Genomic DNA, 144,179 nt, shown 5'->3' with positions numbered 1-144,179 from the left:
TGCCTTGCTCTCTGGTCATACCAGCTGGTCTGGGTCTTTTGTGCCTGCTGAAGGTTGTCCTTTACCAGGTTGGTCATCTCTTCCATCTTCTCCCTCATGGTGATGACATAGGTGAGGATGTTGGTGGTGGTGGGCTTTGGTGACTCCCAGGCATCTCTGAGGAGATCCAGAGGGCCTCTCACCTGTCTGCCAAACAGGAGTTCGAATGGTGAGAACCCTGTTGAGGCTTGGGGAACCTCCCGGTAGGCGAACATGAGGTAGGGGAGCCAGCGGTCCCAGTCTTTGCCGTTGGCAGCCACAAACCTCCTCAGCATGCCCTTCAGTGTCTGGTTATATCTTTCTACCAGTCCGTCAGTCTGGGGGTGGTAAGGAGTGGTCCTAATACCCTTAATCCCCAACAACCCATACACCTGCTTCATGGTGTTTGACAGAAACGCTGTCCCCTGATCAGTTAGAATCTCCTGGGGAATCCCTACCCTGGAGAATAACTGCAAAAGTACGGGGGCAATGGTTCTAGCCGTGACCTTTCGGAGGGGAAAAGCTTCAGGGTAGCGGGTGGCGTAATCACAAATTACCAGTATATATTTGTAGCCTGCCTGTGTGCGCTCTAGGGGGCCAACAATGTCCATCCCTATCCTAGTGAATGGCACATCAATAACTGGGAGAGGCTGTAGTGGAAAAGGCTTGACTTTGTGTTTGCTTGTGAGTTGACATGTGGGGCAGGTTTTGCAGTGTCGGTGTACATCAGTATACATGCTCGGCCAGAAGAATTTGCCAGCTATTCTCTGGAGTGTTTTTACACTACCCAAATGCCCTGCCCAGGGAATGTCATGACCTAAGCTCAGGATCTTTGGTCTTAGGCTACAGGGAACTACTAGCTGCTCAGTGCTGCTCCCTTCAGGCTGGTGATATAGCAGGCCCTGTTGCACAAAGTAGAATTCTCCTGAAAGAGCTTTTGCCTGACCTGTGCTCACCCCTTCAACCTCTGTAGCCTTACTGAAGAGTTCTTTTAGGGACTCATCTTGCCTCTGCAGCTCTTTTAAATCATGGGGAATTTCCCAGATATCTTCCCTCACAACGGGCAGAGGTTCTGGCTCTGAGTCCGCCATAACTCGAACTGTGCCCAACAGCTTTTCTCGTCTGCGCTGCTGACGGGTCTTTACAGCCTTACATTTCTCCTGAGAACTGATCTCGTCTTGGCTGTATGGCATCATCTCTAACAGCCTCTGGGTCTCTGTCTTTGTCTGAGACCTGGTAGCAACCATACTCACTGGCAGAGTAGACTGCACCAGTTCTGGCAGTATGAGCACATCCTGACCCAAGACAACTGGATGGCTCAACCCTCTGACAATGCCAGCTTTAAGCTTGTAGGTCTGCTCTTGTACCTCAAGACAAATCTCAGCTATAGGGTACTCATGCTCATCTCCGTTGACACAGCACACTCTGAGGCGTTCCCCTGTCAGCGTTTCGGGCTGATCCACCAGGTGGGGTTGCACGAGAGTCTGGGTGCTGCCAGTGTCAAGAAGAGCCCTTGCTGGCCTGCCGTTCACTGTTACCTCTATGGTCTGTACCTTGCCGACATATGAGGGTTCTTTTCTAGTCCCAGGACCTGAGCACATGTTAGCACTTCTTGCTCTCTTAACTGGGCATTCTCTGATGAGGTGTCCTGGCTTACCACAAAAGTGACATACAAAGCTGTCTTTGCTCATGGGGGTTCTGGTTATAGGTGGGCTTGTAGGTCTGGCCTGAGGGTTGTGCTGTGGTGGGTAATATCTGGTGCTTGGACCCCTGCTCTGCTCGCTATACCTAGGACCAACTCCACTCCCATACCCCACAGACTTACCCTTAATCATCGGTCTGCTGGAGCCTTGCTGGCGGAAGTCTTTTGTTCCACGGCGAGCAGCCATGAAAGAGTCAACAAGTTCTGCGGCGTTGTGTCCAGTCTGTGGGTCATGCTCCTTGACCCACACCCTCACCTCTGGAGACAGGGAGCGCAGGAACTGCTCCAAAATGAGGAGCTCCCCAATCTCCTCAACGGTCTTTTCGGCTGGCCTAATCCACTTGTGGTATAAGTCCTTCAGCCTGGTGTAGAACTCCCTCGGCGTCTCCCCCGGTTGCAGGTTTGGTTCTCTAAACCTTTGCCGGTACACCTCTGCACTTATCTCATACTTTGCTAGTATGGCATCTTTCACCTTGCTGTACTCCACTGCGTCGTACGGATCCATGGCTACATACGCAGCCCGTGCCCTACCGGTCAGATATGGCACAAGGAAAATAGCCCAGTCAGCTTGGGGCCACCTGTAGGCTGTAGCCAGTCGCTCAAAGGTGGTCAGATACTGCTCCACATCGTCCCCTTCCTCCAGCCTTGGCACGGCTGCTCTGGTCCACGTCGCTGGAGACGCCACCACTGGTGGTGCAGCAGGCAGCTGCGGATCTGCGGGTGGAGCTGCAGGCATCCACAGGGCTGCTGGCGGCGCTGCTGGTGCTTGTAGGGCTGCTGGCGGTGCTGCTGGTGGTTGCATTCCACCTCCGACACCTCTCTGCTCCAGCTCATCTCGAAAGCTGTTGAGCTGCACTTGCACATTTCGCCACCTCTGCTCCTGCTTGAATGACTCACGTTCCTGGGTCTGCAGGGACTGCTGTATGATGTTATACAGATCTGTGAGGTCTAGTGTCCCACCAGTGTCAACCCCTGGCTCCCCTCCTCGGGCTCCTTCTTCCTCCTGCTCGTGCAGGTCCTCCTGGGCCAGCTGTCCGTACGACATCGCTTGCCGTACTTCTCCCTGTCTTCCTGGCCTCTTTCTCAGTGTCCTTGAGGGCGCCACGATCCCACTTCTGACACCAACTGTGAAGAATGGACTTTGCAGCCCACGTCCACACAGGATGGTGGCGACAAGACACACTGAGGTTCGGTGGTGATGAGGTGAAAAACACAGCAACGGCAAACGTGGATGAGGGTGAAAAGTGCAGATTTATTTACAGTGCAAAATAAAAATAGGTGTTCCAGTCCAATGGCAACAAAAGAAAACTTCAAAAACAAAACAAACAAACAAAAAAACATGAACCCACCGGTTCCTCAATTTTAAAGGCACTGACTCAATTCTCTCTCTCTCAATACAACCTCTCGGCAAGTTGCTCTCTCCAGACTCCCACACCCTGAGGCAGAAAACCCTGGCTTTAAATAGCCCTTCAGTTCCTCTAATTGGAAGAAACCAACGTGACAGGGTATTTTGTAGGTACAGACATTCAACAGATATTTTACCCATCACCCACAGCTGTTCCAATACTAATAATAATAATATTAATATATTAATTATTATTATTATTATTATTAATGAATATGATTAAATAATATTTACATCTCTTTATAGTTAAACATTTTGTAATGTACCCATAGCTTCCCCACTCAAATCAACCCTTTCCCCTGTCCCAAACCGGGAATAAATTCGTCATCGTCGGGGGACTCGTGTTCCTTGGGGAAGCAAAGTGATGCGGGACCAGGAAGTGAAAGTGAAAGTTATCAATGTACTGTTGGTGTTTGCGTGCATGATGTATGGACAAACGGAATGAAATGAGTTATGGAGCCGAATCGACGGGTACCGCGTCGTCCGCTATGATGTTGGCAGAAGTTTGGTGAGTAACTGAAAGATGTGTAAAATAGTGATTGCGCATGAATGAATTACGCCGCGGTTGCCGGCGCCGCGTGTAATTACAAACGCCCGAAGCTCCGTGTGTGTATGCGTGTAAGTGTGTGTGTGCGTGCGTGCGTGTAATAAACAGTAGTCCATTTAAATGGTGCAGAAAATGTCAGGCGAGTTGGGGGAAAAGAGGGCTAACTTTTCACACCAGCACACAATCTGACTCACCAAACACTAAATATTCCGTTTATTCTTCTTGTGTAGCAAATGAATCTGGACTGGCTCTGTTTGTCCAACACAGTGCAGTATGACGTTCGCTTCTCATCCATGTTTCCCTCCACAGCTCACTGATACTTCACGGACGACTCTTCTGCTGCGTCTCAATTCAGGGGCTGCATCCTTCGAAGGGCGCATTTGAAGGCCAATCACGTCACAACGCCGCGCGAAGGCTGTCCCAATTCGAAGGCTCCTTCAAATGCGGCCTTCTTTTCCCTCTTATTGGCATGGATCTATTATCCATGCTTATTGGAGGACGCACCGCTACTATCCTTCGCGGCCTCCCATAGCCCAAGATCCTTTGCGCACCCGACACAGAAGAAAGAAAGAAAGAAAGAAAGAAAGAAAGAAAGAAAGAAAGAAAGAAGGAAAATGGCGACATCAAGTGGTGTAGATCATAGACGTAGACGCCTCATTGAGCGCTGGACCGTAAGTCGACGTCGCCAAAAAAAATAAAATAAAATAAAATAAAATAAGTCGACGTCGCCGCCATATTGGAGGAGGCAGCTCTGCCCCGTGAACTAATACAAGTGAATGGAGTGAACTTTAGAAAGCTCCTTCTACAAAGTGCTATAAGTTAATGTCTCTCATTTACACATTCACACACGTACGAATATATTCAGGAAACAGACAGGAACCAAAAACAACGTCTGTAAGGTCCTCTGATGATTATAAACGTTAACTATTCCTTATATGTTCAGCACCAAACCACCGGATGTACTTTTATAATGTTTTTATGAGTAAACTTACAGCTGCCAACGTATGTAACGCTGCTACTGTGATGTTAAATGACGGTTAAATATTGGATCTGTGTCTATAATAACCAGATCCTGACATGTAAATGTGACATCTGTCTACCATACTGTCAACTTAAATAACAATAATAATAATAATGATAATAATAATAATAATAATAATACAAACTATATATATAGTGCATATTTATAAAAGTAGCCTACTGCAACTTTACTTTTTTTTTTACCATGTAATGTTATTTTATACAATATCATATTTTATAATGTTCTGTCATGGAGTTTATCACTTCACTGCTAAAAGAAAAGAAAGCAGGCTCACTGCCAGTTGCAGTTTCTTATCTTGATTTGCGGACTTTTTAATTATTTGTCTCCATGATTGTTAATTTTATTACTTAGATTATCAGAAATCACTGTGTAAAAACGACGTTGGTGCTTTTTATTCCAACAAACATCACATTTACATGTCAGGATCTGGTTATTATAGACACAGATCCAATATTTAACCGTCATTTAACATCACAGTAGCAGCGTTACATACGTTGGCAGCTGTAAGTTTACTCATAAAAACATAAAAATACATCCGGTGGTTTGGTGCTGAACATATAAGGAATAGTTAACGTTTATAATCATCAGAGAACGTTACAGACGTTGTTTTTGGTTCCTATCTGTTTCCTGAATATATTCGTACGTGTGTGAATGTGTAAATGAGAGACATTAACTTACAGCACTTTGTAGAAGGAGCTTTCTAAAGTTCACTCTGTAGTGTATTGAGAATATACTACTAGAGTGCACAGCCCCCTTGTGGTCATGTTAGGCAACAACCCGATCTGTAACCTGTGTTTTAGTTTTTTGTTGACGTCTGAGTAAAGTCCCAGTCTGCACGCGCAGTCCGGTCTCCGTCTGAGTTATTGAATCCATATCAATATATTACAGTTTGGCGACGAGGATGGGATATAAAAGGGACAAAAAGCATCCCGGAAGACGAGAGACATAAAGTTATAACCGGCAGATCACAAGAAAAGAAAATTGTGGCACCAAAGTGAGTGGCTAACAACGAGCTAACAAGCTAACGTGACTGCAAGTTATTAGCAACGGGACGGACTGCAGCAATGGCCCTTATCGGCAGTATATCGGAATACAAAGAGGGTAAGGAAGATTTTGAATCTTACCTGGAGAGACTGGAACAGTGGATGGCCGCAAATACAGTGGCAGATGAAAAGAAAGCCAGTGTTTTCCTGTCGCTAATTGGAGCGGATGCCTACAGACTTTTGAAAAGTTTACTCCTGCCAGATAAGCCAAGTACAAAAAGTTATGCACAACTCACCAAAGCACTCAGTGACCATTACAAGCCAAAGCCACTTGTCATTATGGAGAGGTTTCGATTTCAGAAGAGAAATCAACAAGAGAGTGAATCAGTGAGTGACTTTATAGTAGCTCTGAAACAGCTGTCTACTAACTGTGATTTTGGAGCTCACCTGGATGATGCCCTCCGTGATAGGTTTGTGAGTGGACTGAGATCAGAGGCAATACAGAGGAAACTGCTGGCAGAGACCAATGTAACTTTTAAAAGTGCATGTGACACGGCACTGTCCATGGAGATGGCTTCACGAAATACTTTGGAATTCTCTGGAAAAATAAAAGAGAGTACAACAGTTAATAAAGTGTTCAACCACAGTAAACAGAGAGATGACAAGAGAAAATCAAGTGACACAAGCTACAGCAAGAGTACACCCTGGCAAAAGAGCAGCGTGGATGACAAGCAGCAACAGCTACGTCAGCCCTGCTACAGATGCGGAGGTAAGCATCCAGCTACGGTGTGCAGATTTAAACAAGAAAAATGCCACCATTGCACAAAAGTGGGACATATTGCACGCATGTGTAGGAATAAAAAGACACCACACAAGACCCATTATGTCGAACAGGAGTCTGAAACAAGCCCGGCAGAGGAGGATAATGAAAATTCGTTTGGACTGTACACAGTACACACAGCTTCAGATGGTAATGATGGCTATGTGGTTGACGTGAACGTTGAAGGCCAGAACATTCAGATGCAGTTAGACACGGGAGCATGTGTGTCTCTTGTGTCAGAGATCACCTACCAGGGATCACTAGCTCACTTGCCACTTTGCCCGTGTAAAATACCGCTGTCTACTTTTTCTGGAGAACCCATCCCAGTGTTAGGGAAGGTGGTTGTGAAAGTAGAATATGAACAACAAGCAGCCAGAGTACCGCTGGTTATTGTGAAAGGCGACCGACCAGCGCTACTGGGCAGAAATTGGCTCAAGAAATTAAGGCTGAACTGGAAGGAAATATTCCAAGTCAAAGCAGCCGGAGATGTTACTGATCCAGAAGTGGCAGTGATTCTACAGAGGCACAAGGGAGTATTTGAGGAAGGCCCCAGCATCATCCGTGAGTTTAAGGCTTCGATCAAGATGAGGCCAGATGCGCAGCCAATATTTAAGAAAGCAAACCCGGTACCATATGCTCTAAAAGAGGCTGTGGAAAAAGAGCTGGACAGACTAGAGGCTATGGGAATCATATCAAAAACAGACAAAAGTGAATGGGCTGCACCTATAGTGACTGTGCCGAAGGCTGACAAATCAATACGGATTTGTGGAAATTACAAAGTGAACATAAATCAGTGTGTGGAAGAGGAAACTTATCCATTGCCCAATACTGAAGATCTTTTTGCGACACTGGCTGGAGGCAAGCTGTTCACTAAGCTGGACTTATCACATGCCTATCAGCAGTTGGAGTTGGATAAGGACTCAGAAAAATACCTTACAGTTAACACGCATCGGGGGCTCTACACTTACCACCGGTTGTCATATGGAGTCTCAAGTGCCCCGTCCATCTTCCAGGCAGTGATGGACCAAATCCTACAGGGGATAGAAGATGTGACCTGTTTCCTGGATGACATCTTAATCACAGCTGGTTCAAGAGAAGAACATCTGCGTAAACTGGAGGAAGTGTTGAGTCGTCTGGAAAAGTACAATGTGAGGGTCAAACGATCAAAATGTAAGTTCATGACAGACAAAGTGGAATATTTGGGACATATTGTGGATAGTGAAGGGCTCCATCCCACAGACGAGAAAGTGAAAGCCATTGTAAACGCACCGAGTCCCACCAATGTCACAGAGTTACGTTCCTTCCTGGGACTACTGAACTATTATGGCAGGTTTATGAAAAATCTGTCCATGCAGCTGCGACCTTTGCATGAGCTACTGAAACGAGAAAGTGTTTGGGAGTGGACATCGGAATGTGAGGCTGCGTTCATAAGTGCAAAAGATCAACTACTACAGAGCACCATAGTGGTTCATTATGACACTAAAAGGCCATTGAAACTAGCCTGTGATGCTTCGCCTTATGGTGTCGGCGCTGTCATCTCCCATGTGATGGAGAATGGAGAAGAAAAGCCAATAGCATTTGCATCTCGTACATTAACCGAAGCAGAAAGCAAATATGCTCAAATAGAGAAGGAAGCCCTGTCTATTATTTTTGGAGTGAAGAAGTTTCACAAATATCTCTATGAGAGGAAGTTTACTCTCATTACTGACCACAAACCCCTCTTGGCTATCCTTGGGCCGAAGTCAGCTATTCCCACACTTGCCGCTTTGAGAATGCAGCGGTGGGCGCTCATATTGATGGCCTATAACTATGAAATAGAGTATCGCCAGTCTGCAGACCATGCAAATGCAGACGCACTCTCAAGGTTGCCAAGTAAAGTCATAGATAACACTGCAGAAGAAGGGAAAATCTTCTATTTCTCTATTATGGAGGATTTACCTGTGAAAGCTAGTGACATCACACAGAGCACAAACAAAGATCCTGTGCTCAGCCGAGTGAGGGAGCTCACTCTAAATGGATGGCCAAGTCATGCAAGGGAGGAGACACTCAAATCATTCTTAGTAAGAAGAACTGAATTATCAGTGGAACAAGGATGTGTTCTCTGGGGAATGAGAGTTATAGTCCCTCCAGCTCTCAGACCAAAGCTGCTAAATGATCTTCACCAGGGTCATCCTGGCATGTGCCGCATGAAAGCCTTAGCAAGAAGCTACATGTGGTGGCCCGGTCTGGATAAGGACATTGAAAAAGCTGTACAAGAGTGCAGTGCATGTCAGACAGTGAGACAACTACCAGCAGCGGCCCCACTGCATTGTTGGAAATGGCCAACTCGGGTGTGGCAACGGATACACATAGATTTCTGTGAGAAAGATAAACAGTATTTTTTAGTCCTTGTAGACAGTCACTCAAAATGGTTGGAGGTGGTTCACATGACAACCACAACATCAGCTAAGACTATTGAAGTTCTGCGCAGCATTTTTGCATCTTATGGACTACCTGAGGAAGTGGTTTCGGACAATGGGCCACAATTCACATCCAGTGAATTTAAGCAGTTTTTGAGAGGAAATGGCATCAAACAAACCTTGGTCCCAGCTTATCATCCCGCTTCTAATGGAGCCGCTGAAAGGTCAGTGCAGACTGTCAAATCTGCGCTGATGAAGCAAGTGTTGGCAGATAAGGGGTCTGTTACATTGCAGCATAGACTAGCAAATTTCTTACTGATGTACAGAAGCACACCACACACAGTAACGGGTGTTTCACCAGCTGAGTTGTTTCTTAAACGTCAGATGAGGACCCGGTTTAGTCTTCTGAAGCCAAGTCTCACTGAAACCGTTGAGGAGAAACAACGGAGTCAGAAGAAATACCATGACGCAGGAAGAACCAAGTTGAGAGAGTTGTCTGAGGGTGATCATGTGCGTGTGAGGAATTTTCGTGAGGGGAAGGAGAAATGGATCAGAGGAACAGTTGTAAAACGACTCGGACCTGTTGCTTACCTGATAAATGATGGTGTGAGAGAGCGCACAGTACACATTGACCACCTGTTACTCTCGCATGAAGAAGTTGTGGATTGCAACACCTCAAGTGATGATACTCACCTGACACCAGATCTGGATTCACCACAACCAAGCAGCAGCATCCCGGAGGCAGAAGGGATGATTTCTACTCCAATACCAGCTCGCTCTCTGGTGAAGCCTGCAACTCTTCCTGAAAGACTCAGCCCTGCACCCCGTCCACACTCTCCAGCCCAGTACTGGAATACTCCAGTGAACCCAGCAGAGCCCGTGGCTGTCTCAGCTACCACACAACAACCAGGGCGTCGCTATCCAGATCGCTTGCGGGTTCCACCTAAAAGACTGAACCTTTAAAGAGCAAGGAAACTGTTCCTTTTTTGGGGTCAAGTGTTCTGATTATCCTAGTTGTTTCTGAATAGTAATTATTAGTAATAAGTTGGAGCTAATTGTTCATAATAAGCAGCTGGAATGAAAAAAAAGAAAGAAAACACAGTTTTAATTTGCAGAAGAAGACTCTTTAAGTTTATGTGAGGTAAAAGTTTTGTTTACTTTATTGCTATGCTCATTGCAGTATTTTGAGTTTTGGGGGTTAAAATTTAAAGGGGAGGAGTGTAGTGTATTGAGAATATACTACTAGAGTGCACAGCCCCCTTGTGGTCATGTTAGGCAACAACCCGATCTGTAACCTGTGTTTTAGTTTTTTGTTGACGTCTGAGTAAAGTCCCAGTCTGCACGCTCAGTCCGGTCTCCGTCTGAGTTATTGAATCCATATCAATATATTACACACTCCATTCACTTGTATTAGTTCACCGGGCAGAGCTGCCTCCTCCAATATGGCGGCGACGTCAACGTATCACAGCAGCGGGCCAACCCGCTCAGTGGGGCGTCTATGTATATATGTCTATGGTCTATGATCGTCACTTTTTTTTTGTTTAAGTCAACTTTATTGCTAAAAGTGGTTTACAATTCAGATGAGACTTACAGAAATAAATGTAGGCCTATGTAATAAAGAACGAACATATACAATACAAACAAGGAGAAATAAAACTTTGCCAGGGGAAGCTTATAAGTTACAGAGAAAGAGGACCATATGTTGACAGTTTTAAGTGCCTTTCTGTTGTTGGAGCCAGAAATCAAATTAATATAGCCTAATGTACAACTTCATGGAGAAAAGGTACAAAATTAGGTTTTTTACTGCTGAATTTACATTTATGAATGTGGAATTTTGCCAACAGAATTAATAAATGTATAATGAAGTACATATTTTCTTTATTTTGACTTCTATAAAAGCAAAATACCACATTCTCCTACAATAAGGCAAAGTCTTTATAAATATGGTCAATGACAAATCTGTTGAAGTTTTGCCAAAATGTTCTGGTGTGTAAGCAATACCAAAAGAGGTGCAAAACAGTTTCTAGGTGGTCTTCACAAAAAGAACAGTTTGTATTGATGTCTCTTTTAAATTTAACCATGTAATGATTAGCAGGGTAATATCTGTGAATTATTCTGAACGACACTTCTTTCACCTTGTTTACTATCAGGTATCTGTGAGGAATCATCCAAACTTTTTTCCAGTCAATGTTGTTTACAAATTGGTTCCAATAAAACATAGCATTCGGAATAGATACAATTTCTTTCTGAAACAAGGCACAAATGTTCTTATTATTTCAAGGAAGTTTAGAAAAACAGATTTTTCCAACAGGTGATTCAGCCACAGCGGGGAGGGAGACAGAAGTGGGTGGAGGTCTGCCAGTATTTCTAAAAAGCATTATTGAGCCTGATGGAATGGCGTCAAATACAACTGCAAATTCTCGTGGCGTAACTGGAATATTATATGTTGATAGAAATTCTCTATAAGAGAAAAGTTGCCCCTCTCCGTTAAATAGCTGGCCCACCAGCAGAATCTGATTCTGTACCCAACTCTCAAAAAAGAGTGACTTGTTTTTATATAAAATATCTCTGTTATTCCAAATTAGACACCTGTGAGGTGAGAAATTGTGCTTATAAATGAGAGACCATGCTAAAAGGACCTGCTTATGGAAATTGGACAGTTTTACAGGGAGTTTGTCCACATTGTAATTACAGTTTAAAATAAAGCTCAGACCACCAAAGCGAGAGAGTATATAGTGGGGAATAAAATTCCAAATTGAGACAGGGTTTTTTAGAAAATGCTTAGCCCAATTTATCTTAAAAGTATCGTTTAGTGTATTAAAGTCCAAAAAGTTGAGCCCACCAGATTCATAATTATTCATAACAACACTTTTTTTATATAATGTGTACGATTTTTCCAGATGAAGTCAAAAAGCATTCTATCAATATCTTTACAAATTTTATTGTCCAGGTGTAAAGAGAGAGCTGCGTATGTAAGCCGAGATATCCCTTCAGCCTTGGTAAGTAACACTCTGTCTTTCTTTTAAGTCCCTTTGCAGCCACTGATTCAATTTGTTTTGAGTTTTTTTAATGATTGGAGAGAAATTTAATGAACATCTCACTTTCTGATCTTTAGTAATAAGAATACTCAAGTATGTAACTTCTTCCTTGATCGAAATGTTACAAATAGTTCGTATATTACAATCTTTTAAAGGTAACAGTTCACATTTATTTATATTTAGACATAGACCAGAGGCCTCTGAAAACTGGTTAATTACATGAATGGGGACAGGTATCTGACTAGCATTTTTTAGAAAGATTGTGGTATCGTCAGCAAGCTGACTGATGAGGATATCCCTACCCGCAATAGAAATTCCTTGTATAACACTGTTAACAACATGAGATGTGAGAATTTGTGTACAAAGTAAAAACAGATAAGGTGAAATCGGGCATCCCTGATGAATGCCCCATTTCAGATTAAATCTAGGGGAAGTTCCATTTTTCAGTTTTATAGAGCTATTGCCATTAATATATAAAGTTTTAATTGCTTTGCAGAAAAAATCCCCAAAACCAAATTTTTCTAAAGAGATAAAAATAAATTGGTGTTCTATTGTATCAAAGGCCTTATAGAAATCTAAGAAGAGGATGAAGCCATCTTCAGATATCAGGTCAGAGTAGTCAAGAATATCTAATACTAGTCTAATATTATTAGAGATGTGCCTATTCCTCATAAAGCCTGACTGTGTCTCATCTATAATTGTGTCAAGAGTTTCTTTAATTCTCCTGGCAAATATTAATGCCATAATTTTATAATCATTATTTAGCAGACAAATGGGTCTCCAGTTATCAATAAAAAGCATGTCTTTTCTAGGTTTGGGAATCAATGTGACCAGACCTTTAGTGAGACTAGGAGGAAGCGCATCATTTTCTATACTCTCCATAAAACCTGTAGTAAAAAAAGGTGCTAACTGATCTGAGAACGCTTTATAAAATTCTGCAGTTAAACCGTCAGTGCGGGGAGATTTATTGTTTGAGTAGAGCAATCGAATCAGTAACCTCTGCTATTGTAAGAGGGGTGTCACAATAATCTTTATCTGCCATATCAATCTTTCTCACGTTATTTACTGAGTTTAGAAATTGAGTGGTAACTTTTTCATTATATTTTGAGCTGTATAAATCACTATAAAATTTTGAACAAAAATCTGAAATTAATTTATCGTTATCAGTAATGACCTAATTAATATTTAAATTATGGATGGAATTGGTTTTGGATCTGTATTTTTCAAGATGGAAAAAGTAGGCAGAATTTTGCTCTCCCTCCTCCAGCAATCTCTTCCTAGACCTTACAAAGGCTCCCTTTGGTTTTTGTCGATACAACTCGCCTAATTTGTTTTGGAGTACTAATAGAAGTAGCTTATCCTCCTCTGAAACTACATCGGGGGGTCTCTGATAGAAAGTAGAAATTTTACTTGTACTTACTGATTTTCTCTTCTTCTGCTCTTTTAGCTTTGTTCCATACTGTCTTAAAGGTCCCATATTATACTGTTTTTCATCAATTTCACACAGCTGTCAGAGGTCCAACAACACTGTATTCGAAATGTATTGCCCCAAACCCATCCGTGGTCCTGAATTTCAGCTGTCTAAAAGTCGCTCAAGTGAGCGCTACTGAGGGCAGCTGTTTCTGTGCCTGCACCTTTAATGCTAATGAGCTCCATCCTGCTACACGCCCCTCTCAGCTTACGCTAGCGGTAGCATGCGTTAATGTTTACAGTGGATGTATCGCTATGGCTCGCCGAGATGCTGTCGTTCAACCACACCAGTTTGACCCAGAATCGGACCCAGAAGGAGAGGCTCAGAAAAATACAGACTCTGCGGCTGCAGCAGGACTCCCCAACACAACCACCCGGCTCCCATCCCCCACTGACCTGCAACAGGTAACATCTAAAAACAGCTAGCGAAAGCTGTGTTTGTCTCCAACACAGTCTCCAAACCCTTGGACACTGTTCGCATAGTCTCTGTCTCCAGTCTGCATGTTTCCAGACTTTTTACTGTGACAACCAAGCTCCCTCGTAATATTATTAACATTAAACTCGCTTGCCGTTGCATAGCGGACCGAAGCGGAGCTAACTAGTTAGCCAATTTCAAGCTGACTTCAGCATACTCGTAGGCAACTGTAAATACTATCAAAACGTGGCGACACTTACCTGTGGCTCGGGTGCAGTTGCTGGGTCCCATATGGTTGGGACTGATCCTTTTACGAGGGTCAGTGTCAAGGCAAAGCCAGCTTTGTACTGACTGAAGCAGTCGGGAGGCAACCGCCATTCCGACATACCGCCATTCCGACATTAGGCCCTAATTGTCGGAATGGCAACACTTAACCCTTTAATTAAACGTCCCATCATTTCGACATTTTTTACCTCCTAAGGTCGGAATGCTGGTATTTATTTCTTTTTTAAATGTGTTGCCATTCTGACAAATCTTTTAAAAGTGTTAGGGTTAGGGTTACGGGTTACGGGTTGTGGGTTACGGTTAGCCTTGTGGGAATGCCAGGACGAAACTTTGTCGGAATGGCGGGACGTTCGCATGTCGGAATAGTGGTATGTCGGAATGGTGACATGTCTGAATAGTACAGTGTCGTAATGGCAGTATGTCGTAATGGCGGTCTGTCGGAATGGCAGCATGTAACCGAAGCAGTCCGATGTGAAGTGGTTAGCACACACAAACAGACTTACAGGAACCGTAGCCGGCACGTTGTTGTTAAAAATGAAACGCTCGGATATCTCCGGGGAGAGGGGGGAGTGTTTTCGCGCAGAGGAGGCCGACCTATGAAAATCACTCCTTTCGTTACGTGTCACTCACTAAAGTGAATCGGGTTTTCGAGTCACTTGAGTCAGTCACCCAGAGTGTGCGCCACGGAACGTTTGTTTCTCAGGTAAGGGAGGGGCTCTACGAGCTGGGAGGGAGAGCGAGTGAGCTGTGAGCTGCCTGTGAACTGCGAGTCTGAGATGCTGAGTCCTGAACGGTGCGCAGCAACGAGTTTCTTGGGTAAGGGAGGGGCTCTACGAGCTGGGAGGGAGAGCGAGTTAGCTGTGAGCTACGAGTTGCAGCTATCGAGTCCTGAACAGTGCGGAGCAATGAGTTTCTCAGGTAAGGGAGGGGCTCTACGAGCTAGGAGGGAGAGCGAGTTAGCTGTGAGCTGGAGCTACTGGGTCAGTCAATCGTTCTTTTTCTGTATCAGCCTGTGATACAGCTCAGCTCGGGGAAGAAAGGAGAGGAGACAGGGGAGTTGAGTTGAAATAATGACCAGAGCCGATGCTTCAGCCACGGAGCTAATACAGCAACTAGCTTGATACATATGGAATTGCAGTTAGAATAACAGTTGTGTGGCATTTCTCCTCTTTGCAGTTAGCTGGCGGTAGCAGCGGTGAGTCAGTGAACAAGTTAATGCAGACAATGACTCGTAACTCCCGAGTCAGTAAAAAGAATCTCGAGTTTTCCTCATTCTGGCAGTTGGTAGGCTCAGGGAGGACCAGTTTCTATATGTAGAGACAAGAGAAAACGTGTTTTTCATAATATGGGACCTTTAAGAATTTTCCTAACTCAAACTTAAGTAGTTCCCAGTTAGTAGGGAGAGTGGGGTAATTTGTGCCAAGGGGCAAGTAGTGCCACCCCAGTTATCTAGAAAACCATAGAAGAAGTTGGTCATGTGACCACATATTTTTGAAGAGGCATCCATTTCACTCATCCTGCAAAGAAGGGAGACACATGGCTTGAGAGGTAAGCACATTTAAGTTCAAAAAACAATTTTTTGCCCTCCAAAGTAAAATTTCTATGATCAAGGTTTTTTGATTGCTGTGTTTGAACAATTAAAGACAACTTTGAAAACAGTTCACACATGTTTTAGTGCTTTAGTAAGCTACACCATGAGTCTATACAGTTAACATGATGCTAGCTCAAAACAGCTGGGGGATGCATTTTTTTCAAAATGGTGGGCATGGGGTAATTTGTGCCAACTTATGCTTATTTACTATATATTACTTTATTGTATTTTACTGTTATTGTACATTGCATTCTTACATTTGATCACTAAAACTATGTGACATTCTTTATTTTAGACCAAAATCCATCATGCCACGCATATAGGGTTAGTTCATTGTGAAGTTTGCTGGCAAAAAATCAAAATCTTACAACTATGTTGGATTGGTGGAGATTGTTGAAGGTGATGAAATATGTGCAAGGTTTCTGAAGCAAAGCTGTAGGTCTGTTGATGGAAAGCCAATCTTCACATTTAGGGAGAATGATGAAGGAGTCATCCCTAGAGGTGATGTGCTCAACAAACTGCCCGCCCCACAAAAACTTGGTGGTACAGCCAGAAGGGAGCACAAATTCACATTCCCCTGCAGCCTTGACAAGTGGGATGTTCAGTAGTAGGCAGTTGCAGATGATTAGGTGCTCATTTAGGAATTTAAATTTTGTTCTGAGTATGTGTTCATGTGGTTCTAGGCCTTGTTATAGAAAAGTGTCCTTTGATGTTATTGAAACTTTAAATAAACGTTAAATAAGTAATTTTGTCTTATTGAATTTGTCTTGCTTTTATATAGCATTATCGTTTGTGAGATCAAAATGATCTGTTTTACTTCAATTATCAATGGCACAATTTACCCCACTGTATTCTCTCCAATGGCACAACTTACCCCGCACCAGGGGCAATTTGTGCCACAACACCACTTTTTTTTCTAAAGTTGTATTTCTAAAATAGTTTATTTAAGATCCAAAGTGATTGTTCCCAGGGATGCACAACATCCTAAACTATATGCACATATTTTAGTTGGAGGCATTACTGTAATCCCCTTGCTTTAAAGGCACTTTAAGTAAAAATTGGCACTACTTACCCCACTCTCCCTATTGTAGGATTTTTCCCTTTTAGCCTTGTTGTAAAAAAGAGTAATTAATTTAATAATTTCAGTCTTAACCTTTTCATGCTTTAACAGGGAATTGTTTAATTTTAAATAGCAAGATCTACGGATTGTATTAGATCCACTAAATTGGATGCTTATATGGATTGCTCTATGGTCAGTGAGGGGCGTAGCAAGGATGTTTACTGGCTGGATCCTGATCTGTTGCTCCAAGTGAAGGATCTTTCATCAGGTAATTTTTCTCTCCATACATCCACACTGTTAAATTTTCCCATAAGTGTTTTAAGGTTTGTGCTGAGGGAGTAGGGCCGCCCAGGAGGCCACCTGTCAATAGCATTATCTAGAGCAATATTAAAGTCTCCACCAATTAAAAGAAGAGAGTTTGGGTATTTGGTGAGCCAAAATATAATTATTTCCTCTATTGAATCAAGTAACTTATCATTCTCAAGTTTGTTATTATTACTCTATTTATGCCCTGTTACTACCCTGTCCCTGCTACTCCTTCACAACCTATAAAAGACCCCTGTTTCCCTTAAAAATGCCAACAACACCCTGACCTGTGCTCTCTCACCCATACTCAATACCCCTCTTAATGTAAGTTCCTGAACCCCTAAAAACCTACTCTTCATCAGCTCTCTCTGCGTCTCACGCCCCCTGCAACTCAGGATTACATGTTCCACCGACTCCTTCACCTGACACCCCTCACACCAGCCTGCCTGGTGTTTCCCCACCATTTTTAATGTTTTATTTAGTGCACAGTGTCCCAGCCTCAACCTTGTCAGTATTCTTTCCTCTCTCCTACGTCCACTACTCTCCATGGAGAGAGCAATATTAAAGTCTCCACCAATTAAAAGAAGAGAGTTTAGGTATTTGGTGAGCCAAAATATAATTCTTTCCTCTATTGAATCAAGTAACTTATCATTCTCAAGTTTGTTATTATAACCGTAAAGATTAATAATTGTGATATAAATATTATTGACTCTAACTATAAGACATAGTGTCCTAGGGAGTCACAGTCTGAGTGTAGGACATCACCAGTGAAAGTATTTTTAAGCTTGGTTACTCCAGCAGATCTCTCTGAGCCCTGAGAGAACCAAATATCATTACCCCATTGAGATTTCCAAAAATTGACATCAGCAGATGTGGAATGACTTTCTTGAAAAAACAAAAATCCGTATGAAGTTGTTTGGCAAATAAAAATAAGGCTTTCCTTTTACAAATCTGTCTTAATCCCCTGGCATTTAAAGAAACAATAGACAAAGACAAAGTTATTAATGAACACGAACAAGAAATAAACTTGAAAGTGATCAATAACCAGTTAGGTAAGGGTGTATCACTGGATAAGGGGACCGAGTGCTGCATTATATACTGAAAATAACGGTAAAGGGGAAAGAAAATAGTCCCGGCCAACTAGAAAACACAGCGCTCTTAATCAGCTGCACGATTATTAAATGGCCTTGAAAAGCAAAACATATAATACAAATGGCAGCAATTTTGTAAACTAAAGTAGCTTTGCAGAGTCTTAGTTATAGTGCAATAGGAGCTATAACATTAGAATATCAACTCTGAGTGTAGTGCAAGTCAAACCAATAGGTGTCCTTCTGTTATTAGGCATTAGGCGAGTCTGTGTCTTAGGTGGGGAGGGGGACTTCTGACCCTCTGATAAATCCACAACCTCCTATGAAGTGTGCTGGCTTGCCCTCCTCTCGAGCTTTCTTTATAGCTGGCCACAGTTTGTTCCTTCGTTCTCTGTCTTCCTTAGAAAGATCCTCCGCAAATCTTAATCCGTTGTCGCGCAGGTGTGGTGACGTCTTGGCAGCTTTCCATATGGCATCTCTGCAGAAACGTGCGATGAACTGGATGATGATGCCTCTGGGTTTGTTGTCATTCTGCTGCTTGGTGCCGAGCCGATGTACGGTGTCGATAGTGTCCGCCAGCCTGCTCTTCTCCTCAGGCAGAACAGCCTGACAGACCTCGATGACCGTCTTTCCTATATTTTCCTTTTCCGATTCTTCGACTCCGTAAAGTCTCAGATTCCATCTCCTGGAGTATCTTTCTAACTCTGAGACCCTTGGCTGACACGTGTCTACTCGTTTTTCTTCTTTTGCCATTTTTTTCTCAAGTGTACACACTTTGTATTTCACATCCTTCATCTCAGCACACACAAAGTCAATTGTCTTTTTAAGCCCTTCGATTTTAAGTGCATTGGCACTAACCATGCTTTCAATGTTATCTGACCACGTGTTTATCAGAGCTGAAAGACTAGCTATGATATCGTTCAGGTTGGTTTGCTCAGACCCGACTGTGTACATCATTTTCTTCGGTGCTGGCGACTTACTGGGAGTGATAGGCAGCGGTGGAAATTCATCCATGAAGTCTTCTGCAGTGTTGAGAGGCAGGGAAGTGGAGGTATAATCGTGACAATTGTCAATTAAAGCGTTGCCAGCTTTAAGAATAACATTGCTAGCATCTGGCTTTAGCTTCCGTCCGTTTAGCTCTCTTGGCCTCTTTTCCTCTCGTGTTGGTTTGACATTGATCAATTGTTCGTTTTATGAGTGCTGTATTATTTAAGAAAACAGCATTTGGTGCTTGGCGAGATAATAAGTTGAATTTTACCGTTTCCAAAACTTTCGTTTGCAGCGCTCGGTAGAAAGCGTCTACTCACTCGGCCATCTTGGCACCAGCCCCCAGATCGTCACTTTCGCGGGCCTGGGTGGCAGAAATCATGACGTAAGGGTAAGGGGCAGGAACATCTGGTGACGCAACCAGGAAATGCTCCGAAGGCTAGACCGTCCCATTTAACAACGGTGGACGCGGCTTTTGAAGGTACCTCCGAAGGACTTGCCTTCATAGGCCGCAAAGGCCGCGTCCTTCGAAGGATGCAGCCCCTGAATTGAGACACAGGCTGTGTCTCAATTCAGCTGTGTCTTCGCCAGTTCATCCACCCTATTCATTCCCCCTCACTCCTACATGTGCTGGCACCCACAAAAATTTACCATGACGTCCCTGATTTGCTATCTTTGTAAATGACTGCAAGACTTCATACATTATGTCTGGTTGGCTGTTTGAGTGGAAAGATTTTAAACTTGCTAATACTGAGGCAGAATGTGAGCAAATCAATACTTTCCCATGTCTCATTTGTTCTACCCTTACTATTCTGATAATGAAAAGAAAATAATAACAAACACAAATAATAATAATTATAATTATAATAATTGAATAAATATAGAAAAAATAATTAATCCTTGATCCATCTATACATTGGGCCTTTGACCCATAATTTACCTAGTTTAATTAATAAACCCGCCTTCCACATCATATCATACGCCTTCTCTATGTCAAGAAAGATGGCTACAACACTTTCCCTATTCATTTGTGCTCTCCTTTTTTTATGCTCTAAACATAGAGCTGGGTCCATGGTATTTCTAACTCTTCTAAATCCACTCTGATATCTTGATACATGTACATAGTATGTTAATTCTTCATTTATTATTCTCTCCATTATTTTACATATATCTGATGTTAGGGCAATAGGCCTATGATTCCCTGGGTTTGTATAATCTTTTCCTGGCTTATGTATTGGTACAACCACTGCCTCTTTCCATATCTGTGGTAATTTCCCCTTCTCCCAAACTTTATTATATAACTCTGGTAACATTGTTTTAGATGATTCACTGAGCTGATTTATCATAATATAACATGTCTGATCTTTTCCTGGTGATGACATCTTTGTTTTCCTGAGAGCACGACTCAATTACGCCTTTGTGAACGGTCCATTTATTAGATCATCTGTATCTTCATTTTGCTGTAGTAGTTCCTCATTCTCAGTTATTGTAACTTCCAGGAAGGGAAATATCTTTACTGATATTATTAGAGCTATGCACTAACATGTCTGCTTTTTCCTCATCTGTCACTACTGTAGTTTCATTGCCAAATTGCCGACAGGATACTCATACTCTCTTTTAATCCTATTCATTCTTTTTATCATTCCCCATACATTAGTAATTTCTTTCTCCCTACCTATTGAATTAGAACATTTCTTCCAATAGACCTTCTTTGTACTTTTAATTGTTCTCCTTACATTAGCTTGCAACCTTTTGTATTCAATAAGATTATGGAAATTATGAGTACTTTTTAACCCTTTTAATGCTTTATTTTGAGACTTTATTGCATTCTCACAGTCTTTCGTCCCCCATTGTACAATTTTCTTTTCATGCTTACCTTCTTTCCTTTGAATTGCTTGCTTTGCTGCCCCTGGATAGTTTGACAAACATAAAGATTTAATTCATTAACATCTTGATTAATATGGATGTTTTGCATTTTCTTATCACTTATCTGCCTACATTTTTCCCAATCAACACTGCAGAAAACCCATCTGTCTGATCTGTCATTTTCATGCTGTTCTAAATTCACTCTTACTTCAGTTGTTATTGGATAATGGTCACTTTCTATTGTTGTTTCTCTTACAGTTTCCATATTGCAATTATCTGCCACTGTTTCCGATACTAAAGATACTAACGGCCTTCTTTGCCAAAAGACAGAGGCCAGAGAAAGAGAGAGACAGGTGACAGCTAAGGGGGTGATCCATGGTGCGATCCCACCTAGATGAGACGCAAGAAACGGGACGGCAGGTTTATATAGTTAGTAGTGAGTGATTTCGAACACAGTCATTGTTTTCCTATGGTCAGCTTTGGCGCTCCCCAGGCGCTTTAAAAAAAACAAAAACAAAAAACAACGCACATTTGATGTGTCCGCGTTTCTAGCGTCTCCCTAAGACGTCAACATATTCACAACAGTATCTCTGTATGGTGAAGTTAATTAACTGTACTCTGTCAATTTTTCCAATGATCTACCACTTCTAGCTAGTCAGAATATGAGGGTCAGACTGAAACCAGACATGGCTGAGTGAGTATACTGTACAAGCAGGAATGAACTAGTGTATGGTAAACACAGTTAAACCGCTGGTTTATTGATTTAAATTGCTTATTTGGTTTATTCTTTCAGTCCAAAACTCTTGAGGAGACCATGCTGTGGCTGATCTCTACCTCTGCCAGGGAGCTCTACCCTCAGCTAAGCCTAGCTGCTGCAATCGCTCTGACTGCACCTGTTCAGACAGCGGATGTAGAGAGGCTGTTCTCTGCCCTGAAGCTGGTGAGAGCAAAGATGAAAAAGGATGCATTTTCACTAAGTACAGAGACAATGACATAAAATGTTAAATAAAAATGTTTTTCATTATCTTTGTAGGTGAAGACCCCACTGAGGAACAGACTTAGTGGGGTCCACCTTGATGTGTGCTGCAGGGTTGCAGTGGATGGGCCACCACCAGACACACTGGACTGGAAGGATCTGGTCAGGCATTTTTACAAAGCCAAAAAAATGCGGAGAGTCACATGCAAAGACAAAAAACGTACAATCTGTTCCTAGGTTGATTTTGTGGATCCAAAATAAATAATATTTTGGTATTGTTGTGGTTTTTTAATATTTTTGATCCATCTTGGTGTAAAATAAGATTTTCATTAGTAAAATCATGATTTTTCACTTAATACACCACACTCTCAAGGTCAGCTCACATACTTTGCACGCGCGCATGTCATCCAGGTTCTCCAGCCTTTGCCACCTTGGTCTCAAAAAAAACCCAGGGAAAACCCTGCTATCATTTCCAAATCTTTCCCTTTCTCCAATACTCTATACTGCATTCCCTGCTTCACAAATATGATACAGCCCCCACCACTTCCCTCCACTCTATCTCTGCGTGTACTATCATAATCTCTGACCCCAGTTTTCCATCTGCCTCAAGCCTTTTGTTGATTTGTTCCCAAGATACATCTTTCATAGCAATTCCCTTTTGTACTTGCACTCTCTTCGCTGCTTCAGCATAGCTTATGTTGTGCAACTGTTTTCACTTGTTGGATTCCCACTGCTCTTTCCCTGACTTCACAGCCTCCATATGTGTCACACTGTGCTGGCCAGCACAATAACAACATTTAGCCTGCACACTCTCTCCACAGTCCTCAAATCTGTGATCACCTCCGCACTTAGCGCACCTTTGCTTTCCATTGCAAACCTTCGCTACAGTATATGCCCATACCTCTGGCATTAGTAAAACCAAAGTGGAGGAGGAACATATAGTCTCACTGGGAACTCATACAAACTATCCTTATTTTATCTGGAAGTACTGAGCCCTGAAACTGTATCAGCCCTGACATACTGTCCACTCTCTCACCTTTTATTGTTTCCATCAGTCTAAAGTCTCTGAACACTCCATTGGAGTTTTTCTAGGTCTTCTGGAATACCAGTAATCACTGATCACTCCCAGAGTAATTTTGTTCTCATCCACAACTCTTCTTTCACACACTGCGTTTTTACACATGCTTTCAACGAGCAATGTTTTCTTCTTCTGTTCTTCACCAATAAGTTCCACTGTGGTAAAGCCAGCCTCCACTTCGAAAAACTCGGTAAAGCTAGCCCCAACATTGTTTTGCGCTACGCCTATATGCTAGGCATTACGGTAAGAGCGACGAGGAACCAATTTCAAAATTAAAGCGATCCTCCGGTGGACATGTTTTCGCATTCATTCAGTCCATCAATAATGAATGAACAAATACATTAATAAAAATACAAACTAGTGAAAAATGAAACTATTAAAACCAATGCTGTTAAAAAATATAATAATTGAAATGCTTTCTCATGTCACAGAGAATATTAGGCCATTCCCATGCAGAATTTCAAAAATTAAAGCTCTATATAAAATGCTAACGTAAACTACCTTTTTTTCCACATACCAGTGTCACTTCATATTGATAGTACACCACCTCAGTGTCACTCAGAAGATATCAGGACATTCCCATGTAGATTTTAAAATTTAAAGTCCTCTATAATGTCATACAACAGTTGTATTCTGTCAAAATCAAACTGATATTAAAAGGAAACTTTTTCTTCCCACACACCAATTTCACCTAAAAACATTAGAGGCTAAGCAGATGGTTTGGTGCAGTCACAACCTGTGGCTGAAAATGCTGAAGACAGACACTACTAGTCAAAAGTTTGGACACACCTTCTCATTCAATGATTTTTTCTTTATTTTTATTATTTTCTACATTGTAGATCAATACTGAAGACATCCAAACTAAGAAAGAACACGTAACGTATTATATAGTAAACAAAAAAAAGTTAAACAAACCAGAATATGTTTTAGATTTTATATTCTTCAAAGTAGCCACCTTTTTCTTTGATGACAGCTTTGCTCTGGCATTCTCTCAATCAGATTCATGAGGTAGTCACTTGAATGGTTTTCAATTAACAGGTGTGCCTTATCAAGAGTTAATTTGTGGAATTTCTTGCCTTCTTAATGTGTTTGAGACCATCAGTTGTGTTGTGCAGAGCTAGGGTTGGTACACAGTTCTATACAGACAGTAGCCCTATTCAACTACTGTTCTGATCCATAATATGGCAAGAACCACTCAGCTAAGTAAAGAGAAACAACAGTCCATCATTACTTTAAGACATGAAGGTCAGTCAATCCGGAAAATATCAAGAACTTTGAATGTATCCTCAAGTACAGTTGCGAAAACCATCAAACACATGATGAAACTGGCTCTCATGAGTACCACCCCAGGAGAGGAAGACCAAGGGTTCAAGTTCAGTAGAGTTACCAGACTCAGAAACCACAAATTAACAGCACCTCAGATTAGAGGCCACATAAATTCTTCACAGAGTTCAAGTAGCAGACACATCTCAACATCAACTGTTCAGAGGAGACTGCATGAATCAGGCCTTCATGGTCGAATTGCTGCAAAGAAGCCACTACTGAGGAAGAACAACAAGAAGAAGAAGAGAAGTGTTTGGGCCAAGAAACACAAGGAATGGACATCAGAACAGTGGAAATCTGAACTTTGGTCTGATGTGTCCAAATTTGAGATTTTTGGTTCGACCCACTGTGTCTTTGTTAGACGCAGGAAAGGTGAGCAGTTGGTTTCTACATGTGTGGTTCTCACCGTGAAGCATGGAGGAGGAGGTGTGATGGTTTGGGTGTGCTTTGCTGATGACTGTTCAAAATTCAAGGCACACTTAACCAGCATGGTGACCACAGCATTCTGCAGCGACATGCCATCCCATCTGGTTTGTGCTTAGTGGAACCATCATTTGTTTTTCCAGTGCCAGCCCTGACAAATTTGGTGCCCTAGGCAAGATTTTAGCTGGTGCCCCCTTGCATCGCAGTCAATTTCACAATCAGTTTTCATACACTCACACAGAAACTGCATGTATGTATTCAATATTTTAAAAGTGCATCTGAAGAGACAAGAGAAGTATATGTGACCACTGGATGTTACATTTTAATAAAAAAAACAGCAGATGCTTGGTGTATGCTATACATAAGACTAATATAGACTAATAATGAAAACATGATGAGATTCATTCAACTTTATCGTCATTGCAATGCAATTCAGTCTAACCAGAGTGCAAAAAGCAGTAAAGTGCAGTGAAATTAATATATATATTGTTACATGCCAAGCAGGGGCCGAGGGTTTGTTTTCTTTCTCCCTCTCTTCTCTGTCTCTCCCTCCCCTAGTTTTCCTTCAGGTGCTGATAAGGTGATGAGCTGCACCTGAGAGGCCATGAAGCCACCGCCCCCTGTTGCAGTAATTTCTGGCGTGGCCAATCACCTGACTTGAGGCCCAATAAAAGGGAGCCTGGCTGGGGAGCTCACTCTCTCTCATTTTGGCATTTGGTCCTCACATAATACACATGCTCTGTCAGACTTGGTTTTGTTTTGGATTTGTAAAGGTATGTGGTGGGAGAAAGGAGTTAGTTGGGGTGCCCTGTACATTTCATCACGTAGTAAACTCTGTCTAAAAACACTAGTTTAGCGGTGGATGGATGCCACTGGTGTATAGTTTTGAACTCTCCTTTTTTAGAGGAGACAGAGGTTTTTGTGTTGTGAATAAGAATTAGTATAGGCCTTCTTTTGTTTTATTGATTTCATTGCTTTGGCACTCCACCTCCCTCCTTTCCTCCCCCACATATTGTAAACCAAGTTGTGAGTTAAGTTCATCCTCATTAAAACATTTTTTCTTTAACCGTTAACATTGTCTTGTCTGAATTCTTGGTTTGTTGTGTCTAGATATTTACTGATTATTAAACAATGCTTCTATTGTCCGAAGTAAGCTAGCAAGTTAACACTCTGCTCAAACAGTGGTAACTACGATGCATTAAACTATTAATTTCATTCACTTCATCACATTGACGTTACTGTACCTATATCTTTTTCACGTTTTTCTTCCTCTTCTTTCCTTCTTCTCCTTCCCTGGGCGCCGGATGGTTTCAGTCTTTTGGACATTGTGGTTCCGTTACAGTATCAATACTGTCTCTCTCTTGGTCTTGGGGTCACAGTCCGGTCAGATTCAGGCAACTCGCCTCTCGACCCCGCTCCCACCCCAGGCAGGTACAGTGCAACAAGCCAGCCAGGAACCCAGAAAAAAGGCCTCTCCGTTATTTAATAGGCTTTGCTATGAAGTTATGTTGCTGTGGGCTTATATAATATTTTGAAATAATAGTAGTAATAACACTGGTAAAAAATAGTAATTTCTTTTTTTCTCCCCCCGTTTGCGGAGCCCCCTGTGGATGACGGCGCCCTTAGCATTCGCCTATACAGCCTTTGCCAAGGGCCAGCTCTGTGTTCCACCCAAAACACACCCATAACTAATTCAGAGTCTAAATACCACCTCTTTGTGCCATGCGCCACACTTTCGCCCAGATTATCCGCCGTTTAACTAGCACAATGGACACGTCCTAAACGCACTAGCACGCTGTGCCTTAGATCATGCGCTATAGACTAACTATCACTAAATAGTGACAACTGTTTAAAACTGTGTCTGTCTTGCCTATTATATCCCTATGATTGGTGCTTTTCTTGTTCAACGTTTAAATCCTGGAAAATCCAATCTTCCCTAAAAATTCATACCAGGTGTTTAGTTTTATTTAAGATGCACAGATCCTTCAGTATGTAACCTGCTCTGGAACACCTCCATTCACCTCTTCAACAGCCTTAAAGAGCAACCAAGAAATGATAAGCACCTTCCCCTCTCATTACTTTTTGTCACAAAATCTGGTGTCTCACCTTTGGCAGGGGTGTTTGGGTTTTATGTAGTTCTACTACAGGAAACTGTGTTCTTCACTGTTTTTATGGGTTCCTCGTGTGCCAAGTTGAATATTGTCTTATATGTCTTGTCTCTAGCCTGCATGATCCCCTGCCTGAACTTTGGACTTCTGCCTCTCTGCCCAAAACTTTTTGGATAAGTTTTTCCTGTTTTGATTAAGGATTCAGCTGAGGTTAAGGGTAGACATTGGGTTTGTGTGACCTTGTTTGTTTCAGTTTCACATCCCATTTCTTTAGAAGTCTAAAGGGCCTTCCGAAAATATAAAAAAGGGAACACATGCTGAAACTGCATGACAGAGGTATCAGGAGGTTAAATCAGACCTTGCCACCAGAAGTACAAATCTATACTATACTGTAAAGATGTGCTTCAATCCAATAAAGAGGTAACTAAAGCGACTTCATCACTATAGTCTGCTGACTCAGAATTAAGATACAAAATACTGTTAAAGTGACTGCACCATAGATTTTAAATAGAACTAGATCGTGAAACCAAAGATGGCGCCCATTCAGTACAATGAGACACATATGCCAAAAGACTTTCTTTTTTTTCTTTTTTTTCATGTTTACTCTGGTTATGTGGCCCATTAAATATGCACAGTAGAGTTTCTCCTGCTGGCCCTGCCTGCAAGTTCCTGCTCAGCCCATAGACTTTACACTGTGATGACGTCACAATTCTTAAATCACTTTTCTTGGCTGAAAAGTTGTATGGATATATAACCTCCAGGGATCAAGAATCCATAATATGCCTTGTTGACCCTGTCAACAGTTTTATAAACATCTCTTTTATAATGGTGCTCCTCCCGCTTCAAGGGAATTTGTAGCTGCAATACCATGAGTGGCCACTGGGCAAAATTGAAAGCAAGACTGAGCAGCCCCGCCATATCCAGGTCTATAATACATACATTGACTGTACATACTATTGGATTCCTGACTAAAGCAACAAAGGTAATCAGATGTACATTATCTTGAACAGGTCAGTATTTCCTGTCAAAGGACTTAGGATCATGTTAGAATAAAACAATAAAAAGTAATCTTGCATGCTGTTCTGGAACAAGAAAGAGAGTGAGATTATTCAACAGGTGGTCCTCGAGTTACTGCAACAGGGTGCCAAATTAGTGTTTGATAATATTTTCTAAATTTTTATTTTTGTAAAAATGTAAATGTGTCTTATTACACACATTAACATGACTAAAATGTTAGTAATGAAAATTTGTAAAAATAAAAACTACCCCCCCAAAAAATGTAATGTACACAACATTCACAATAGTCTAAACATGATTCCTCATGCAATCATGTGAACAAGCTAACCTAACCATTCGCTAAATCAGTGTGTGACACCTATTCAGTGTGAAGTCAGCAAACTAAAACATATTGGTCAGTAATCGGTTGTATCCCAAGTGTACAGACATTCTTGTGAGTCACAATGGATCGTTTTTAACTTATCAAGCAGGAGACTGTGACATATGCTCCAACTCAGAAAAAAAAACGCAGAAACTGCAAAGGGTGACATTTACGCAGCTAACATTAGCAATGCTTGTTTACACATGGCCGCGCACAAAATTTTATTCAATATATTGTATGTAACAGGAAGTCCCTGCTCCAACCTCTATCAGCTCAAGGGCCCGTATCCACATAGCATTATTTTTTTGGCCAGAAAAAGCACTGGCATTGCGCTGAGAGAAAAAGTGCTGCACGTGCGTCTTCTCTCTATGATTGTCATAATAACTAGTCTTAATTTCCATGGGTTCATAACAACTCAAGGTACTGTATGTATAGTAACTGTGATTTGAAACGAATGTGAAAGTGTCTCATCTTACCCTGTTCTCCTGTACTGGATACACCAGGTCAGTGCTGAGAGGCTTGGGAAGAACTTCTTCCCTCCTAAAGGTTCCTAAATTAGGGTATTGCCCTAACAATCATAACGAGCGAGCCCAGAGATGCAGCAGTTGCAGTGAAGAGTGTGTCCAGATGATGAGTGACCTCGAGAGGAGCAACAGAAGCCCAGGAGAAAGGCTGAAGAGATGGTGTCTTTACCCACAAAGCTACAGCTCATAAACTGCCGTAAACAGAGCGGTTTATGAGCCATACTTACTTTGAGTCAATAAAGCCATAAAAGGCACACAAATCAGACAAATTAAATACCAAAATCAAAATCTTCGCCTATTTTTTAGTTCCCTATTTTTGATCTGAGCATAAAATCAGAAAAACAATGTTTTTTTTGTATCACATTCTTTAACAATTAATGAGGTAACAGATCATTTTTTTCATTTTCTGATTTTGGATTCTCAATTGAATATAAAATAAACAAATGATACACAGCACATTACTTTCCCTATCACATTTAAACTCTTTCTAACGCAAAAAATGAAGGAGCTTGCAAGATTGCATTTATCTGTGATTGTACCTTTTATATTATTGAATGTGACAAACTTGACTCTTAAGCACCAGTATGTTGGCTGGAAGAGGCTGTGACATCAACTGTGTCACCAGGGCACTGCATACTCACCAATGGGGGTCACGCAATTAGGCCACTCGCATGTCCATATTTACAATATCGTGTTGAGGAAGTGATTAGGGGAATTTCCATCCAACCACACAGAAGAGGAAATATCCAGGGAAGAAATTCAGAAATGAAACTGAAACAATTGCATCCAGTCAACTTAATCAGCACAAATGTGTTTTTCATCCCATTGACTTGGTTAAGCAGAGCAAAAGCTGACCTTCACTTGGTTTCAAGCCACCTACACCAATATCTGAAATATAACTATATCAGTATATGTATTTATGTTGCTATGACTTCATAAGATACACAGACTGCAAGTTATCTTTTAATTTGATCCCTGTCTTTAGGATCTTGTGCTGTTTTTCCATATCTTAGATAAACTGTCCCTTTTGTGTCCTTATTTGAGGGCTGAGAGGTGATTAACAGAAGAGTGAAGCAGAGAAACATATTTCTGCTACACAGAGAATTATGTTATCTATAATAAATTAATAATACATTTTATTTATAACTCGCTTTTACAGGTGCAGTTACATGTTGGTGATGAGTGGGGAGATGACAGGGAGGCAGTCCTTAATGAGTTTGGATGGGATGGGGTCCAGGGTGCAGGCGGAGGTTTTTATCCCGGTTAGAGAGTTGTTAACCGTGCTGGAGATATTGGAGAGAACTGTGACAGGGGATGGATGGTGGCAGGTGGTGAGGCAGGTGGTGAGATAGGAGGGATTCCATAGGTGTTGAGGTTACTGTAGATGGTGTCTATTTTTGTTTGAAAGTATGAAAGGAATGATTGGCACTTTTCAGTTGTGAATGATGAGGGAGTGTTGTCATGGGGTTTGAGGAGTGAGTTTATGGTGGAAAACAGAGCCTTGGAGTTGTTTGAGCCAGGGTGGATGAGGTGGGAGTAGTAGGTGGTCTGGGCTGCGTTGAGTGCATCTTTGTATTGTTGTAGGTGGTCTGTGTAGGCAAGAAGGTGAACAGATAATCCAGTTTTCTTGCAGAGTCTTTCCAGTTGGCGTTTCCGGGATTTCATTTGGCGGAGTGCGGGGGTGTACCAGGGGGCAGAGTGGGTGAATGAGACAGTTTTTGTTTTGGCGGGGGCAAGCTGATCCAAGCAGGAAGAGAGTGTGCTGTTGTAATAGTTGACCAGGTCAGTGGGGTCATCAGAGGGCAGGGGAGGTGAGGCAGACAGACAGTAGGTGAGAGAGGCTGAGAGAGCTGCAGGTGAGAGGGAGTCAAGGTTTCTGAAGGTTATTGTCCGGCTCTGGATTGGGGTGGGGGTAGGGATTTCAATGTTCATTGTGATTGCCAGGTGGTCGGAAATGTGCAGATTGTGACTGGATAGCTGTTGAATGTTGAGTTTAGTGGAGCAAACCAAGTCCAGAATGTGACCACGGCTGTGTGTTGGGAAGGTTATGTTGTTGAGTGAAATTGAGGCATTGCAGCAGTTCTAAAAATTCTGTGGCCGGTTTATTGTCTGTGCTGTCAATATGTAGATTAAAGTCGCCCAGAAGGAGAACAGATGGTGAGATGGCGGATAACTGGGTCAGAAAGTCAGCAAAATCAGAAAGGAAGGAGGGATGTGGTTTTGGGGGGCAATAAATGATGGCTGTGACCAGAGGAGAGGGACCAGACAGTTTGTAGGTGAGGTGTTCAAATGAGGGGGGTGGAGGAATGGGGATGGTGGATGTTTTGATATTTTTTCTGAGCATGGCAGCAATGCCACCTCCCCGGCCCACTGTGCGGGGTTTGTCCATGTAAGTGTATCCCGTGGGGGTGGCTTGGTTTAGTGAGAAATAGTCCAGAGGTGTTTGCCAGGTTTCAGTGAGACAGAGAAAGTCCAGGTTATTGTCCATTATGAATTCATTGAGAAGGAGGCTCTTGTTGTTGAGGGAGCGGGTGTTGAATTTGAGGTGATGTTGCTTTGTGAGGGGCTGTGAGGACCGGGGAAGTGGACGCAGGTTGACCAGATCAGTATGTCTTGTGCTCAGTGGACGGGGGCGCCTGCATCTGGTGATGGTCTGAATGTGAAAAGTTACAGGTTGTAGATGTAATGACTGATGTAGCCAGGGGGAGGAGCTAGAGGTCATGAGCGAACTGTGTGTGCTGCCAGTGAAGCTTTGGGCGGAGAGGAAGAGTGAGCGGGGTGAGTGGAGGGGGTGTGGCATGTAAACAGTCATGCACATGTGGCAGTATGGATGGCGTGCTGCAGGTTAGCCGCTAGCATGCAGCTACCGTGCCGGTTTGGATGAAGGCCATCATTTTTGTAGAGGGAGGAGTGGTTCCAAAACAGATTGAAATTATCGATGAAGTCCAGGTCGCAGGTGGAGCAGGCGAACCGTAACCAGGTGTTGAGACTGAGAATCCTGCTAAGACTTTCCGCAGCTGGTTAAAAAGTTTAAGATGTCCTCAAAATCATTTTTGTCAGTTCAGACTGTCTACGAGCAGTGTCATTGGAGCCAACATGGACAACCACTCGTCTTATGGAAGGAGAGAGAGAGCGCAGTAGGGCTGGGAGATTTTTCAGTATGACAGGAACTGTGGACCCAGGGAAACAGTGTGTGGCGGCGTTAAAGAAGCGGACGATTCTGATTATGGAGTCTCCAACTATTAATTTGGTTGGGGAGAAAAGCGGGCGAGGAGATGACTGCAGCTTTCCATCTCCGGGGAAAGTGGAGCTGTGAGAGCGGGACGCGCTGTGAGAATTGGACGTGGAGTGAAGACGGGCCGGGTCGGTGGAGGGGACAGCAGCAGCAGGGATGGGAGAGGGATTCCTTGATACTGGCTCTGAGTGGGGAGGCATCCCGGAGCAAGTAGGCACGGCCTCTTTCAAGAGCTTTTGTGGGGCAGATAGATGGAGGAAACCGGCTTCGATGGCGGAGGGGACTGATGTTTTTTAAGCGAGGGAAAATGGTCCTCGTCCAGGATGGAGAACGTGTTGGACAGCTGCAGGGGCTGGGATGTGGGTGAGCTGTGTTGGGGCTTTCCATGTCGAGGAATCGACCACGATTTCTCGGGACGGGTCCGGGGAGTGGGGGTGAAATTCACCAGAGCCTTGGGCCTTGCCCCCAGCCGGGACCAGTGAGCTGCGGCCAAGACCGGCGCGCTGCCCGGACACTGGAGGGGGACAGTCCTGTCTAGTTCTCCGGTGGATGTGGAGTTAGCAGCGGGACCCAGGGCGACAACCATCGAGTCCATGAAGTGCTCCTCCTTCCTCAGCTGGTACAGCGTGGACATCCTCCCTTCCAGCTCGTTGATCCTCTGGCTAAGCCGGTGGCAGCTGTCACAACCAGGCGAGGTGAGTGGAGCCATGTCACGGTGGGGTCGGTGGAGGTTTTCTGGGGAGGAATAAACACAACTGTGGCCAGTATTGGGGTTGAAGCAAGTGACACAGGTGAGGGCTGTAGTTGTTGTTGTTATGGTAGTGGTAGGCCGGTGAGGTAAACAGAGATAGTGGCACAGGGTGAGACTTACTCGCGAGGGCTCCACAGAGGGAGCCCACAGCGGAGAATAGATTCAGCTGTTCACAGTTCACACAGGGCAGAGTTGATCAGCGACACTTACCGGGCGGAGTGCATTAGATCAGCCTCCGGTAAGCTGGTTTGGTGGTCCTCAGTGCGGGTTAGCACAATGCTAACAGCGTTGACGACAGCAGACAGCAGACCAACTGGAGCCAAAACGTCTCGGCACAGAGCTGGTGTTGGTTCCTCGACAAGATGTTTAGTCAGCAGCAAAGACAGAACTGCAGATATGGTCGCTTTGGGGAGATTTCTGTATCAGTTTGCTACTAACCCGCTCCTGGGTGTCAGCGTGTACCACTACCACGGCTACCTCTGTTATCTTTGTTTTGTGGTCATGCTAGCAGCATTTTGTGATCATTGATTTTCCATCTAGCACCATCAACAGGTCAAACAGAATCAGAATAGGAAATATTTTATTGAACCCCAAGCAGGAAATTGTGTTACAGCAGCACCTTTTAGAATAGAAAATATCACACTATGGATAAAGACAATACATCAAAGTAAAACCAAAATATATGAAGTACAAAAAAAATAAAGTACTGAAATAGAAAAGTACTATCTATCTCTCTTTCTCTCTATATATACAGTACACACATATATAGATATACACACACATATATACATATACACTGAACAAAAATATAAACACAACACTTTTGTTTTTGCTCCCATTTTTCATGAGCTGAACTCAAAGATCTAAAACGTTTTCTATATACACAAAAGATCCATTTCTCTCAAATATTGTTCACAAATCTGTCTAAATCTGTGTTAGTGAGCACTTCTCCTGTGCCGAGATAATCCATCCCACCTCACAGGTGTGGCATATCAAGATGCTGATTAGACAGCATGAGTATTGCACAGGTGTGCCTTAGGCTCGCCACAATAAAAGGCCACTCTGAAATGTGCAGTTTTGCTTTATTGGGGGGTCAGAAAACCAGTCAGTATCTGGTGTGACCACCATTTGCCTCACATCTCCTTCGCATAGAGTTGATCAGGTGGTTCCACTAAGCACAAACCAGATGGGATGGCATGTCGCTGCAGAATGCTGTGGTCGCCATGCTGGTTAAGTGTGCCTTGAATTTTGAATAAATCATCAACAGTGTCATCAGCAAAGCACACCCAAACCATCACACCTCCTCCTCCATGCTTCACAGTGCGAACCACACATGTAGAAACCATCCACTCACTTCTTCTGCGTCTCACAAAGACACGGTGGCTGGAACCAAGAATCTCAAATTTGGACACATCAGACCAAAGTACTGATTTCCACTGTTCTGATGTCCATTCCTTGTGTTTCTTGGCCCAAACACTTCTCCTCTTCTTGTTGTTCTTCCTCAGTAGTGGCTTCTTTGCAGCAATTCGACCACGAAGGCCTGATTCATGCAGTTTCCTCTGAACAGTTGATGTTGATGTGTCTGCTACTTGAACTCTGTGAAGAATTTATGTGGCCTCTAATCTGAGGTGCTGTTAATCTGTGGTTTCTGAGTCTGGTAACTCTACTGAACTTGAACCCTTGGTCTTCCTCTCCTGGGGTGGTACTCATGAGAGCCAGTTTCATCATGTGTTTGATGGTTTTCGCAACTGTACTTGAGGATACATTCAAAGTTCTTTATTTTCCAGATTGACTGACCTTCATGTCTTAAAGTAATGATGGACTGTTGTTTCTCTTTACTTAGCTGAGTGGTTCTTGCCATATTATGGATAAGAACAGTAGTCAAATAGGGCTATTCACTGTTTGAACTGTGTATCAACCCTAGCTCTGCACAACACAACTGATGGTCTCAAACACATTAAGAGCCAAGAAATTCGACAAATTAACTCTTGACAAGGAACACCTGTTAATTGAAAACCATTCCAGGTGACTACCTCATGAATCTCATTGAGAGAACACCAGAAGTCTGCAAAGCTGTCATCAAAGCAAAAGGTGGCTACTTTAAAGAATATAAAATATAAAACATATTCTGGTTTGTTTAACACTTTTTTTGTATTTTTTTTGTAAGTATTGATCTGCAATGTAGAAAATAATAAAAATAAAGAAAAACCATTGAATGAGAAGGTGTCTCCTTCTCATTCAGTGTAACTTTTGACTGGCTGTGTATATACATATATATATTAGGGGTGGGAATCTCTAGGCACCTCACGATTCGATTACGATTCACAGGGCTGCGATGCGATGATAAAACGATTATCGGTGCATCTTGGTGCACCTTTTTTTCTATACAGGATTTATTTTTTTCTCACTGTGTGACTACTTGGTACTTTCAAAGCAAAGTATTTGTAATGGTCCATACTGAATTTACTTCCAATATACTGAACTGAATGAACTGAACTATCCCAGCTTTGCAAAGAACCAACAGGAAAAGTGTGCCTGTAACAGCATACATGTAGTAAATTAATACAGCTTCAGCAAATTCTGAATCTTAAAAAAATAATAGATTTCTAACCAACATCCTCCTGTTATGTGCAATGAGCAATATAATTCTTCAGATAAAAAAAACCAAAACATTTTGCTGTACCAAAACCACAAACAGCTTTCATTCAAAAATACAGCATTCTGTACCAGCAGCTCTCATACAAAAATAATGTTTGTGGACTTCAGCATATTCTGAATGACTAATAACATAAAATGCTGTCCTTATTCACAAATAAATAATAAAGGGTCCAAGACTTCCTGAGCATATAATCCCTCAGACCAAAAAACAAACAAAACATTTTGCTGTATATCACAATCAAAAACAGCTTTCATACAAAAAAGATCTTAGGCACTAGATAAACATCTGTAGAAAGGAAAGTCAAAATGTTGTGTCACTTTTTCTAAATGGCTGCACTAATACACTCTGTGGAGGGCAGTACAGTAAACCTACTCTGGGTTTACCTGCAGATCTGTTTACAGCATATTGATGTCACAGCTAAACAATACAGAAAGCAGCTCTCATACAAAAAAATATAAAATTGGCCACAATGAAATCATACTAATGCCTGGTAGTGTGCTCCGCTGTGCAGTTACTATATCTCCTGCCATAGAGAAGACTCTCTCTTCAGAGACACCGGGGCCAGGAATACACAAGTATCTTTTGGCCAACTTGGAAATCAGAGGAAACACCCCCTGGTTCTTACTCCACCAGCTGAGAGGGTCCTCAGAGAGAGGGAGTGATGGAGCACTACCAGCACCGTAACGTAAACATGCGGGGGCCCCCCGCGACTATCCATGAGTGGGCCCCTATTAAAAACATTTTTTATTTTTAAGGGTTGTCGGGGTGGGGGGCGGTCTGCGGTCTGCAACATGTGTCTTAGAGGCACATGTTGCAGACTGCAGACCACCTGGTATTATCACCTTATTTATTACCTTTGTGATCAGATGACAAGTGGACAGCTCTAAGTACGTCTGTTCACACAGGCATTTAAATGCGTCTCACAGACCACTTGGATCTCACTTCCCCGCTGATAAGCAAATGCAACACGCACATCATGTCAAGACTGGTGGGACAGAATTGTAATTGGTAAATTTACCGACCAACACTTGCTAGATAACACACATTTAATCGCTTTTTTTTTTTTATGTGGGAAACTGCGACCGCTGCTACACATAAACACACACATTAGTGCGCGCAGCCGGTAATGATGCCAGGAGGCTCTCCCTCAACTGATACTGAAGCAAGGGGATGCTCTCCTTGAATTGATGTTGAAGCCCTGGGGCTAGGCTCGCTCTCTCCTGGCGCTGCAGCTGCGAGATGCACGGTGCTCTCTCCCCGACTTGATGTTGAACCCACGGGCCTGCGCTCTCCCTGTCCTGGCACTAAAGCTTCAAGGCACACAGTGGACTCATCTGAAGGTAACACTGGGGTGTCTCCCTCATCTATAATGTACCCTGTTTGTTGATCACTATCTTTGCAATCAGGCTGCCCTGTTTCATCCCCGTCAACCTCACTGTTGCTTTCTACATCTTCCTGGCCCGCTGTGTGTGGCTGTGTGGCTATAACATTCATGCCGGTTAATATTTTTATTATAGCTTGTATTTTTATTTATGAAACCTATCCTGTATTTATGACTCTTGTGTGGCAGGCAGTATGTCTGTAGGCTATAGCCATTTTGTACCTAATTATAAAGACAAATTATCTGTAGGTTAGGCTATATGAAAGCCGTAATGTTATATTATTCTGATTATGAAAAAACTCAGCATAACTAACTAACTTCACACAATTAGGCTATTTATCTTGCTAACACCGTCGGTACGTTAGCTGTCTAGTAAACACTGTCGGCTATATGAGACTACTCACCTGTCTTACTGCATCCTTCACGTCTGACAGGATTTACCGTTCCAAATATAGTTGTTATTTTCGGAAGCTAAATTCATCAGATTTTAGTTTATTATGCCGTTTTTGGGCACCGCTTTGATATTTGCGTGTCTTTGACCGTGGTGCTGAGCTGTACTGAGCTGTACTGATTTGAATTTCCTGCCTAACGTATCAATTGGACCAAAAGTCTCTGATGTATCAAAGAAAACTATGGACCAGTAAAGTTTTTATTTTATTAACCCTACATTGCGGTTAAAAAAAAAAAAAAAGATTTGAAAGATTGTTTTACAGGCGGTGGCGGGGTCGCCCCACCTCGCGGGGGCTGCGGGGACATACTTTACAGCCCAGAGCACTACAGAACTTGGTCACTTCCTCCTCAGCTCTGGCTTAGGCGGGCATGGGCTGCTGCTGGACTCTAGCATCAGTAAAAGTCTGCCCCCAGCAGATTCTCTAGCAGAGAAGATGATGACAACCTTCTTTTAGAAGCAGGGCTTTGTTGTTGCTCCTCAATGGTTGGAGTGTCTTCTTCCTTTAATGTGCTGTGCTCTGGGTTTTCTCCTCTTCTACTCTCACCTCTTGCTGTGTAGGTAAACACAATGAGAAGGACAGGTAAACACAAAAGCCTTACATTTTTAAATTACAATGTCATTATCTTCAATCCAAACCACATTTGAACAAAATTATTAACAAAACAAATGTATTTGTTCTATTCAATATCAAAAACCTTGTATTATTATAGAATATTTGTTATTTGGTCAATTGTATAAGTTAAATAATTAAATGTCTTAAGCCCAGAGTGACATTTTACATGGCAGAATTACCTCCAGTGATGCAGCCTCAGCAATCACTCTTCCATACGTCTCCACTCTCTCCACCTCAGAAAGGAAAGGCAGGCCTTTGGATCGCAGGTCAAGAGCAGAGGCTGTGAAAAAAGTGTTTCTCTCTTGTTCACTAGTTTATCTCTTGCTGAGGTCCTGATTGATGGCCTGCTTTATTTCCCGGACCATTGATGACTCTCCAATACTGTCCTTAGTGTCCTGGATAATTTGAGCTTGCAAAGGAGCAATCAAACAGGTGGTGGGGCTGCTCTCCTCTGACAAGAGAGTAGTTGCATCTTTCATTGGCTTTAGGGCCTTGATCATATCCTCTGCATTTGAGATGTCTGCTTCACTGAGAGTGCAGATGTCAGACTCTCTTCTCCTCACCCGAGGAGACAGCAGGCAGCGCAGACTGTTGCTGCAGGCTGTTGCTCCAGAAACCTGTCAACCATCTCATACACACTGTTCCACCTGGTACTCACATCTGTTTTCAGCTCGTCTCGGCACCCTTCCTAGTAGGGTGGCCCGGAAGTTATCTCCCAGGAAAACAAACTGGAACTCATATCCCAAATTCATCCTGGGAGACTTCAACCACTGCTGAGCTGACAAGTCACTGAAAGGATTTCGCCAATATGTCACCTGCACCACCCGCTTGGGGAAGATTCTGGATAAATGCTATGGATCCGTTCCAAATGCATATAGATCAGTTGCTCTTCCCCCCCTTGGCCTTGCTGACCACAACACTGTCCTGCTGGCACCAGCCTACACCCCGGTCATTAGGAGGACAGAGAAGGTGATCAAACACATCAAGCAATGGACCAATGACAGCTTTGCAACTCTGGAGAGATGCTTCAAATCCACAAACTGGGATAACCTTCTTGCCCCCTCCAGCAACATCAGTCGGTGCTGTGCAGAGCAGCTGGGGGGCGTGTTTCAGCTCCTGTTTCAACGATCCATGGATAGCTGCACAGTTCCCCAGCTATAGAAGCACTCTACAGTGGTCCCCATCCCCAAGAAGAGCTCAGTCAAAGCTCTGAACGATCTCAAGCCTGTGGCTCTCACCTCTCTCATGATGAAGGCTATGGAGAGGGACATTAAGAGACACATCATCACGGTAACTGACCCACTGATGGACCCTCTCCAGTTCGCGTACCGTGCAGGCAGAGGGGTTGATGATGCCAAAACATGTTTGTTCCACTGTGACATCACAGTTAGTTATGATTGTTACACGGTGACATCAAAGTTGTACTTTTTTTCCCATGATGACATCAAAGTTGGTTATGTTTTTCCCACTGTGACATCACAGTTATACTACTTGTTCCATTGACATCACAGTTGGTTATGATTGTTCCACTGTGACATCACAGTTGATTATGTTAGTTCCACTGTGACATCAAAGTTGTTTATGTTTGTCCCACTGTGACATCACAGTTGTACTGTTTGTTCCACTGTGACATCACAGTTGTGCTGTTTGTTCCACTGTGACATAACAGTTGGTTGTAATTGGTCCACTGTGACATCACAGTTGGTTACGAGTGTTCCACTGTGACATCACAGTTGTACTGTTTGTTCCACTGTGACATAACCGTTGTACTGTTTGTTCCACTGTGACATCACAGTTGTACTGTTTGTTCCACTGTGACTTAACAGTTGGTTGTAATTGGTCCACTGTGACATCACAGTTGTACTGTTTGTTCCACTCTGACATCACAGTTAGTTATGTTTATTCGACTGTGGCATCACAGTTGGTTATGTGTGATCCACTGACATCAAAGGTGGTTTTGTTTGTTCCACTGTAAAATCAAAGTTGGTTATGTTTTTTCCACTGTGACATCACAGTTATACTATTTATTCCACTGACATCACAGTTGGTTATGATTGTTCCATTGTGACATCATAGTTGTTTATGTTTGTTATGCTGTGACATCACAGTTGTTTATATTTGTTCCACTGTGACATAATAGTTGTTTATGTTTGTTCCGCTGTGACATCACAGTTGTTTATATTTGTTCCACTGTGACATAACAGTTGTAGTGTTTGTTCCACTGTGAGATCACTGTTGGTTATGATTGTTCCCACTGTGACATCACAGTTGTACTATTTGTTCCACTGTGATATCAAAGTTGTACTATTTGTTCCACTGTGACATTATACTTATCATGTTGTTCCTCAGTACAGCTGTGATGGTACAGTGGAACAATCATAACCAACCGTGATGTCACAGTTTGTTTCACTTTGACATCACAATTGTACCGTATGCTCCACAGTGACACCACAGTTTTTCATGAGTGTTCCACTGTGACATCACAGTTGGTTATGTGTGATCCACTGACATCACAGTTGGTTGTGTTTGTTGCACTGTGACATCACAGTTGGTTGTGTTTGTTGCACTGTGACATCACAGTTGGTTTTGTTTGTTCCACTCTGACATCACAGTTGGTTATGTTGTTCCACTGTGACATCTCAGTTGGTTTTGTTTGTTCCACTCTGACATCACAGTTGGTTATGTTGTTCCACTCTGACATCTCAGTTGCTCATGTTTGTCCCACTGTGACATCACAGTTGTACTGTTTGTTCCACTGTGAGATCACTGTTGGTTATGTTGTTCCACTGTGACATCACAGTTGTGCTGTTTGTTCCACTGTGACATAACAGTTGGTTGTAATTGGTCCACTGTGACATCACAGTTGGTTACGAGTGTTCCACTGTGACATCACAGTTGTACTGTTTGTTCCACTGTGACATAACAGTTGTACTGTTTGTTCCACTGTGACATAACCGTTGTACTGTTTGTTCCACTGTGACATCACAGTTGTACTGTTTGTTCCACTGTGACTTAACAGTTGGTTGTAATTGGTCCACTGTGACATCACAGTTGTACTGTTTGTTCCACTCTGACATCACAGTTAGTTATGTTTATTCGACTGTGGCATCACAGTTGGTTATGTGTGATCCACTGACATCAAAGGTGGTTTTGTTTGTTCCACTGTAAAATCAAAGTTGGTTATGTTTTTTCCACTGTGACATCACAGTTATACTATTTATTCCACTGACATCACAGTTGGTTATGATTGTTCCATTGTGACATCATAGTTGTTTATGTTTGTTATGCTGTGACATCACAGTTGTTTATATTTGTTCCACTGTGACATAATAGTTGTTTATGTTTGTTCCGCTGTGACATCACAGTTGTTTATATTTGTTCCACTGTGACATAACAGTTGTAGTGTTTGTTCCACTGTGAGATCACTGTTGGTTATGATTGTTCCCACTGTGACATCACAGTTGTACTATTTGTTCCACTGTGATATCAAAGTTGTACTATTTGTTCCACTGTGACATTATACTTATCATGTTGTTCCTCAGTACAGCTGTGATGGTACAGTGGAACAATCATAACCAACCGTGATGTCACAGTTTGTTTCACTTTGACATCACAATTGTACCGTATGCTCCACAGTGACACCACAGTTTTTCATGAGTGTTCCACTGTGACATCACATTTGGTTATGTGTGATCCACTGACATCACAGTTGGTTGTGTTTGTTGCACTGTGACATCACAGTTGGTTGTGTTTGTTGCACTGTGACATCACAGTTGGTTTTGTTTGTTCCACTCTGACATCACAGTTGGTTATGTTGTTCCACTGTGACATCTCAGTTGGTTTTGTTTGTTCCACTCTGACATCACAGTTGGTTATGTTGTTCCACTCTGACATCTCAGTTGCTCATGTTTGTTCCACTGTGACATAACAGTTGGCTATGATTGTTACACTGTGACATCAAAGTTGTACTGTTTGTTCCACTGTGACATCACAGTTGGTTATGATTGTTCCACTGTGACATCACAGTTGGCTATGATTGTTACACTGTGACATCACAGTTGGTTATGTATTTCCACTCTAACATCAAAGTCGGTTATGATTGTTCCAGTCTGACATTGCAGTTGTACGGTTTGTTCAACTGTGACATCACAGTTGTAATGTTTGTTCCACTGTGACATCAAAGTTGTACTGTTTGTTCCACTGTGACGTCACAGTTGTTTATGTTTGTTCCACTGTGACATCACTGTTGTACTGTTTGTTCCACTGTGACATCACAGTTGGTTGTGTTTGTTGCACTGTGACATCACAGTTGGTTTTGTTTGTTCCACTCTGACATCACAGTTGGTTATGTTGTTCCACTGTGACATCTCAGTTGGTTTTGTTTGTTCCACTCTGACATCACAGTTGGTTATGTTGTTCCACTGTCCATCATGGACACGGTACACAAACACCTGGAACACCCCAACACCAAAGCCAGACTCCTGTTTGCAGACTTCTCCTCTGCATTCAACACCCTACAGCCACACATCCTAGCAGAGAAACTCTCCACCCGCTTCCACCTAGATGACCAGCTGATCCTGTGGATTACAGACTTCCTGACCAACAGATCACAGAGGGTGCTGGTCAATAACACCTTCTCTGACATCTCGGTCACCTCTACAGGCTCCCCTCAGGGCTGCGTCCTCTCACCTCTGCTTTTCATCCTTTACACCGATGACTGCAGGTCAATCCATCCAGGCTGTCATCTGGTCAAAAACACAGATGACACAGTTCTCCTGTCCCTGCTCTCAGGCCCCTCACATCACCACAGCTCATGAGTTTGTGGAGTGGTGTGATAAATCGGCCCTGGAGTTAAACATGGAGAAGACCGAAGAGATGGTGGTGACCTTTCCCAGCATCAGAGGGAGCTGGCTGCAGCTGCCATCAGCACAATCCACGGGAGGAATGTAGAGCTTGTGGAGGAGTACAAATACCTGGGCACAATTTTTGACAGTATGTTTAAATTTGCCTCCAAAACCGAGGAGATCCTCCTGAGGAAGCTCAACACTTTTGGGTTAAATAAGAACATTCCACGGACATTTTATTACTCCTTCATAGAGAGTGTCATCACATTCTCCATCACCTGCTGGTTCCACTCCATAAGCCTGCAAAACAGGACACGCCTGCAGAGCACAGTCAAAGTCTGCTCTAAAATCATTGGACTGCCGAGCACTTTCCACCATGTGTGAGCAGCAAACACTGAGGACAGCAGGCAGGATCCTTCAGGACCCCTCCCACACTCTGTTCCCAGTGTTTGAGTGGCTCCCCTCGAGACGCCGGCTCCGCTGCCCGGGCTGCAGAACACAGAGGAGGAGAACAACCTTTGTTCCAAAGGCTGCTCAGCTCCTAAACTTCCATCCACCCCTGCCCCTCCACCCTGCCACACTGGACAATACTGAAACAGACAATAAGTAACTTGTTGATGGTCACTGCATATCCCACATCCCCTCCCTCTCTATTGCATTTTTCACTTTTGCACATTTGCACTAACTTGTTGCTGCCTCTTAATGCACAACTCAACCTGACTCAATTAGACTTTGCACCTCATGTAAATACTGTAAATATCTTTTAAGTTTATTTAGTCTATTTTATTCTATCCGACTTGTTTTGTGTCTGTGTAACTAACATGCTGACTTGTTTGTGTCTGTGTACAACTACTCCATGTGCCTTTAATTGTCCCCACAGAGTGTCAACAATGTAAAAAGAAATATATACAACAGAAATATACAAAATAAAGCACTTTTAAAAGGCAGCACGTGAAAACTAAATGAAAAAAGCAACAATAATAATAATAAAACAGTGCAAATGTGAGCCATGCAATTATGCATGTGCAATTGAAAATGTAAACAAATGTAAACAGTAGGGACAGTTATATGAGGTAGAGTGATTGTAAACTCCTATCCGCTGTTTAGGAGTCTGATGGCAGTGGGAAAGAAAGAGTTCTTTAGTCTGGTGGTCTTGGATTTAACACTTCTGTTCCTCCGGCCTGAGGGTAGAAGTGTGAACAGTCCGTGCTGGGGGTGGGTGGGGTCCTTGAGGATGGAGACGGCTCTCCTGCAGACTCCGGCTGGATGCTCTGCAGAGAGGGCAATTTAGCGTGTGGACATAGCATCTCACATGTAGGAATTTACCCAGTCCAACAGCAACAACCGTGTTTGATGCGGTATCTGTGACTAAAACTAAATCTTTCTTAGTGATCTGCCACTGCTCTGCTACATTCTTTAATAGCTCAGCCATATTTGCACCAGTGTGGCTCTCATTGATTGCTCTTGTTTGGAGCACATGTGACACGACCTGCCACTCATTGGTGATGAAATGCGCAGTTACAGTGACATAAGATTCTGTGGCAATGGATGTCCACGTTTCACATGTTACAGCTATCCTACCCACTTTCTTCAGTGATTCCATGACTTTGGTTTTGGTCTCGTTGTAGAGTGTCAGGATCGCTGTGTCAGTAAAATATCTTAGGGGACGTTGTATCTCGGCCCCAAAGTGTGCAACATAGCGTGAAAGCCCTGGTTCTCAACGACTGAATACGGACAGAAGTCCTTGGCAATAGAAGTTGTAGTAGAGTTTGTAATTCGCTTCACTCTTTCCGAGTTCGGTGGAAGCTTTGATAACGCTTGCTCGATGGTCCTCTGGCTGGCAGAAACTATAACCGGGTGTTTTTCTTCCTCCTCTAGGTGGAAACGTGTAATATGGTTTCTCATGTTTGTCGTGTTTCCAAAATATTTTAGTTTAGTTTGACACAACTTAATTATTGTGTGGCTCTTGTCCAGGTCCTTTTTCCCTTCAACTTCATAAAAGCCAAAGTGCTTCCATAAGCTAGCTTTTAATGCAGAGGGTGCCGGTCTGATTTTACGCTCTGCCATCTCATGTCTTTGTTATGTGCACACCATCGACTTTCGGGGTGCTGCACTTCCGATATTTTAGATTTACATTTTTAATAAATTTGCAAACATTTCTAAAATTCTGTTTCTGCCTTGTCATTATGGTGTATTGAGTGTAGACTGATGAGGGGAAAAAATATTTAAACAATTTTAGCATAAGGCTGCAACATAACAAAATGTGAAAAAGTGAAGAGGTCTGAATACTTTCCAAATGCACTGTATATCTATATAAATACACTGCTCAGTGTATAGGGATATCACTGTGTCCATTTAGGAAGCACAAGTGATTGTGAATCAGTTTCACCTGCTTTGGTGCAAATGAAAGTGACAACAGGTGCAATGGAGAGGCAAAAACACGACAACCCCAAAAGGGGATTGGTTTTACATGTGGTGGCCTAAGACAATTGCTCTCCCATTCTCCTTCCTGACTGATTCTTCTCTAGTGTTGTGTTCTGCTACTGTCCTTGTCACTACTGGTAGCATGAGGCAGTACCTGCAGCCCAATCACGTTGCACAGGCAGTCCAGCTCCTCCAGGATAGCACATCCATATGTGCGGTCACAAGAAGGTTTGCCGTGTCTCCCAGCACAGTCAAGAGCATTGAGGAGATATCAGGAGACTGGCTATTACACGAGAAGAGCTGGCCAGGGTGGTAGAAGGTCATCCACCCAGCAGCAGGACCGGTATCTGCTCCTTTGTGCGAGGAAGATCAAGAGGAGCACTGCCAGAGCCCTAGAAAATGACCTTCAGCAGGCTACTGGTGTGCATGTTTCTGAAAGTTTGGTGGTCATTGTTCCTGGATAGAAATGTGATTTATTGTGCACTCACATGGCGGCAAAGCTAACACTAGAATCCACAAAATGGAGAAGCTCAAATCAGGTCATGATGAGCACAAAGAAAAGCAAATGGCAAACAACATTTTACAGTGTAAAGCAAGCAGCAAGTTGGACTTGGCGACAGTGGCGGTTCTTCAAGAGGGGCGCTAGGGCACCCACCTGTCCTACATGAAGAAGAATCATATAGACCTTCATTGGATAAGACATTTTTAAATGAGTAACCTAAATATTATATAGTTAGCGAGTAACATGTATAATCTGCAAAAAAAACGTAGATTCAAAATGTTCTATGTTGTGTAAAGTTACTGAGAGGTGACGTATTTCTGGCCCCGGGCGCAAAAATCTTTGGCCATAGCTCCGTGTTATAAGTTGTACATGCGCACTTCACTCGCTGTAATACAAGAGATAGGAGCTTGCTTGGTGCTGACTTTCACCGGCCCAAGGCTGTGATAGGTGGCGTCACGTGATGCAGCGAGGATAGACGGACACGCCACTGAGTGTTCCCGACAACACCCAGTTAAAATTATCCTTTTACTGACTAATTTACCCAGCCTCCTAACCAAAGTTGATGTCAAACGGGCACATGGACACTAGTAAACACGAACCCGGTAAAGTTTTTCCACTGACTGGCTCCCTTCTGCGCTGAGCCCTGACAACTTCTCCGATTCCCATTATCATAGAGCGGGCACACAAGGCATTATTCCCCAGACCACCATCGGACACGAAGCCGAGACCCGTCATAATCAGATTTCCTAAGTATCAAGATAGAGAGGGTCCTACTCGCCGCTGCTTCAAAGGAGAGAAACACCATTCAACACGCTGGCACACCTGTCATGTTATACCCTGACTTGAGCCCCACTATCACCAGACGCCAAAAAGAATACGACCGGAAGAAGGAGCTGGCTGCAAGGAAGATACCTTTCGCATTGCTTCACCTGTGACGTTGAGGATACTCTACAATGGCCAGCGGCGATTCTTCAAAACGCCTAAAGAAGCTACAAGATTTCTTCACAAACTGCATCCTGACGGTGAGAGCCAGTCCGAGTGATGCGTTCACGGGCGCAGGGGACAATTGAGCTTAACTGGACACTTCTGAATGGTTATGTGGCGGGTTGACCAGCGAGCTGGTATAATTGAGGAGAAGCCAACAAGGCCACCCAATTTTCGAACAAGCTTCCAATAGCACATCCGTCAGTAACGTCTAGAGTAAGAATGACGGTCAAAAAACCTTTTTTACGCGGTCAACTAGCACCTCTGCTAATTCAATGTAAATGTGTTCCTGGATTACTGTGCGCATGCGCAGCGCTACTTCAGGTGCTCTAGGAACTTCCGCTGGCTTAAGCACACACAACACAAATCTAACCAAAAAATGTATCTCAACTATAACGAAGATTTAGCTCTCTTGGCGTTAACTTTGGCTCCTACATATTCCAGCCCCTAATTGGGAGGCGGTCAGGCTACCAATTACTCACATAATAAACACAAAAAGGAGCCATAAACCTAAAAATACGCATAAGTGATACAAAAAGATACATAAAGTGCACACATGTATACCTTTTTTTTGAATGAGTCACATAGCGGACTTTTTGAGTCCATTTCGCATATAAGACAGAGCTTTTCAACTGGTCTTTCCAGAGTGTTTGATTTTGTTTTAACCAACACTCTGCGCACAAGTCCTTTTGCATCCGGGATGGTCTGAATGACTTGACCTAAGACCCAAGAATTTCTTGGTGCAGAGTCATCAACGATCATTACCACATCTCCCGGAGCGAGGTTCTGTTTCACTTGGGTCCATTTTTGACGCTCTTGTAGAAGAGGGAGATACTCACGCACCCAGCGCTTCCAAAACAGGTCCGCTAGGTACTGTACCTGCCTCCACCTTCTTCGTGAATACAGATCATCCTTTTCAAACAGTCCGGGTGGCAGCGACGGCTGCCTTTTCAGCAAGAGGAGGTGATTTGGGGTTAAAGCTTCAATGTCGTTCAGATCATCAGATGATGTTATGATGGGCCTGTCGTTTATTATTGCTTCGACTTCACACATGAGTGTCTGTAGAGATTCGTCGTCAATAGTTTGCTCTTTGAGTATGGATCGCAGGAGTTTTCTTACTGACCGAATTTGCCTCTCCCAAACACCTCCAAAGTGGGAGCCTGTAGGCGGATTAAAAGCCCACTCTACTTCCTTTTGACGAAGTGTGTCCTGTATTTTGTTTTGATTCCACTGTTGCATGACATCACGAAGTTCTTTTTCTGCAGCGACAAAATTGGTGCCATTGTCTGAACGTATTGTAGAGACCTGACCTCTTCTGCACATGAACCTTCTAATTGCATTCAAACACGAGTCGGTGTCTAGTGAATGTGCGATCTCTAAGTGCACTGCTCTTGTTGTTAGACATGTGAATAATACTCCGTATCTCTTCGCAGTCGAACGTCCTCTTTTAACCAGAAACGGTCCAAAATAGTCTGTGCCGACGTGTGTGAATGGTGGCTCGTCTGGCCGAAGTCTGTCTTTGGGCAGGTCGGCCATTTTTTGTTCTTTTCCTCTGGCTCTGACCTTTCTGCAGATGACACATCTTGACAGAAATTTTCTTACAGTGGAATTTGCAGTGGGGATCCAAAATCTTTGGCGCAGCTGGGACAACATGTAGTTTCTTCCACAGTGACCAATTCTCTCGTGAATATCTCTCAGTATCAGAGTAGTGATGTGAGAGTTTTTAGGGATGATGACCGGGTGCATGGCCTCTGCTGGCATGCAGGACTTGCTCAGATGGCCTCCAACCCTTAGCAATCCATCTTGCAGCATTGGATCTAATTTACTCAGAGGGCTGCTTCTTTTTAGATTACAGTTTCCTCTTTTCAAACTTGAAATTTCTTCTCGAAACTCTTGATTTTGACAGAATCTGATAACCTCATACTCTGCTCCTTTTAAATTTTCAACAGTTAGAGCTGTTTTAGCAGCCGTTGCTTTGTAGGCTTGCATTTGCTCTTTAGCCTGTTGTCTCTCTTTGTCGGTGCTGTCTTTCTTTAGCGTCTCCATTTTCTTCTTCCTGATTTGCATGAGTGTTTCCTTGAGCTTGAGTATCCAGGCCACAGCCTTTTTCAACTTGTACCAGCTAGAATAGTGGTGGATGAGTTTGTTTACAGTGTCTGTGCTTTCAGCTGCAGTGACGAGGTTAATGGTGACTGGCTTTCTCACCTCTGTATCATCCTCTTCAACCTCCAGTTGTTGTGGTTTCCCTGGCCACTGACACTCTGGCTCATGCAAAAACAATGGACCTTGAATCCACCGGAGGTTGCTCATTAGCTTTGCTGCTGTTTGGCCTCGAGATGCACAGTCTGCTGGGTTTGTAGCTGTATTGACATAGCCCCATTGTGCTGGCTTGGTCAGCTCCCGAATAGTGGAGATCCTATTGGCTACAAACGTCTTGAATCTGCATGTGTCGTTTTCAATGTACCTTAAAACGGTTGTACTGTCTGTCCAGTATGCTGATTCCTGGAGTTCCACTTGAAGCTCTTTTTTCAGCATTCTGTCGATGTTCACTGCTACTACTGCTGCTGTTAACTCCATTCGTGGAATTGTCGTTTTTTAAAGGTGCAACCCTCGATTTTCCTAGCATGAATGTGCAGTGAACTCGTCCTTCAAGATTTGTCAGTCTGAGGTATGATACGGTCCCGTATCCTCTCTCACTTGCGTCTGTGAAGTGATGAAGTTGGGCTGTGGCAACATCTCCGAATCCTGCAGGTTTCAGGCATCTCCTTACAGTGAACATGGATAGCTGCTTCAAGTCATTTAGCCATGCAGACCATTTCTGCGCAAGCTTGTCTGGAACAGGCTCGTCCCAGGTGAGTTTTTCTTTGATCAGCTGCTGTAATAGTGATTTTGCGGGGAGAGTAAACGGAGACAGGAATCCTAATGGATCATAAATGGAACTCACTGTAGACAGGATTCCTCTTCTAGTGACCGGTTTATCTTGTGAAACGACCCTGAATCTGAATGAGTCTGATTCTATGCACCACAGAACTCCAAGCGCTCTTTCAACTTGAAGCGCATCTTTACTCAAGTCCACAACTCTTACTTCTTTGGCTTTCTCTTCTTCTGGCAGAAATGCCAGAAACTCTCTGCTGTTGCTTGTCCACTTTGTTAGGTTGAATCCACCTGAGGCAAGCAGTGGTTTGAGATTATTATACAATGACTTGGCTTGAGTTACATCTTTGACAGACTTTAGGCAATCATCAATGTAGAAGTTGTTGAGGATAGTTTCCACAGCCTCTGCTGATGCTTTGATGCTGTTGTCCTGTGCTGTTCTTTTTAGGGCGTAATTTGCGCATGAAGGGGAGGATGTGGCACCAAATAAATGCACAGTCATTTTATGTTCCACCATAGGCTGCTCAACATCCCCTGCAGGCCACCACAGGAAGCGCATGAGGTCTGTGTCATCTTCAGGGACTTTTACCTGGTAATACATTGACTCAATATCTGCCATTATAGCGACTTCCTCCTTCCTGAAACGTGTTAGCACACCAACCAGCGAGTTTGCAAGATCTGGGCCCTGCAGAAGCTCATTGTTAAGTGAAGTGCCGTGGAAGCCGGCCGCACAGTCAAAGACCACACGTAATTTTCTCTTTTGAGGATGGTAGACGCCATGGTGCGGGACGTACCATAATTTACCATCCTGGCGGCTTAGCTGGTTCTCTGGAACTCTGACGGCGTAGCCCTTTTCGATCATGTCCTTCATGAAGTCACTGTACTCTTGATAGAAGATAGGATTCCTTTTGAATTTCCTTTTCAGTGTAAGGGCTCTTTGTACAGCAACGCTGTGATTGTTGGGCATTGTAAGGTCAGCCTTCTTCTTAGGTAGACCAATAACATAATGTCCATCAGCATGGTGTGTAGAGTCTGTCACACGGTTCATAAACTGTTGATCTTCCTGTGACATTTCCACCTTTTCATCACACAGACGTTCTGGAAAATCCTGATGGTACTGCTGTAGCACAAGCTGGCCTATGCTTTCCACTGATATGCGGTTTACTGCAGCCTGTGAATGTCCATCACCTTCTGTGTCAGCGTTTGTGTGATCTCTCAGTGGACCGTTGACCGTCCAGCCGAGAATAGTTCTGACGGCATATGGCCCGTTGCCCCTACTGTTGATCACGTGCCATGGTTCTAATGCTTTGTGCACATTATTCCCGATGAGAAGTCCAACATCTGCATTAATGCTGGGTATCCTGACCTCGTTGAGATAGGGCCATTTTCCTATGTCTTCCCGTGTTGGAATGTTTCCTCTTGACACTGGGATGCTTTTTTGTGTATAAACTTTAGGCAGGTCAATGAAGTTGTTGCTCCCAATCCCACTGACTTCCAGATTTGTGAGCAGATAGCTTTCCACTCGATGCTTAGGGCTCATAGTTTTCAGCTCCAGTTCCGTGCGTCTGCCTTGTAGGTTCAGCTGTCTGGCGAGTGTGTTGGTGCAAAATGTTGCAGAGCTTCCTGGGTCAATAAAGGCATAGGTCTCCACAACTTTGCTGCCTTTCTTTGCCTTCACCTGGACTGGTACTATTGATAGAATGCAGTTGTCTCCAGCCCCGGTGCATGCACTTGTTTCGACACTGGCGGCCAGCAACATGCCTGAAGCGGTTGAGATTGTGGCAGCGTCCTCCTGCACTTTTGCTTCTGCTACCTGTGGGTTGGTGGAGCTCTCTTGTCTTTCAAAATGCAGAATACCAGGATGTTTCAAAGCACAAACAACACACGTCATTCTTTTTTTGCAGTCTTTGCTTACATGTCCTTTGGTTAAGCATCCAAAACATAGTCCTGCTTTCCTGAGGTAGTCAATTTTTTCCTTATGCTGACAACTCTTTATCCTTTTGCACTCCTCCAGTGTGTGATGACCTTCACAGAACAAACATGGTTTACTGAAGGCGCTGTTGGGGCGTGTCATTTCTGCCTTTGTCCTTTGCGTAGCAAAATCCTCGCTTTTAACTGGAGTAGCATTTGTAACGAAGCTACTTCCTCTTTTTCCTTCTGGTTTAATGCGTCGCTTGAGGTCAGACTTTCCTTTGTCTTTCTTTTCATCTGCCGTTCCCTCCAGCAGGTTGCCAAACAGTGGATCTGTGGTTACTTTAGCTTGCTTGTCCACAAACTTTACAAGATCAGCAAACTTGGCTCTTCTCCCGTAGTGCTCCTGTATGTCATATGCCTGAGCCCACCATTTCTCCATGAGCTTGTATGGTAATTTTGACGCCACAACCCTCATGTTACTTGGATTGTCTAGCTCATCCATGTATTCAACATCATCCATTGTATTACGACAGCTCAGGAGAAACAATGAGAAGGCTCTTAGTGCTTTGCCGTCTTCTGACTTGATTTTAGGCCACTTGAACGCCTTTTCCATTAAAGCAGAAGCGATTTTTACCTCATTTCCATAATGTTCGCGCAGGAGTCTCAGCGCTTCACCATATCCACGACTTGCTGGCATATGCTGACAGCTCTTTACCAAGTCTCGTGGTTCGCCCCGTGTGTATTGCTCCAAAAAATACAGCTTGTCTGCATCATTGTCTGTTTTGGAGTCGATAGCATGGCCAAATGCTTTTATGAAGGATCGAAAGTCAAGTGGATCTCCGTGGAACAAAGGAATGTCTCTTTGAGGTAAGCATGACATCTGTTGGTTTTTTACAAGCAACTCAGTAATATCAGTTTGACGTTTCATCACTCTGTACAGATCAGCTATGTCGTCATTCTGCTGTCGTGGGTCGGCTGCACGTGTAGGGCTTAGACTCTGGTGAGCACGTACCTTTGGCCTTGTTGCTGGTGGATTTGTTGACATCACAGGCCAGACTCTGTGTTGCCTATGTGGTGATGCATCCTTCCTGCTTTGTCCATCAGTGTAGTCCTGCTGAGCTGAATGTGATGATGCAGCAGCGCCGCGCTGTTGTTGAGGTGATTCGTAATCTTTGTATACCTTGAGTCGTGCTGTAGACGCTGCCAGCTCTGTGGCTAACTCCAATTGTTCTTTGTCCATCTTTAACCGGGCTTCTTTCAGTTCCAGCGCTTGCTTTTCCTTTAATGCAGCTGCTTTTGCAACGAGTTCCGCTCTTTTCGCCGCCTCTTTCAGGAGTACAGAAGTACCTGAAGATGCTGTTGAACTTGTGTGACTGCCATGCTTAGATGACTTGCTATTTCTTCGTTTTGTATCCACATTTGAAACACTGTCCATAGGAGTTATGTTTTTTCCACTTGTATCTACCAAGTCTGCATCAAGTTTTACTTCCTCGATCCACTTCTCTGCTCTTTTCATGAAGTCATGGCAGTTGGATGCTTTGGGTTTAAACCAAAAGGATTGATCAGTCTCTAATTCTTCTTCTTTTAAATAAAACTTCACTTTCTGGTTCTGGTCGATGAACTCCTCATACAACTTGTAGTAACTTTTCATTTCCTTTAGTTCAATATGCATCATGTTATTATCATCTTCCATAAGACGTTCTATTTGGTTTGATTTTGCAGTTAACTGCCTTAATTTGGACCTTCTTGCAGTTATATACTGATGCAGTTTCTCCTCAGTACCTTTTTCTGTTAGTATGACCGCCCTCTTGTGGCCATCGTCGGGTACTGCGCGTCCCTCGTCGTCAATCTGCGGCTCCTCCATTACCGTTTTTTATACAGTTCCAAATAACAGGGTAATGAGATCCAGCCAGAAACAACAGGATAGTCACTCAGTTTTATCACGGGAATGGTTACCAGGCTTATCCGGGTTACCTTCTTTCAGCTGTCCGTACGGAACCTTTGTACATTCCCACAGCGCTGTCCACTTCGCCCGCCGCGACGTTATCCTTTTGGGCGCCGTCTAATTCCTGGATGAGTCGTGTCCGCGACATGATCCAGGTCGATGTTCAGTCAAAAGGTTTTTTGACTTGATGTAGTGGCAAACTCCTCACTTTAACTTATTCATAAGCCACTTTAGCCGTTTTAGCAGAAGGCTAACTCAATTGTCTTCACGCGTGCACCTTACTTCCACTCACAAACACCGGAGGCTGGTCGTCCTTCTGTATGAGTTTTATTTTGACGTTCCGTTATACATTCCATCTTATTTGGGTCACAACGGTCGAACAAGCTTCCAATAGCACATCCGTCAGTAACGTCTAGAGTAAGAATGACGGTCAAAAAACCTTTTTTACGCGGTCAACTAGCACCTCTGCTAATTCAATGTAAATGTGTTCCTGGATTACTGTGCTCATGCGCAGCGCTACTTCAGGTGCTCTAGGAACTTCCGCTGGCTTAAGCACACACAACACAAATCTAATCAAAAAATGTATCTCAACTATAACGAAGATTTAGCTCTCTTGGCGTTAACTTTGGCTCCTACACTGACTAAATGCTAGAACACTAAATGCTGGTTAGCAGCTATAACAGCACAATAGACCTCCTGCCTGTGGTGAAGGACCGACCGCTTAAAGTGTCAATTAACAGCAGAACAACAAGAAATAAGACACAGTTAACGAAAAAAACAACACAAAACCAGAGTAATGGTGGGGCTAAGCAGCTAGGCATGGGTAAATGAGAAATGAACAATGAAATAAGATAAAGAAAAACAGAATCAACTACACAAAACAATATTAATGGGGTTAGAGGCAGCGAGGCAGTTCAAAATTAACCAAACACAAAATGAGGAGTTAAGCCCCACTCACAACACACTACGCTAAAATGGCTCAAACTAAAATCTCTAGGGACTAATGACAATAATGGTTGTGCAGAAAGAGGCCAACAGTCATAGGCCGGCTGTAAGCAAAACCAGCGGTAAGCAAAGCAGCGGTAATAGCACAGCGGTAAGCAAAGCAGCAGCATAGCTATAGGTGAGCCAGAGTAGCTGCTACATTTCCCAGTCAGGCTGCTGACCACCAACACTGACCCGCAGCCCCGATCCAGCCGTGCCTGTGAGCCCGGGGAGGGGAGCAGACGAGAGCCTATGGTGCTATTCTGCCACTATGAGCAAATTCCTATAATGAAAACAGCCATTTAGCAACTACACGCCACATAATGTCACGGCGCACGGTATAAATGGACCTACCAGCAGCGATCGGTGAGAGCGTCACGTCCACAACAGGGATCTACAAAATCATATATAACTAGTTTTAACAACACGCTAACCAAACAGAAACTAGGTCACAAACGATACAGTAGTGATGTGTCCTTCAGTGTCTAGGCTTCGAAGCGTGTGTCGAGTAATCCAGGAAGATTTTTGTGAAGCGCCTATCGAGGCTTGTGTCGATGAATTATGTGGTGATGCCGTACCACGTGACTGATTCAGGAAATGGTTCGCAGGTTTGGCGTGTGATTCGAAATTTAAGGGGCAACGAAACGCAATGGACCTCCCCTGTCACCTCATATTTTGTGGATTTGGGACTTTATTGCACGTTTGTTTGCTATCTGTTTGAGCTTCTTTTGTTTTTCCAATGGAACCAGCAAGAAAGGAGATTTTCCTGTCTGGAAACATTTTGAGCTGATCTCTCCTAATAAGGTATGCACATAGTAATATAAATATAGTAATATAAATAAGTGACAACACAACGTATCCCTTGTTCTAATTTATTTCTTCTAACTTCTGGTATTTTAAAAGGTGAAGTGTCTGTTGTGTTCAAAAGAACTGGGATACAACAATAACACCTCTTCTATGCTGAGGCATTATAGAGCCCTGCATGAAAACAAGGAGACCAACCAAGGTGGACCAAGCTCAGGTAAGCCATTTTAGGATGCAATGATAAGACAGCATACAAACATAAAATTACATGGTATGTTTGTATTAGACAACATTAATTCACATTTTAAATTTGACTAATTTATGACATATGTAATTGAATACCACATTTTTTATTGTCATCAGGAGAAGAGACTGATGTGGATGAGGCCTTGGTCAATTTGGTGATTGAGGATTCCCAGCCCTTCACTATTGTGGAGGACAAAGGGTTCAAAAAGCTTGTTAGAGCTTTGAACCCTACCTATGTTCTCCCCACAAGGCAGGTGCGTATGTGAGCACATGAAGCATTTTTCCCCATTTCCCCATATTTGCCATTCCAGGAGTGTTCTCTTCTTTCCTTTCCTTTCCTTAGCTTTTATGGTGGAGGACAGATATAAGGAATCCAAGGAGAAAGCCAATGTCATTGTGTCGAAAGCATCTGCAGTTAGTTTTACATCAGATATGTGGACGTCTATCAACACTGATGCGTATCTAGTTGTGACATGGCATTGTATAGATACAAGCACCTCTTTGCATTCTGTTGTTTTAGGGGTGCTGCATTTCCCTGAGGCACATACTGCTGAAAATGTGGCAAAAGTAAAAGCAGCACTTATGTCAGAGTGGGGTATTACACACAAAGTTACTTGCCTTGTGACTGATGGCACAGCAAATATGGGTGCTTGTGCCAAGGAGCTTCGTTTGCATCACACAAATTGTGTGGCACATACTTTAAATTTACTCATTAAAAAGGCTCTTGGCCAAAACACTGTGTTGTCTGACATCTGGGCAAAATCTAGGAAGATAGAGGGCTATTTCAAGCGCAGCACCACTGCAAAGGTGAGTTACTTTATTTCATTGCAATATTCTAAATGACACTGTTTTTTTTTAAGTTGCTGCTGCAGTGACACTTGAATTAATCACTTTTTGTTGGCTAATTTTATAGGAGAGACTGACACAGGTGCAGGAGCAAATGGGCCAGCCGGCACTGAAGCTAATTCAAGAGGTGGATACACGCTGGAACAGCACATACCATATGCTCCAATGTGTTTATGACCTCAGGGAACCTGTAGGAGCAGCTTTGGCAGGCCTACGCACTGACATTGCCCCACTCTCATCAGAGCTGTATGAAATCATTGCAGAAAGTCTAAAAGTGCCGTTCCCATTTAGTGATGCCACAGATGAGCTGTCAGAGGAGAAGAGAGTGTCTGGATCAAAAGTCTTTTATCAATGCTACACCACGCACTGGAGGAGGAGGAAATGGGAATTGTCCAAACTCCAGAGAGCACAGCAGTGACTGAGAGTCTGCCGAAACAGTTAAGGGAGAAGCTATACTCGTTGCAATCAATGAGCATCATGTCACTGATGACTTTGCTCAATCACAGGTTAAAAAAGAGGCTTCTTTAGCTCCAATAAAGCAGCAGATGCCAAGAAGAGGCTCACTTCTGTATGTGCTGCTGTTATACAAACAGTGTGTCTTCCTCCTCCTCCTCCTCCTCCTCCTCATCATCATCATCATCATCATCATCATCATCACCATCATCATCATCATCATCATCATCGTCATCATCGTCGTCGTCATCACAATTGCACATATCAGAAGCTTCTCAGCCTGTGACTCAAGATAATGGATACATTCTAATTGTGTTATTGGGTGTCTGTCGGTGTGGCTAACGGGTAGTGTTAGATCTACACTTGGGGACATCAAACACGCAACTCTGCATAGAAAGGGACTTGCACTGTATTTGTTCAATGTATGGGAGGGGATTAAGAAAGTTCTATTTTCTGAGGGATGAGTTTTACCTTCTTCTTTTTTTACATGTTTTTTTTCATTTTGATCATTATCAATGTGTTACCCGACGTAATATCCGAATACCCTAGCCCAACCATTCACCATGTGAACACACCAAAGCCTAAGCTAACATTGATTTATTCGGCATGATTATAAGGCAACAACATGGTAATGTGGTGACATTTACATCATTTAATATAAATGGACTGAATGGACCAGTTAATAGAAAAAGTGAGAAAAAACTTAGAAAAAACTGAGATAGCATTTATACAAGACAGCCATCTCACCAAATCTTCATCAAAATTAAAACATCAAAAATTAAAAAGGGACTGGGTAGGGCAAGTATACGCATCCTCATTCAACTCACGATATGTACTGATTCAAGGCAATATGTACTCTAAAACCTGGACATTTTTTAATGTATATGCTCCAAATTATGACGACCACTCCTTCATTCAAGAAATATTACTTAGAGTGTCTGAATGCTCTGGAAATATATTGATAGGAGGAGATTTTAACTTTTGCCTCGACCCAGTTCTGGACAGGTCCTCAGACACTGTTGTGACAAGGACCAGAGCAGCCAGATCCACATTGACTTTTATGAAAGATCTAAACCTTTGTGACACTTGGAGACACCTCCACCCTACAACTAGAGACTACTACTTCTATTCGTGTCCCCATAATTCTCATAGAATAGAATAGAATAGAATAGAATAGATATACTTTATTGATCCCAAGCTGGGAAATTAAGGTGTAGCAGCAGCATTACACACAGAGACGAATGACAACACAGTGAAATGAAAAGAACAACCTAGACATATTAACAGAGCATTATAAAATGTAATATAAAAACTTCAAAAACTTCTGTCAGTTTGTGAGAGACCAAATCAGGATCTTTTGTGAAACAAACTGTGCCTCTTCCTCCAATAGCTTTATACTGTGGGACACAATGAAAGCAGACAGATAATTTCTTACACCAATGGCTTAAAGAAAAGACACATGGCTGAAATTAGTGAACTGGAAAAGGACATTTCACACTTAGAAAAAGAACATCAAATCACACGCTCCAGAGACATATCGAACATTAGTAAACAAAAAGCTGAAATATAATCTGTTAAACACTTACAGAATAGACAGAAATATCCTGAGAACCAAACAGATACTACGAACTGGGAGAAAAGGCACAGAAAGTCCTGGCTTGGCAGTTGAAGAGAGAGGAGACATCGAGAACCATTAATTCTATAGAAACTGAAAATAGGACTACTACAAGAAACCCAAGAGAAATTAATGATTGTTTTAAACACTACTATTCTTCGTTATATACATCGGACTCCCCAGATGATCTTACCATGATTGACTCGTTCCTATTAAACATTGAACTACCAAGATTAACATTAGAGGACCAGATGGCGTTAAACTGTCCTTTCACTCAAAAGGAAATTGAAAAAGCCATCTCCTCATTGCAATCTAATAAATCACCTGGTGAGGATGGTTTTCCTCCTGAATTTTACAAAGAGTTTAAGGACCTGCTTGTCCCTTGTTTTATGGATGTTGTAAATTTGGTAGCTGAAACTTAAACTCTGCCCGATTCATTCTCTATGGCCTTAATAACGGTTATTCATAAGAAAAACAAGAACCCCGAAAAGTGCTCCTCCTATAGGCCAATTAGCCCTCTTAATACAGACTTTAAGATAATTTGTAAGACCTTGACCAACAGATTAAATAGGTTCCTCCCCAAACTTATCAATATAGACCAGACAGGATTTATAAACAAATGACTCTCGGCTGATAACCTCTGTAGACTCTTACACATTATTCATTTAGCAAACACCAGAAATGAAACCACTATTGTACTATCTTTAGACGTGGAGAAGGCCTTTGACCACCTTAAGTAGCCATATCTCACAAAGGTCTTGGACTGTTTTGGACTAGGCGCATCTTTCCTTAACTGGGTGAAAACCCTATACCACAAACCACAAGCAAAGATAATCATGAATGGCATAATGTCAACTCTGATCACACTACAAAAAAGCAGCAGACAGGGTTGTCCGCTTTCTGCCGGGCTTTTTGTCCTGGCAATAGAGCCGCTGGCGCACACAGTGAGACAAGACCCAGACATAAGGGGAGTCCAGGTTGGTCAGCTAACTCACAAAATTAGCCTCTTTGCTGAATTAGCCAGCCTGATGTCGGGCCCGGCAGCGCAAATGAGATTTCTCCTATCTTTGTTCTCCCCCTTCTTGGACACCAATTGAACTGCATGACTTTGATGAAGAGGTGGGAAGTGACTTCATTTATAAATGGAACCCAAAAAATAGTACAACCAAGAACCCGCTTACTGTCCACCTGGTCAGGTCATGGTATGAGGTTCATAAGATGATTGGAGTGAGAAATGATTTGTCACCCAAAACACCCTTGTGGAAAAATAAACTCACACCAATGATCTCTGATAACAAAATTTTTAAGCTTTGGCACGACAATGGGATAAGATACCTTGAACATTGCTTTTAGCTGTTCAAAGGACATCAAGATGTCATTACTGTAGTATGATTTAAGTATGATCTATCCAACAAACACTTCTTCTTTACAACTGAGAACATTCCTGAAAAAAAGCTTGGGTGATCAAATGACAATACCTGTCCAGACAAAGGTGGAGGAAATACTTTACAGTAACAAAAGTTCAAGACAATTTACTAGGAAGCTGTATTCAATAATGATGGAGGACTGTCCAAAACAAAACATGCACCAATCAAGAGAGAGGTGGGAATCTGACCTTGGCATCACTATAGATGAGGACCTATGGACTTATGTCAGAATAGCTTATTCGCTTCTCTAAATGCCAGATTGAAACTGGTTAGTTATAATTTTCTTCATCAACTTTACCTCACCTCCCAAAAATTACACCAGTATAATCCTGCAATTCCAGATGTCTGTTTCAGATGTGGGGTTGCTGAGGGTACCACATTACACTGCACATGTCAGTGTACTAAAGTTATTGCATTTTGGTATGATTTATGTGACACCCTGACTATAATCATGGATACACCAATTCCATTAGACCCAGAACTCTGTCTTCTAGGAAACATAACAAACTTGAATCAGAGTTCCAGAGAATTCATTGATATAGCCCTTGCTGTTTCTAGAAAGTGTATTGCATTAACCTGGAAGTCAGCTTCCCCCCTCTCTATATCAAAATGGATATCAGAAAATAGGATCTGTTTGCCCTTAGAGAAGATCACCTATGTCCTGAAGAACAGATACGATGCCTTTTTAAAGATCTGGCAGCCTTTTATTGAATACATAGAAACATTATCTTTATCAATTGTAGACCCGCTTTAAACTGGCTCCATAAATTAATAATAACGTCCAGGTATCATGGTTGAGCTATTTTAGTGACAAATGTGTCACAATGTGACAATTGTATACTTTTGTTTTGTCTTGTCTTATTACCATTATTTGTTTCATTCATTTTATTATTTTATTTTTAGTTTATTTAGTTATTGTTGTTACTCTTTTATCTTAGTCTTTGTTAACCATGTGTTTATTATATAGGTATAGGTATATAGATAAATTGAATACGTAGATGATGTAGAAGTTCATAGAGAGTTGAAGGAGCCTTGTGTGATAGAGTGAGTTGCGGAGAATAGATCGAAATGGAGATAGAAAATTCAGTGAAGTCACTGAAAACAGCATCGTTTGAGAGGACAACACTGCAGGAGAAACTTAGAATGAAGACGGACCTGACCAGCCAGACATTGTGATAAAACAACAAGCAAAAGACAGAGGAAGAAGTACACCCGGTCTTCTTCATGGGGCTGGTTTGCCAAGAAGTTATGGCAAACTGCATGCAGTGAGGTCAGCACTTTATTTTGCTTTCCTTTTTTAAAAGTTGGAACCGCACCAGCATGGATCCAGTCAGGTATGATTGATTTGAAGCACTTTGCAGAAAAAGTGAAAGGCATGAACAAGCTAAGAGCCACATGAAAAATGTGTCTCAGCATGGTAGAGTAAATATTGCTGCTCAGCTTGATGAAGGCTACAGGATAGGGATCCGAACACAACGAGGAGGTTGACAAAAACAGGCACATCTTGTCTAAAATAATACATTAAAGTTCTGTGGTGAGTTTGAGCTAGTCCTGCGTGGCGAAAGTGAACACTCAGAAAATCCGGGCGTTTTCTGAGGACTGGTGGATTTTGTAGCATCACTAGATACGGCAGTACAAGAACATCTGCAGAGTGCTGCTGTGTTTATGAATATCTACAGCACATAATGAACTCAATACTGTGAACGAAATTTTAAAAAAGTTTGCAAAACTTCGAGTTTTTAATAAGGGTCATTTTAACGCATGAATTATATTTTTTTGTAGAAAAACCATATCAGACAAATATTACGGTTCCAAGTAGAGTATTTTAATTTTAATTTATTTAAATAGACTGGTGTGATGCATCAATAGGGTGCTTTGGCAATCCTACTGGTGATAAAGGGTTATAGTGACAAAATACTTACAATACTACATACTGCGGGCTGACGGTGGCTGTTCTCAACGTTGTAGCAGAGGAAACAGCAGAGTGGACATGGGCGAAGAAAATGGGGCTCAGCAGCAGTCTGCTTCCCTGAGGGAATGTAGGAATGAAACTCTTCTGGATCCGGAACGTGTTTGGTAAACATGTAGCAGTTTGTGGCTTGTAACGTGGGCTGGTGAAGGGGAAGGTGATGGTCCACTTTAGTGTGGGTGACTCTGGTTACTCAAGAGACAGCAGGCAACATGTGGGGGTTTTCGCACAGCACTTTTATTCATATTGTACTGACCATACCATGCCAGGTCTCTATGGCACTAATGTTACAGGCATACATGCGAATGAACACAGGCCGAGGTTCTTCTACCAACACTTTAAAAAATAAAAACAAAATAAAAAGGGAAGTCTTCGCTCTGTTGGCGATATTCATTTTCATGGGGAGCGGAAATACACCTGCTCTTCTTCATCGTATAGGTCACATTACTCATTAAACAAAAAGCTACATTAAATAACTCTGACTGTTACAGGCTCTTCCAACCAGGTTGAAGACTGTGGCCTAGGCGAAGGTAGAATCCAAACATTTGGGTGCTCCCTTTCAGTAACTGCTTCCAGTAACGCGTTATGGTGGGACTGCGGTAAGTTGCGTGCAGCTGTACTTAAGATATCTCTGTGCATCAGGCTGTCACGCTGGAACTGACGGTGCATTCAGGTGTGCTTTCAGTCAATGGGAGAAGGGACTTTCAAACCTGGGGAAATGTAACAGCCATGTATAACTGACTGGACACCAGGTTTTCCTCCAGGCTTTCTTGGTGCACGGAGGCAGGATATTAGGCTTTGTTTTACATGCAGGCCACTGTATTGTTAGGAACACATGGTGAGGTCCCAACAACTGCAAATGATAATGTGGATGCACCTTCACATAAATCAATGTCCACAGGCTATCCCCTGGGCTGTCCGAGTACTATGTCCACTGTCTTTCATATGTGGCAGAAAGCTAGAATTACCTTGAATTGGATTAGTAAGGGGGGTGTAACACACCTCAAGACCAGAGGGATGTAGTGTGAGAATCGTGATGTGTTTTTATATGCACGCATGTGCATGGTTTCAGACTGGTATATCATTCTTTATTTTAAAATTGTAATCCTGTAGGTTATCCCTTTTCACTAAATGTATCTATAATCTAACTTTCTGTACCTGCAACAGAATACAGTTACTTTTTTTGTATACTAGTGACATAATCCCGTTACATATATTCCATTACTCCCAAAGCCTGACTTTATAAACATGCAGTAGGCTACTACGGTGGCCAAGGGAACTCAATGCCCTGTACCTTAAGAAAACACATGCAAATAGACAAAGGACAACCAAATTAGAAAACATCTCCATTATTTTTGAAAACACATGCACAGCATTTACAAAACACAATGCAAATACACACAACACAACCAAGTACCACATACCATATAAAGTGGCTTTCAAGAAATTGAAAACAACAATGTAGAAAAACACATTTCTCTCAATTTCGAATCTTGGAATGACAAGACTGTTAAGTTGTAAGCAAGTATAACTTGATTATTAGATCATTTATTGAGTTTATCCCCTCATGTAAACAATGTTATAAAGAAGGCATTCTATAGACTGAAACAATTCTCTGAGCCAAAGCTTCTAGAGAAGAAGTGTGTCTGTTTCTTGTAAATAGTCTTACTGAAGGAAAAAGGAAGGGTCAAAGAAAGTGAAAGTTACACTGGAAAGTGGAAGCATTGCATCATAATGCACAGTATCATTGTTTGAGTGTTCGCCAGTATATAAAGAGATCGATCCCTTGAGCTTTACACCATCAAGACTCCAGACTGAAGAAAGCCACAGTGGAGTGGGAGCCAGAACCTGTCAACAGCCACAACTATGAACTCAGTTGCCATTGTCTTTCTCACCTTCCTGCTGGTCTTCTATGCACAAGGTACTGTGAAAAGTTTAGTGTTGTGTGATTATCTTGTCCTTCCTTCTTGTCAGGACATTACAGTTTACTTGTAATAGAACTTTAAAGCTGCATCTTTGAGCTCATTGTTTCTAAGTCCACAACTCTATTGTTTTGGTTGATTCTCATCACTCTCATCAGTTGTTACCGGCTATAACAGGCAGCTATTTTCAGGGAAAAAGCTCAGCTAAACCAAATGTACACTACCCATTTAGAACCATCAGCAGATCGACAAAGCTAGTGACTAGCTGGTGAACACAGTGGAGCATTTAGCAGCTAAGAAAAAACCCAGATATTTTTCTTAGGAGTGGCTGAAGACCAAACCACAGCTAAAAGGGGGAGTGAGAATTGGACTTACAGGTAGGTGCAAACATGATCCCTAATGAATGATAATAATAAAGTTGCTTTTTGTCTGCTGGAGGTGTAAATGGGCAACTGTTTGCTAACATGATCCCATAAAGACTTTATAAAGTAATATGTCACACGTTGTGTTAACAGGTTCTTCCACTGCCTCCTTCAACTGCTTTCATGTAAATATAGGGAATCATAGACTTGATTTGGCAAGTTCTCTATTATAGGTTCGGGTTGACCAAGCAATTTTTAAAAAATTCTGCCACAAAAAGTCTGACCTTATTTCCCCACAGCTCACTGTGAGAATTCCTTTCAGCTCAACTGAGTGGGAAATTATAAAATCAATCAATCAATCCTAAACAGAAAATGGCTCTGTCGAGCATAATCCAAGACTCTTTGAGCCCAGAGATTCCAAATTGATTAGAAAAGATGTTATTTAAGCACTTCTTAAAGCTGAAATCTTCAATAGGTTAGCTTGCACCACATCTGAAGTAGGAGCTTGACTGCCTTTCGAGGGTGCAAATTGTGCTGACAAACCAACCAACCAACAAACAAACGGGTGAAAACATAACCTTCTTGGCAGCAGTAGAAAAAAAAACTAAAACAACAACAATTTTGCATTTAGATATGTGAGAATTATAGAAAACAAATAACACTAATATCAAGAATAATCATTATATATATTTCCAAATGGAAGAAAGCTTTTTTTGTTTTTTCAATTATCAACAAGACTGTCAGGCTTTATTACATTTTCACTTTATCTTTATCACTGGGCTGCAGTCTGTCAAAGCTGACTTTTAGCTCTATTCACTGTATTAAACAAGTGACAATAGTTCTGACTCCAGAGCAGTCCTGCCTCTGACAAAACATGAATTCATGCTCATTCTTTAGTCTGCTGACTGATTTAAAAGGTGATAAGATTGTCTATTCTTCCCACAGGTCAACAAAGCAATGGATCTAAGTGCAAATGTTTAAATGGTTATATCGGCAAGGTGAACCCAAAGCTCATTAAGTCAGGGCCAGTCATACACAACCCAAGTATCTTCTGTCCACAAACAGAGATTATGTGAGTAAAGGTTTATTAAGCTACATTTCCTAACATTGCATTTTCCTGCATTGTTCAAATTTCTCTGACAAAGCACTTTCTTCTCTTACAGTATCACAACAACAGCAGACAAGGAGAAATGTGTGAATCCTGAGTCACCATTTGGAAAACTCATTCTAGAAATCAAAAACAAGTAAGATCAGTTGGACAACATGACGCAGTGTTCATGCTCATGCTCTTCAATATCAGGTATTACTGTGAAGGTTTCTGATCTCATTGCTTTTTACTCATTGTGTCATGTGTTGTTTCAGGCATGAGAAGAACGGAGCTGTGAGCACAACAACGGCTGCAAGCTCGACGGGCCTCCACACAACACCCAGGCTGTCAGACTCTCCACCACTGCGCCAAAGAGGATAGACCTGAAACACTGTTGTTGAAATTAAGGAGTTCATCATCATTGCCTTTGACTACTTATAGCCACTTATACTGTTTACATGACAAAGTGTCAATGGCCAGTCCTCTGTTTGTTTCCTCTTAAGTTAAATTGTGTTCACATGTATGCACATCAAGTCAATCACCTGTATATACTTTTTAAATTCCAAAAATAAAACACACCTGATTGGGCTTTCTGTGATTTGTTTGTTTTGGTTCATGCATGTAAAAAAACAAACAAACAAAACACACACACACACACAAACTGACCTTATCTTCACCTAAGCTTACCTTAACCAGCTAATATAATGTAGCATGCAGTCTATATGTTCCATACTGTGTATGGCCAAAAGTATGCAAAAACTTAAACACTCCACTAATAAAACATTGGGCATTAATCAGCCAAGAGATAAGAACCTAGCTGCAGGGATTTAATTTCTTTCAGGCAGAAGAGCATCAGTAGCTGTGTTTACAATGTGCCTTCATAGACCAGAAATAATCCGAATAATAACCCAATCAGAATAAAAACACCTCATGTAACCACTTCAGTTAGAAGAGACTGATCCAATCTTACCTGATCTGAATGAATGTTTAATGAGACAGAAAGGGGTGTTTTAAACCTTTGATAATCTGTTCAAAGATTACAACCTAATAACCGTGTAAACATTAACACAATAAATTCTCTCTGGTTGGAATATATATACATGTGTATATATATATATATATATCCATATATATTTCTTTTCTTTTTTTTTCTGTGCATGTTCACCTCAAATGGGGTTCACATTGGGGAATTTCATTTCTGGGAAGGACAGAAACATGGCAGTAGCAAAACAGAAGTCATTTGTTGGCGATCTGAAAAGATTCAAGGATTTCAGATTCAGACTCAGACTCAGACTCAGACAACTTTATTAATCCTTTTGAGAGGTTCCCTCAAGGAAACTGAAGCTCCGTGTCACTCACAGCACTGTTACACACACAGTAGAAAGTATACATATAAATAATAATAAAGTTAAATGTATTATATACACACACTTGTATGTATATATGTGTGTGTGTGTGTGTATATATGTATATATATATATGTATGTATGTATGTATGTATATATATATATATATATATATATATATATATATATATATATATATATATATATCTTTGGAAGGAGCAGCCTGTCGCTGAACCAGCTCCTCTGGCTGCTGATGACAGTGTACAGAGTGTGGTTGGCATTATCCAGGATGCCCTGCAGTTTGTTAAGAGTTCTCCTCTCTGCCACTGTCACCAGAGGGTCCAGCTTCATGCCGACCACCGAGCCGGCCCGCCTGACCAGCTTTTCCTGGAAAGGTCAGCCTTTGATGTGCTGCCGCCCCAGCACACCACAGCATAGGAGAGAACACTGGCTACCACGGACTGGTAGAACATACACAAGAGCTTCCTGCAGATGTTGAAGGATCGTAGCTTCCTCAGGAAGTACATCCTGCTCTGAGCCTTCTTGTACAGCTGCTTTGTGTTGCTCATCCAGTCCAGCTTGTTGTCCAGCCACAGCCCAAGATATTTATAGGTCTCCATGACCTCCAACTCCTCTGCTCTTAACAGAACTGGTCTGGGTCTGGGTCTGTCCCTCCCGAAGTCGATGACCAGTTCTTTAGTCTTTGAGGTGTTGAGCTGCAGGTTGTTTGTGTGGCACCAGACAACAAAGTTCCTCACCAGGCTCCTGTATTCCTCCTCTTCATCGTCTCTGATACACCCCATGATGGCCGTGTCATCTTCTTTGGAACTGGAACGATGCATGATGTTTTCCAGAGGGTGGGCATGGAGCTGGGGCTGGTGTGAGAGGGGGGTGGGAAATATCTGGAGAGAGGTGAGGGAGGGAGAACAGGGTGGGGGGTGGCTGCAGCCATTGGAGGGGAGGAGGGGAGGGGAGGGGAGTGCTGCTGTGCTGCCTGGGTGGAGATGCACTGGGAGGGGGAGGGGGGCTGGGTCCAGTGAGGGTGGGGGGTGGAGTGAAGTGGCTGAACCTATTAAAGAAGTTGTTCAAGTCGCTCGCTCTCTCCACACCCTCCCCCACTGTGCTGGTCCTTGCTTTGTGGCCTGTGATGGTTCTGACACCTTCCCAGACCTCCCTCATGTTGTTCTCCCTCAGCTTCTGCTCTACTTTCTCCCTGTAGGAGTCTTTTGCCTCCCTCAGGCAAATCACAGGATTTGTGAACGCATTGATGGTCAAAAGGCTTGAAACAAGTTGTTCAACCAAGTGTCTGGAAAGATGAATGAAGCTGGTATCCACAAGACCAGAAACGCAAATATTGTTCCCAGGACACAATGTGGGTCCATCTAAAGTAATTCTACTAACAGGCAGAGCGAATGAATGAATTGTATTTTCTCAATAAAGATCAAGTTTAAGATTAAGATTGTCTTTATTTATCCCGCAATGGGGAAATTCACATGTTACAACAGCTCGAGGTGCAACAGTACAAGTAGAATCAGAAAAATATGCATAGAAATATTAAATAGAAAATAAATAGAAAAAAACACAAGATATTTACAAAAAACAATAAGATATTTACAAAAGCAAACAAATGGGTGGAAAGTGACTGTTCATGTAGTGCTTGAGTTAAACAGTCTGATGGCTGTGGGGATGAATGATCTGCGGTAGCGCTCCTTCTTACACAGTGGGTGTAAGAGTCTGCTGCTGAAAGAGCTGCTCAAGGCTTCCACAGTCTGGTGAAGGGGGTGAGAGGTGTTGTCCATGATTGACGTCAGCTTGACTGACATCCTCCTCTCACCCACCACCTCTATGGAGTCCAGTGGACAGTCCAGGACAGAGCTGGCCCTCCTAACCAGTTTGTTCAGTCTCTTTCTGTCCCTGTCCGTGCTGCTACCTCCCCAGCAGACCACTGCATAAAGGAGCGCTGATGCCACCACAGTGTCATAAAATGTTCATAGTAATGTCCTCTGCACCCCAAAGGACCTCAGTGTCCTCAGCAGATGGAGGCGACTTTGGCCCTTCTTGTACAGGGCATCCGTGTTGTCAGTCCAGTCCAGTTTATTGTTGTATTTTGCCACCATCTCTATGTCTAAACCCTGGATGTTCACTGGTGTGATATGTGGTGTCTTCCTCTGGAAGTTGATCACCATCTCCTTTGTTTTACTGGTGTTTATATGCAGGTGGTTGCATTCACACCAGTTAACAAAGTCGTTGATGACCCCCCTATATTCCTGTTCGTTCCCCTCAGAAACATATCCAACAATGGCTGTATCATTGGAGAACTTTTGGAGGCGACAGTTCACGGTGTTGTGCGTGAAGTCTGATGTGTAGAGGGTGAAGAGGAAGGGGTGTCGATGAAGAAGACAGGTTAGGGGGGAGAGCAGGGGTTGTTCTGGAGAGGTATGAAGTGGGGTCAGGGTGGGTTGACGGGGGAGAGGGGCTGGACTCCAAACAGCAAAAAAAGTCATTTAAAGTATTTGCCCAGTCCTGGTCTCCGATGTCTTGCTCTCTCCCTCCACCCTTTCCATGACCAGATATCTTCTTCAGTCCTCTGCAGACATCCCTGGTGTTGTTCTGCTCCAGCTGCTGCTCCAGCTTCCTCTTGTAGCTGTTTTTCCCCTTTCTAATTTCATGCCTGAGCTCTTTCTGGACTCTCTTCAGTTCCTCTTTGTCTCCTGATTGGAAAGTTGGTTCTTATTATTCTTCAGCTGTTACATTTCCAGCTGATTAGACACTACACAGCACATGCAACCACCAAGTGTGTACATGCATCTTGTGTTAATTGCATCCTCCTCTTAATGTTTGAAATTACTTCATTAATTCACTTTAATCTCAGTTTTTTTTTTTTTATCCCTCCAGGAATCTGTAGTACATTTTTTGGACTGTTGTGGTCCGAAATGCTTGATTTCACAGCAGCTTTAAAAAAAAAAAAAATTAGTTGTGAAAATTGCAAAAATAGTTGTGATTTTGCTGTGGATGTGTTTGTCAATCAGTGACATTCATTTGTGTTGTGTCCACCACAACATTGCAAAGCAGTTTACTCTTGCAGTCATGCAGAGCATCAGGGTAGTGCCTTGCACGGTCTTCAGCAGTAACCTTTTTTGGTAAATGTGAGACGTTTGTGTCATGTCTGCATCTTTACAACCAGAAACAAGCAAGTACAGTGGGTACGGAGAGTATAAAAACTTGTTGCATCATTCCCAAGAAGACTCATGGCTGTACTAGCTCAAAAGGGTGCTTCTACTCAATACTGAGCAAAGGGTCTGAATACTTATGACCATGTGATATTTCAGTTTTTCTTTTTTAATAAATTTGTAAAAATTTCTACATTTGTTTTTTTCTGTCAAGATGGGGTGCTGAGTGTACATTAATGAGAAATTAAATGAACTTTTTTGATTTTAGCAAATGGCTACAATGAAACAAAGAGTGAAACATTTAAAGGGGTCTGAATACTTTCCGTACCCACTGTAAGTCTGGTGACATACCCGTATGGCTCATTGTTTTGCCCAAGAGATGGCTAACTTGCAGGAAACCACAACGGTTGTCAAAATTGCAGAAAAGTTGTGGTAATTGAACAAAATGGCAAGGGTGCGCAGAATTCACAGGGATTGACTGAATTTGCGTTACAGATCACAATACTGCAACATCCTGGAGGGACTGTTTTATGTTACAACATATTCTCCCACTGTAAGTTAGTTTTATGTTCTATAGACCGAAACAGTAACCGTAACCTTGTGCAAACAAACTCACTTTGCTTTAAATAAATAGCACACACATCCTCAACATTCTTTATACTCATTGCTTTAAATTCAGCTGTTGATACCAAACATTACACACACATATCTTGTCAGCAAAACAAAATATTGTTTTATTACATCCCAATATTATTACAGCTGATATAAATGTTTTCAATAAGACACGGTTAAGAACTGTTAATAAAATATGTTTAAAAAAATCAAACACAGGAGTCAGAAATACTGTCAAGAGTTTGTGATCCACATCAATACTCCCTTAGCTCAGCATGCCAAGCTTTTGTATGTAGTTTTGGCAAAGTAGCACTACTTCAAAACAAAAACACTGACCACACTGTTGCCTAAAATTACGGCTCAGAACCAACTGCAAGATTTACTGACTTAATGGAAGTCCTTTCCTGCAAAGCGCACCCTGTAAAATACTGTTAGTGGTCGTAGTGTTTGGCATTAGAGATCAACTGATATCATTGATGGCTCATTGGCATTTTTTAGACTGGAGTTAACAGTAGCTTCAATAAGAATTCTATTTCCCTCAGGCAGCACTAAAACTATTCACTGCAGCAGAGAATAACGACTTTCCAAGGCATTTCATTGAGTCATCATGACTGTTGAAGGCAGTTGCATCTGAGTGCAATCCACAAAATACATTTAATACTGGTGATGCATTGAGAACATATGGATGAGATGTTATTGATGAGAACTTAAACTTGTCAACAAAAACTTACACAGAGCAAAAAGACAGAAAAAGTAACAGACTTGTCAGAACAGTACAGAGGTCACGAGGAGGCAAGCTTTTCTTTCTGGTGCAGAGAGTTCGGAAGCATAGAAAAGCTGTATGATTTATCTTACAAGTCAGTAAAGCTAAGTGTCAAATATATCCACTATTGAATACTGTAATTAAAGTACCACTGAATTTATTAAATCCAAACACATCTACATGTGTATATACAAACTCAGGCTTTCGTCTTTACGCTCTGTATGCGTTCAGTATGTCATTTGACTCTACTACTGCAGAAATGTAAAAAAATAGATCAATCGCTTCAGTTTACTCATGCCTCTGAAGAATGTGAAAAAATTATGACAGCAAAAAATCATTGCTATTGCTGAAAAAAAAGGCAGGAGTGCTGGTAGAAATGTACTTATTGTAAAAATACATAAGTTGATATACTTATTTTCATGGGTGTAGGAAGCATTTCAAATGTGGGTGGGGCAATCTAATGAGGTTCTGGGGGTTCTCCCCTAGAAAATTAGTAGAAGTAATTTCTTATATTCTGGTTCCTTTTAAAGTGAAACTCTGGCCAAAATGCAACCTAGGCTTTTTTTGTGAATGTGTTTGAGTCAAGCCTTCATGTAAAAGCATAGTTACGACGGAAAAGCCACTTTTAAGATTCACCATAGTTTTGTTTCCGGGTCAAACTCATTTTCAATGGTGTGCAGGGGCAACTTTAGGGTAGCATCAAAATCGCTATTTTTAAAACACTTTAAAGACTCGACACAACATGAAACTTTGCTCGTAGCATCACCAGGGTCTCTACACATGAACACGAGCATTGAGAACATCGTTTGTGTACACAGAGTTTACTTAAAAGAAGGTTTTTGAACAACTCACGTTAGCAGTAGCAGTAGCCGACCTGCCAGTCGAGATGTGTCGATCCCCGAGTGCGGCGTAACATGGAGGAGAAAGCTCCATGTTACTCCGGGGATCGGGAATCGACGCATCTCGACTAGCAGTACGGTGATGAGCAGAACAAGCTAAAGCTAACGTGAGTTGTTCAAAAACCTTCTTTTTAGCAAACTCTGTGTACACAAACGATGTTCTCAATGCTCGTGTTCATGTGTAGAGACTCTGGTGATGCTGCGAGCAAAGTTTCATGTTGTGTCGAGTCTTCAAAGTGTTTTAAAAATAGCGATTTTGATGCTACCGTAAAGTTGCCCCTGCACACCATTGAAAATGAGTTTGACCCGGAAATGAAACTACGGTGAATCTTAAAAGTGGCTTTTTCGTCGTAACTATGCTTTTACATGAAGGCTTGACTCAAACACATTCACAAAAAAAGCCTAGGTTGCATTTTGGACAGAGTTTCACTTTAACAGGTGGATTAACACTTTCATCTGGACAAACTAGCATGAGAAAAATTATGGGTACATTTTCATCCAGATACATGTTGAAGATATTAAAAAGCTAGCGCTAGCAACGTTAGCTAGTGTAACAAATTAGCAACCACTTGAGGGAGCAGACAGTTGGAACAACAGCAGTATTGTGGGATGTATGTAATGGTAGTGGGGGATGGAATGCCACATTTAGGGGCTGAATATTATAAATAACACCTTTAATTTGGCCCTGCGTCATCTAGCAGACCATTTTAAATGATCTGGTCTAAACACAGTCGAATCAACACTCCTCTAAAGCAGTGACAAACTGTGGCTACACACTGCTGTGTTTATGTGTTTTGTTTGCATCAAATGATGTCTGACAGCACCTGGGGGACAAAAACAGACTGAGAAAGAAATGCTGAGTCAGGCAGTAGCTTGGCACATAGGTGTCGGAGGGGCAGACCTCCTCTTTCACTGCTGCAGTGCATCTTGGGAAGTGGAGTCCCGAGTTGCTTGTGCAGTTCCTGTGGTGGAGTCTTGAGCCAGAAGCTGCTCTGGTGGACGCAGGAACACCAGAATAACTGTGATGTTATCACTAGAACCGGCTGCCTTAGCGTGACCTACCAACTGTTGAGCGACTCTCAGTCCAACAGACTGCTCAGACTGTTCTTGCGGAGCGTCTCCCCTACCCTCTGTGTCACCAGACTGTTGGAGTGCATCCAGGACTAAATGTGGGACTTCTGAAGGTTTGACTGCATCAAAGAAGCCATCGCACGCCAGAAGTATGTAGTCCTCGTCCCCAAACAGCTGGGTTATCGAGCAGTCAGCTTCTCCGGACACATAGGGCTTCTGGTCAAAGTCACCTGGAGGAGTGAGGCAATATGTGGTCAGCAAATGCAGCTAAACACAGCAGTAACTCCTAACCTGTAGAACACTGTATATTAGATGTATCATATTCTATAGACACAGACAATAAAACTGTGGTGAAACCCTGGTATGATGTTGATATGACTGTCTACAGGTATATACAGGACTATTTTTGCCGAGTCTGTGTGCGAGCTGCAGTAAAAATAGGCAAGACTACAGATCTCTAGATGATGCACTGCTGCAGCTCACGCACGTGAGCCGCACTACTCACGCAGGCAGTGTGTTCACCCCGTTATGCTGACTCAGCCCACGCCTATTTTGTTTATTCACAGGTGAATTATTTGGTTAAAATAAAGATCAATAGTCATCACAGGCAATCTTACTAATCTTACTCCCATGAACCTCATCTGGTTGAAATGAAAGATTAGATTTTCACAGATATATAGATGCCATAGTACACATTTTTGTACCTTTTATGCCCTTTAGAATATCAAGCTTTTACAACTTGCTCTTCTTTTCTTCATTACAATCTTGAGCATTTTCAGGTACCTCATTTGAACTTCCAGTTTTGACAGTATTACAGTTACCTTCCAGCTTTTCTAGCAATAAATATTCATTTCTTACCTTCTTAAGCTAATGAAATTCGACTTCAGGATTTTTCAGCAGTGTGGTGCAATGGATTTTATTTAATTTCAGGCAGTCCATTCACATTTCGCATATTCTGTGATTCTTTCAGAATCACTTCAGTTGACAGCATTCACACTGTATTTTCAGAGGAAATAGTTTTCTAGTTAGTGAGAATGCTGAGTCTGCATTCACACTATTCTGGAATTTATTGTTCTTCTGGAATGACGCTATCAGCATTACGCTCTCAGAATTCAGGGATCCTGACAGTTCCCAGGGTTAAAAAGAAGTCAGCTGGCTGCAGGGCTTTTTCCTATCGTGCCCCCTTCCTCTGGAATAACCTCCCAGCTGACCAAACTCAAAACTTAATTCTTTGATTTAGCCTTTAATTAGTCCTTGCCTTCGATTGCTAGCTTCTTCAGTTGGTTGGTCTCAGTCTCAATGATTTACCTATAGTATTAGAATTCACATTGTTCTGCATACAAATGTGTTTATTCTGATTAACATCGCATTTCTCTAACTTTTGTTTTTGTTTTCTGTTCGCACAAGCTGCAAGCTGTGTCGCTCTCTCACTCTCTATAGCTGCTTCCTCCTCCTCCTCCTCCCTTTTCATTCAGGCTCCCTTTTTCTCAATATGGCAAGTTTTTCTTCACTTGAATCAAGGGTTTAAGGACAGAGGATGTCATTCACTGTACAGTTTTCTAAAGCCCACTGAGGCAATGTGATTGTGATTTTGGGCTATATAAATAAAACTGATGTGATCAGTGCTGCTGATGCAGCATTCACACTATTGTTCTTCCCGTTTATTATTATTCCGCCATCTGTAAATTTTCTAAAGGTCCTCCTTCATACTTTGTCGTACAGAAACTGTTCAAATATCAAACCATTCAGCTCAAGGACATTAGGGCTATGATATGCTTTTGGTATTTCTATCTATTATACTTTATGAAATATTCAGCTTTTTCTGCAGAATTTTCCCCATTTAGCGTTATGGGGAATGTTTCAACTTTCTTTCTGCTACTGCTTCAGTATATGTTCAGCTACAGAGACCATTCAACTATTGAAATGTTCAACTGTTTTCCTTTTGCTAACCTTTATACGTTTTCAAATATTCAGCTTTTTCAAAAATAATTTTACAATGGAAGCAAATGGAGAAATCTTCAAATCATCTTCAAACCCACCCTGCTGCTCCTCTATACTTTGAGCTACAGACACTGTTCAAAATTTCAGCAGTTACAAGAACTATTCAGCATGTATTTCAGCTTTTAACATTTTTTTTTACAGTTTAGAAATAAACACAGTTTTACTTTGTTTTTTTAGCTCGTCTTCAGATTTTATAATGGGTGTGTATTGCAACTTTCAACTACTTCTACTACTTCTCTTAGAACCACTTCTACTTCTCTTACAGCTATTTCTGCTACTACTACTACTTTTACTACTTCTACCACTTCTCTTACAGTTACTTCTACTACTTCTCTTAGAACTACTTCTACTTCTTTTTTTCTTTTTTCAGTGCTCTTTTTATTGATTTTTAAGTTGAAAACAAACACAACATATAACATCCCCCCCAACAATCTCAGCAATAAGAAAATAAGAATAAGTAAAAAAAAAAAAATTAAAAATAATAAATAACAATAATAACAATAGTAATAATAACAACAGGAAGAAAAATAGACAATAATGTTTATCATTGTACTAATAAAATATTGATGATCAGTTCAGTTAAAGGGGGTCTTGCTATTCTCTAGTCCCAATTAAAGAAACTTGCTCTAGCTGTAATAACCGGATACGGAAGAAGAATACATAATCTAATTTGAAGAGGATGTAACTACTTCTACTTCTCCTACTACTTATACTACTCTTACAACTGCGTCTACTACTTCTCTTACAACTACTTCTACTACTCTTACAACTGCTTCTACTACTTCTCTTACAACTACTTCTACTACTCTTACAACTGCTTCTACTACTTCTCTTACAACTGCTTCTACTACTTCTCTTAAAGAAGTTGCTGCTAAAAGAAGGTCATTTGTAATTTGAGTGAGAGCTGTTTCTGTGCTGTGATTGGGATGGAAACTAGACTGGAAAGGCTCAAAGAGGTTATTGTTTGATAGATGGTCTTGAAGTTGGCAGGCTACTGTATGTTCAATAACTTTTGAGATGAATAGGAGGTTTGAGATAGGGCGATAGTTATTGAATTCATTCGAGTCTAGGCCAGGTTTCTTTAATATGGGTGTGACTGAAGCAGTTTTGAGTAGGGAGGGAACAATACCATTTGACAGGGAGGAGTGCACAATTTGTGTGATGAGTGAGGAGAGTGTGGGGAGACGAAACTGTAAGTTGCCTCCCTTTAGGCTTTCATTTACCATGTTAAAGTATGCTTACTAATTAGCCTAAGAGGCTGTAAGTTTGTGTCAGTTCATTACTGTTTGAAGTGAGGAGCCTTATTTGGAGATGTCAGAAGAGTAATTAGGTACATAAAGTGGATTCCACAGTTCAAGGTTGTTGTTAATATTACGGTCTGAAGATGCTTTATGAAAATTAGAAATGTGCTGTAAGATAATGCTATTTAAAAGAGGTTTTGAGGAGATTGACCAGTAATAACCGTTGTGGAGTTACAGTATGATCTGCAACATCACTGCAACATAACTTTATGTACACCATTTCACATCTTACATTATATTCTAGTATTTTTTATGGGTTTCAGAATCCACACAAATTGTCATCACTGGAAGTGAATTATATGCACCCTGAAGAGAATTAAAAGGACACTTTGATAGCAACAAGGCCGGACTCTCCACAGCAATTCGAACAACAATCCAAGCACTCCACAATATAGTCACTATTTTTCAGTGACAGAGCCACAGACTTTGGAGGAGTTAAAAGTGGTCTGATTTTAAGCAAGAGGCCAAGAGACGCATCTCTGCACACAATGAGAGTGTGCGAGCTACTGTAGGACGAGATGGGATGGTATGCATGTGTACCAGTACAAACAGTCTCACACTCTGTGGATTTTTATACATTCGGAAATCTGTTTGGAAAGTGGCAGTGTGAAAGATATGTATCAGCACACATGGTAACAACGCCCATAGACTTTTATACATTTGGAAACCTGCGTGGAAAATGGTATATGTACATTGTTCGTGTGAATGCATGGTTTATACATTTGGCCTCTGGTTGTCTCCGACATTGTGGTAAATGAAGGCCACTTCATGAGAATTTAGTGTATTCAGCCCACAAAAACAACAGGAATGCCACACAAATGCATTTTGCGCTGTTCTTGTTGCTTGTAATCAACTTACCTATAGCTCTGGATACAGCATAGGTTCCATTAACACGCCAGCATCCCATGAAGGTGATACAGCCACCAAGGTCCTCAATTCTCTGTTTCTCATCCTATACAGTGGAGGACAAAAGAGACCTTACCATTTTTTATATGCAGCAATTTTTTTAACAATCTTCACTGTTAGGTGAATTCTAACTCCACATGTGCCATGTAGCCGTCATTGGTCATGTACAGATGCTCAAATTTATCAACTGTTTAACGGGGTAAAGTTTGACCACCGGGAAGTGCTGAAGGAAACAACATGAAGTCTTTAAAATGAAAAGGGTAATTCCTTTATGCCGTGTTCAGACCAAACGCGAAGAGGCAGCTCCTTATTTGTCCTGTCTTGGTGCGAATAGATGTGTTATTGTACAGCTCTGGGTGTCCGCAAACGGCCATGATTAGTGATTATCTCCTCCATTGTTGACATCAGCAACATTAACATCATGACTTCAGCGTGAGCTCCAACGGTGATAGGGTTTGGCGACACAGCTCCATGCGAAAAAATATTCAAATCACACCCATTATAAAATCTAAAGAGGAGCTAAAAACCCATAAAACTAAAACTGTGATATTTCAAAAACTATAAAAGACTTTAAAAAGCTGAATGCAAGTGTAATAGTTCAAAGTATTGGACACTGTTTAAAGTTTAAATGAAACCTGAAGCTCAAACTATGAAGAAGCAGAAGCATTACAAAGTAGCATGGGTTTGAAGAATTTGGAGATTTTTTCATTTCTCCTACTCCTACATTTTGATTATTCAATGGTTTCTGTCACTGTGGCAATTAAATTGTTTTACATTCAGAAATCAGTGTATGATTTAGAACATATCAGTATGTGAGAGAATGGGAGAACCAGGGTGGGAGTTTTCAGGGCTAGAACAGGTCAGGAATTCATATGAGGGGCAATTATTTTTGCCTAAGAATTAGTAACCTTTCAAACTTCAACGAGGAGAATTTCCCTAACGTAGCCTGAAAGATGCAGAAGTAGTTAAAGATAAAAAAAAAAACGTCTTAACTCGCTCCGGTGATTGACACATCTCTGGATGATCTAATGTGCATTTGCATGTTCAACCTGTTTAAACTCACATACAACTGTCCAACAACGCCAAAACACACCGCCCTCGTCCGATCCACAACTCTCTCTCCAATACTTTCCCACACAGCTGATATGAAAGAAGCAGGTGGGTCTGGTGTCTCATTTGAAGTCGGCATAAGTCATGCTGTCTTCTTCTTTGGCTCGTTTTATTGGGTCTTCTTCTCTATTGATTGCTTAATAGCAGGAAAAAAACTGTCCTGTAACTTCTTGTGAGTGTCGCACAGTAACATTACAGCGAATGCAGTCATGTTTTGGGAAAACGTAAGTTAACATCATTTTGTGAAATAAAAAACATTTGTTTAATCCACGTTGATGTAAAGACAGTAGGTATTCCACATGAACCAATCATTTTCTTCATCCTTTGGGCCGGCCTACTGTGTGCAAGGAGCACCGTGATGCGTGACAGCTGTCAATCAAAGACAGTTGACAGATTCTCTCACAGATAATGATTAGACAGGATAAATAAAGGATTGTCAATTTTTTTTGCTATTTTATCACTAATAAAGGTTGGGTGATAGGGGTTACACATAAAATAATAGGCTAGCTTGTTTGTCCAATCACATAGGCATAAATCACTGGGGGGCAGGGGGGGCACTACGTGGGCGATATGTTAAAAATTTCCAACCAGCCGACGGTCAGCCCATCAACCAGCGGCTGCCGATATATTCGGCAGCTGTGTGTGTGGCGGAGAAAAAAAAAGAGAGGGGGGATGTTGTATTCATGTGATGTTGGAAAAAATCTAAAAATGACTTTCAGAATGGGATAATTCACATGAACGCCACGTCATGTCAGAAAAAACAACTCGGCAACTCGGATCTTCCAACATCACATGAATGCAGCAAAAAAGTTTAGCGTGCTTTGCGGGCGCAGGAGGCGAGGCTGCAGAAGGACGCATTCGCTCACAGCCTCTAAATGAGCAAACAGGTGGGACATCAGGATAACATACCTGTCCTATTATAACGATCGGGGTGCACAACTGCACATCTTTTTTTGATGTAGTTCTCAAATATGGTTTATGAATTAACGTTACTTTCAGCTCCGCCATTTTGTGAAAGACTCATCGGAAATCATATGTGAAGCTGCCAGTTCCAATACGCGCACACTTTGAATTGTGCTCTACATAGTAATTACGGACTATATGTACCGTGTTGAATTCTGTGGAGGCAGACTATTAATTAAGCAAAATAAAATGACAAAAATCGCCCAAAAAAATCACAAAAAATTAAACCAACTGTGATGGACTCAGCCGATGGATGATTGGCAATATATTCGTCCAATCACCCAAGCCTAGTAGAAACCTCCCAACATCGCACTTTGCAAATGTACAAAAAATCTTTGCGCATGTGACACCACTGCTGCTACTCCATGCTAGGGGAAACACTGATCAGTATCAGGTTCATTTATCCAATATTTTGGAAAAAAACATTCTCCTATATTCCTGGGAGGTGACCTTTGTTTTGTATCTTGACCTTCCCTATTTTGAATACAAAACACACTGAAATTCCAGGCAGCATAGAGCTGTGTGTGTGTGTGCGCATAAGTCCGTGTATGTTTATGAGATCTTCCTACCTCTCTGTCTGGTTTATGGGGGTCCATAAGTGTTACAACTTGTCCCTTTCTGACCAGTATTGCTTGAGAGTCTCCCAGCCAGGACACAGTCAGCTCCTGATCCTGGATCAGCACTGCCACACCTGTAGTGCCACTCCGCAGACGCTGACAACAAATAAACACATCTTTAATCAAGGTTTGTCTGCAGCAGTGTACATAGGACAACCAGAAAACACCAGAAGCCGACAAAACAGTGGTAGGACCTCTGTATGGCAACACATAGCAGCTGTACAGTCAGCTCTGTGGGTTGTACTTCAGTGAATTTCTTAACTTAAGGAGCCACACTGCTTACATGTCTTTCAATAAGAGCAGACACAAAATGGAAAGTGTAAATGTTGAAGCAGGACACAAATAAAATTGTTAGATGGGATATGAAGCGGACAATAAATGTAAAAACAAAAAGTTAAATCTAAAAGCCTTTTAAATTAATTAATTAATTATTATATAATTAGTATTACAAAAATTAAGATCAAAAAAATAATTCACCATTTAGATTATCTAAAGTTAAATTCAATACTAATTATTTTTTGTACTTTGAGATTATGACACATCGTTACAATTTTAATAAATTGATTTATAGAATTTTTTTGTAATTGGTTGACACAATCCTGGATTATAATTCAACACCGTGAACATCTGTGATTATACCAGTGGCACATACAAATACAAATGTTTGTAATATGGATGCACGATATGGATTTTTTTTTCAGCCGATACCGTTAACAATTAATTACCTGCTTCTAATGGCGATACTGTTGCAATAACTGATAATTTCACATTTTTGTATTAAAAAAGAGGATAGGAAAGGCTAAGATATAGTGAGCAAAGATGGTTAATATAATATGTTCCATAACTCCACTAACATTTGTTGACTTTTTCCCTCCTCTGGGAACCCGTGTGGCACATTTTCTGCAATTTACAATCATGTAGTGAAACCTCTGAAACTGTAAAAAAAAAAAACATCCACCCCGGCAACATGTTTGGCTCTCCTGTCTACACTGCCTGGCTTTACCCAGCTGCAGAACCTTGATGTTATAAGCAAGCATCACGCAGCTCTTTTTCTCTTTATTGGTGGATCGCAAAAAAACTCTCAAAGTGCATATCATCATCTACTATATTGAAGCGTGTAGATGCTGGGATTGTGAAGTTAAAAGAAAGTAAGTTGGCTACATATTATTGGTCCTAGTCATAATTAAAATCAGCCAGATATACTATATATCCCTAGTGTGTAACGATGCATACGTCAGAAGAAACCTGTGTGTTCAGGATGCTCAGTACCTCTCTTTTGGCTTTGGCCTTGAACATGTCATCTGTGTGTTTGAAGGCAGTTTTAAAGGCTGTGGCGGCATCATTCTGCAGTGTCTCCTGTTTACTCAGAGCAACATGGAGGTGAGTGGCTGCATAGGTGGCGGAGTCCACCCCTCCATGGCCATCGAACACAGCATAGTAGGCACGCTCCAATCCGTCCTGGACCATGGTATAGAGACAAAGACAGACATGAAGTTAGTGATATATTTTCATTCTGTTTTTCTTCAACCTTTTGGAATTATGAACAACAAGACAGGAAAACCAGTGTCAGGCAGTGTTTGGTGGTACAGTGAAAGTCTTGGACCTGGATTCCAAAGAGATGGTTGAACTCAGCCAGGGCCAAGTATTTGTCCTCCATCTTTCTCCTCGTGTTCTTGATGGCATGAACAGAGCAGCGGAGGAACCGAGAGGGGGCGGGTGGGAGCTTGGGGAAGTTTTGATGCCAGGCAAGTGCCACATCTATCAGCTTGTTGAGGAAGAGACGTTGAACTTTGGCTGACTGAAGTACTGATGATAAGACAAAATAAACAGGAAATCAATCACAGCTTTCTGGTTCTTACTACTTTTTCCTCTTACGGTACAATACATGAAAGAGTATACAGAACGAAACAGACTCCACTCTCATCAACCTGGTTTCCAGAAGGTACAGTCGTGGTGAAAAGTTTATATACACAACTCTCATTTTTTTGTGATGGAATAAGTAGAACACAAACTACTTTGTCACAAAAAACATTCATGAAGTTTGGTTCAATAATTAATTTATTATAGGTCCTCTGAAAATGTGACCAAATCTGCTGGATCAAAAATATACATACAGCAACTTGTACGATCAGTTACGGTGATTATTGAAAGTTGCGTGAATCAAATTTTTCTTTGTAGCCTTTTAACGTCCTCTGAGTGATTATGATTGATAACAGCGGATTACTTTTCTGGGCCCATTTTAATAGGGCTTGTTTGATACACCTGTTAGAATCAGTCACAAACACTATAATGGGAAACTCTAAGGAGCTCAGCATTGATCTGAAAGAGGACATTATTGATTTGAACAAGTCAGGAAAGTCACTTGGCCATTTCAAAGCAATTACAGGTCCCAAGATCAACTGTACAAACAAGTAATTCAAATGTTGCCTTCCAGAATATCAATATGCAAAAGACATAGGGAGATGCAATATAATATTCTATATAATGTCTATATATCTCCATATATTCATAGTAAGTATACAGGAGTTTCTCCAAACTTTCCCAAATTATTACACATAATGTCCAAAAAACTAACCCTAACTTTAGATAGTCCTGAGTAACAAACTAATATCCAAACAGGACTTTGATTCTGAGAGACAGTAAAACGCTAATTAATTCCGCTTCAACACACACTTTTCAATGAGAAAATAAAACAGCATGTCTGGTTCCAGAAGGAGGAGAGGGAAGCTCAGGGCCCCGATGTGTTCACTGTAGTCTGGACTGCTACATGTGCCACCTGGTGGTTGTTGGTGCACCATGCAGCTAATGCAAAATCTGCTGGATAAATTAGTCTCCCCTCCTTTTCTGCTGTGTCACGGCACCTTTACCTCTGTCTACAATAAATTCTTAACTATTTGGGCCTTCTTGTTAAGTCAGCAAATGTTATACATAATTGGCATTTCTTATTTGTGTAAAAAACATGTATTCCACTTGTCCCAGTGATGTACGCATTTATTTACATACAGAGCAGGGTATTGAGATCTGATCACAAGTGGTCACTTGTGTGAACTGATGGGTCTATCTGTCCACTTATGATCAGATCACTCAGGATCAATGTTAATATCAGGTCTGAATTCCACCAATGTTGTGTTCATAGCTCGTTACCCCTAAGTGGCAGTGGAGATGTATTCCTGATGCTTCATCCTGGCAACAGACCTCCCATTTGGATCAATGAGGGTAGAGTAAATATTATAGACACACCTCAGTATAACACAATTAAATTTAACAGCACCACAACCTACAGCCTCCAATTTAAGCATCAAGTTAAATACTTACAGACTACTTGCTGCTCCTCTTCCTGGTTGGCCTCAGCTTCCTCAGGGCAGTAGAAAGGTGAAAGGTCATTCTGCAGTAGCTCAGACAGCGCTGCCTGGCACAGGAGGGAACTGAGGCCCGCAGGAGCCCCCCTGAAGCAACAAAGACAAGCAGGAATACATAATGTGTTGTTTGTTAAGACCTGAACATAATACATGATTACTCTCACCAGACAAGTGATACGTGACCATACAGCCAGAGGTGATCCACCTCAGCTAACAAGCCCAACACTAGCAAACAGAAATTGCCAAAATATAACTGGAGCATGATCAATGCTCCAGTTATATCAGCTCACATGCCAACTCACCTAGGGAGTACCAGTTCATATCATGGAATTTCTTGAAAAAACTTTATGTTGAAACTTCCATTAAATTCATAGGATCTTGCCAAATCTTATAGCTGTACTCTGAATAGTTTTTAAGTTATGAATTTTTGAAGTTTGCATTTCAGCATTTTTAGGATTCTTTGTATGTGTATTCAAAGCCTCTGATAACGGTGACCAGAGCGGTTCTGTGTAGTATTAATGTAATTCTACCACATCTACATTATTTGGTCCTGCATAAAAAAATGAGTGCCACAGATCTTGTTAAATATAGCTTTTGAGCTGAAAAAAACATCTTTTGGGTTATTCTGACTATATTATTTTAATGTCCTTTAAACTTGTAGTGTTGATATTTATTACATATATAAAAAATTCAAAGATGTTGTATTACTCCTTCATTGTGTAAAATCTTTTTTAATTAGCTCATTTTTCACACTTTTCACTGGCTGTAATATTACATTAAGTGATTTCATTTCATCTGTCAACATTTGTGCTGTGTTGACATCAAGGTTTTCTTTCTGTCAATACCTATTGAGCCTGTTTTTCATTGGGTTATGGAAATTTGTTACAACTTGAAATTGCTTGGTTTGTTGCATATAGGTGATGTCATCCTCTTCTGTGTGTCTGGACAAAATATTAATCTTACTTCCTTAGCTCAATACACATTTCACAATTTCAACTTTCTAATTTAAGAAAATTATAAATGATGGAGTAATATAACATGTTTGATGTTTTTTAATTCAGTACATACAATCAACAGTTTACATATTAAAGTTTCAAGGAAATTAAAATAATCCTTCTTGGGAAAATCTACAGTCAAATGAACCCAAAAAGTGGGCTTTTCAGCATCTGAAGATATATTTAACAAGATCTATGGCTCTCAATTTTTTATGCAGGACCAAATAACTTCCAAATGTGAAATACATTAAGGCTACACAAAAACAAATTTGGTTACAAGAAGGAGAAAACTAGTGGAGATATGAATTTTTGAAAATGACAGATTCTTAGTTCTGGTAATAAAATTACTTCCTGTTATTAATTTGATTACTGTTACTTTTCAACAACAACTATTTGAAGGAATGAATGTTGCCAAGTTCCATTAGGGTCTAATTTAGGGGACACATTTCAACATGATTTTTTTCAAGGAAATCCATGACATGAACCCTCTGTCAACCGTCACTCCTTTTCCTTTACAGAATTACACTTCTATTGCAGGGACAATTGGGCTTATGAAACAGGAAGTGGGGAGAACAATGGTATTTCTACAAACAGGATATTGAGTTTCCTGACAGGGCAGACTAACCAAAAAAAAAAAAAAAAACATGAGTGGATGAGATAGCACTCAGAGCAATGATTCTCATTTGTTGAATGTTTCATCTCTAACTTTAGCTGAGCTCGAAGGTTCACTAATAGCTGTTCTAAGGCTCGTCATTACATTTAAGGAAGACTAACGCCCTCAGATGCTGAAAAGCCTGCTAATGCAAGTTAAATGTTTGCTACTTCAGAAGTTATTCGGGAAAAGGCGCTTCAGTCTATTCCATCTATCTATCTATTAGGTGCATTAGCAGTTTTGCAAATACATTGATGAAAACACAGCTTATCTTTATCAGGACTTTCCAGTGGAGTGACCAGACTGCATGACTTAGAAAAAGTTGATCCTTCCTGGTTTATAATGATTGGCATTTGCCCTGGAACCATGATGTCATGAGAATGTGTAAAACATGTTCGTAAGACTCTTTCATACATGCATCTTGTTACATAATCTGATAGTAATTTTACATACAAGTCTCATATCTGAATAAATGGCTGAAACACTTAATGTAACATCTCCAAAACACTTTCAATACAGCACTAGTCGAAATTGAATGCTGTCATATTTATGTTAAGGCTGCCTCAGTAAAGAGAGATATTAAATACACATCTTGTTCGGCTTATTATGTGCATAGTTGAGCACTTTATTTCCACTCGCTGTGAGTGGCAAATGATTCACCCATGATTCTTTCAAGGAATCATTTGAGAACAGTGAAATGCATATCTCAAGAGTCCAACGTAATTCACTTTATTTGACTAACAGCTAGACAACACAAACCTATGACCTATGATGACATTATAATGATAAAACAGAATAACAGGCAAATGTTTAGTATTGTCTTCATCTTCATCCGCTTTGTCCGGGGTCGGGTCACGGTGGCAGCAGGCTAGATGAGATATATAATCTCTCCGGCGGGTTCTGGGTCTGCCCCAGGGTCTCCTCCCAGTTGGACGTGCCCAGAAACCTCCATAGGGAGGCGCCCAAGGAGGCATCCTGATCAGATGCCCGAACCACCTCAACTGGCTCCTCTCGACGTGAAGGAGCAGCGGCTCTACTCCGAACTCCCTCCGGATGTCTGAGCTCCTCACCCTATCCCTAAGGCTGAGCCCAGCCACCCTACGGAGGAAACTCATTTCAGCCGCTTGTATCCGCGATCTTGTTCTTTCGGTCACTACCCACAGCTCGTGGCCATAGGTGAGGGTTGGAACATAGATGGACCGGTAAATCGAGAGCTTCGCCTTGCAGCTCAGCTCCCTCTTCACCACGACGGCCCGGTACAACATCCGTAATACTGCAGATGCCGCACCAAGCCGTCTGTCCGCCTCATGCTCCATTCTCCCATCACTCGTGATCAAGACCCCAAGATACTTAAACTCCTTCGCTTTGGTCAGGAGCTCACTCCCCAACCGGAGGGGGCAATCCACCGTTTTCCGGCAGAGCACCATGGCCTCAGACTTAGAGGTGCTGACCCTCATCCCGACCGCTTCACACTCTTCTGCAAACCGCCCCAATGCCTGCTGGAGGTCACGGGCTGAAGAAGCCAACTGAACCACTTCATCCGCAAAAAGCAAAGACGCAATTCTGAGGTTCCCATACCAGATACTCTCCTCACCACGGCTGCGAGTCCAACACCCACTGGAAACGTATTTGACTTTGTGCCGAGTATACGGACACAACTCTCGGCCGGGCCCCATGGGCCAAGGCCCGGCCACCAGACGCCCGCCGGCGAGCTCCACCCCCGGGTCTGGCTCCAGGGGAGGGCCCCAGTGCCCCCATACCGGGCGAGGTACTCCTTGCCTGTGACTGCCAACTCATAGGATCGTTTTGACTGTACTTAATAAATAATATTTATTACAGCATGAGTATGATTATTTTTCTGTCAGTGGACTAAAGCTACTATTTGCTTCAGCACTAAGGTTGGGTATCGTTTGAATTTTATCGATTCCAATTTCTGTTTTGCTTATAGATTCCGGTTCTTATCGATTCCAAATTTCAATTACAATATTGCAGGTGCTTGCAATGTGCCGGTGCTGGCTGAGGCTGACACACTCGGGATCGGAGACCGCTAGACATCAAACGTTCGCATCAATGCCATACTGCCTTAAATGTTTCGTCAGATTGGATGTGCAACGTGACTTGTCCTGTTTTTCTTTTACAAGGTGAAGCCACACTTTGGACCATTTTCCACAGTCCATCTTTTGTACTGTGACTGCTGCTTTAACACGCTAGTCATGCACACTAGCTCTCCAGCTCCAGCGAGAGTGTAATTTAATAAATTAGTGTCAACAACTTGAACAACAATTCTGTTAACCAGGTTGCATTGATTCTGTTTCTACTTTTCACCACAGGGCCATTAACCCTTTCGGCAACCCCTGCTGTCCTCATCATTACTGTCTAAATGCACTACTCTCATTCAGAATGAATGGGAGGGCTGTTGTTTTAGTCTGAATTAGGCCTATCGTCAATCCACACTTTGTACTGTGCTGAGCTTTGGTGTATTCTTGTGAAGAGTGACAGTATCAGAGCCTAGATGTCCAACACAAACACTGTACACATTCTACATTCATACAATCTATGAGAGTTCTGATAATGAAGGAGCCTCTGTTTTGCATCATTTTTATGCAAATCTAATCAAAATATGAAGGGAGGGGTCTGTTGTTTTGTCACAGGTCAATTCTCTTGCTGCTCTCTTGTTTGGTATTTCTCTGCCTTCAAATTTATACAGTATGTCAGCAACTATTCTAGTGTCGATCCTTGCAGTGTGATGTTAAAACGCAATGACAATCATGCATACTGAATGAGCAGGGTAAGAGCAGGGCAGGAATGTGAGGAATGCTGCCAGACATGCACAGACTGGGCAAATGCTGCAAATAGCACCAAGCACTCCTGTATGAGCTACAGTTACAGTTGCAATCAAAATTATTCAACCCCCACTACAAATTAGGTTTATTGGCAAAATGTACAAACTAGCAGCTGTTTGCAATAAATAAATCAAACAAGAACAATTTAAATTGCTCAACACAACTAATATTACAAGTGGTTTCTCCAAATTCAATACAAAATGCCACTTTTAATGACTACTGCAGTCTCAAAATTATTCAACCTCTTCATGACAAGCATCTTTAGTACTTAGTAGAGCACCCTTTTGCCATTATGACCTGCTGCAAACGTGATGCAGAGCCAGAAATCAGCTTCTGGCAGTGTTCCTGAGGAATCTTAGCCCATTCCTCATGGGCAAAGGCCTTCAGTTCACTAATATTCTTGGGTTTGCGTGCTGCAACCGCCTTTTTCAAATCCCACCAGAGATTTTCAATGGGGTTCAAGTCAGGCATGACATTTTCTCCCAGGATTTCCTGATACTTGATTGAATCCAACTTGCCCTCCACACACTGCAGGTTTCCAGTGCCAGAGGAAGCGAAGCAGCCCAAGAGCATCACTGAGCCACCGCCATGCTTCACTGTAGGCAGGGTGTTCTTTTCAGCATATGCTACATTCTTCCTCCTCCAGACATACCGCTGATTCATAGGCCCGAAAAGTTCCAGTTTTGTTTCATCGCTCAACAGAACAGAATCCCAAAACCTCTTTGGCTTATTTATATAGTTTTGAGCAAATTGGAGCAGACTTTTCTTGTGCTTTTGGGTCAGTAGTGGTGTACGTCTTGGAGTTCAGGCATGGAGCCCTTCAGCGTTTAGTATGCGCCTTACTGTGGAAACTGAAACCTCAGTGCCTGCTGCCACCAAGTCTTGCTGCAGGTCTTTTGCAGTCAGTTGGGTTTTTGACCACTTGCCTCCTCAGGACTCTGGTGGCAGCCGTTGATAGCTTCCTCTTTCTGCCACTTCCAGGTAGTGTAGCCACTGTTCCTTTAACTTTAAACTTGCGAACTATGCTTCCAACTGTATCTCTAGGAACATTCAGTGCCTTTGCTATCTTTTTGTATCCTTTTCCTTGTTTGTGCAAGGCAATGATCTCTTCTCTGAACGTTTTGGACAATTCTCTTGACTTAGCCATATTTCTAACATGCAATGAAACGTCACCGTCAACAGTCCAGGTATTTGAGGTGTTCTATCTCAAGCACACCTGATGCAACTAATGAAGCCCTTGATTGCTTGCATCAGGTGTGCTTGAGACCACACCTGATTTGCAAATGTGTGCACTTATGAGGAATTCTATAGAGGTGGTTGAATATTTTTGAGACTGCAGTAATCATTGAAAGTAGGATTTAGTGTTGAATTTGGATAAAATCCTTGTAATATTAGTTTTATTTACCTATTTAAACTGCTCTTGTGTAATTTGTTTATTGCAAACACCTGAAAAATTTTAAATTTTGCCAATAAACCTAAAATGCAATGGGGATTGAATAATTGTGATTGCAACTGTAAGCTACAGTCTAGTGTATGATAGGGCTGTGCAATTAATCGAATTTTGATCGTGATTTCAATTTTTGGATCAAACAATCTCCAAACTAATATAATCGAGTTGAAACGATTTATTTGGCATTTTTTGTTGTACAGTCTGCCTAGAGATTTTCTGAAAGAGACGCGCAATTAAGTCCCTCCCCCAAAGCATTCAATGCTGCCCTGCTGACTGGCACTCACTCAAGTTACGTTTTTCTCTAAATTACATAATTACATAATTGCCATCAGTCAACAGGACGCTGTCTGACTCTGTCACTTGCAGGGAGGGATGATGTTTTCTGGAGGAAAGTTCACTGAAGTCTTGGTCAGGAGGGCTGACCGTCACGGTGATTTTTTTCACCGCGACAAACACTTGGTGAGTTTAAGTTTTTTGCCGGGGACAGATGCTGTTTTTCGGGCAGAAATGTGACGAAGAGTCAGTCGGACAGACACTTCTCCACGTATAACTGCTGTATTTTTTTCCTCTTATAAGTTGCCAAAGACATGACCGGCTACTACGTTACTGTTGTTTGGTTCTGTAACGCTGCTTTGTGGGACATTTCTCTATATTTTGTTGAGTGAAGGACCTGTTTAGTTATCAGACAGTGAACACCATCAGATCGACACACCCTCGCTCCGCACCGCCGTTCACACTGGTTCGGTTCGCCAATACTACGCCTCTGACACTATCTCTGATACTACCTCTGATACAACCTCTGATACAACCGCTGACACTACCTCTGACACTACCTCTGACACTACCTCTGACACTACCTCTGACACTACCTCTGATACTACCTCTGATACTACCTCTGATACCTCAAGAGGCGCAGCGAAATTTCACCCCTTGCCGCATCTGAGATTTTCGTTCCAAGTTACAAAGTGTTTTTTTTGGAGAGAAATACTGAATAAATGCATCATGTTTCCAAACTCAAAAATAATCGTTTAAATAATCGTGATTTCAATATTGACCAAAATAATCGTGATTATGATTTTTTCCATAATCGAGCAGCCCTAGTGTATGATATATTAAAAATAATATAAAGCTGAGACTACTATGATGTGGAAACAATAAAAGAAACGTTATAATTGTGCAGCGATTTCTCTATTTAGTTAGGTAAGTTTATGACACATGGACACAATTGGATTTAACTTTCAATCTCAAGGCCACGATTGTATTCAGTTTTCACTTTAAACTTTTTTTGTTCCTGTACTGACCTTTAAAAATGAAATAACATTTCAGCAGTCAATTGGGAACAAACTGTTTAAAACAAAACAAAAACTCTCTAGATGACAGAAGGGTGCTTATAACAACAGTGTTGATTTTGTTTTTCATTGGACACGCCTTGTGACACAAGAAGGTGTGGGTGGAGAGAAAAAAATGGAGAATTGCTGATCATGCTTTTGATAATTAAAATTGAATGCTACTTTCGAAATTAAAAGGAATTTAAGAATTGAAATTATGACACCCCTATTGATCTGTAACAGGCTGTGAGGGGATGGAAACAAATTAAAAAAGCCCTTTTCAGACATGGAATTCTGGCTTTATCTGTCGGTTAAAGTGATGGCTTTTTGTCATTCAGGCAGAGCTGTCTGTTATGTAAATGTTTGTGGTTACTTTATTCGGACATGACAGGACGTTTTCAGAAAGAGCTAGAATGCTCATATAATATTCGTCATTTGGTCCACAGAGGGAGCAGCGTCACTCCTAGAGAACAGTGGTGAGTTGGAAAATAATGATATGATGTTAGAAAACTGTTGTCAGTTCTCTCAAAAGCTGCAGAACTGATGGATTTTAAAACTCAATTTACAATTGAGGAATTCATGACCACCATGAGAATAAGGGACACCCACTTCCTCTTTTTAGTGAATCCCAAACATGTTCTCACGCATGTTATAAAATTTTTTAAAGAATACTGATGCCTGATTTATAAAGCACAACAGTACACAAATAGAGAGCGATAGCCATAAAGAGAAAAGCTTTATGTTAAGATTTATGTTGTGATTTAATATAATACTAAAGTATGTACATTTTTGAAATTGAAAATAATTGATATTAGATATAACAGTGATGGGCCTTCAGTCTCACTCTGTTGGTATTTAATCCAAGTGTAAACCCACTATGACAAGTTGGCATTACAGTCATCGCTTCTTTGTTTCTGTTTTTTAGGTACAACTTACCACTATTTGGATGAGAGGTTGGAGCAGGGGAGGATATCCTGATTGGATCTGACTGAGATCCTGAGGACACACCATGGACTTGTCAATCACAAGGTAGCCATGCCCTAAAACATACCATGCTTGTTGGTCTGTTTAACTCTAAATGGATCGATAATTTACAAAAGAATCATCATGTTGTATTGAAGAGGACTTTAAACTAGTGATTGAGACCATAAAATCAATAGGAAACTGTTAACTAAGGTAATAAATGAAGTGAGAAGTAGGTTCATTTTCTCATAAGCTTAAATGTGATCAGACTTCCTTATGAAACCAGTGGAGTTGCCACCCTGCTGGTCATTTGAAAGAATGCAGTTTTGAGGCACTTTCATACTGGCTTCACTTTTCAGACTGAAAAGCTCTGTCTGTATTTTCTACAGACAATATTTTAATCTTGCACTGCTGAGGCTTTCATCTATCCTTTAGGCCTGTCAAACACATGAAATTAATTTTGTTTGTTGACCCCCCAACCCCCACCCCACCCCCCATTCGTACCTGGCAGCCAGAAACCTCAGGCCTAGCTCCAAACTCTCTCCATGCAGCTCCTCCAGTGACACGTTTTGGCTCAGGGAGCTGACCGGCAGAGGACTGTCTTCCTCTAGAGCAGCTGGGAACTCCTCTACAAACCTCCCCAGGAAGCACCTGGCCTCCTTCTCCATCCTACTGACTCTGGCTGCAGTAAGCTCTCAGGTGAACAGGGGGACAGGGCTCACAGGTCACAAATGGAGACTTAAAGGGTAGACAAAAAGATAGACTTGCAGTGACACTGTGATGGAAAGTGAATGCAGTGTACACAACACAGAGGGACATTTGAATTCACCTGGTTAACACCTGTGAGTGTATTTACTCACAAATCAAATCAATATTTTTACATTTCTATCATAATTTTGTTTCAGCACACTTTGCAACACAACCTATCTTGATTTACTATCTCAAACTTGCGGGATTTAATACCAAACTTTGATTTATTATGTTAAATTCTAGAGACTGAGTCAAAATTAATGTGTAACGTTAAATTTAGGGAAGGCGTAGCCTGAACTTATTCACACCCGGTATTAAAGGAATAGTTCACTCTAGAACAAAAATTCAGTCATTATCGACTCACCCTCATGCTGATGAGAAGTCCGGTGTAGTTTTTTATTCCTCAGCCTCGCCAGACAAGATCAACGAGAACTCGCGATAGATACACACCGGTATTTACATCCAGCTGTGAGCAACCGAGCAACACACAAACACAAGAGGTATCTGCCTGCCAGAGTGATTTGAAACTTTGAAACTCACAGCAGGATGTAAATACTGGTGTGTATCTATCGCGAGTTCTGTTGATCTTGTCTGGTGCGGCTTCCATAGTGCAATCGGCTGTGAGGGAGACTCTCGTGCACACGGAGCGTGCCTCCAGGCAGATATAGTATAGTGACTGTTTAGGCTAGAAAAATGTACTAAATGACGTAGTTTCGAGTAAACTCTGGATGTCGCCACTTCAGGACACTTGGATTGCAGCGGACGAGCAGTATGGAGGAATATTACAAAGTTTTTGTGTAGTTTTATGGACCTTTTCGTCTCGGGCACCATTGACGCCCGTTATATGGATTTTTGCTGCAGGAGGGTACCCCCGCGGGTCTCCAGCTGCACTTTGAGGAATAAGAAAATACACCGGACTTCTCATCAGCATGAGGGTGAGTCGATAATGACTGAATTTCATTCTAGAGTGAACTATTCCTTTAAGGTGTGCAGAATTATTAGGCAGCTTCATTTGCTGAGGTAAAATGGGCGAAGAAAGAGATTTAAAAATTGCAAAACACCGAACTATGAAAAACTGGACAGTCAGACATTTTGTGGCAAATAGTCAACATGGTCGCAAAAAAGGTGTAGATTAACTGCAAAAGACTCTAGAATAATTAAAGTGAAGCTACCAGGAACCAGTTACGCTGCAGGGCCACCATATTCCCGAACTGCAACCTACATGGAGTGTCCACAAGTACAAAGTGTCACATGCTCAGAGACATGAAGGCTGAAACACGACTATCATTGAATACGACTCGTAAGCAGACGCCTGAGGGCATGGGTAACTCTTGATGGAACAGATGGATGGGCCCATGGCAGGATAACTTATGGAAACAGGGCACAATTTCAAGTCAGGCGGCAGCAAGGTGGTGGAAGGGTACTAGTATGGGCTGTGCTATCAGTAAGCACGAGCTAGTTGGACCTTTTCGAATTGAAGAATCATCTCTCAAACTTACTTACTTCACTTCTACTTCTTCAGGCAGTGGTACAGGAAGAAGTCTGCAGCATTCAAAAGGGCTATGATCTTTATGCAGGACAATGCTCCATCATATGCATCCAAGTACTCCACTGCTTGGCTAGCCAACAAAGGTCCAAATGACCGAATAATAACCTGGACCCTTGCCTCACCTGACTTAATTCCTATTGAGAGCTTGGAGCCCCTTCTCAAACGTGAGATTTACAGTGAGGGAAGACCATACCCCTCTTTGAACAGCATTTGGGAGGCTGTGGTTGCAGCTTCAGCTATAGTTGACCCTGAACAGATCAAGAAACTGACAAGACTCCATGGATGGAAGGCTCACACAGTAACTGTGGCTATATTGGTCGCTGAATAGTTCTGAAAGGCCAAAAATGTTACTTAACAGTCATTTTGAGTTACTTACTCTAAAAATTAAGACTAAACAAGTGAGTTGGGAAAAAATATTTTCGTAATTTAGTTGCCTAATAATTCTGCACACATATTTTCCTTAGAAACATAAACTCACGTTTCCTTTGTTAAAGGTTTGAGGCTCAATAGCATTTTGGGTTGACTGAGAGCGTGTTCTTTTTCAATACTACAATTCTGAAGAATACAATTTAAATGTTATGTTAATATAATTCGCGGCTATATGTTACACTGTGTTGGTGAAAGGTTTGTTTAGTGTTCATGCTGAAACGGCATTTCTTGGAACCGGACGACGTGGGAGCGGTCTTGCGAACTACGCTAGCAGTGAAACTGGCTAACTGTTAACAATGTGGCTGAACTGAAAACCGAACATGTAGACAAGACTGACACATTATTTCCACATCAGAAGGAGAGGTCTGTGCTAAACCTATCCACACTGTAGTCATACAGCGACTAAATGCTCGCAACAAAGCTACTCAACTTTTCAAGATTTACATCATTTCGTGTTTTGATTTACCTAACATGTAAAAGTCGCATGATTTTAGCGACGGCTGGTGACATTGCGTGCTCCAAGTTGTCTTCCCGTGTGTTACTCTATCATGCATAGGGGCAGCAGCATAAAGTATTACATTAATGCCATTGCTGGCTAGATTAGTTTAGAAATTAACATTCCCGACAAGCAAAAAGCTGTATCTTCATCTTATTTGGGGCTAGCTAAATTGTAACAATCTCTTCAGACTACAGACTACCGACAGCTGAGGGAAACACAGCTTTTGGCGAGACTAAAGAGATGCATTGATAAAGAACACAAATACAAACCTGTGCTAGTAGACCTGTTGGCAAATCAACTGATGTTGATATCAGTGTCCAATCAGTAACGCTAGGAGATCAGCCCTTTGCTGAACACACCAATGGACCACCCTCCTACACGTCATCACACTTCCTTCCTCCGTCTACTAGTGGTGGGCGGATCGATCCAAATATCGATAATATCGATACCAACGTTGGTATTGATATTGATCAATACCAGTGTAATGAGATCGATACTTTAGTTTCAGTCTCACTCCTGTATGCACTGCTGCAGTTTCATCAGAGAGGCGACCTGGCTGCCTGTCTGTCTGTCTGTCTGTCTTCTTCTTCTTCTTGATGTTTTATGGCGGTTGACAAACAACGTTTTGGTGCATTACCGCCACCTACTGGTATGGAGTGTGGATCGGGACTTTATACATTCCTGATTTAAAAAAATAAAAAATAAAATGAAAATGAAAATGAAAATGAAAAGAAAAGAAAGAACATCAATAAATAAATAAATAAATAAATAAACAACAAAGTTATATACTTTCTATCAAGTTTGTTCTCCTCAGATACTGAAACAAAAAAGGATAAGGCTGTCTGTGTAAGTGCCGCTGCTTTCAAGTGGTGCTCCTCACAGCACGGAGCAGGCACACTTTGCTCCTCCTCCCCCTCTTGTGATTTGACGTTGTACCGTCACGTGACTCAGGCAAACAAGCAAGCAAACAGGCTCAGCCAGCAGTACACACACAAGCAGCACAGAGACGGAACAGAAGATTGTCAGAGAGGGAGAGCAGCGCCGTGTGGCTGTATTTTCTGGCCGAAAATGAAACAACGGCAAGCTGTATAATTTGTAAAAAGGCTAAAAAGATACAGTGGTAACACAACAAATTTATACAAGCATGTGAAAAATCATGCGAAAGAAAACAAAAAAAAAAGAATTTGTTTTAAATGTTTTATAAGATTTGTTGGGAGTGATAATTGTGTAGCTACACTTTGTTTATTTAAGAAAAAAACCCAGAAAAGAAGTGCAATGAAGGGAGACATTTTATTTAATTATTGTATTGTAGTTTCTGAACAATATAAAATAATTTGTTTTAATTTGTTCTCGAGTGATAATTTTGTGCACTTTGTTTATTTAAGAAACAAATCCAGACATGACAATGTATGGGGAAAAATTGTTTTGTTACTGTTCTATTGTTTCTGAACAAAAACTTTTATTATGATAATAAAGTATTTTCTATTTACCTATAAACTTTACCCAAATTCTGTCCTGGCTTTAACTAATTAATAATCCAAAGGAAAAATCACAAAAACACTTAAAAGTCATGAAAATTCATTCAGATTTAGCAATTTGATGATGCATCCACCTTAATTATTAAAAAGTATCGGTATCGGCGATACTGGCCCTGTATTTACTTGGTATTGGATCGATACCAAATCTTGCAGTGTCGCACACCACTACAGTCTACTGCCGATTTTAAAGAACCACACCCACATTTATGTTTCTATATGACATGATTTCACACACAAAATAGGAAATGAAGACAGGAAAAAAGTAAATAAAATATGATTAGCAACAAAGGCTTATCATACTATCAATAAAGGCTACAAGAAAGAGAAAACTGAAATACTTCTTTGATAGGGCTGCAACCCATTTAAGCAGTTGATTAATCTGCTGATTATTTTCTCTAAATCTATTTATCAACTAAATGTAAGAAAAATGTGTATGGATTGCATGGATTGTAAAACTTATATTGGAGAGTTTAGGCTAAACTTAATTATTTGTCCTGGAAATGTAAAATTAAACTTATTGCATGCCAACTTACTAAACGTTGGCATTATACAGTAAATGGTGCATTGACCTTCATACAAATGGAGCAGTTGTGTCTTATAGCATGGTACAAGTTTATGTTAAAAAGCTAATTGTATGTGTGCTAGCAAGTGTGGCACTGCAAAAACAATTTGGACTGGATTATTTCTACATAGTTTTGTTGAAAACAGTATTTACAAGTTGACAACATATATGAACTCTTTTTTTATAATGGTGAAGAAACACAGCAAATTTCTTTTAATACCTATTTTACTAAGCAATTAATTAAGCACATGTGAAAAGAGATATCCTTTTAATGACATATTCATGCTACGTGTCCAGCACTACCAGGGCGCACTATACACAGATTCTATACAAAGTAAGCTGCCAAGGCAGCCATCTTGTCTTTAGGTTTTTTAGGATTGCCACGGCGTCCCCTGCCTCGTCCCCTTCCTCCTCGTCTAGCACCCCCGCCTCTAGGGTGCCTCATGGTTGCATGTTTGAGCTCCACCAGATCCTGGAAGACTGGATCACAGAAAACACAGCCGGTGTGTTGGGTCTCACTGGCAGGAAGTGGAGTACGAGTCTTGTTGAAGTCCACTGCAACAAGAGAGGCGTCACAGGCATCGCAGCTCTCCTGAGCAACCTACAAGAGGAGAAAGGGTCCTTAGAGTCAGCATAGAAGATCAAGAGAAATTGTAAGAGCTGACAAAATGACAAAACCTTAAAGAAAAAAACAAGATATCTTAGAAACAGGGGAGGGGGAATAATGAGCTGAGTTGACATCACCCCGCAGTTGACAGTGGAGCTTTGGCTAACTGAATCTTCTAGAAAGTGTTCAAAATCATGTTGAGGAGATGAGGACTGAGGACACTTCAGAGAAAGGAATATGCATGTGTGCCATGTATAAGTGATTTAAGAGACAAATTATGCTCATTTTCTGGTTCATTATTTATTTTTGGGTTACAACTGCAATAGGTTTACATACTTTGGTGCTCAAAAAACACTCAGTTTTCTCAAACTTTCCAGTGCTGCAGCACTGTATTCCCCCTCTGTCTGAAAAGCTCTGTTTTAGCTCCTGTCTCTTTAAGGCTCTTTTCAACAACATACTATGCACTGTATTTGGATTATACTGTAGCTCCCTTGTCAACATAAGTATATCTATCAGTGTTATTTCCAATCAGTAACGGTCTCCCATCAAATCAAAGATTTTTTCTTTTTTCCAATTTTCTCTCTCGAAGAAGGTCTTCATGGCAGGGGACAATGACCACACTTGGACTACGCCCCTCCTCTATTACCCTCAGCCCAACATTCTCACAGGGATGGACTGATACCCAGACCAGGTAGAAGTCACATCCCGAACACCCCTCTCTGCTCTCTTTGAGAGGCTGGTTCTACAGCACCTAAGGCCCCTGGTATGTGACTGCCTGGACCCGCTGCAGTTTGCCTACCAGGCTGACATTGGTGTGGAAGATGCCATCATCTCCCTGCTTGACCGAGCTTACACACACCTGGAGAAGCCTCGGACCACTGTCAGGATCATGTTCTGGTCGGACAACACTGATGCCCGTTACAGGAAAGGACAGAGCAGGCTGTTCTTTCTAAGGAGGCTCAGCTCCTTCAATGTGTACACTAGGCTACTACAGATCTTCCACCAGTCTGTGATGGCCAGTGTTATGGTCCTCCATACCATCAGTCACCAGAATGCACAACACCTCAACCTCCGGTCCCTTCTAATCCACTAAGACTCATATCACACACAACTTACAGTTAATGACAGATATTGCACCTGTATATACACAAACTGCCTGTATGAGTGTATACTCTGCTACTACTGTATGTTTATCTTTGGCAGTTTTTGCACGTTGCAAATTTAAATGAACATTGCACAGGTATATGTACACAGATCCATCTAGTGTATATAGCATTTCTATTCTATTATACTTTATCTACACTGAAAAAAAAATAAAAATAAGGGAACACTTAATCGTCACAGTACAACACCAAGTCAGTTAAACTTCAGGGATATCAATCTGTCCATTTAGGAAGCACAAATGATTGTGAATGAGTTTCAATTTTCTGCTTTGGTGCAAATAAAAGTGACAACAGGTGCAATGGAGAGGCAAAAGCAAGACAACCCCAAAAATGGGAATGGTTTTGCATGTGGTGACCTCAGACAATTGCTCTTCCATTCTCCTTCATGACTGATTCTTCTCTCATTTTGTGTTCTGCTAGTGACCTCGTCACTACTGGTAGCATGAGGCAGTGCCTGCCAGATCAGGTTGCACAGGTAGTCCATCTCCTCCAGGATGGCACATCCATACGCGTGGTCGCAAGAAGGTTTGCTGTGTCTCCCAGCACAGTCTCAAGAGCATGGAGGAGATACCAGGAGACTGGCCATTACACGAGGAGAGCTGGACAGGGCCGTAGAAGGGCATCAACCCAGCAGCGGGACTGGTATCTGCTCCTTTGTGTGAGGAGGAACAGGAGGAGCACTGCCAGAGCCCCTACAAAATGACCTCCTGCAGGCTACTGGTGTGCGTGTTTCGGACCAAACTGTCAGAAACAGACTCCATAAGGGTGGCATGAGGGCCCGATGTCCTCTAGAGGGACCTGTGCTCACAGCCCAGCACCGTGCAGCTCGATTGGCATTCGCGAGAGATCACCAAAATATGCAGGTCTGCCATTGGCACCCCGTTCTCTCCACAAATGAGAGCAGGTTCACACTGAGCACATGTTACAGGTGTGAAAGACTCTGGAAACATCATCCAGCATGACCTGTTTGGTGGTGGGTCAGTGATGGTCTGGACAGGCATATCCTAGGAGGGTCGCATAGACCTCCATGTCATAGCCAATGGTACCCTCACTGCGGTTAGGTACCAGGATTAAGTCCTCAGAGCAATTGCAAGACCCTACGCTGGTGTAGTGGGCCCTGGGTTCCTCCTGGTGCAGGACAATGCCCGGCCTCATGCGGCCAGAGTGTGTAGGCAGTTCCTGGATGACGAAGGCATTGATGCCATTGATTGGCACTCTCGTTCCCCTGACCTAAATCCAATTGAGCACCTATGGTATGTTATGTATCAGAGCATCTGATGCCGCAAAGTACTGCCACAGACTGTCCAGGAGCTCACTGATGCCCTGATCCAGGTCTGGGAGGAGATCCCACAGGACACAATCCGCCGACTCATCAGGAGCATGCCCAGATGTTGTCGAGAGTGCATTCAGGCATGCGGGGGCCATACACACTACTGACTCACATTATGAGTTGCCATGATAAAATTCCCGCAAGTTGGATCAGCCTGTGATTTTGGTTTCCATTGACCATTGTTACGTCATTTTGTTCTCAACAAATTATACAATGTACATCTGTAAAGATTTTTGACTTATATATAATAATTTGTTCATCAAGATCTGATGTGTGATTAAAGTGTTCCCTTAATTTTTTGAGCAGTGTATATGCTCCAAATGAGGACAAGCCATGGTTCATACATATGATCTTCTCCACAATGCGACAGCACAGCTCTGGAATTTTACTGCTAGGATGGGATTTTATTATATATTATATTAGAAATTGGACTTTTGTGTGATTTGGCACCAATTACAATTTGGACAATTAAAAATTTGAAACACAGGCTGATCCAAGTTGCGTGAATTTTATCACGGCATCTCATAATGTGACTCAGTAGTGTATATGACCCCCGCGTGCCTAAATGCACTCCTGAAAACGTCTGGGCATGCTCCTGATGAGTCAGCGGATGGTGTCCTGTAGGATCCCGCCAGACGTGGATCAGGGCATCAGTGAGCTCTTGGACAGTCTGAGGTGGTACTTGGCATTGGACGCACCGATACATCATGTCCCATAGGTGCTCAATTGGATTTAGGTCAGGGGAACAAGAGGGCCAGTCAATGACATCAAAGCCTTCATCATCCAGGAACTGCCTACACACTCTGGCCACATGAGACCAGGCATTGTTCTGCACCAGGAGGAACCCAGGACCCACTGCACCAGCGTAAGGTCTGACAACCGGCCAATTCTGCTGTTCTCTCGCGAATGCCAGTCGAGCTGCATGGTGCTGGGCTGTGAGCACAGGTCCCACTAGAGGAAAGTGCCATGAGGGTGCCCTTATGTCACCCTCATGGAGTCTGGTTCTGACAGTTTGGTCCGAAACATGCACACCAGTAGCCTACTGGAGGTCATTTTGTAGGGCTCTGGTAGTGCACCTCCCGTTCCTCTGTGCACTACGGAGCAGATACTGGTCCTGCTGCTGAGTTGATGCCCTTCTACGGCCCTGTCCAGCTCTCCTTGTGTGACGGCCAGTCTACTGGTATCTCCTCCATGCTCTTGAGACGGTGCTGGGAGACACAGCAAACGCACTTGGGACCACACGTATGGATGTGCCATCCAGGAGGAGATGGACTACCTGTGCAACCTGATTGGGCTGCAGTTACCAGCTAATGCTACCAGTAGTGACAAGGAGACGAGCAGAACACAAAACGAGAGAAGAATCAGTCAGTAAGGATAAGGAGAGAGCAATTGTCTTGCTTTTGCATCTCCATTGCACCTGTTGTCACTTTCATTTGCACCAAAGCAGGTGAAACTGATTCACAAGCACTCGTGCTTCCTAAATGGACAGAATTGATATCCCTGAAGTTTTACTGACTTGGTGTTATACTGTGATGTTGATGTTGTGTTCCTTTAATTTTTTTAAGCCGCGTATATCCATAAAACAGACTTCTATTCCATCAATCAATCCATTCACCATTACAAATCTCCTTTCAGAGGCCCTGTGGACGTTAGTTGGGGTAAAGTTAACCCGTCTATGTATCATAACAGATACCCCTCTCCTTCTGCCTGATTGGTGTAACAAGTGAAATACTTTGCTCAAAATCTTTATGTCTGATAAGTGGTTCTCTTGCAAAAATGCTATCTGACAATTGGCTCTTTTTAATGAATTTAGGATTTTCTCCTTTTTTATGGGACTATTGAAACCTTTGACATTGTAGCTTATCACCTAAAGTGATCCGATAACTCAAAGGCAGGACCAGAAAAATATTAATATTGCCTTTCAATAAGGTGATGGAGGGAGAAGATGAATGCAGAGAAAGAAGTTGAAGGTGGAGTATGAAATATCTGGATGTAATGGAGTGAGTGTGAGGCATGTTTGTGAGGCATGTTTAAAGATTGACGTTTTAAGACATTGTATGTGACATTGTGCAATATACATAATGGTGGGTTCAGACAGAAATCAAAGCAGTGTGTAGATTACATACTAAGTCAATGCAAAGACACAAATAGACAACAATTCATATCTATTCATGCTGGCTCAGGAAAATGGTACAAATTACGCCAATATGCCAAATTTGGGCCAGGTGGAGTGGGGAGGGACAGTTGTGTCTCAGTTTCTCAAAGCAGGGCAACAATGGAGAAGAGTCATCTGCAGAGGCAAATCTTCTGAAGCAATAAACACACACACTCTTGGTGGGTGCCTTTGCTCGCTAGCTTATGACTATAATGAAGTATATTAAAGTAATCTGGCGGTTTCGGCCGCATAAACTAAAATGATCCCAATATCAAAACACATCTTAAGAATATATAGACAAAAGATGTAGCACTATTTCTTACCTGCACTCTGTGTGCATGTTCAAAGAAGTGCACCACCACATTGCATTTATTACAGGCCATCCTCCATTTTGGTCCAGAGGTGGGATCCAGCACCAAAACCCCACTTTCACACTCCACACACTGTCCAATGCCATAAGAGTTCAGGGAGTGCTGACAAGACGGATGGGTACATTCATTGCATCCCATACCTGGGAAAAAACACATTAAAAGAAGGGGTCAGAAGGCTATATAGACCAAAAATAAGGGCCAGATTTACTTTCAAGGAAGTTGACCCCGCCAGATAATGGGCTGTTTCTTTTTTTGATATGCTGGTTATTCTAGCAGCTGTGATGAAGAAAATAACATCTAGATCCAAAGAGAAGCCATTTCTCCAGGGAGATCCAGCAATCCTGCTGAAATAAAGACTTTGAAGTCATTACTCCGGTTCTGCTTTTTTACACTGAACAAGAAAATTCCCACGTAATGTCATCTCATTGTATAATTTTATGTCAAACAATATCGCGTCTGTGACGGCGCCATCAACAGCAGACACCATACAGTGCTAGTATTTTCTTTGCGTTTCATAAATTAAGACAAATAACGTCACAACACTGTTTTGGGTAAGATTTATCATTTTATTATTAACTGTGGTTTTCATTATGATACTAAGTTTTCAATTTAAGTGCACACATTTTGGTTAACTTTAAGTGGTCATAAGTTCCTTGTAATATTAGTTTTATTTAACTATTTAAACTGTTCTTGTGTAATTTGTTTATTGCAAACACCTGATTTTTTTTTAAAATGTTTCCAATAAACCTAAAATGCAATGGGGGTTGAATAATTTTGATTGCAACTGTATATATTTATATATATATTTACACCCCTCGTTTTGCTTCATTCATTGGGTCGGTTTTGTTCAGTTGTTTTTGTTATAGCATTGTTTAGCTGACCTCATCTATGTTAAAGGACCCAGAGCAAAAAGAAGCACGCATCCCGCAAAACAGAGTACTTCTGCCATGGTCGTGTGCGGTACCAGGCAGGATTGAATGATAGCAATGTTGTGCCAAATGCACGCTTTGGGTAGCTACCCAATATTGGCTGAGATGACGTATTGCAATTCAAGTCACTGACAGCCTAGAAAGTGGGCTGCTTTGGGGCAGTGCTTGTTGGGGAGGGTACAGGAGAAGCAGTGCTTGTGGATGGTATAGGAGTAGTAAGGTTAGCCGTGATGCTGCTACTGCTATTACTACAGGCATGAACAGCTCTAGGCTTTTTAATAGGTCGGAAAAACAGATGCATCATACAGTATCAAGTCAAACAGTAACTTGTGTTTTTTTCGGCGGATTTGGCAACTACTGCGATTAATTGCATTCATTTTTAACGAATTCATTTTGTGGGTAATCTTTTACATTTTGATTTTTGATTTAAGGGGGCAAAACACTTATTTGAGGAAGCTCTGCCCCCTCTTGCCCCTGCATAGAGCCAGCCCCGCGTCCCAGACACATACTGGAAAAAGTCAAATCTACTGTATTCCTAAAATACACATTGTTTTGGGGCTTTTAAAAAAAGCTTTTTGGGCTTTTCGAAACATGTGTGGGCCCAGCATGACTGAGCTTGACTGATCCGATCTGATCCGATTCACACATTTCAATTCCTATAAAATATATCCCTATAATATAGTATATATTCTTCACAATAGAAGTCACAAAACATGTTTGTTTAAGGGGGAGAAAGGGGGGTTCCAGTGGTTGGCCACAATTGTGAGATGTCGCAGCAGTCTGCTTGGAGGCGGAGCGGGCTCCCTTTGGCCCCTTTCCAGGGACAGTCCATCCTGCGCGTCTGAACTTGTGCATTAAAACTGGTAGTGGAAAAGCAAGTCAGCAAGGCCTGGCTTGTCGCGACGCGAAAAGGGCCTTAGAAAGGATTTTGAAAAAGGCTTTGATTTTTCTAGATAATTTATCATCATCTAACAAACTTTTACAAAGTAACAATGAATTACTAGTGTTTGGGCTGGTTATAGGTTTGCTGTCGGGATCACAAGGCTCCAGCTAATTAAGCACTACGTAACAACCGCTAGATTTACAACAAGTTAACATTCAGGTTTACTCCTACCTTTCTTCATGTCCCTGAAAGGCGGATTGCTGAAACAGTAGGGGCACAGGGGGTAGCTCTTGCCCCGGGCCCCAGATGTCCACAGCACAAGCTCAAAGTCATCCAGTGGACAGCGGAGCTCCTTGTAGAGCTTGATGGCTCCATTCTGGGGAAGACTATAGGTCTCATCACAGTGGGAGCAGTGGAGCCTGCTGGGCTTGGCCTGCAGATACACATTAGGATTAGATCAAGTGCATTTTTCATTATGGGAACTTCAAATCCCCAAACCAGGAACCTTCCATGACCTGAACTTTGAACCTGCAAGAAGTTTTGGCTCCAGGTTCTGGGTTAAAGTGATAAATGACTTCTACTTACTATTGACTTAAACTCTACCTCAGTGCATCTATTACTGGATCTCAGTGCTTTTGATACCATAGATCACCATAGAGCATACTGTCAGGTTGACTTGAATGTCAATTTGGCATCTCTGGCCTGGCTCTTGCTTGGCTTAAGTCTTACCTATTGGAAAGAACACAATGTGTTTCTTATAATAATACTTCTTCAATATTTACTGATGTGAAGTTTGGAGTTCCCCAGGGCTCTGTTCTTTGCCCTTTGCTCTTCTCTTTATATATCTTAACTCTTGGCTAAATTATTCAGAGTTATGAAATACATTTCCACTGCTATGCGGACAATACTCAGCTGTATGTGCCCATGATGATAAATCTCAAATAATTAAATTAGAGACCGGCTTGTTTGTGTTGAAGAAATTGATGTCAGAAAACGTCCTGCTGATTCTCTTCAATCTCTTTTGATCAGCACAAAGAAATCACCAAGATTGCATTTTACCATCTACGCAACAAAGCTACAATAAGGTCTTTCCTGTCCACAGCTAATGCAAAGATCCTAATTCATGCCTTTGTTTCATCTAGACTGGATTACTGTTATGCTTTATTTTCGGGTCTGCCGCGCAAGAGCACTAAAAGTCTTCAAATGGTTCAGAATGCTGCAGCTACAGTCTTAAAATGCACAAGAAAATGTGATCATATTACACCAATCCTAGCCTCACTGCATTGGCTCATGACATACAAAACTGTTAACGGCCTTGCCCCATTGTACCTGTCTGATACCATATATTCCACCTTGCGAGTCTCTTACCCATAGTATTAGAATTCACATTGTCCTGCAGACGAGAAACAATATGTTTATTTCTGATTAACATTGTATTTCTCTAACTTTTTGTTCCCTCAAGCTGCAAGCTGTGTCACTCTCTCACTATTCTCTCTCTACAGCTTTCTCCTCCTCCTCCTCCTCCTCACACGAGGGAGGAGGACTCCCTCGTGTGACTTGGCCACCACTTGGCGATGCCTTGGCCTGCTCAGTCATCCTCCTAGATCCACACACTTTACATATATCATATAATCATTTGTATCAGATATTCTAACAATTGTTATTGTTGTTCTGTTTTGTACTTGCGACATCTACTACATGTCTGTCCGTCCTGGGAGAGGGATCCCTCCTCTGTGGCTCTCCCTGCGATTTCTTCCATTTTTTTTCTCCCCGTTAAAAGTTTTTTTTTCTCAATATGGCAAGCTTTTCCTCACTCGAATTGAGGGTCTAAGGACAGAAGATGTTGTTCACTGTACAGTTTGTAAAGCCCACTAAAGCAATGTGACTGTGATTTTGGGCTATAGAAATAAAATTGGTTTGATTTGCTTTGATTGCTCGCTGTAAATTCCCCTTTAAACGCCACCAACCTCTTTGGCTCACAGCTGTGTCTCTGGGCTAGAGACAGTTGATAGGCAGAGGGCTGCCTCAACATACAAACCTTGCTTGAACAATTTGGTTTCAGCAAGCCGGCGTTTGCCACTGGATTGCTCGCGGAGGGGCACCCTGCCTTTTGGAAATCTGGCCTGTCCATTGTCTCTGGCTCAGAGACACTCTGGCAGTGAATACTGGCTCCAGGGGAGGAGTATATACCAAGAAGAGCAGCAGCCTGCCGGTGGACCACTGTCTGGTCCTAAAGAGAGACTTTGAGTTTGGGTTTTCTCCTCCTCCTGCAAGTTTTCAATCACGCGTAGGGATGTTTCAAGATCTTCCTGGCTGATGTTGAGCTGGGTTGACTCAGTGCAGCCTGCTTCTTGCTAGGGTGTTGTGGTTGGGAATGATGCACCTTTGGATCATAGAAGTGACTGCAATGTGCTCCTTAAGCTGAGCATTGGGGCAGAGATTTGAGGTTGATGTTCAAGACAGATTTGGGCTCTGTTGTTTTAGTCAAGGTTTGTTTGCACTCAACAACACATCTCATGGCCAACACACGTAGCTTTCGACCGTCTTGTGTCCGGGACAGGCCAGAATACCTTGATTATAACTGATTGTGGGATGGAGGTTCTTAATGAAAAGATTTTTGAAATTCATGTCTTCTTACATTCCTAGTTAATTTCTTGAACCAAAGTAGCCTTGCAAGCGATGTTAGTGCTCGTTGGGAGACTCTTGGCATTGTTGTTTGACTGCCAAAGCAGCTGTCAAACCTGTTTGTCGTTCAAGGTCTGAAAACTCCTGTATTAGGGCTTGTCGCAGCAGCTGATGATCAGCTCAGATGAAGTCAGTCTGGCATTCCATGAATTTGCTGGCTTTACCAGCTGGAAGTCACTTTGATCAGATAGATTTAGTCATCTATCATAGCATTTGTTTACTTTCTCAAGAAGTAGTCAATGTCTGTTTGATAGATGTGAATATCATGAGCTTCTGTTGGGCTTCAGTCAAATTGCACAATGTTGCAGGCGATTTTGGCAAGGTCTCTGTCAGAAATTACTCAAATTTGGTCAGTAAAGCCAGAACACCCAAATGTTACTTTCCTCCAAAAATTGTGACTTTTCGTCAAATGGTGTTGCCATGGCAACAAACTATTCGCCATGAAACAGGAAATTGTTGTTGAGGGGCTAGCAATACCCGAAAACCTACAAAGCTTGGCACACATGTCAAAAGTAGCAAAACGTGATATTTGATATGGGTATCAGGATTACCGGTGGAAAAAGGGCTCAAAAACGCCCCTTAAAAAACTTCCTCTACATTTCACAGAGGTGTATGAAATTTGGCAGGCAGGCAGATTGAACAGCTTCAGACATATAAGAAAAAAAAAGTCTCTTGAAGCAAATGTGTAAACCCAACAGGAAGTCTGCCATTTTGTGAAATTTTAGTGTATTCTTGGCCATTTATAGGGGTCATACTTTAAATGGCAAATGGACTGTACTTATATAGCACAAGTCTAGTCTTAGCGACCACTCAAAGCGCATTACAACACAAGTCAGCATTCACCAATATATTCATTAACTGGTGTCAGGGTGCCACCTGCTCATCAGGAGCGATAACCATATGCACACATACACAGTTGCTGTCCTTTGACTGCCTGGGGGAGGGGTCTTGACACCTCTCCACCCCACCAGAGTCAGAAGCCGTTAAATATTCCACCGTTATTCTGTCTCGCCATTTGTATGATTGTTACAGAGGTAGAATGGGGCCGTTCACTTTTTGACAACTAAGCAGATCCATCATTGGATGCTCAAAAGACATTCAAAATACAGAGAGATGTCTGACTCTTCAACCCACTTAAGCAACGTTATAAGCCCAAATAACAGTAATGTGGTAGCAGGCTTTTCTTTGGCATCTTATCTGAGGAAAAATTATACGTGGAAAAAGTCACTGTCACACTGTCTGTCCTTCCGACTCTTCGTCACACTTCTGCCCAGAAAACAGCATCGGTCCGCAGCAGCAAGAGCCCAGCAGCCCCCTCTGTTGACTAGTGGTGATTATGTGACAAATTTTCAAGCAAAAAATCTTTAACTCTCATGTCTTTGTCGCCTTCTCTTATTGTGTTGTTGTAGTTACTTTATTTGGCAACAAAATAAAATCGCCAAATATAATGACGAAAAGTCTCCATGACCCTGTCAGCTCTCACTACTGAGTCTTAGGTGAACTTCCCCCCGGAAAACTGCATTCCTCTCCGCGAGTGAGAGCCAGACAGGGTAATCTATTTACTGAGTGTGATTATCGCTTTCCACGATGCATGGTGGGTCAGGATCTAAATCACAGTACAATATAACAGCATGCATATGATTATGAACAGTTTGATGAGACAGATTTACGGGGGGAAACTGGATGGAAACACACTAAAACCCACACAAAGATCTCAACATTATGATGTGTACTGTCAATCCTCTTTTGGTTCCAAAACACTGGCATGCTGTATGAAATGTCACACTGGAGTGGCTTAATGCCAGCACTGCTTGGTTCAATGTAAACCAAAAATCCAAAACCAAAAAAAGGGCAGTGTAGAGGCGAGCATTCATTGGGGCGCTATTGTGGAATCTCTGTCTGAAAGGGCAAGAGCAAGCAGTCTATTCAGACAGACACAAAGGCCATTTGTACATTGTGAAGTTTAATGTTGGAGATGATGATAAATGCTCCCACTACATTTTTAGGTTTGGCAGAATATTAATTAAATAATTTCTCCTAGGAAAAGAGAGAGAGAGAGAGAGAAAGAAAGAGAGAGAGACAGAGTGACTTAAATAAACTTTGGGCCATGCCATTTAATGAAAACTCGAGCTTTTGATTACTTTTCATCACAAAGGTATTAAGATTGGCCATTGAATATGTGAAGTTGATCGGATTAAAGCTGTAGGAGGGGTTCGTCAAAATACTACAACAAATGGCTTACTTCCTGCTGGATTGATGAGTTTTTTTGTAGCTGTTGGTGCCATAGATATGTGCACAGAATTTCAAGCAATATGTCAAACCAGCTGCAGGGTCTGTTGTAAGAAGTATAGAAAAATTATATTTCCTGTTGACACTAGGTGGCGCTATGACTATAACAGAATCTTGGCATATCAATGTCTTCAGGCTGGGACTCTTATCAAACATGTGAAGTTTGATGCAGATTTGACTATGTACAGCCGAGTTATAACAATTTCTTGTTATATGTCGCCACATCATCCTTCACCTTGGCCTTCAATGAACACTTGAATGTTCACAATACAGCATCATCAAACATGCAGTTTGACAGTGTTCTCTTACCATGTCTAAATGGCAGATTCGGTCATTCGGCGAGGAGGAGTACATAACTTCTTAAAAAATTTAATTTCCTGCCGCCAGTAGGGAGCACTATGAAGAAATCTAACTTTTAATGACTTTGAATCACAAAGTTGTGATGATTGCCCTAGCAAAATGTCAAGTCGAACAGGGTAAAGCTGTAGGATGAGTTTGTAAAAGTACAACACGTGCAAATCGCCAAAAATTAGCCCTAAATTAAAAATGGCTGACTTCCTGTAGGGTTTAGGTCATGGCACCAAGAGACTTTTTTGTAGGTCTAGGTGCAATACACGTGTACCGAATTTTTGTATCTGTTTGTATCTGAACGTACTCCCACGGTCTGCGTTTTAGGGGGCGCTAGCGAGCCATTTTGCCTCGCCCATACTTGTCACCCACAAATTACTTACATTTCCAGCACTTTTGAATTTTGTGCAAATTTTCAAGAGTTTTTGAGCATGTTTAGGCCCTCAAAAACACAGAAAGAACAATACTTCCTTCAGTTTTAATAGGGTCCTTGCACCAGTCCATGCTCGGGCCCAAATAATTCCCTGGATTTCAAAAGGGTCCTCAGACTGTTTCAGTCATCCGTGAACTTAATTGCATTTTTCATGGGCTAAAGATGCTCGAAAAAAAAATTAAGCCTTACGTGGGTGTCTCAGCCACAGGCATAGAGAATTGGTTCAATAGCGCCCCTTAAGCACATTCAAAACTGAAGCCCCCATCTTGAACTTTGAATGGCATTCACAAAATATGGTAGGCAGATGGAGAATCTCCAGACTTAAAAAAAAAAGCCTCTTGGGCTTATGCTGTGAACTCAACGGGAAGTCAGCCATGTTTAATTTATTATGAAAATTCAGTGCATTTTTGGCCATTTCCAGGGGTCAAACTTCTGAGCTTACTGGCAAAAAGTTATCAAAAGCTTGCATTTTTGGCAAACGGCATAGTTTTGGCAAGGTGTCAAATTAGATTATGTCACAGGAAGACAAATATGAAACAGGAAGTGGTGTTTAACTCTACTGAACATGTTCGAATCGGCACCGAACTTTCCATGGTTGTTGAGAGTATAGGTCTGAACACCGTCATATGCAAATATTTAGTAATAGTCATGACGCCACCTACTGGCAACAGGAAATTACATGCTTCAAACACTGATGTACTTCACCTCCTGGGTTGAACAGATCCACTTCAAATTTGGTCAGAGAAGCCTGAAGACCTCAATGATGCATCATTGCATCATTGCATCATAATTTATCCAATCTGCCCCAAACTGCATGTGTTTGATAAGAGACATAGCTTGAAGACATCTACATGCTATTTTTCAGTAATAGTTTTAGTGCCAGATACTGGTTACAGGTGCCATACTCACAAGTTACAAATTAGTCCAAGTAGATTAACCCAATCCACCTCAAATTTGGTCAGTAAAGCTTCAAAACCTAATAATGTTTCCCTCCAAAGATTGTTTTGTCACACAGTGTTGCCATGATGATGTATTATTTGCCATGAAGCAGTAAGTTGCCCCCTGCAAAACTTTAACAAGGTAGCCCTAAGCCTACTTTTTTTGAGATATACGAAATTTGGAAAGCTGATGGGAAATCTTGAGCGTGAGCTTCCAACTTAAGTTTTTAATAACTGATCAAAAATCAGGTTATTAAAAACTTACATTTTCTGCAAACGGCGTAGCAATTTGGTATACATGTGTAAAACAACTAGACCTTCAAAAAAGTTTCTTGTTGACATGACCTAAACCCAACAGGAAGTCGTCAATTTTCTGCTCATTTTTGGCTAACTTCACGTGTTGTTCTTTTATAAACTTTTCCTACAGCTTTAATCACACCAATTTCAAACTTTGTCAGGGCAATCTTAACACGTTTGTAATGAAAAGTAATGAGTTTTCATTGAAGATTGACGTCATGGCAACACGGCAAATATCCATTATTTGCCAATAAACACAGAAGTTGCTGGAACTTGTCCATGGTCGAATCTGAACCAATATTCACACGTTTTGTATGCGTACAGGCCTGAACACATTTATGTGCAATTATTCAGTTTGGTCATAGTGCCCCCCAGTGGCAGCAGAAAATGTAATTTTTTAAACAGTGAGATCCTCCTTCTAGCTGGATGATCACATCAACCTCAAACGTGCTGAGGAAACACTTAAGAGCTTGATTATGCTATGTTGTAAACATTGTGAGATCTGTTGAAGGGCCTGGTCTAACCCTAACCCTAACCCATGAAACACACAATTGCTGTATAGTAACTCCACTGTGCATGGTCGAAAACTTCACGTTTGATAAGAGTCCCATGAACACATGAATATGGTAATATTCGCTTACAATTGTAGTGCCTCCTGATGGCTTTAGAAAATTACAATGCCCAAAGCATCACACTGCCTCTGCCAGCTTGCCTTCTTTGCAAAGTGCATTCTGGTGCCATCTCTTCCTTCACAGAGCCAGCCATCCACATGATGTAAAATAAAACATAATTCATCAGACCAGGCCACCTTCTTCCATTGCTCCTTGGTGCAGTTCTGATGTTCATGTGCCCATTGTAGCTTGTAGCTTTCATCAGTGTACAGCATGCGGCTATGTAGCCCCATACACAGCAAGCTGCAATACAGTTTATGTTCTGACACCTTTCTATCAGAACCAGCATTACATTTTCAGCAATTTGTGTTACCATAGCTCTTCAGTAGGATCGGACAACACAGGCTAGGCTTTGCTCCCTACTCGCATCAATGAGCCGAGCGCGTCCATGACCTTGTTGGCAGTTCACCTGTTGTGCTTCCTTTGGTAGGTATCAGCCACTGCAGACCAGGAACACCCAACAAGACCTGCAGTTTTGGAGATGCTCTGACCCAACCATCTAGCCACCACAATTTGGCCCTTGTCAAAGTTGCTCAGATCCTAAAGCTTTCCCATCTTTCCTGCTTCCAACCCAACAACTTCGAGAACAAAATGTTTACTTGCAGCCTTATATATCCCACCTACTGACAGGTGCCATTGTAACAAAATACTAAATGTTATTCACTTCACCTATCAGTGGTTATAACGTTATAACTGATCAGTGTGTATCAAAAGGCCAGAGGTCATCACTGACATCTAGAAGGCATCAGCATACCCATGCCTCAGAGGCATTATGGGTTATTGTGTGTAGAGATAGTGGCTGAAAAAATTAATTTATACCATAAGTTAAAAAAAATGTAATCCATTACACAATGAAGGGTGCTAGAAGTGATTGGGTTTGCATACTTTTTCTAGCCATTTTATGTCTGAAGAAAATGAAGTATTACTAAAGAACATTACACCACCATGTGAATCCCAGTAGCTACTGTACATGTGCTTGATTCCTAATACAAACTTTCATGACAAAGTTCCTTGAAACTCTAAAAAGGCCAAACCAGCCAAATGTACATCTCCAGTGCATATGAAGCAATCAAAACACGTGAGTTCCTCAGCCTACATTGCACTCAGAGAACTTTATACAAGGTCCTTGTGGTTTCCACCTGAACACGGTACTTAACCGTCATACGCAACCTACTAAGCATGTATTCAGAAACTATGACAATGAATCATGCATCTACAGCCTCATGATTTATTCATGAATTTAAAAGGGGTTCTGACATCAGATGGAAATAATAATAAAGGGATCAGTCCACTTTGGCATTTTTGACTTTGAAGGCCAGAGCTCAACAGCCAGACATCACATGATCCAGAAAGGAAGGTAAATGGAACTTTCGTGATTTCAAATAAAAAATAATAATACAATTTTTATGCAAAGATTTTTGATTTGATGATAGATGCTAGAGGCAGTCATATTTGTGGGGAGAATGGGGATATACTAGGAATCCTAGGAACACTGGGAACCCACTATTGAGGTTATTCCCCTGTTTTTTCAACAGTTTATAAAACTCAAATAATAGCAGATTTGAAGAATCCTAGAAGAAACTGATAATGGAGAGGTCAGCTCAGAAATTTTCGTGGGACATACTGTTGTCAGGGGGAAATTTATACCTATTTGTGCATGTAAAAATAAAGACTATTAAGATGAGCAGAACTAAACAGAGAAATCAAACAGCTTGAGCCAAAACAACTAGAATTACCGCCTTGCGGCTGTATGCAGGGTATGCCAGGGTGATCAGTGGCCAGATGTATAAACGATATCTACACACAAAAAACATGTGCACGCCTTTTCCCACACATGAACTGATATTTATAAAGGGGAGAATGTGTGGACAGAATTTTCTAGAGACAGCTGCAGGTGAAATGAAAAGGTGGACATGAAATATAAAAGTGAGAGATGTAACGTTACAGTAAAACATTGTTTAGGTTTTTTGCCAGTGATTGGGTGATTATTGTCAGGCTACACAGTATTGTATAAAATGCCATTCAGAGGCATACTTATAAACTTATTTTAAATTATTTATGAGTGATGAATGTTATCACTTATGGTGGAGACATTACTTCTCAGTTAATCATCTTTTTATTTGATCCTGAACTGTGGACCACGTTTCTGTTACAATATGAGCTCGACTGATCAATCTTTGATCATTCTTCTGACATCTAATAATGATGCCTGAAATATAACCATGATGATGGTTTATAGGTACATTTGTGGGAGGTTTAATTAGCTACAGTTGTGTGTAGTGACAGTTGTTCTGCTGCTGTTGGAGAACCTTACTATCAAACACGATGAGTCGGACTAATTCTTCTTTGCTGTTCTTCTCATTGACAGGTCTAATGAAGCTACAAATTGTATAATGTGGATGCTTTACACACATGTTCACTCAGGCAGCACAGATCTCTACAATCAGCACAGTTTCGAGGTGTGGACACCAAAGTTTAGGTTCACCAATTCAGTTCCTGACCAAATGTAAAATATGGTCAAGATCTCCCCTTCTGTTCCTGAGTTATGGCATTGAAAAATGGCCAGTGTTACTACAGAACAGATGCAGATGTCAGTTGACCTTTGACATTTTGGATATAAAATGTCATCACGTCATATTCATCATCAAAATCAAAATGCCTCTGGCCACAGCAATTGCTGTTGCAGAGTCATAAAAAGGAGCCAAATTCAAATCCTTAAGTACAGTATAAAGATAATAAGGCAGGAAATAAATGTACTATACTTGCAAGAAATGTAATAAACACAATTTATGGGAAACAACAATATTAAAAATCTGGTTCAAAATTTGCAACGCTTCTGACAAGGAATCTGGAAAAGCAACACGCCAAGAATGCAACATGCAGTCTGTTGCAAAATTGGTTATGGTATCCCATTGTCTTGTCTTGCGATGTTAATTGTCGCGGTCTGGAATGGTGATAATAACAACAATAATAACGGCCTGAGCCACAGAACATGTCATTGTGGCATATCTACTGAGGGCTCCACACTTTGTTCTAATGTGTATTGTTCACCTTTGACACTACCCTTTTTATAAATGTACAATAATCTTGATGATTACATCTGCAATCATGCTTTCTTCAAATTGACAAACTGCTGACCTGTATGTACTTCATGAAGCGGTGGCACTTGCCACAGCGGGACAGGGGCTTCCCAGTGGCAGCAATGGGTGAAAAGGAGACCTCCATCAACTCATCCATGCCTGTAAAACACAACAGACAGAGCTTTGGGCTGGAGTTGCGTAGGAAAAAACTACAAGATATGTCAGACAGATACTTCCTTAAAATCTTTAACCCTTTGCTGTATCTCCACTTGCAACACTTTTACTTTTCAAACCTTGCTACTGAATTATCCCACATCCTTTTATTGACAGTTTCATGAACAAACAACAGTAACGTAGTAACTGGTAGTGTCTTTGGCAACTTATATGAGGAAAAAAATACAGGATCTCAATCACAACACATCATAACACCATCCATATGATTATAAACAGTCAGCGGGTACATGTTTAGATTAACAGGTAGACACCGGGGGAAACACATTGAAAAAAATGCTGTATGAATTGAGACACTGGTGTGTCTTTATGCCATGCTGATTGGTTTTTGTGTGAACAAAAGAAGGTGGAGAATTTGCGTACTTCGCTGTGGAGATAATGCGGAGTCTCTGTGTGAAAAGGTCTAGTGAGAAATGTTTTAAAGCTTAAGGTGATGTTATCAAGTTGTTCTTTGTGTTGTTTTACAGAGATCTGAGATTTTCAATATACTGTATGTTTATGTAAGACAAAGAAAATGAAAAGATTCTCCCTGTTGAGAGGCTGAAACCAGCAAATGTTTGCCGTTTTTTCCAGATGAATGACTTGGTTACCAAATGGTTGCAGATGAATTCCTTTATAATTGATTTATCAATTAATCAACTAATCGCTGTATTTCTACATTTCAGCAGTGAATAGAACTCACGTCTAACATAGTCTCATGATCACAGGTTGTCATTTCTCATTTTTGATTGGTTGCCAAGCTTACAGAAAACGGGTCTAGCACTGCTGTCAAATACCAAGCAAGAGCAGAAGAAAGAAGAGTGGGGAGTGGCATGCTGCTGATGGTGCAACTCTGATGGATCGTGATGGACAATGATAATAACCCTCACTCCAAAACTACTTTGGTTTAGTCTCTGCCTGTTTTGTTGACCTAAATAAACTGAAATTGACCAAGTCCAAAATTAGTGGCTGGCACTGCTATTTGTGGTTTGACAATAGCAAGTCATGAATTAGTTGTATTTATAGTCTCTGTATTAAAAGCATTGAGACAATTCTTATGATTGCATGAAGATTTCATTTATGATTGAATCTTTGTTATGAATTTAAAAATGTCAAAAGCCATTGTCACAATGATGTACACACAATACCACCATTTTGCAGACAATCCCTTAAAGAAGTTTGTGACACTGTGCTCCTGTGGCTCCAGAGAACTTACTGGGGATGGAATCCACGAAGTAGTGAAACTTCCTCTTGAAAATATCCAGCGTGTGCTGCAGGACCTGTTGAAAGTTGGCTTTACCCAGTGCGATGAGGTTCAGCTGCTTCTCAACAGCGCTGCGTATGGTGGGCAGCACCAGCTCTGCATCTGCAAAACACACACACACACACACACACACACACACACACACACACACACACACACACACACACACAGAGCGGTGTTTTAAAGATATATGTAGGAATTCTGCATAATTCTATATATATATATTCTATATATTTTGTTTAGTTGTGTACTTACAATATCCCAAAGTTTTCCAACAACTTTCAAACCCAGAGAAATCCACAAGTTAACTCAACATAATGGTACGTTTCATTTGGTCGCCTGTCATTTCTTATAGGGTTTTTAGTGGTGGTTCACCACTGGCCAAGCAAGTCTGACTGCAGGATCATTTTTCATTAGCCGTAAGCTAGCTTTAGCGAGCAATGGCACACATGTACCTGTTTGAAATTCAGTTCAACTCTCAGTAAATTCAGCACTCACAAGAAACTCTGATTCTTTTGCTTCCTTTCCCCTCTACTCTCTTTGTGTCCATGAAAGAAAGTACATTTACCCTCCAGGTCCAGTCAGCAGTCAACATTACAGTACATACACACCAGAAAAATGGAGGTTATCTCTGCAGTCAATGCTGCAGCCATGATGATAAACAAGAGTGAAGATAAATCCATACTCAATCCCAAAAGTTAAAAACCCTTCCATGGGTAAACAGTTCCAGATCTGAGCAGAATCCAATGTTTCTGCAAATGTTTATTCCTCAGGTCTGGCTTTGTCCCTGACACGCTAAATGGCTCTGAGCAGCTAAGCAGCAGCTCCTCCAAACAAAACACTTGTAAAGGTCTTTGGTTTTGTTTTTGATAAACAGTCAATTACAAGCAGAAATTACTAGTTGTGCGTTTAATGGCATTCTACAAAAGCCACCTTTAATGAATTGGACTATTCTGTCTGGTTCAATATCCTGAAAGGTTTATTATAACTACCTGTATAATTTGACATCATGTGCAACAATAATTCAGTGATTTTCAAGAAATCTGCAATCAATGCACAGCTACAAATCCCCAAAAGAATGTACAATAATAACCTGTCTTGTAGTAGCCATGTACCAGGACAATACCCAGGTTAGTTGGCTTCAACTTGCGCCCATTTTCTACTGTCACATAGTTCCTCTGGCAGATGTTGTTGATGTGAACAGGGATGCTGGCATCAGTACCTGGAAGGCAGAGGACAGAAGAAAACATGTGAAAACTGTGCATACATTCATATTATTCTTCCTTGGCAGATGAATGCTGCCATGCCAGTCCTGTATGTTATGTAGTGCTTTATAAAGAGCATCATTAAGAAGTGAGTATTGACTTATATTAATTTACATAAACAAAATAAAAAAGGCAGAATCAGCTGATAGTGTCTTAGCAGACCAATGCCATTTTTACAACAAAAGTAGGGCATATAGGCAGGTTTTTTTAAACACAGGTAAACTCGCTAAAAATAGGCGATGGACTCTTTTCCCATTGTCAGTAGAGAAGTCTGGCTTTCATAAACGCACTGGAAAAAAGGGTTGGTAAATGGTAGAAAGCAGCATGAATGCCAGTGACAATGTTGCAGTGGTTACCATTTTAAATATTTTACTTCAGTCTCTCTTGCAAACTCAACGCCCACTGAACGATGCTCATTGTATATACAGTGCCTATAAAAATATTCACCCCCTTGGATGTTTTCCCTTTTATTGCTTTTATAATGGAATCATGGTCAATATAATCTGGCTTTTTGACAAGAATGTAAAAAAAACTCTTTAATGTCACAGTGAAAACAGATTTCTACAAAGTAATGTTAATTTATTGGTTCATGCTTAGACCTTAGGCTCCTTAGGCGTTTGATGAAGACCATGAAAAAAGAACTGAAAGTTTTACAACACCCACTTAATGGACATAGTGTTGAGATTATTTTCGCAAAGGAAATTTGATAATTTGATTTCAGTGATTAAAATTCACTTAAAAAATAAATGTCAAACTGTCCATTGGACGATTTCCCAGTGATTCAGTATACATATGTTGTATCGTTACAGGAAATAACCTATAACATACTGACGGTATGTGAAAGCAACTGGAGACATAAATGTGTAAATCCCAATACACATGCATCTATACTGTATTATATATTGATATCCCATGAAGGGTACTGGATCAAGGAGGAGACTGTCTTACAGTTTTTTGATAATATGTGAATTCAGAGTTTTACACTTGTCAGGTATTCCAAATTAATTTTAAAGCTGCACTGATGAATATATTCATATTGAACAATGGATTAAATTAATTTGAATTAAGATGAATAATGTGGAGATACATAATCATTGCAAGGAACCTGCAAGAATGATCATTAAATGCACTTCTAAAGCATGTTATTGCCTTTTTTTATCTCATTGTTTTGGTTTTCTGGCCACAAGCTCCATTCTCATCCACCTCGTGTGTTCGATGTTTTTAGAGAGAGTGTCCATACATGACTCCAAAAGAACGATAATGCTGCTCAGTGTCTGCTCAATAAGTAAACAGGCAACAGGATGCTTCATCTCTTATAAATACGTTCAGTTACAAGATATAAACAGCAATTATGTCCAACAGGTGTACCAATGCCATGTTTCTCCATGAGGGTGATGAGTTCAGCCTCAGTCAGGTAGTCTGGAGGGCTGGTCTGCTTTTCCACCAGCTTGATCTCGTCAACTGTGAAAGTTTCTCCACGCTCGCAAGCTGGCAAGGCCTCTTCCAGAGGGATGCCCTGCCACGGCATCACTGCTGTGTAACCTGTGAATAGAGTACACATTTAGCAAAGACTGGGTCACACCAGCTATTCATTAATCCTCATTAGGTTTTTCTAAGGGGAGCTAATTTTAAACTACTGATTTATTAAATCAGTTTTCAACATGAAAACTTGAAAACTAATGTGTTAATCAGTTGTGAACGAATATCTGTAGCAATCAAAACCAATTAACTATGTATACAGGAAGTCACTGTAGCATGACAAAGCTGTGATGGGGGGAACAACACATTGACCTTAACTTACCACAATTGGTATTCAGACGTTTTTTTGGTTTATGTATATAAGCACACATGGAGAAATATGTGTGTATCAGAGTTAGTAGTATTCATGCATATCAGAATGAGAGGTACGATTAGATTATGCAGACCTTGTTGACGTTAGGTCAACTAGCAAAACTCTACTGGCATAATGTTATGAACAAGACACACACTAACAGTACCTGACAGAGTTCCGATCCCCAATCCCCGGCGTAACATGGAGCTTTCTCCTCCATGTTACGCCGCACTCGGGGATCGACGCATCTCGACTGGCAGGTCGGCTACTGCTACTGCTAACGTGAGTTGTTCAAAAACCTTCTTTTTAGTAAACTCTGTGTACACAAACGATGTTCTCAATGCTCGTGTTCATGTGTAGAGACCCTGGTGATGCTACGAGCAAAGTTTCATGTTGTGTCGAGACTTCTTAGTGATAAAAATAGCGATTTTGATGCTACCATACAGCTGCCCCTAGCATGCATTTGAAAATGATTTTGACCTGAAAACGAAAATACGGTAAATCTTAAAAGTGGCTTTTTCGTCGTAATTATGCTTTTACACGAAGGTTTGACTCGGGTACATTCACGAAAAAAGCCTAGGTTGCATTTTGGCGAGAGTTACACTTCAATCTCTCCATTCAATTACTATAGCACTATAGCTGAGCTATTGACAACTTCTGAAGGGACTGAAACATGCGAAGTGCAAACTGCAGCTTGGTACTCTGCAGGAAGTGAGCTGAACATGTGACCAGCTGGCTTTACCTTCTGATATCAGAGTTTTGCCAGTACATGAGAAGGCCTCCGTTCCAATCTTGAAGTCTATGGTGGTCTGTAGGTACATGCAGTCCTGACTCAGAGTGGCAATGAAATGCCGTGTGATGTACTCGTACAGCCGCCAGCCATCACTTCCTGTGGAAGTGCAGAAAAGGAAAAACATGGGTTAGAGCCTGAATACAAAGGGGTCCGTGTTGGAATCTAAAGATTGTGGTGTGACATTGTCCGCACACGCTGGACAGCCAAATTGTATATGAATGTTCCAAATATCACACTCGAGCCTGAGCCAAAAGCCAGCTGTCACAAAGAGGGGGGACTAGCCTAACCCAATAACTCAAATATGCAGATAACACACACTTCAAGTGTGTACATCTGATGACTACTACAACTACTACTAGTATTACTACTACTAGTACTACTACGTTTTCTGCTTATAATAATAACAGTAATAATAATAATAATAATAATAATAATAATAATAATAACAATGAACAGCCAAAACATGAACTATCCATTACAAATAATTGGATTAAGCATAGCGATTAATTACTAATATAATTAATAACACATTGTTTTGTTTTGGTTTCTTTTTTTCTGTGAATCCAGAATCCATTTTTTTCACCCATAAGAAACTTTGAATTGCATTTTGATTTGCTTGAAAGGTGCTAAATGAAATAAAGACTGATCGATCGATTGATTATCGGGGGGGACACTGTTTCTGGTAAGATATTGACGACATTGCTGCTAATATTTTGTAATCATCAAGAGATACCAAGAGGTAAAATGCAGTAAAATGTTTAATCACACATTTTAATCAATTAGATTAAGGAGTGTGCGCTGTTGTTCAGTGTAAGGTTTTAAAAACATACTTCTTCATTCACTCTTGGTAAACAATGAATCATGAATCAGTCCATCATCAGTACATCATATACAATAAAAAAAGGCTACTTTGACAGCTGATGATTATCGATGATAATCTATTTAGTTGTATGACTCACCCAGTTCCACTTCTGAGGCAGCACGCATGGGAGTTATTGGTGGATGATCTCCAGCATCTGTTCCTTTCCTGGGTCGATTTAATCCAATTGAAAGCAGTGCCTTCACCTAATGAAGTAAAGGTAAAACATCTTTTTAGAGACATACAGTTATGTGTATTCATCAAGCATCATATTCCAACTGCCCGCCTGTGAGTACAATACAGTCAGTCTGTTGGCCCTCACCTCCTCTGCCCAGATGCGATTGTTGGTCTGCTGCTTCAGCGCTCCCTTCAGGTCGAAGTTCTCTGGGTAGTGGGTCGTCTCAGTACGTGGGTAGCTGATGTAGCCCTGTGTATACAGGCGCTCTGCAATCTGCATGGTATGCTGGGGACCCATGCCTGAACACAAATTTATTTGGACTCAAACCAACATAGACCCACCTGCTGCCCCAAATACTCACTAAATGCACAATTTCCTGTTTGACTTAAGTTAGCTAAAAACTACAATGACCATCTGCTATAGGACATTAATGAGTGGTTTAAGTGGTCCTAGCTTCACTACTTGCTACTGGGGCTACGAAGCTCCAGAAGCGAGACTGATGAAGACTGTCTTGACTTGCAAAATTCTCTTAAACTGACAATCAACATGTGTATTTCATGACACAATTCAAAGGGATCAAAAAATGATCTGTCTCTCACCTTAGGCTCTGGAAAATTGTGATGGGGTGTTTTCACTATTTTCTTACATTTCAATTTTGTGTCTTAAGTACGTAATTTTAAAAACACAACCATAAACAGAAGTGATGCTATTTCCAATAATGGGGAATTGAAATTCCAGGAGATGAGTGGTAAGAGGAGCAGGAAAATAACATTTGGGAAGCACAGCATGAATATTTCATCATTAATATAATTTACATCATTTATATAATTTATAATACATAATCAGTGTGTTTTCCTGACAGATTTTCTCACGGCAAACAATAGAAAATAGAACAGACCATGAAACTATTGTGCTCTGTCTTCAGCCCAGTTGTTTTAACATGGGTGTCGTAGTTACGTGAGCAGTACTTTCGTCACTTTCGTCTTTTTTGTGTCCGAGGTGTCCACTGATTGCATTGGCCAAACAACAGAGCTTGCGGAATTTATGTCTACTGCACGTCGCATCAATGTTGCCAAGGGGAGAGAAACAACTTTCAACACAAGTCAGCCCCTCACCACCTTGCAACTACTTAAGTACTGTTGAAATTGAGGATGAGCGACTGTGCAGGGTCTTCTGTAGCCCCACAATGAGGCAGGACTCTGGCACCAATCTCATTGGCCTTGACAGGCGTTTTGAAAGAGTTTCTTCAGGTTGGTCTCGCAAGCTCACAATCCCCTGTACTTACATGTTGTACCTCTTTTGCCTCTCTCAAGGAACATTGGTTATATGCCTTACGTCCAGTTATAGGAAAATAACAACTGATGAAATGCTGCTTATGTTGATGTGAACATACCTAAGGCAGAGCTGGCCACTCTCAACATTTCCACTGTGTTCAAGGCCTGGGGTCTCTGCTTGGCCTTCTCTTTCTTACTCACTGACTCCACCTGTATTAAGAGAGATCAACTAAGGTGAGCTCTAATTTCGGTTTACTGTGACCTGGGTGAATCAATCAGGTAGTGGAATATGACTTATGTAATACAAATTCTCTTGACAGCTGAAGTTCTCTTCGTCTTGGGTAATTTAAAATACTGAAACATACGCCGGTACAAGATCCAAACAGACATTCAAGTCTTTACTATACCAAAAATACAGTATATCTTCAATCTTCAACAGGATCCTAGTCTAACCACCGCAGGAATTTTGAGACCAATAACGTCAACACTTGACACATTCAAAAGCTTGGGGTCATTTAGAGCTCCTTTGGTTAGTTGAGCATCTGGAGGATCAGCATGCAGGATAAAATGTGATGGTGTGGGGGCACTTTGATGCTGATAAAGTATGAGATTTGTACAGGGTTAAAGGAATTCTAAATTCTGAGTAAGGAAGGCTAACACTCAGCGCTTGATTGGAGCCAACTTCATCCTACAACAGGATAATGATCCAAAACACAGCTCCAACTTAGGCAAGAACTATTTAGGGATTAATAGCCACATGGCATTCTGTCTGTAATGGAGTTGTCAAAGCTGCAACCAGATCTCAACTCTACTGAGTTGTTGTGGAAGCAGCTTGACCATATGGTAGGTAAGAAGTGCCCATCTTCCCTGTGGGAAAAGCTTCAGGAGGCATGTAGTGAAATTTCTTGAGATGACCTCAACAAATTGACAGCTAGAATGACGTGACTTGAAGGCCTGCAAGGCTGTAACTGCTATAAATGATTCTTTAAGGAAAGGCAAAGTTTAACAACATTATCATTTCTAGTAAAAATCATTATTTCTTAACTTGTCAGTGTCTTGAGTATATTTCACATGCAAAGTGTGAGATTTCATGGAAAATCTCAAAGAAACATGGCATTTCAGGCAGGCTGTTTCATGTTCCAGTGAATGCCTTCTGGTGGAAATGCAGTGCTACTGAAGTCTTCCTGCTGGTGGGCAAGGACTTACACTGTTACTGAAAATGTGACACGCCCTTCCCCAGGTATTGACAATCAAAGAAATTGACAAACAAGTCAAATATGCTTATTAACAGTCTGATTGCTAAATAAGAAGCTACAGACAGTCATCAACTTACCTACATAAGTACAAAGACTGGAACCAGGGGGGACTGGCTTAGTCAAGTAAGAAAATTCACATACCAGCACCTCTAAAGCTGACTGATAAACAACTTATATCTCTTTTATTTTTAAATCCAAATAAAAAGTGACCTGAAAAATAATTAATATCATTGTAAGATTAAAAATATAGTATCAGTCTGGCTGCAGACACATTCTGTTAGTAAATAAAATAATAATAAATACCTGGGCCTCCCTAGATGTCTTGGCCAGGTTGACAAACATCTGACCCACCTCCCTGTCGAAGACCCTCACCCTGTGCCAGTCCAGTGTCAGTGGGCTGTCCTTCCCTTTGAAGACCTGACCAAAACACCAAAACATGTCCATTAATGGAGCATGGAAGGAATTGATTATTGATACTGTGTGGGGGTAAGTGAAACCAGAGCTTTACCTTTGCCTGGAGGACCCAGTACGTCTCTGGTTTAAAGGACTGGATCTTGTCATGGCGTTCCACACAGAAGCCTAGTGTTGGGGTCTGGCATGGGCCGAATGAGATCAAGGAGGAGTCTAGATTGCCATATTTGCCCTGGAAGTACTTGGTCTGGAACCTGATATTTGGACAACAAAAGACAGTCTAAGGCAACATAAACTCTTACCTGAGGTCAGTTGTAATCAAAGTTGTAGAGCAGGTAATGAAACATGCATCATCCTGGACAAAGCATCTGATGAAATTTTGATTATTATTTCAATTTAACATGGAGTTAAAATCTCATATACCTGAAGTTTTAGATGAGGGTGCAATTGGACAATAAATATTGTTTGACCCCCACACCTGCTTCACATGGTGATGAGTCAGCTGTGTGGAGGTGAGACTGTTGGCAGGGTTTGAACTTATCTCAACATTATGAAGGCTTATGAAATTGTGCTTTGTTATCCTGTTGTATTTAAACAGTTACTGCACTTATTATTATAACAATTATTATTACTGCATCTCGTCTTTCTCTATTACGGCTGGCTTTTCACACATCCTTCAGTGTGGCTGCACAGAAAAATGATGAACACTTCTGTCTTCAGAAGTAGTTTAACAACACGTCATACAAACTATTTCTTTATGAGCCTTTAGTCTTGTTTCCTAACTAATTGTGAAATGGCCAGGACTGCTACTTATATACCATACTATTGGCCAGGTATGTATATTATATTAGAAACCCTGATTTCTTGTTTCTGCAGTTTTCTTGATTTTATTTTCATTTTATTGTAATTTCCTTTACGTCCTGACTTCTGGACTTCTAAGAGAAAATTCAGAATTAACCGGTGATTTTGAGCTGTTATTTGATGATTTCTGTAACTTCAAATGCTTTGCACAGTACATCACATGTACAATATGTCTGTCTACAAACAAATAGAAAAGAGACATGATTCTACATAAGTTTCCAGTGCCTTTCAGATTCTGATATTGTGCTCCAACCTCTGTAGCAAGACATGAGGTATTTAATCCAACCACCAAAAAACCTCAGCCACCTGCCAGCTAGATGGTAGAATTAAAGTGACTGAGTGTTGTGTGATGATGTGCATTAAACTTAGAGGTCATGAGGCATCCCCATGACACCAAGTATTAAAGTTCTTGGGTGTGTACTATGTAATGTAGTTAAAGCAATTCCAAAGAAATATTTTTGATTTTTGAGTCTCAATCTCAGGTCGTCAAATATGGACAATTCTGGTTGGTGGCTCGCGTCCGATAAATCCAACCCCCAACCAATGCCAAAATTAGAAGGTCATTCTGTGAGAAACATTGTTTGAAACCAATATACAGTACATTTGCATAAAAAATAAAAATCTTCAAAATTTTGAATAAGCAGTGATGGAATGTAACTTCAAGTACTGTACTTAAAGCAACACTACATTTTTTGACCTTTAAACAACAACTTCAAAATTGTTTTGATAGTACAGTGTCTTGTAAATGGGTGAATGGTGTCTCTGTCTCAGCCACTGTAACTTAAGTGAGAGGGTAGGATAACAGAATTACAACCATGTTTAATTCAACATACAAGTTTTCGTGGCTATGACGTAATGGCTTTTGTTTGTAGTTAGCACCTTCATTACGTTTGACAAATTGTTACAGACCTGGGATTTGTATTTATTTAAGTCAGTGGTGTTGCACTCAGACACTGTGGGGGTCACACACAGTTTCTGAGTGCTGAGAGTAATTCCATTTTCTGCTGCTTTATACTTCCACTACACAACAATTGATCATTTTAGATACTAATTAGTTTGCAAACTTAGACTAGTTGATAGACTATTACTGTTGATGTGTAACCAATCAACTAGTGTAGTGGGTGGGACATTGAGTGAGACCACAGAGTGGTGACTATCAGAAAATGCTCAATATCTACCCCGATAATTTGCCAGACCAACAATTGATCTGTCCCTAATAGAAAGCAGTGTACCTGGTGAAGGCACAGCCAATGCGCAGATCCAGCTCCTGACGTGCATCCACTGACAGGGCCTCATTGCGGTTGGGCTCTCCCAGGCGGTTCATGGCGTTCCAGATGTCAGTGTCAGTAATAGAGCTGAACTTGGCACGGTAAACACTCTGCTCCCTGACACTCCCTCTATTCATCACTGGCTGGATCGCATCCAGTACCTGGGAGGCAAGAGAAGCTGTGACTGAGCAACAGATCAAACTATAAATAACTACATTTAAAGGAACAGTCACTGCTTTCCATATGATCTATCACCCCTAGGAAAACATAGCTGCAATGGCCTCTACGGGTGGAGAGGTAAAATTACAATATTAAAGAAGAAAGTGTATAATTTCAAAGTAAGGTGGTTTTATTCCAAATTAAGTGGTTCGATTCAACTTTTATCTATCAGACTTTATTTTAAAAAAGGCATTAAAAAGTATCAATAATTATCAATGATAACTGAAATGAAGCATTTCATCATGCTAAATCCCCCAGCCTTAGGACAAACAGAATGAAATTTGGTACCCATGGTACACCTGGCATTTATATGTGATCTATATCTGGATACAGTATCGGATTAGGCAAAAAATCATGTTCACGCCAGGTGTAAATGCTTACAGAGCACGTCGAGATTGAAATGCAATCAGATCAGCCGGACACTTTTGGGGGTGGTCAGTAACCACAACAAAAAACAGCAGTGACCACAAGAAAAAAAACACCTGACAAATTGAAAGTTCACTCAGCCTCCTCCTCCTCATCAAAGGAAGAAGAAGTATAGCCCATACAGCAGCATTATTTCCCTTGACCTTGGATGTGGCATGTTTGTTGTATAGTCAGCCAACCCTGCAGAACTAATTTGCATGCTGAGATCGGATCACAATTGGATCTCAATCGGCACAATTCGAGAATTAATTTTACTACCAGGTGTGAATGCAAAGACCCATGGACTGGATATCATTATCCAGATAACATATTCAGAGACAGTTCAGCAGGTATAAATGGAGCCGGATTTACCTCAAAACAGATGTTCTCTCCTTCTTTATCGCAGTCCAACCATAAAACCACATAGTCACAGCCTCTAGCTTCAACCTGACATGACACCAGAAACTTGGGATGAATACCAACAATACAAGACATGACACAGTGACAACCAGCTGATTATCCAGAATGCAGTAACCATCAATGTCATGTGATAAAAAAAAAAAAAAAAAACTACTTGGTCAATCGCTCTAAGGCCTACCTGGAGGAACTTGACCATGTTGAGTTTGGGGTTGGCCTCCTTCTTTTCTGTGGGAGCTTGGCTGAATAGTTCTGCAGGGTCCACCTTATCCCAGTTGTTGTACTTCCCTTGAAAGAGAAGAACCACACTCTTAAATAGTTCCTTTCCAGTCCATTCACTTGATACAACACATATAATATGGAAAGTCCCTGTGTGGAACTTCCATAAACGTTATTTTTAGTGACACCCGTGGTTGTTAAGTGAACTGCAGTCAGCATGCTGCTGCTAGCTCTCGTAGGCATGCTCACATGCTTCGTATTTATATTATGCTCAAGTAATGTAACGTTACTGGTCTAGTCAGGATAAACACCTGCACTGCTCCAAAACCTGTACAGTGTAACCCAGTAGTGACAAGCATCATAAACAACTCCGACACTCACAAACATTTATTTTTTGCAAAAACACAATAGATCAGCAGCAAAAAATAAGACTTGAGTACCAGAGTTTTGCTTGTTTCCAAGTAACGTTACTGTCCTCAATGGGTCTGGCAGTAGGATGAGACAACGAAAATCTAACCTTGCTGTATCACTACAGCTTTCAATTGTTTATTTCACTGTTAGTGTCGATCAGAATACCTCGAGTATGGAATTTATCAAAATAAAAGTAGCCATTTCATTCATTTTCATTGTTTTCTTCTCAAGAGTCTAGCTCTGAAGGATTTCCAGCTCTTATGGAGGGAAGCAGTACCAGGGACTCTAGAGGGGGGGAGGGGGAGAGGCAGAGCTGCAGGTGGAGTGCAGGGCATGCGCAAAGATCTCATTTTTTACTTCAGGTTGCAATCTGCTCATACAATATAATGGCAATAAAATAGTGATTAATACATGTACATTGCTACAAGTTGTTACATAGAGGGCCTAATATGGATGATACCCACCAATGAAATCCAGACTCATCACATGTCCACAAACAGACGTCATCTTGAAGCGTGCGGTTTGGCCCTGGAAGCTGCCGGTGTATTCCAGCACTGAGCATGCTCCATTGAGTCCCTTGCGGCTTGTACAGTTACCTTAAGTCCAAAGAGAACAGATAGGTAACAGGTTATCATTTAAAGGTGCAGGATTTTATAAGCGTCTGACCACAAGGGAATTAAAACATTTCAATGCCCATTTTTCTACTAAATCTTACAGGGTAACTCCACCATCTTACACATTAAAGTGTGTCTACAGGGCTTAGGGAGTACTATTGCATATGTGAAAAAAGTAGTATTAAGCCTTTTTGTGGCTCCAGAGGAAGCTGCATGTAATCTGATAAATTGCCTCCAGTGATGTCACTCAATGACATTTTGGGTGATGTCGGCATCAAGTTTGATAAAAGCTTTCATGAGGACAAACTTCTGTGTTACATAAAGACGTCTTGTTATATTTTCAATGTTAAGATACAGTGGTGTAGGGTGGAACAAATGTTTGGCATGACACAGAAATAAATAAATAGCTAACTACAGAAGGATGGCAGCCTTTTTTCTATTACATTTTCCTCAAGAGAATCAAGTCTCATCTCACTGAAATACAACTTTCATGAAGGCAAACTTTTACAGTCAGACTTGGAAAGGGTGAGCACTGTGGTGGGTGAGGCAGGAACATGAGACCTCTTATAGCTGTGTCCCTTTTCCACTAAGTGAAGGGGTAGCTAGGTTGAGCCCTTGGTTACCTGGACTCAATGCTACATGCTGACGTCTGCTCTGAATTAAATGATTCTCTCAAGGCTGAATGCTAATGACAGAGACAAAGGATGTAACTATTATGACGGCAAACAGAGTGACCAATATGACCAATACCCCCCCAACACACACACACACACACACACACACACACACACACACACACACACAAACAGCCATATATAGAGGGCTGTGTAGACACAGGTCGCAGATCGACTTCAAGCCAAGGGCCACACAGAACACAGAAGACACCAATCTCCTGTCATAAACTTCGGCCATGGAACAGCTGCAGGTAAGAAACTTGCATGATGTCGATAGTGATGATTCCGCTGGCCTCTAGAGGTGACGAGTTATGGTTTAAAAGGACATAACACAGATGAGCAACAATCTTTCACTGTAAGCTAACTGGTTGATTGGAACGTCGTTGTTTTTTTATTGAACAAAATGAAATGGATCTGAAGAGGCAGCTAGATAAAAGGTCAGGGGATCACCAAAATTATTAAATGTATCTTTGGGGATCATGAACTTCTGTACCAACTTTCATGGTGCCATTGTTTGACTTTTTTTTACAAAGTCCCTGAAGTCACACAGATAGATCTAATATATTGTGCATCCAATTATCTTTGCCCTATAGATCTATGAACAAGATATAAAAAGTATCCTCTTTCAGGACTTCGAGGCTCCGTACATTACACCGTCTACAGATGGCCAAAGTCACACCACTTCCGGTGGACCTCATGGGACCTTATTTCGGGGAAAAAATGTACAGTAGTCAATGGGGAGAGACAAATAAAATTTTGATCCTGTTTTTAAATTTTGTTTTGTTTGTGAATTTAAAAGAAATTTTTTCAAGTTAATAAAGTCACTGTTTTTCGTCTTTCATCTAGTTTTGTGTTAAACCACTTAGCTAACTACATCATCTCGGCCATCACACGTCACCAACACGGCCACCAACTCGACCCAGAAAAGGTACTAAAAATCAACTGTAGTTAGGTGACAGAGTAGTTTGTCAGTTTTTTTGTGAGTTGGTAATATACAGGACCAGCTATATAATGTTTCAGTTACGGATTTAGGTGAACATTCAACGAGACAGTGTCACCAACGCGACTGTTAGCTGTAGTCTTACATAATAATAATTACATATTTTCATAGTCTTGTATTTCATTAGTTTTATGATTAACTGTGACTTTCTCAAGTTGAAAAACTATCTTTTAAATTGACATTATATGTGTAATTCATGGCACAATTCAAATGGGATCAAAAAATAATGTCTCTTCTCCATTCACTACCATAAAAGTTTTTCCAAAAAATAAGGTCCCCTGAGGGAAACCAAAAGAGGGCCGTGACTTCGGCTCTCTATTAGGCATTATTGACTCAAATATATGCACAGTGTATGCAGAGTAAGCCCAGCTAGACCAGATCTTTTTCAAACAAACTGACAGTTATATCAAGCCAAAAGTAGGGCCAGGTATATTAAATATACCTGGCCCTACTACTTCTGAATAATTAAATAAATAATTTATTTAATTATTCAGAAGTAGTGACAATATGATGTCCTAGGTTTGGTACTGACACCTAACAATACTGTTTCTGATACTTTACTTCGAGTAAAATTTCATGTTAAGTATGTGGTAATTACCAAGCACAGTGAATCAGTCCACACAATCCAGCTATTCTGTGTGTCTAGCTGCTGCGTGTCTTTCTGCTGTGCCTGCTGGCCCTCCACCAGTGTCTGGCCATGCCACTGGGCAGCCAGTGTGTGGATGAATCTTTCTGTACATACAGCCTGCAGGACTACTACAGTCAGCTGGTTAACCTGCCCAGCCGTATCAACGAGCGCAGCATTGCAACCTGGAGCTACGTGTGAGTATACATGCAAATATATCTTTTGTTATTATGTTACAATACAGATTAATGCTGAAAGGTTCGCTGATAAATCCATTAGCTCATTGACATAAAATTCGAAAATGCTGGTCAAATGTTGATTTTAAGATTTTTTGGCATTTATATAATTTCAAATGCAGTATTTACATCGACTGATACCTCAATTATGAAAATAATTAGTGGCTGTCCTACATAAGAGACAACATTTGACAGTGTATGGATATCGGAGTTTACACTAGCAACAGCTGACTAAAGGGAGCACAATAAAAACAAAGGACAAAACACCAAGTTGACATATAAACGTGGCCTGCAACTTACGATTATTTTCATTAACAATTAATCTGCAAATTAGTTTCTCAATAAGTCGATTCATTGTCTGTGCAATAAAACACCTGTCAAATTTTAAGTGTTTTAGCAGAAGACATTGATTTAGGCAAACTGCATTTAAACGCTAATAAAAGGAGATCAAACATGATTAAAGAGTTTTGTAAAATGTAATATATCACACATCGGAACACAGTTCATTGCACTGAACATTAGTTATATTTTTAGATGATTTAGCATACATTTGTAATAGTGTTATGTATATGGACATCATTTAAATATTTCATGTCAGGCTGCAACTAAAGATCGTTTTCATTATTGATTAATCACTTGCGCACATCTTCAGTCATCTTGTTTTATCAAACCAACAGTCCAAAAAGAGGTTATTACTTAAACAATTTAGCAATTATCAGCATTGTTGTATCTTCAGTCATCTGACAAATCATTAATCATTAAGCACTAGAAATGTAGGTGAATTTGCATAAATCTGCAATATTATCATATTGATTACTATCTATTCATATTATTTGATGTCATATTGTTTCGACTATGTCATCCAACCCCCCCCCCCCCCCCCCCCCCCGACACAAACACAACTCATATATATCTCTTATCATGAAAATGTATATATTATGTTAATACAATTTATGACTATGTACTATTGAATTTTAATTAGTTATTATTAATTAGTGATGTTTAATTATTTAAATTAGTTAACAACCTTTACATCACTTGCATGCTCAAACAAAGACCAGGAGCTGTGAAATACTGTGTTGTGCTGGACGACGTTGTACTAAACTAACGTTAGCTACTATTGCTCTTTATTAGCTGAGTGGAGGGAGGTCTTGAGACAAGGCACTCGAAAATGTCCATAAAGTCACATCCTTAGGACTGTCGTGGAAAATCGGACCTGAGTCCTTCGTAAAGAAATCCACATTCCAGCAGCAGTTTGTATTAGCAACCAAGAGAGACGGAGAAGGTGTCATTTTTCAGGACACATTACAATCCGCTCATATGTGGCCGGTAAAATAGTTATTCATACATGTAAATTGCTACAAGTTACTATATAGAGCCCCTTTAAGAGCAACCGTTTTTTTGGTCTTTGGGATGGGACTGGGATGTGGGATGGTCAATTAGCCTGAAATTTGAAGAAATCCCTCTGAGCACAGCTGTTGACTGACAGAGCATAATGTATTTAATAGACCAGACTGCTTAATGAATCCTTGGATGAAGAAATCCTGTGACTTCCAGTCAATGAAGAGAACAAGAATATTAAATAAATATTTTCAATGACAGTCCTACAGTTATTGAGTATAAGCCTGCTTTGCCTAACACTTTCACAAAATGAGCAAATGACTGAATGAATGCCTGACTCTTATCTCCCTGCTCCTCATCTCTCATCAGGGAAAACATTGACTTGAACCGAGTACCCCAGGTCATCCACCAGGCCAGCTGCCACACCGGCCATTCCTGCAGGGGACTCGACAATACGTTCGGTCTAGAGACCATCCCTGTGTCCCTGAGAATGCCTGTCCTCAAGAAAAACCCTGGCTGCTTTCCCACGTCCAGCTATTCTCTGGAATTTGAGCTCATCACCATAGCGTGTATATGTGCTATCTCCAGGCACAGCTGAACAGGACTGACTTCTATCATGTCAAGGACCTTAGGACCTTGATGACCATCAAAAATAAGCGTTGTTCTGAAGAAGGACAGCGTGAAGATGGGGGTTTCTGAAAAATAATCCATTTCAGTCATTGTTAATGTTTACCATTAGACATTGAAAATGTTACCATTACAGACATGTCTGTTAACATCGTAGCATAGTAATTAAAGACATTTTACATTACTGGTATCATTATTGTGTCCATATGGTGTATTCTGATAGCATCTTTGTCACAATATTTTCCTGAATTACTTGACGTCCAGCAACATAGATGTTATCTCGTCAACAGTGCCTCCCAGATTCCACCAAGACGGGCCCGATTAAAAAAATTACTTCAGAGAGTCAAGCCAACATCAAGCGTCATAATGGAGTTTGGCGTGCGTTCACATAAAAGAAACAACGCACCAAGGTTAACTGTCCCAAATAATTATAACTCTCGTAGCTCTCCAGTTCTTACTTTTCAAACTTCTGACACAAGTCAGGGTCTTGTCCCCTGCCTCACCAAAAAAATCTGTTCAGCTTCAAATGTCTAAATTGGCCCATCAAGGTTATTGATAGGCCCTAATGAGCATTCATGAATATTTTCACTTGTGGCTACTCTGTAGTGGGCTATTTATTCTAATCATGTACTTGGCATTTCCAATACAATAATACCACAACTTGTGCAACAGTTTAAATTTATGTCCCTTATATCTGAAGATGCCATAACCAACAAAACACAAAACTGAACACTTGTGCAGGCGACTTGAATCCTCCCTGTGTTTGTGAAAATGAATCAGATCTAAAATAGCCTACTTTATGATACATTAAACATATAGCAGCATCCTAGCTTTAAAACAGTTCAAGTAAAAAAACTAAACTAAACAAAAAAAAAGGTCAGTTTCTATTTAATTTTGACTAAATTTCATCTCAATGTGAGGTAATCCTCTTGTCTTTTTTCCTCAGCCACATACAGCATTCAACCCTCAGGCCTGAGCATAAAGCACAACAATATCAGTTCAGGTTCATTCAATTCACTGACAGAAATTACAACTTGCTAAAACAGATAGTATTCTGTCTCACTCTAGGCTTACAGCAGTGTGTATAAAAATAGCCATCATTCATTTTCTTGTCATTCTTTATCAAAGTCACAGGGAGCCACTGCAGAGAAGCAAAAAAGCCACATGTGGCTCCAGAGGTTGCTGACCCCTGACCTAAGTATTGTAACTTATAATAAAGGAATGTATGCAACCACAAAGCGAAATTATATCATTACTCCTTCCAGTTGGTATTAGCCTGGATGTGCATTCGTACTAAAAATGAAAGTCTCCCTTTACATCATATTCAATATCTATAAGTTAAATTTGTACTCACCTTTAGAGAGGATTTTGGCAATCGACTGAGCCAAGGATGGTTTTTCTGCCACCATCAAAACAGTTTTCATTTTGAATGAAGTGCTAACAGCCTCTCTATCCAATTACTCAGTCAGCGCTTAGTATGATAGAATGTACTGAAAGCGCACTATTGTTGACTCAAACCTGATTAACAAGTTCTGACAATTAGCACTCCCCCGTAAATAATGTTAATTTTACATTTAACAGCTCGCTTATAGGCTATGTTGTGAACCATGAGTGCGGACAGTTTACAAATGATTCCCTTCCGGGGTAAGATCGACTAACGTGACGCATTTCCGGTATGTGTCTTCCGGACTTCGGAGGTGCTTCTGGTGCCTCTTATTTGTCTTATTTGACGTTTCCTCGCTCCTCGCTCGAACCGGACGTGGTTCCTGTACGCCATCTTGCAGGCCATCCTAATTATCTTATTTGTGCTCCAAGGATTAAAAAAAAAAAAAAAAATTGTGCTCCAAGGAGCGAGGAGGAACATGGGAGGAACGAGAGCTGCCTTCACGGAAGTCTTTGACCGGCCGACACGCCCCCTCAGTCATTGATTGGACGCTGCAGCGGATCAGACTGATCTGATACATCACAACATGACTGGAGTTTCATTCGGAGTGAAGACAGATAACAGATTAGACTCAAGCGTGTCACCATCAAGTTTTATATTTAGTTTGTTTTGTGATTTACCAGCGAGTTAAAATGTGTCAACCCGACTGTAGGAGAACTAAAGGACCACAAACAACTTTCTTCATTTACTGGAAACATTTTGCTTTTCATGGTCTGTTATAAACACGTCAGGCTGATCATTCCTGAGCATCAGGTTTTATATGTTACATCATTTCAGCTTTCCCTGAAACGTTTAGTCTAAAAATAGTTTCCAGTGTCCAGAAGACACCATAATCACATTCTGGGTTATTAAATGATGATGTCACGATCAGAATATCACTTAATACAGAGGCAGATAATGAATAAATAGATACAATACATTCTGTCAGTTGAAATGGTTCCTGTGCCTCTGAGCAGACACCGTACATAGTATAAATACACAGTTCACAGTATACATACACAGTACACAGTATACATACACAGTATAAATACAGACTGCAGCTTGCTCTTCATGTGCAGCTGTTTGTTAAACAGGAAACAGACAAAATCACAGGCACAGTTTGAACTTTAAGGTAGTGGGTTCACAAAAAAAGTCAGAAGAAGTTTAATGTGTTTAACAGAAGCTTCGTTTGTATGAAAATAAATAATCAGGATATCAGCAGGTGCATCACATCCTGACATGTCCAATGAGAGATAAAACTGAGAATGAAACAGGAACTGAACTTAAACCACAAAACCAGACAGCAAAGCAGATGCAGATCTAGCTGTTAGAGTTTCTCCAGAGATCAGCCTTTGAAAAAATAAGGTGATCATCCAGCAAAGATATTTAAAAATACATAAAGAACCTGTACTTTATATACTTCTCTGTTAACAGAGCTGTGCGCAATTACGTACGAGGCACATCAGTTTAACTTGTAGGCTAACTGTTGATTATTTATTTATCTCGACAAGTTTTAGTTCTGTGTTATAATTTGAATATATATAGATAATGGCAACTTGGCACAAATTCATCTGACGTCTCTACAGCTGTTAAAGCCGACTGACAGATGATCCAGCTGTGATCAACTGCAGCCGTCATCAAAAACGGATGTCGCTTCACGTGTCGCTGCAGAGGACACGACGTCTCATTTGTCTCAAACAGATTTCCTCGGTATTGTTGGTGCAACCTCAGAGGTGTTAAGCGTCTTATAGAACTCCTTAAATCTGTCGATAATGGATTTTGGAGTTTTCAGAGTTTCTCCGTTCTTAGATAGAAAAGCAGGTGAAGCTCTAGCTTTCTGTAGATGGTGGGCTAAAAGGCTGCCTGCTTTATCTCCAACTTCAAAATATTTGCTTTTCAATCAATATGTCTAACTCTGTCTTTTTGTTTAATAATTCTGACTTCTGTTTTTGTTTTAAGCAACTTTGTATAGATCTGGTAATTTTTGGGTCAGCTTTACTGCGCAAGCTCCAAATCAGACAGATCCTTGTTAAGGCTTGTTTAGTTTTTCTTTTTCTTTTGGTTTGATGTTAAACTAATAAGCCAGCCTCTACAAGTGGCCTTATAGGCTTCCCAGACTGTTGCATAGGAGTTTGCAGACTCACTATTAATGTTGGAGAAAGCTTTTTTCTGATGTGATTATTAGAGGAACAGAATGACAATTTCATAGGACAGTGGTCACTATAATTGAGAATCTGTATTTTTGTATCCCATATGGTGGACAGTATATGTTGAGTGACCCAGAAGGCATCTATTCTAGAGTACGTCTTATGGGGATTTAAGTAAAAAGTATAGTCTTTAAGGGTTGGGTTCAATAGCCTCCAGACGTCTGACAAACCTGCGTCTCTGCAAACCTCAATGAAAGCAGCTGAATTGCTCAGTCTAATAGAAGGGGTTTCCTGGATCTGTCAATAATGGGGTAAAATCCCGTAATAATTGGTTCCCCTGAATATTGAGAGAGCTCAGAGCTTATTTTACCAAAGAAGGGGATGGGGTTATTGTTAGGACCATATACACTAAAAATAACCACTTGTTCATTATATACAAGTCTTTCTAAAATAACGTATGCAACGTAACTCTGTTGCTGTGTCCAAATTCAGGGGCTGCAGCCTTCAAGGACGCAGCCTTTGCGGCCCACGGAGGCCGGGTCCTTCGGAGAGACCTTGAAGGCCGCGTCCACCGCTGTTAAATGGGACGGTCCAGCCTTCGGAGCATTTCCTGGTTGCGTCACCAGGTGTTCATGCATTAAATTCTGTTTTGGTTCAAATCTATGAAACGTGTACATTTATTTGTGTGTGTACAATGTGTCAAATCTAAATTGAATTATCAACATTACAAAATAAACATTAACCCATTGGTGAATAACAACTATGTTTACCATAGCAGTACCAGCGTCACGTATTTCAACTGAAAGTTGAAATTTGGAGGTTTTATAGTCCCTTGAAGTTTAACATATTGTTGGATGTTCAAATGACTAAAAACCGAGTATAAACCCATTACTTAAATTTGAATGTCATGTCTGCGCCACTTGATGTTGCCATTTTCTCTTGCTTCCTCTTCTGTTTCGGGACTGAGCAGCAAAGGATCTTGGGATATGTGAGGCCGCGAAGGATAGTAGCGGTGCGTCCTCCAAAAAGAGGGAAGAGAAGGCTGCATTTGTGGGCTGCATTTGAAGGAGCCTTTGAATTTGGACAGCCTTCGCGCAGCGTTGTGACGTAATTGGCCTTCAAATGCGCCCTTCGAAGGCTGCAGCCCCTGAATTTGGACACAGCCATCATGTCTTTGAGTTCTGCTCCCCCTGCAACCATTGTGAGAGGAATGGAATACCTGGTCAACCCACTTCTGTTTCAATTTACTGGCCTCTGAGTCACATAGATGAGTTTCACTTAAGTAATGGTGTTTCTGTTGTCATGAGTCAGTCTTGTTCTTGTCTTTCCTGTTTTATTTTGATATTATGCCCTCATGTGTCACTTCTTGCTTTTCAGTTCCCCGTGTGTTTTTCCCTCCCAGTGTTTTTCCGCTCGTTCCCTCACCTGTGCTCTTCCCTCCTCACTCCACCTGTTCCTGATCCCCTCGTTAGTGTGTCTGTGTATAAAGTCTTTGTTCTTCCTCATGTGTTTGTCAGTTCATTCCGTGATGTTCCACGTTACGCCGTCTTGGTCTGTCTTCCCCAGTGTCTCCTCCTGTGTCTCCACATTGGTATGTTTGGATTTTGATTAATTGATTTTTTTTTTTTTGATTTTTTTTTTTTTCATTTGATTTATACTTTGCTTTTTGGTTGAACTTTGTTTAAGCTTTTGTTGCAACTTTGTTTTTGTCCTCATGACTCGTTTTGGTTTGTCTAGTTTTCTCGTGTTTTTTGTATTTCGACTTTGGTAATTAAAGCTCGCTTTTGGTTCCCCTATTTCCTGCCTCCTGTGTGTTGTCTGCATTTGGGTCCTTAAATGGTTTAGACAAAGTGTAACATCTATCTCTAATTTTAGGAGATGGGCCAGTATTCTAGAGTGCTTCACTGGTCTGTTAATTCGCCTACATTCAATGCTGTGACCTTTTGCTATGATTTTTCTGGTATTATTAATAATAATAATAATTATTATTATTATTATTATTATTATTATTATTATTATTATTATTATTATTATTATTGGCTCCAAGAGTAGTTATTTTTGAGCTCTCCTCAAAACAATGGAAACAAGAACAGAAAGTGTTAAAAAAGAAATAAAAAAAACATTTGGAAGCAGCTACCTTTTTCTCAAAATGAACTATGGACTCTCTATGGAACAAAAACGTGTTTTTATTGTATGTAATAAAAGATGTGAATCTTCTGTAAATTGCTTTGGCAAAAATCAAATTTTATTCATATAGTCCCACAATCACATTGCCTCAATGGGCTTTACAGTCTGTACAGTGAACGACATCCTCTGTCCTTAGACCCTCGATTCGAGTGAGGAAAAACTTGCCATCTTGATGGGGGGAAAAAGACCCTTTCTAACAGGGGGGAAAAAAAGACGATGGAAGAAACCTCAGGAAGAACCACAGAGGAGGGATCCCTCTTCCAGGACGGACAGACGTGCATGTACAGAAAGAACAGCAAATCACTTTTTACAGGTTGCATTGACAGAAAATCTGAAAACAATTTTGTTCATGCCAATAAAGCTATTTAAATGGTATGAAATTAATGTTATTGAATAGCCCATCTCTCTACCTACACTATGGCCTATGTGCAGTCCTTGTTGTCACCATACGCTCCACTCCAGTGTGGTCCTATTGCTCCAGATCATTTTTTTCAGTGGTCTGTGGAGTACTGTTGTTACACGGAATACTTAATCAAGTAAAAGAATGTAAGTATAAGCAAAATGTACTTAAAGCATCAGAAGTTAAGCTCATTTTAACTAATCTATATAGGCTACTGTTGGGTAGTTAGGGTTAATCTACAGCAATGCATTATCTATAGGTCACCATATGTTTGTAGTGTGGCTGTCCTGTGAGAATCTAGTGTCTCTAAAAAGTTTACTTTCCATAGTCCACATGGACCACACCACAGCTGGTCTGGACCTCATAAAAGAGCAGGTCTTGACCACATGGTCCATGCCACGGACCACTCACTTTCTGGTCCAGACCACGCCATGGACCACTCATTGACCACACTGTGATTACTGGTGATAGATAGGAAAAAGGGATGCCTGGTCCAACAGCATATTTTTGTGTCATATGTTTAATAAACAAATGTTTATGATCTGACATGGATAAGTTTATTATTTAATAAACAAATGATTGTAAGCTGACATCTCAATAATAATGTATTTAATAAAGAATTATGATTTCTGACTTTTTTTTTTCTTTTTTTTTTTTTGATGGGGGAATGTGGATCAAGACCACACAAACCACTCCACAAACCGTGCTAAAGCTCAGTGGTCTGGACCATGCCACTGACCACTTTAGTGCCCCTAGCATTAGTGACCACTGGTCCATGTACAGACCACTGAATGTAGTTTCCCCAGTAAACACACTACACTCAGCGGCTGTTGCAGTCCTTCCTGACCAGCTGGCTGCTGCTCTTCTTAGATTATACTCCTACTCAGGAGCCTCTCTTTGCTGCCGGAGTATCTCTTGGCTAGAAAGAAAAAAGAATGGGGCAGCTGTAGTTCAGGAGGAAGAGCAGGTCGCTGGCTCGAATCCCCGGCTCCCCTGCCTACATGTTGAAGCATCCTTGAGCAAGATACTGAACCCCAAATTGCTCCTGATGAGCAGGTAGGCACTTTGCATGGAAGCCTCTGCCATCAGTACATGAGTGTGTGTGAAGGTTCAGTAGACTGGAAAAGCGCTATAGAAATGGGTCCATTTACCATCAATCCAACAGTTTGACATTATTATGTGTGTTCTCAAAACTGCACAAGAGAGTCCCTGCTGGACAGTAAAATGGCACCAGTCTGTCATATAGTGCCTGTCAGACAGACTGGAGACTGTTCCTAATTTTGGCCACTAGATGGCAATAGAGGACATGAAATAACTCAAGGTCCGTTCATTCATCTCAACATCAAACTTTCTCAGCAGATCACAGATTTTCTTTGTCAAGCATCTTTATTTTTGTATTTTTTGGCCTTTCATGGCTGTATTCATAGGACAGCTTGGAGAGATGACAGAAAATAGGATGAGGGAGAGGGGGAATGGCACGTAGCAGGGGGCTGCAGGTCGGATTTGAGCTCTGGGCCACTGTGGTGAGAGCAAGGCCCTCTGCGCAAAGAACCCATGCTCTACCAACTGAGCTACCAGGGCACCCCTTGTCAAACCTATTTTTGCTTTTATCACAATCAGATGGAAGCTCACCTGGATGGAAAAATTACATGAATTTGAATATCTTAAAAAGTGGTTCCATGCTGTCAGTTCTGTAATTTGCCACTTACTTACTGTGAAAATCACAGCTGTGGGTGACATTCTTTGGGTCTAGGCTAGGTCACTAAAGGCAAGAGGGTGAGTTGGAAAAGATGGAGAGAGCTGTATGTGAAGCTAAGGGGGGGTAGGGAGGCTTGTCTTTTGGGATGGTGATGGGATGAGGACCCCTAGGCAGATGGCTTGAGGAGAGAGCACGTGTGCATGGTTGTGTGTGTTGCTCTATCCATCCCCTCCTCCACACTTCAAAATGGGTAATCAATTAATGCATCTTAACCTCCCACGCGCCCTCGCCCCTCCCTGCCATCCATTGTGTGAGCAGATCCCCCAGAGCAGATGCAGGCCTGTGGTTATGACTCTGTGGGGATGTTTTGCATAACCTAGGGAGGGGTGAATTAAGCTGTGGTTTGAGGGTGGTGGGTATAGATAAGCCTTAGGGTCCCAAGATATGGCTATATCTTTACATGTCTGTGTACAATGGACTGATTTATTATGTTTGGGAAGGCCTAAAAAAGTGCTTAAACCGTCATTTGGCACTGAATTGACAAATTAAGTTATTGTTTCTACATCCTCCATTCTCTTACCACATATATGTAGTTTACAGTGATAACTGGTGAAATTTACCACTGGTGCTAGCTAATTAATATTAGCTCTGTGTATTAGGTGGTAACACTCTCAGCGGACTAGCTTTAAAACGAGGGGCCGATTAAAGGGCCTTAAATATGTAATTCATGGTTCCATACATGATTTGCCAATAATGACGTTAAATTACAAGTCTTAGACAATCAGCAGCCTGTTTGGATGCTAACTTTAGAAAAGCATACTTGGACAGGCAACACAAACATTACACTTTATAGACTGCTGCAGGGATGGGTTATTTTTGGAGGCTTACTTGGAAGCCAATGCGAGTTTTAAATTGGATTTTGGATTATTGCAGAAAATAGGCCCAGTGACAGACACAAGTTTATGATACTTACACGTTTTGTTCGACAAGATAATCCACACAGATGAACACCACTTTTATGATTTTTGAAGCATTAATGAAATCACCAGAAGTAAAAAGCTACCGTCAGGCTATGAACGAACCACATCACATTCGCATGACTTTAGCATCACCACCAGCTTCTCACTACACTATACTTTACACACTTTGCTGTAAATCAGTGTTTCTCAAACTTTTTCAGACCAAGGACCACTTAATAAAAAAGACCTCAAGGACCACCTAACTTCCCACCATCCCCCACAACAATACGGTACAAGGTAAATTACAAGAATTACATATTTTTTGACCATGGTGTGTTGAGGACGAGTTCAGGAGTCTCATGGTCTTGGGAATGAAGCTGCTCTGAAGTCTGGTGGTACAACAGCAGATACTTCTGTATCTTTTTCCTGATGGCAGCAGGGTGAATGGACTGTGTCTGGGGTGGGTATTTTAGTATCCTTTGGGCTCTGTGCAAACATCTCACTTCACCGATGTCACAGATGCTCTGTAGTTGGGTACCAGTAATGTTCTGGGCGGTTTTGATCACCCACTGTAGAGCCTTCCTGTCCTGGGCTGTGCATCAACCATGCATGTTTGTGATTTGGCTTACTTCAACAGTATATTACAAATTACAGCCTAATTAGATGACAATCTTACAAAAAAAACATAGCTCACTCATCATCGTCTCTTGCAATCTTAATGGGAAGAATTGTGCTGCTCACTAGTCCCACAAAACCCATGGTGCTGATAAATATAATAAAAAAATCATAACCATACCAACCTACTTTTGTTAGTGTCACAAAAACGGCCACAATACGGTCAGCTACGTCGTTGAAACCTGACAACACAGCAAAACAGCCAATTCAAATAATATTGGTTTAATTTACATATGAGTTGATTCAGTATGAAAAAAACACATCTATTCTACTCACTATGAGGCTTGGGAATTAATCAAAGTCACAGACAGTTTGAGAAACACTTAGGGGACCGCTCTCGTCTATAAAGACGGACTAGTCAGTAGATGAGACTTCACGTTCAATATAATGACGTTTAATGTCCCTGACAACTTCTGTAGTCTCATTTAGCCAGTCGTGATCTCATGGCTTCAAGGTTACTTCCTATAAACTCCATACTACAGTATACTGTAAACGATTTACTATGAATTAATCAATCTACCAGTTGTAAAGTGAGAGTTTAGTTTTTAAACCACTGGTGGCAATAGCTTAAAGCTGCTGTAAGACAAAGCTGCTGTAAGTGTTGTTGTTGTCGTTTTAGCTAGCCTCCTGTCCGTTTAGCAGTTAGCAATCGCCTCTCTCCTCTCTACATCACCACATTTCAAGCATTTTTCTTCATTTGGCCTGTGTGGCAGTAGCCTACACAAGCAGGGCAAGCATTGGCAGCTCTTCCTGTTCAGCCATTGCTGGTGTAGCAACCAGAACAGGAGGATCCTGTTCACTGCATATTCCCTGTTCTGATTGGATAAAGTGGGCAGGGATACTGTACCATTTATTTTCTCTTTTAAGCTATAGTCAAGCGTACGCAAATTCAGTGCTGAATATGCACAGTGCAGGATGCATGACAGACTGAACTCATTGTGCTGGTTTGTAGTCTGTGGGATCAACCACATCTTTGCTATTGGTTGTGGCTGCAATATTGCCAATCAAAGTTCACCAATGTTGAACTCTATGCGGAGCAGAGATGCAGATTTGCTCTGCAACCGGATGCAAATGGGTTTTTTTGCCCCTTCGCTTGCATACAATGGGAGTGAACAGGAAGCAACAGCCTTACTTCAAGTGCAGGGGGAGGAGAGACATGAGTTACTGACCAAACACTCTTTAGAGCTATTTAACACTGTTTTTGAGAAGAAAATAACACTTACAGCAGCTTTAAATGCTTTTCAATTCAAACGTGGGGTATTTACTGATGTGTATGTCATAGAACAAAACATGAAAATCTCTAAAAGCTTGTGTTAACTACAGACCTTATTTCAGGCATTTAACCAAAAACCCAAGAAACCCTTTGACTTTGGGATAAAAGTCTCCAAAGAGGTTGGATGTGAGGACAGAAACAATCATGAGGGCAAGATTCAAATGAGATGACGTCACACT

The 144,179-nt window shown here is 41.4% G+C and overlaps 5 protein-coding genes across 7 annotated transcripts in view; 2 read left to right on the top strand and 3 right to left on the bottom strand.

Annotated features, from left to right (window-relative positions):
• The window catches only part of paxx (PAXX non-homologous end joining factor), a 10,811-nt gene extending 6,663 nt beyond the window's left edge, over nt 1-4,148 (bottom strand). For both annotated transcript variants that reach the window (XM_073466431.1, XM_073466432.1), the window contains exon 1: nt 3,867-4,148. In XM_073466431.1, the coding sequence (XP_073322532.1) occupies nt 3,867-3,967 (101 nt within the window). In that variant the 5' untranslated portion in view covers nt 3,968-4,148. The remainder of the gene's footprint in view (nt 1-3,866) is intronic.
• A 59,400-nt stretch (nt 4,149-63,548) lies between these two features.
• Nucleotides 63,549-65,712, top strand: LOC140996308 (C-X-C motif chemokine 11-1-like). Its single transcript, XM_073466662.1, has 4 exons — nt 63,549-63,674; nt 64,983-65,109; nt 65,201-65,281; nt 65,400-65,712. The coding sequence occupies exons 1-4, from the start codon at nt 63,620-63,622 to the stop codon at nt 65,503-65,505; spliced, it is 369 nt and encodes a 122-aa protein (XP_073322763.1). The 5' UTR covers nt 63,549-63,619; the 3' UTR covers nt 65,506-65,712.
• Nucleotides 65,713-72,325: 6,613 nt separating this feature from the next.
• On the bottom strand, nt 72,326-95,206 carry ppm1f (protein phosphatase, Mg2+/Mn2+ dependent, 1F). Of its 2 annotated transcripts, none has more exons than XM_073467224.1 (8): nt 94,970-95,206; nt 91,978-92,211; nt 83,199-83,329; nt 81,487-81,689; nt 81,153-81,341; nt 79,836-79,979; nt 77,146-77,239; nt 72,326-73,215 (listed from the first exon to the last, which is right to left on the bottom strand). In XM_073467224.1, the coding sequence occupies exons 2-8, from the start codon at nt 92,139-92,141 to the stop codon at nt 72,824-72,826; spliced, it is 1,317 nt and encodes a 438-aa protein (XP_073323325.1). In that variant the 5' UTR covers nt 92,142-92,211; nt 94,970-95,206; the 3' UTR covers nt 72,326-72,823. The 2 variants fall into 2 exon arrangements, with proteins under 2 accessions (XP_073323325.1, XP_073323327.1); XM_073467226.1 differs by lacking the exon at nt 94,970-95,206 and adding an exon at nt 94,668-94,928.
• A 1,845-nt stretch (nt 95,207-97,051) lies between these two features.
• Nucleotides 97,052-135,163, bottom strand: top3b (DNA topoisomerase III beta). Its single transcript, XM_073465322.1, has 18 exons — nt 134,592-135,163; nt 128,585-128,716; nt 127,672-127,778; nt 127,446-127,520; nt 126,414-126,610; nt 124,418-124,574; nt 124,213-124,326; nt 122,773-122,863; nt 121,524-121,678; nt 121,302-121,407; nt 120,292-120,438; nt 119,087-119,260; nt 117,547-117,675; nt 116,406-116,555; nt 115,038-115,138; nt 104,470-104,671; nt 102,379-102,566; nt 97,052-97,401 (listed from the first exon to the last, which is right to left on the bottom strand). The coding sequence occupies exons 1-18, from the start codon at nt 134,659-134,661 to the stop codon at nt 97,126-97,128; spliced, it is 2,571 nt and encodes an 856-aa protein (XP_073321423.1). The 5' UTR covers nt 134,662-135,163; the 3' UTR covers nt 97,052-97,125.
• Nucleotides 129,645-133,208, top strand: LOC140995478 (uncharacterized). Its single transcript, XM_073465480.1, has 3 exons — nt 129,645-129,659; nt 131,055-131,230; nt 132,980-133,208. The coding sequence occupies exons 1-3, from the start codon at nt 129,645-129,647 to the stop codon at nt 133,206-133,208; spliced, it is 420 nt and encodes a 139-aa protein (XP_073321581.1).
• Nucleotides 135,164-144,179: the final 9,016 nt, after the last annotated feature.

The sequence above is a fragment of the Pagrus major genome, chromosome 5 (assembly GCF_040436345.1).
Source record: "Pagrus major chromosome 5, Pma_NU_1.0".
Taxonomy (NCBI): Eukaryota; Metazoa; Chordata; class Actinopteri; order Spariformes; family Sparidae; genus Pagrus; species Pagrus major.
This window is presented reverse-complemented; position numbering and strand designations above follow the sequence as displayed.

What these genes read in the sequence shown, in the direction of transcription:
- LOC140996308 (XM_073466662.1), top strand. Translation starts at nt 63,620, where the DNA reads ATGAACTCAGTTGCCATTGTCTTTCTCACCTTCCTGCTGGTCTTCTAT. An exon ending in TGTCCACAAACAGAGATTAT is followed by an intron (nt 65,110 to 65,200) that starts GTGAGTAAAGGT and finishes CTTCTCTTACAG; the next exon opens with TATCACAACAACAGCAGACA. An exon ending in ATTCTAGAAATCAAAAACAA is followed by an intron (nt 65,282 to 65,399) that starts GTAAGATCAGTT and finishes GTGTTGTTTCAG; the next exon opens with GCATGAGAAGAACGGAGCTG.
- ppm1f (XM_073467224.1), bottom strand. Translation starts at nt 92,141, where the DNA reads ATGGAGAAGGAGGCCAGGTGCTTCCTGGGGAGGTTTGTAGAGGAGTTC. An exon ending in AGAGGAGCAGCAAGTAGTCT is followed by an intron (nt 81,690 to 83,198) that starts GTAAGTATTTAA and finishes TCTTATCATCAG; the next exon opens with TACTTCAGTCAGCCAAAGTT. An exon ending in AGGCCAAAGCCAAAAGAGAG is followed by an intron (nt 79,980 to 81,152) that starts GTACTGAGCATC and finishes ATTTGTTGTCAG; the next exon opens with CGTCTGCGGAGTGGCACTAC.
- LOC140995478 (XM_073465480.1), top strand. An exon ending in ATTGCAACCTGGAGCTACGT is followed by an intron (nt 131,231 to 132,979) that starts GTGAGTATACAT and finishes ATCTCTCATCAG; the next exon opens with GGAAAACATTGACTTGAACC.
- top3b (XM_073465322.1), bottom strand. Translation starts at nt 134,661, where the DNA reads ATGAAAACTGTTTTGATGGTGGCAGAAAAACCATCCTTGGCTCAGTCG. An exon ending in TGCCTCAGAAGTGGAACTGG is followed by an intron (nt 120,439 to 121,301) that starts GTGAGTCATACA and finishes GCACTTCCACAG; the next exon opens with GAAGTGATGGCTGGCGGCTG. An exon ending in ACATGGCTACTACAAGACAG is followed by an intron (nt 116,556 to 117,546) that starts GTTATTATTGTA and finishes TGTGTTTTGCAG; the next exon opens with ATGCAGAGCTGGTGCTGCCC.